The 129702-nt window shown below is 39.5% G+C and overlaps 1 protein-coding gene across 1 annotated transcript; it reads left to right on the top strand.

The window, feature by feature from the left end:
* The first annotated feature begins 64332 nt into the window (after positions 1-64332).
* LYST (lysosomal trafficking regulator) lies at positions 64333-129382 on the top strand. The gene is given in 52 exon segments (XM_084285260.1): positions 64333-64397; positions 65421-65619; positions 67705-67795; positions 70219-72298; positions 73915-74932; positions 76511-76672; positions 77315-77471; positions 78658-78884; positions 80223-80289; positions 81137-81246; positions 82277-82700; positions 83831-83975; positions 84711-84884; positions 85406-85566; positions 86969-87159; positions 88608-88853; positions 90123-90296; positions 91175-91324; positions 91951-92088; positions 92824-93022; positions 94606-94737; positions 98230-98857; positions 99328-99505; positions 100264-100433; positions 101914-102144; positions 103011-103177; positions 103649-103803; positions 105214-105397; positions 106002-106180; positions 107301-107507; positions 108805-108981; positions 109458-109534; positions 110439-110627; positions 111363-111508; positions 111589-111685; positions 112301-112362; positions 112767-112822; positions 113878-114030; positions 114369-114613; positions 115344-115410; positions 116660-116816; positions 117214-117354; positions 117735-117952; positions 119317-119547; positions 120608-120797; positions 121656-121792; positions 122581-122679; positions 125204-125343; positions 125620-125717; positions 127358-127514; positions 127726-127797; positions 128810-129382. Coding segments are annotated over 51 exon segments (11385 nt in total). The 5' UTR covers positions 64333-64397; positions 65421-65427; the 3' UTR covers positions 128949-129382.
* The last annotated feature ends 320 nt before the right edge of the window (positions 129383-129702 follow it).

Raw genomic sequence — 129702 nt, 5'->3', positions numbered from 1 at the left:
GTGAGGGCCAGAATTTATCCTTCTTTTCAGAGATGCCCTGTGTGCAGAGTTTGAGAATGACGGGGGTGCTTTGTTGCTGCAGGCTGCATGTATGTGGCTACAGGTGTGCTGTGCCTGCAAGGCAAGTAGAAAGCCAGGCCATGGGGCCTGCTGGAGGTGGTGATGCTGAGGTTTAAACTCTTAACGCTTTTACTGCTATGGTATGTCAGCGCCAGGGTCAAGTCTGGGTGCAGTGGTGAAGACCAGTGACGGCCAGGCAAGTCCATAATGAAGGCCTGCAGTCAAGCTGGTGATTAGGTTTGTTGGCCAGGGTCTGGATCAATAGCGTGCATGGCTCAAGCAAGGCTCAGGGTGAGAGCCTCAGCTAAAAAGCAGCAGCTGAAGAGCAGCCTCGAAGGGAAGGAGGTTGCCCTCAGTGAGGCCTCCCAGCAGAGCTGTTTGAGGACAAGCCTCTGCTGAGGTTGCTTTGCGCTTTCTTCATACATCCTGACAGCCAGCTGGCCTTGTGCAAGCAGCTGAGCTGCTAGTGGTGGGAGTGTGCTCTGGGTCATGACACTGACATTTCTTTATTCCTTTAAATGTTTGCGTTCTCAATGAATCTTGCTAAATCTTTGGCCTCTGAAGTGTTCTGTGGTATTGAGTTCCTCATTTTAGTTACAGTCGGGGGAAGAATCTCAAGCTTTGAGATTTGGTATTGGCCATTTCAGGGGATCTGTCTTGTGTCTATCATATTTTTTTAGTTAAATGCTCACAAGTATTTTGAATGGGACATAGCAGATGTGATTTTTCTGTTTTGTCTCTCAAAGCATAGACAGTTAATGGCATCTTTTTTATAACATGGGCCTTTCTCATGCTGACCCAGATCTAATTCATTTACCTGGTTCCTATCCTGATTGCTGTTTATTAGTGTCTGACTGTTGTAGTCTTGCTCTGGCACAAGCATATTTCAGTTATATTTTACACTGTGCTTTGGGTTTAAAAGTTATTGGAAAATGGGATTTCTTTAATTATTAAAAATAAGTTGTTATAAAAAGCTGGGATTGGTAATCATGTCAGTCTTGCTGTGGTGTTTGAAGAAATTATTACATGTAATTACAATTCACATTGGCTACAAAAAAAAAACAGAAATCCACAAGTTTTTCTGGGAAAGTGAACAACTCCTTCAGTGGTTGAATGAAAGACAAAATACTACAGACTTCTGCAGAGAAGTTTTTTGAAATGCTTCTGTTCAGATCTTCCATCACACATAAGATATTAAATGGTGACACCATTAGTAGTGTTTAGCAATGATGTAAAAAGTTGCAAGCTGAAAGTAGTATTGACTCCCTGATGAACTGATGGGGTGGTTCAGCCACCTTTGCATCTGAAGGGAGTGTAAAAAGAAGTTACTCACTTGTTAACTTCTGAAGAACTCTTTCCTCATGTTCAAAGTCCAGTGTGGCTTGCTGAAACCCAACATCCTGTCCAGTATTGTTCCAAGCTGGCGAACTGCTTACTGTGCAGTTCTCCAGCTGCACAATTTTGTCACAACATATTACATTTTTAACTTGTGGGCATATAATTAAGAATGACAGATGATTAGTGGGGAATAAGGGCCCCTCGATGACAGTGTCACAATTCATCAGTTTAACCTATGGTTAAATGGAAAAGTATTTGTTGTGTAGGATTTCCCAGTGTATTGCTTGGAGATCTTGCTGAAGAAAAAAACAGGTTGTGAAACACATGGTTATAGAGAATACAGTTGTGAGACACCCCCTGCTTGGTCTGTCTGTAAGTACTGAATATTATGTCCAGTATCCAAATCCCCAACTGGGGATCTGGCAGCAGTTTGTTCATTAAGAGACTGAGTCACCTTGATTTAAATTCTGCTGCATATGAAATCTGTCCTTTATCCGATAAATGAGTTTAGGATAGTCTGTCATTAAAATAGGGGAAAGATGTGAATATTTTTTTCCTACAAATATAAATATTGAGGACTCTGGAGCTTTGCTTAACTAACGAGATGTTCAGCTGGCAGTGCAGTGAGTGGGCTTCCTGCTGCTTTGTGGCAAAGCAGGAGGAGCTGCAGTAACATTTGCTGCTCCTCTTTTGGGGGGGGAGGATTCTGGAGTTGATGAATGGCAGAAAGCTGCTAGTCTCACAATTACTCAAACGGTGTATTTCAGCCTCTGGCTTCTTTGTTTTAAGCATGCACCAAAGCCAATTCAGTTTGTGGTCCCTTTGCTCTGGGCAGGCAGTGTTTCCTGCACAGTGGGGTATCCGGAACACACACAGGGCAAACAGGGTAGTTGTGTAACGCAGGGCCTGCAACAGGAGAGTACAGATGTTGGTGGGGCGTGCCTCGTGGCAGCTGTGGGTTGGACCCAGGAACTTGTGTAGCAGTGCTGGGGATGGCAATGGAAATCTTCCCAGGAGCTGAGTGTAGAGTTATGGAGAAAGCACAACTGTGGTGACAGGCAACTGAAGGAGAGACAGATTCTGAGGCAGTGGATGGTGATGTGTGGGAAGCTTGGGAGGTGGGAGGAGCAACTAGCATGAAGGTTGTAATGCCTTTGTGGTCAGTACACTGCAGGGGGTAGGGCAAGGGAGATGAAGCCACAGAATCACTGAGTTACAGCAGATGTTAGAAACCTTTTAAGTGTCTTCTCCTAGTACCAGAATTTCCCACTGACCACAGCACTCTCTTTGGCCACTGCAGGCTAAACTCTGAGATCCCACATCCAATTCTGCTTGAACATGAAACTCGAGAGCTCAAGGTTCTGTTCTCCTCGCCTCTCTTCCCTGCTTTATGCAGAGGAGAAACCTGAGCAGACGGCAGAAAAGAGCCCAAGCTACAAATCACTGGTCTGTCCCCAAGCTTCAGAGACACCTCCCACTAGACCAGGTTGCCCAAAGCCCCATCCAGCCTTCCCTTGGACATCTCCAGGGATGGGGCATCCACTTCTCCAGGCAACCTGTAAGCCTGCAACCTGATTATGTGTTTGTAAGCATGAGATTTTCTCATGTGGTGTATTAGAGGTGGATTAGTGGTTGTTAAGCATTGAGTAGATGTATCTCATGTATTTTTAAGTGATTGCACTTTAATCATGTATCTGAGAAGCATGTTGTCCTTTCAAACATGAAGACTTATGGAGAACTGGCAAACCACACAGCTTTTTTTTTTTTTTTTTTTTTTTTTGTTGTTGTTGTTGGAAACAAAATAGCTTTCTAGGTTCTTGGCTTCCAAATGACAGTGCAACCATGTCACTGACTTCTTCAAAACAATGAGAGAGTGATGTGCTGCAATGGGTGTCTGTGTTAACCTAGAAACCTTGTAACTCACTTTTCACAGTGACATGCCACATAGACGTTTTTAGCTGACCTTAACCTGAAGAACCAGCACTTTTTTATTTTGTTTCAGTCCAAGTCCTGGCATATCTCCAGGCACCCAGCTGATATGGGTGAAGTCTGGTATGGCCTCTGTAGCAGTTAATTAAAATGCGTTTGGTGCAATGCATCTTCTCCAGGTAGACACATCTGTGCTCTGCCATGGCAGGAACAACTTCCAGCAGTGTCAGAGGGCCGTGCTTCACTCCAGCTGTCCGTGACTTACACTCCTCTGTCTGATAGATTTTACTGACATAGATTATATGGATGTAGGAGTCTGGACTTTGCCAGGAAAGATGTTTTGAATGTTAACCATAGATTAAGACAAAGAGGAGGAAATTGTTTCTCTCAAGGGAGATGCTGCCAGAGATTGATGTGCTCCCTGTGAAATCTCAGTCCCCACTGGGTGTTCCCTGGAATCCAAACTGTGAATGCAAGTTGGCAGTACTTACATTTGTCCGACCAGTTCTTAGCTTGTCTGCTGGATTGTCATCTCTCAGGGGCAGCCATTAGAGTCTGAAAAGCTATGTAAATTACACATTTGTCCTGGTACAGTATTTTACTACTAGTGAAGCAAGAAAATTTAGGCTCATTTGTTCTTTAGTGCTCTGAGAAATCTATGCTCTTACAGTTGCGCAATTTGTACTTTTCATTTTCAGCTTGATTTTTACTTGAATGAAGAATTGCAGAGGGAAGAGCAGCATGTTCTTGTATAAAAAAACTCCTTAAGACATTGCCTAATGAGCTACAAATGTACAACAGTTAGGGAACACATTTAAAAATTTATTCAAAGATTTTATCAGGAACAGTGTTTTCTCCTAAAGCCTCAAATCTTACGCACATGACCCCTAATAACCTTGACTCTAGAAGTCAAATAAAAAAATTTAACACACAGAATTTTCCCCAAAAAATTTATATTCAGTATATTTAAACTGGAAGGAACCTCAGCAGTGTGTCAAGTCCAAAGCCCTGCTCAAAGCCTTCCCTGCAGGAGCAGATTGCTCATGATCTTGTCTGATTGACTCCCAAAATCTTCTAAATATGAAGGTGCTGCCTTCTCTTTGGGCAGCATCTCAGTACTGACCCATTTCAGTGCTGAAGTCTTGAAGCCCAGCATTTCCTCAGAAGATTAATAGGCCAAGAAGGACCTTCATCTAGCAGATCTACGTTAGGTTGAAATCAAGTTAGGATTGGTGCTAACACATGAAAGGGAGCCTTGTGAAACACATTTAAATTAAAGATTCTGTCTCTTTGAAGACTTAACAAGGTATAACGCAAACATAATGATTAATATAGCAATCTAAAATACAATGCTGAATGTGGAAATAAACAGTCGTGTGTAGTGGAAGGCTATGTGAGAGATAGGGTCTCATTTTCTGTATCTGCCTGGATTTCAGATTGTGCATTGGTTGTTCTGAGTTGCTCCTGGTCCCACGTGCTGGTGAGATGCTTAAGACAGTCAGTCCAGTTACAGGATATCATTCAGGAGCAAATTACAGCTGAATGCAATACACCTTCAGGCAACTCACCAAATTTAAGCCTTGATGTCAAGGTATGTCATCAAGTAGGGTAATACAAACAATGTTTTCAATTTTAAGTGCTCTATGATATCATTAGTTAAACTGCAGTTAGGTGGTTATTTATCATCCTCAGGTTAGCCACGGTGTTGTATGTGGATTAGGTATCATTTTGTTAAGTGATACCTGGCAATTTTGTATTAAGTTACAGTAATTTCTGATTCAGCATGTCCGTCGGCCAGGTAAAGTTACTGATTCTGAAGCAAAAGCCTTCAAGTAGGGTTTCTTTAAGTGCTTGTCCATCTTCATAGTTTGAGAGGCTTCCCAGTGTTGAGCAAGAGAAGATCATTTGTTCTTTGTATCTTGGGACTGGTGTGCTGACTGAAACTCCAAGATGCATCCAGATGCAGCTGCCTCAGATAAAAAGGACTGGGCATCGGAGCAGGTTTTTTAGGTTCTTTGTAATTGCCTGGGTCCTGTAGCCCTGTTACTTTGCTGGGTAGTCTCCTGACAACTCACTTGGGTCTAATTCCAGTCTTTTGTATCAAAACAAACAAGTAAAATCAAGGTAATTCTGCAGAAAATGTGAACTGCTTCAAATTACGCTGTTTGCCAAGCAAGGCAGAACACAGCTGTTGGGTGTTTTAGAGTACGTGAACAGTTTTAAACCCAAGGTCCGTAGGAGAAGGACTGCATGTAATCTGACTGACATCCCTCGTGGTGGGCACACGGGTTTGTAATGCTCCTACAGGATAAGTCTCTAATTTCTGCTTGTCTGTGCAGGTATCACTTAGAGAAAACATGACAGAGAGCTCTTCTAAATTGCAGTCAAGCTGCCCTGAAGTCATGGGTTTCATCTCCAACTTGAGCTTCATTTACAAGCAGCATGGGTAGCTCTAATCACCTGCCCTTATCTATCACTAGAGCTGATCAAAAGGTCTCAAGCTAATTCTTGTTTTTGTTCCGCTATAAATCACTCCTTTCCCTGCTGTGACACTGAAGTAATTTGTTGTTGTTTTCTTGTGTTGGTACCATGCATGCTTCTGGAGACTTACCATGCCAGTAGCACAACTCAGCTGGAGTCACATTTTTTTTAGCCATTTTACTGCAGATTTCTGTATAGATCAGCTGTAATGCCCTTTTTTCCATTGCTCCTTCCTCATTTTCCTTGCGGGCATTGTTTATATTCTTGCTAAATAAGGACTTTGAAGTGCCTTAATTCAGCTCACAGAGTTACCGTGCCCTTGTTGCTTTGGTAGTGAACGACTGAGGCCCCCTGGTGCCTGCTGTGTTAGCAGCTGGGGGCAGAGTGAAGCATTGCGTGTTTTCCATGCTTGTCCTCGTGTTTAATTATATGGGTAAACGAGAAGTAAAGCAGGAGAAAATGCTTCTTCCCAGTGCACATTGGTGCCTGGATCCTACATTTTTGAATAATTGAATTTTATAGTTTTATTTTTTATAGTGTTATTCGACTATTTTTCTTCAGTGTTCTCTTACTGTCTGTGCTGTGCATTTTTCCTCACATAATAATGGCTTTACTATAGCTCTCAAATGAGAGATACAAGACCACATATAAAGCTGCTTAACACACAGGAAGGGTTTCATTATTTTCCACACCGGCTTTCTTAATCTTTATTGCGTCCTCGGTTGAACAGTGGTGATGGTGTTTGTTCCCTGGATTTCTCCTTTCCATTTCTCCCTTACTTTTAAAAGGGACATTTTGCATTGTTTCAGTCCTGGCTAGCCTTTTTTTATTCGCAGTTAGGGGCTGTGTAGTTTCTTGCTTCTGTTTATGCAAGAATCCACATCAAAGACTTCATCATTCCCAGTTTAGAAGATCATACGGAGATCAAAAATAAGACTTGAAAAGCCAAATCTCCCTGGAAAAAGGCTTATGCAAAATATCAGCAAAAGCTGTAAGAGCAAGCATTCAGCAGTTTTGGATGTTTTTTGATTCATGCAGGTGTGGTGATGTAACTGGACACCAGCTAGTGGCACAAGGTCAAAAATAATCTGATTACAGCCATATGTTGATCCATGCTTTGAAGTTTATTCAAGTGTTTATGGTGGGCAAAATGTTGAGTTGTCTTGCTGAGGGTCTTTTGTGATCAGAACAAAAATGTATTACTTGTAGTGATTCACAAATTAATGAAATTACAAGTCAGCTTCTTGCCAAATCATCTGTCAGTAGTGTGCTACCACCCCCAGTGCGTTTAGCATTTGAAATGGTTTTCCAATGCATGCCACCAATTGGTATCTTGCTTAGGAGTAGTCTGAAATGTAAAATTCAGTAATGTATTTGAAATTAGCTATTTCCTAGCTCTGTGTGTGTGTGTGAGGGGTAGTTTGTGTTTTGTTTGCTCTGTTTGTCTGCTCTGATCTAAAAGCATGGTCTCTTTCGATGTTAAGTGCTTAAGAACAACATGGCAAGGAAAGTATGTCTTAATATTTGCAACACAGGTTTCCCCTAATGTTTTCTTAGAACTCGATGTATTCAGCTGTTCTGGAGAGTGCACTGTCTAAGAAGGCAAAAGTTCAGTGCTTGTGTTCGTGGCTGTTTATACAAACAAAAGTTGTTGAGCCATTTAGTACCATTTCCCCCTTTTTTGCTAATAAGGTATTACTTTTTTTTTTTTTTTTTTTTTTTTGCTTCTTGTTACTGCACTGCAAGCAGGATGTTAATAGATTCATTTTGTGCTGGCTATACAGCCTGACTGATGACTAGTTGGAGGCTCTTGGCTGATAGTATGGCTTCCTTGTGTTCCTCTCTTCCCAGTAGAATAAAGGTGAATTTAAAAATTAAAAACAAACCTCAAGCTTAATTATATGGAGTTGTTTTATATTGTTAGTAGACACTAAAGCTGAGGGCAGTGCTATGTCCTTTCTTATCCTGAAGTCTGCAAGGACTTTTAGATAAGAATAAATAATTGTCAAAAGAAGGTAAAACTAAACAGTGAAAAACTTGAAATTCATGACCCTCTTCTCTAAAACCCATATTTCTTTCAAACATAGGAAGGTGATCAAGATTTTGCATCTTGCTCCCTGGAGCTGTTTTCTCAACACCAATAGATCACCACCTGTTATCAGTGTATTTCAGTTCCTTGCTGCATCTTATGACAAACATTCACTTCAGGACATTGGCATTCAAGACAAGGTTGCTGTTTAAAAGCCCAACGATCTTAAACTGGCATCTAATATCAGTGCTGCTGACAACAAAAAAGACCTGTCTGATAAAAAACAGACCAGCTGCTAGTGTACATCGTCCAAATGTGAAAGTGGCGTTCAAAAAGTGTGAATTCCAGTGCAATGCATTAACTTCAGAGAGGGGCTGAAATCCAACACTTGACAGCTGGATCTCGTTCTCCTTTATGAAAAGACCCTTATAGTTAGCTTTAGGCTATGCACAGAAAGCTCGGCATGAATCTCTGTCTCAACGTGTGTTTTAACAGGCAGGCTGTACACACAATGTGTAAAGAGATGAGGGGTCTTGCCCCCAAAGTCGTACATCAGAAAACCCAGTAGATAGTCGTTGCCTTTTCCAGTAGCTCTGATGAACCACATGAAAAGTTGGGATCCATGTAACTCCTGGAGTAAACTTGAAATCTTTATTAAATATCATAGCTTACACCCATCTTTACTCAAAGCACCTGAAAATACAACCTCTGGGAACAGCTCTGGGGAAAGTAAACAAACTGGTTAAAAAAAAAAAAAAATGTCCAGGAATCCCAGTTTACCTCTGTTATTGGGCTGCAGTTACTAGGATGCATGTGGGAAGGACCTGGTTTTGAAGAGGAGCTCAGCAGTACACCAGTGGGGGTTTAGTGGTTTGCGAGAAGAAGGTTTTTCTGGGGTAACATGGGAGGGTGGGTGAAAGCTCTGGAAGAGAAATAAAGAATTGGCCTTTTGCTAGGGCAGAACTAGCCTGTAAAAGTTCTTTTGGAAGAAAGGACAAGAAATTGGTACCAGAGACAACAAGAGGGGGTTAAACCTGAGGGTAGTGAGAGGAAGAATCAAGAGGAGTACCTGTGACAGTTCAGGCAACCCAGAAGGGCCATCTAGATCAGCAAGGAGGAGGTGAGGTGCCAAAGCATGGAGTTAACAGGTTTGGATGACAAGTTTGACAGAATTAATTATGACCTTGAGAGATGATATGGCTGGATGGAGGGAGCAGTTGGCAGGGCGACGGGGGAGGCTTCAGAAGAGAGATGGGTGTTGTGTCCTGACCCTGCAGGACACAGGTCCACAACTGGTGTTTTGTTTTCTTTGTGAAAGTCTGCAGAGGTGGAGGTGTTGTAGCAGGCAGGGCTAAGCACTGTGAGATTACCTGAATGCAGCAGTAAAAATCACATAAGCATCACTAAAGGAAGTTAGTGGAAGAGTTGTACAATAGGAGGATCAAAAGGCTTAAAAGATCATGTATTTAGTGGCCATGGAACAAAGACATAAGTAATAGGTTTGATTTAGTATCTTAAGTAGTTTGATATAATCCAGAATAAGTGACAGAGAAAACTATCTGCTAATGTGTTTAGGATGCTTTGTAATTCAGGTCAATACGGAATTTGAGATGTTAAATGGCTTTCTCTTCTTCATTCCTGTACAACCCATCTCTGGGAACTTGAAAAGGATTTACCTTCCTGTGAACTGGATCCCACAAATGGAAACATTCTTACACAGCCTGCATATGCAAAGGCAGTCTCAGCTTCAGAAATACTTCACATAAAGAACTCCTGAACAATTCTTGTCCCGTAGTTCTCTTCAATCCCCAACTAGTGGGCTGTGATCCCTGGAGAAGGGGAATTAAAAGAAGAAAAATGGCAGAGTTGTGAAATCAGCTGAAAGAACATGTCAAGCACCTGTGCAAAGAATTCTCTACTTCTTCCCTTCCAAGGAAGGCTGAGGTTAGAGCGTGGCACTATTTGATGTTTTTACCACATATTTTGGCTGGTGGGAGAGTTAACATTTCTTTCATGTTTCTAGTCTTAAAATCTTATATCTAGTAAAGAAAAAGGAGAGAGTGAATTTTAATCAAAGAGGAAATACTTAAAGCCAGAACACAGTTGCCTCATCAGCAGCAAATGGCAGAGCTGTGCAACTGTGTGTATTCACGCTGACAAATCAAGGGGGCAGAATCTGATATCATGTCTTGTATTGGTGAGACACTTTTTTTTTTTTTTTTTTTCAGAATAGTCTTAATGTCTGCATTTTGGTACGGAAATAAGGGTAATTTCTCATGTACCTCCTAATTTCTGGTTTCTCAGCGTCTGCATAGCATCAGAATAAGGCATAGCATCCTTAAATCTTCAGAAATTGATAATGGTTAAAATGTTACAGTGACTTTTACTTAGTATGTTTCCCATGCCTTCTGGAGTAAGGCCTAAAAAGAAGCGAAGAAGTAGGGCTGCTTTTGAGAGAACTATGTTACATGAGAAGCCTTTCTTTCAGATGTTGATATTTCTTAGTGTCTGTTTTTGCTCTGGTGGTTATGATCTTTCTGTGAAGTTTGAGTTATGGCAAAAGAATATCCAAGGACTTTATTGCAGATTGTTAACTTCTTCCATTTTGGGTGCTCTTCCTTTGCAAAGCATCAGGAGATGGTCAATTATTTAAAGGTAGAGTAATTTCCCTGTAAAAATAAATAAATAAATAAAAATTAAGAGCTTGACTTTACAGGAACAATAGCATCGTTATCTCATTGTGTAAGTCTAGCAGGCTCCATGGATATTTGGGAAGAAATGTGGGGGGAAAAAAAGAGAGGGGGGTAGTGATCACTGTTCTTAAAAATATTTTTTTTTCTCAGGTATTTTGTCGTAATCATAGTATAATGGTAAACTTCCTCGTGTAAATGACCTCTGAAAGCAGTGTTACCAGAAACTGTTCTGGTGCTCCATGTAAGTACTGAGCTCTGGCAGGGCACAAGGGACACACTTTGTACCTCTTGCATTTATCAGATTCGCGTTCTTAAATTCATGCAGAAAGCCATAAGCAGTTTTCTGTGTCTTAACCACTGCCTTGATGTTAAAGTGATACTTTTTATGCAGACAACCTTCTGGTGCAAGCAACTCCGATGCGTTTGGTTAATATGCAGGTGTGTCCAATATCTCTGCTAATCTTGCAGATCCCTAATGATTACTGGAAGGGCAACTGCAGAAGGCATAATAACAGAGACAAAGCAATCCAGTGATGTGAGATTAAAAGCTGACTCTGCACAAGTCTGTGTGTGCGTACAGATATGTCTGTTGTGCAGGGCTTTAGTTGTATTGATTGGGTGTGTTACACTTTTCTGGAGCATTTGGGATCGGTGCAAGGTCATAATGTGTCTTGCTTCTTTTGTTCTTTGCTATCCCAGTTTAAGGGAAAGAAGAAATGGCCCTCTGATGAGATGAGGTGGTAGTGGACTGATACAGGCCAGGATGAGGGTGTTGAAGGCCCCCCACATTAACCAGCCAGGGCAAATAGACTGTGCCACATCCGTGGTAGCTACAAGTCAAAAAGATGCCCTAGCTGTTTGTTCCACCACTGGTGTATGCACAGCCAGTACTTTAGGATAACTATACAATGACTAAACGCAGCTTTTCAAAGTTGTTCTATCTAGTTTTACCTGTTAGATTCCCTGGCAGAACTAATTATAGCCCAATTAACTGTTAGCAGGTAAGTTCGTGAGCCAGGGCGCTTCCTGAGCTGGTGTTGCTGGTTTGGGTTTTGCAGGTGGTTGCTTAAGGTCCACCTCTGCAGCTCTCTAAGGGAAGGACTGATGGTTTGCAAAGGCAGAGCTCTCTAAGGGGTGGGCAGCCAATTTGCGAAAAAGCAATATCGAGAAATGAAATTGCTTTTCCTGGTGGCTAAGTGGAGGAGCAGCATCAGCGAGAAAACCTGCGTGAGCCATGCCCAGACACAGCACAAGCAATGGCACTTCCCGAGGCTTCACCTTGAAACCCTCGGATGAAGATCTGATGTCTGAGGGCCTTGCGTGGTCACAGAGCACACCGTGGCGGTGTGGCTGGGAGCAGAATTTACCACTAGGTGGTAGTGTATCAACACAGCATGGCTTGCTTCCCCGGCTGGGAGTGAGTCCCGAGGCAGGGGCAGGACCTGCAACTGCAGAACTTGTGCCTTGGTGCTTACACTGTGAAGGGACGTCACTTTGCAAGTTCCCAGCAAAACCTGTGGTGATTGGGGATTTTAAAGACAGCACCAGGAAGTACAAAAGGTCCAGAAAGTCGTGTGGTAGCAGAAGATGGAACAAAAGGATGGACAACGAGCTCTGGGAGTGAGGCCCTGTGTCTCCCATGCAATAAAAGAGCAAAACGGACAGAAATGAGGTGTGATCTGTCCAAACGTGATGAGATGTACCCCTTGGGATGGCATTGTGCCAAATACATTTCTGGGCTACTAGAGAACAGCTTTTCAAGGAAGCAGCTATTCTTTGGTTAAATTCTCTTAGAGCTTGTAGGTGCTAACGTATTACTGAGATGTATCTGCATCGAGGCATCTAGGCCCTGTGCAATCTTCAGTGTATGGGTCCCAGGGGAGCACTGTGCTTCCCAGCAAATCTCCCGAAAAAGCCGCAATGAAATCAAATTAAGTTAGAGAATTTGTATCAGTAAAATATACTGAAAAAAAAAAAAAAAAAGGCAGTAAAAAAGCAGTAAAATGCACCAACTGCTGTCACTTCCTTGAAGAAAGGCATGATGAATGCCAATGGTCAGGTTCAGCTTGAGAGATTCAGACATTGCAGGTGGAGAGAAACTAAGATCTGAAATAACCTCAGTGCTGATCTGTACTGGCAGCAGCCAGCAGTGACATTAGGGCTGGTCAGCTCATGAATGGGTTCCCTCTGGAAACAAAATTAGAGCAAAGCAACGTGTTGTGAAAATGCTAATTCCAACAAAATGTGCAACAAAAAACCCAACAAGCTGATTTTTTTCCTCTAGCATGCTATCTTACCCAGCAGTCAGACCATCTGGCTGATGGGTGACTGGGACCCACCACCATGCCAGGCACTCGGTGTCCCAGGTCACCAGTGTCCCTACAGCTGTGGTCACACAGAGCACCGTGGAGCCATCAGACCTGCCTGGGTGAGAAGGTCCAGCTCTGTAATTCATCTGGCACTGAATCCTTGCAAAAGTTATTTTTCGCATGGATAAACCTTCTATCTCCATTTGTTCCAGTTCAGAATAAAATAAATCTAAGATCTTCCATGGGAGAGGCATTGTGGTGACTGCCCAGCATAGGAAGCTGTTGCAATGAATTCTGTTCCACTTCAGGCTGCCTCGGCTTTTCAGGTCTCCTAAGATTTTGGCTGTATTCCTCCATCAGGCAGGGATCATTGACAGGATGTTGAAATAGCTGTGCCAACTGAATGGGAATATAGTTCAAAAAAGAAAACATTTGAAAAAGTCTCCTACAAGATCATCACTGGTCCTTTAGCCAGCAGCTGAACAGCACTGAGATAGCTGCACGAACTTTTTTTTTTTCCCCATTCCAGCATTTCTGTTTCTCTGACAAGGAGAGGTTCCAGATTTCTGCCGTGGTACTGTATTAGTACTATATTCCTGATTTAAGAGATTGGTCATTTAGAGGAGTTCTGAACATTTGTCTGGTAGCTTGGTACTTGGAGGGGTCTCCTAAAACACGGAGCCCAGTTGTCTGCTGTTACAGGCAGCTTTGTCTTATTATCCCTTAAACAGATTTATCAAGTTTCATCTTAAAACTGATTAGGCTGCTTTTGCAGCCAAAGTTTCTGCCTGGAAGTCTGTTCCAGAGAATTACCTTATTGACGGGTAGAAATAATCATCTAAATCCAGTCTAAATTCGTATGTGGCTGGTTCACAGCCACATGTCCTTGTGCCGATGTTATCCCATTGCTTAAATCCCTCTTTTCTCCCTCTTTGTGTTTCTTTCCAGTATGTGTCCAGGAAATGATCATGTGCCTTCTCAGACGTTAGAGGAAACAAACAATAGTAATAGCTGTCTGTCTCCTCTTGTAAGACACCCTTACATTCCTGACATCCTTCTCTGCATCCATTCCAGCATGTATTCATTTTTCTTTAGTGTGGGGTGCCAGGATGCTCTTCCCTGTTCTGGACAAGCCTCATCCAGGCAGTGCCTCACTCAGTGGCATTCCTGTGCAGGGCTTTCTGCAAGATTGCTGCAGTGTGGCAATAGTCCCATCATCTGTCATCCCAGATGTGCCCAGCCCAGCTCAGCTGAGTGTCCTATGTCATTGCATCCCTTCTGCTGAAAAAGCAAGTGTGTGTGTGTGGGGGAATTAAAACTACTGGGACTAACGGAGAGGAAAATCAGCTTCAGCCATCTTCCCTTAGACAGGCCACGTCAGACAGTCCTTCAAGCAGTGTGAGTATAGACTGTAATTTCTGAATTGGTTAAGCCATAATAAGAGGGTGTTTTTTCCTTATTAAATGTTTCTATATCCCTGTCCTATAAATATAGTCACAAAATACTAGGTGCGGCCAGTGCAATATTTCTGATAGGACTTAGAGTTATTCCAGTTTGGCCAGATAATGTCTGATCTCAGTGCTTTTCCAGGTAACTTTGAGGTATATGGATGGGGTAAGCAGTAATAAATATAGCAAAGCATCTGAGATTCCTGCTATCCACTGCTGAAGTAAACTTTTGTTCAGGAATCTTTTTAAATTGAGACACTTCAGGTCTACTAATGTTATTTATAGGAAATAACTAGTTCTGAATTGTAACCCAGCCTGCTCTGTCCAGGGAATTTCCTGGAACAGGGAAAATGCTCTTCTGTACTTGCAGGGTTTTGAGTTGGTGCCAGACGGAAAGTGTGGAGCTCTAGCTCGTGACCAGTGCTGGGAATACTCTAAGGGATGTATACATCCACTGCTTTTTTGAGTTTAATCAACAGATATAAACTGTAATAATGTTGGAATTGTTTCTCATTTACACTGTCAGAATGTGTGGATATAGGAAAGACTCCAAATAGTTTGGATAAAACAGAACGCAAATAGTGTATTTAGTTTTTTTTTTTTTTTTTTTTTTTTTTTTTTCAAGCTTGCATGGCTAAGCCTAAAAAGCCTAAAGTGACCATCAGCAAAAGGTAGCACCCACAGTAATCCTAGTCCTTGACTGTGTTTCCTGTTCCATTTATGTACTGAGTTCCAGTTTTTGTTGCATTTCCTTTCTGAATTGTTTTGCTACCGGTAAAGATAAAACTGTTGAAAAGATAAAACTGTCCAGAAGTTAAAGCTCATGACAATTTACTAGAACAGTGTGAATATTTTTAATGGGTATTGAGCCAGTCACTCTGTCTTGTTGCCTTGCTCTGCTCAAGGAGCTCTGCTTTGCATGTGTGAGCCCACACAGCCTAAAGGGCAAGCTGTATTGGACACAGGTGTGTAGTTGCATCTTCCTCTGATACAGTTCAATAAAAGTATAGAAAAGGAGGGACTGCACAAAACAACTGGTGGGCCCTGAGAAACATCAGCCTGCAAAAAAATCATATGATCCCTTTTTCCCATTTTCCCTTTTGGTGTACTTAGGAAGGGATTTCTTGATTATGAGGCACATAAATAACTGGTAATCCAGAAAAGTTCTGCTGCCAATCCCACAGTTTTATTCTGAGATTAGGTGTTCCACTTGAGGTTTTCGCTGGACGTTTTCCCTCTCTGATCTCTGAAGTCCTTTTCCTTTTGTTTGCTTAAAACCCTTAAATCTTTTTCTCGGAATAAGAAAGCAAAAGCTACTACTATTTGTTTGCTCTGTCTCTACTTCTCAGTAGTAGAAATTGCAAAGCAAGAGTTGGTGTCCTCTACTGCAGGTCTCTGAGTAAAGAATTAAAGGCTCTTGTTTGTCACAGAGCCTCTGCCATTGCTGATGCTGGGACAGAAAGCTCAGTCTCCACGTATGAGGCTTATGTCCACATGAGGACTTGTTTACTCAGTTCTTGACTAAATTGTAATCCAACTCACGCTTTAAAAGGCCCCTAAATAACACATGTAATTAAGTCTTTGCAGTCAGGACAGATAGTGTAGTTATAAACTTGTTTTCCAGCCATGTTCAATTTTCAGGCCAACAGGTGCTTTAAGCTATGGAGTACAGCACATAAGCATTACCCCCTTGTAAAAACAGTGGAACGGAAAGGAGGTTTTATAACATCAAATTTTATGTTTCTCATCTGTTCAAGTTCTGCTGAACCATCATATCTGATAGTGGTTTTTTTTTTTTTTTTTTTTTTTATGCGGGTACAGGGGTGAAATTCAGCCCTTGGGGCCCTTTTAGTTATTTTGTTGTTCTTGTGCGTAAAGGGACAGAAGAGGTCCTAACTGCTGCATGTTCTTATGAGGCACTGAAAGTTAAATTAGCATGCGTTTTACAATACAGGTTTTACCCAAAAATATCTTTCAAGGTGAAGGTGCTATTAAGGCTCTTTATTTCTTCACGTTCAGAGTTAGTGGAAAGTACCAAACCGTCTCATTTAGACTGACAGTTGTTCTGCTTCCTGAACTGGAGATGGTGAAACAGTGGCAGGTGTTTATAAAACCTCTTCTGTGAGCTCGTTATAATATATGCAATAATTAGCTCTCCTGGGGATGTACTTCCAAGCAGTCTGTCTGAGTGACTCACACTGACTTCAGTGGTAGCTTCATGCAGGGAATTGGGTCCTTTTATAGAAGAGAGGGAAAGAAAAGAGCTGTTGTTTTTAAGAAGGCAACTTGAATCCACAGATAGAGCTGGCTATTTTTATGTCACTCTCCCATTGAATTCTGCCTGGTCTTGATGTTATTTCAGCTGCTCTTTCCTCCCACCTCTCCTGGGGTGTTTGATTTCCTCAGGCATTACAGCCCTTGTTTTCTCTTTAGGTGCATCATCCTAATGATACTTTAGGCATATCCCTACTGATGGTAGCACCCCCAGAAATATCAGAACATAACTGGTTTTATTTTCGGAGAAGCTTTTGTTTTCTCTTTTTGTCACCCCAGTAGAATGTACCAGCTCTGAATTTTCTGTCCACTTTACCTGCACCTGCTTTACATGCTTTTACAGCGATAGCTTCAGCAGATCAAATCCCGACATATAGTGGCGTGGGAGAACTGACTGCTTCTTTGTATTTTCTTTGAGCTTTAGCTGTCTTGCTTACAGAGTGCAGCTTGTGAGCCTGACGTTTCATGCATTGTATAAGCTACAGATGAGTCAAAATCAACAATTCGTGGGAATCTTTCCAGTAACTTCAGTGGGCTTTGACTTAAGCCTTGGGTGCCCTTGACTAAAACAGATGGCCTGTCGGCAGGCAGGCGGGCAGCCTATGGACGTCATTTTCGGCTGCATGATGTCATTGACTCTGATTTACGCCAGTTGTTAGTGAACAATGCTGCCCACACATGCAAAGCCTCTCCTGTGAGTTGCCGTACTGAGTTCAGTCCAGCAGCTTCTTTGCTCGGCTGTTCTGCTCCTGACAGTGGGGGCTGGAGATGAACCAGAAGCAATGGGTGGGTGTGGGGTAACTCATTTCTATAATGATTTTCTCTTGAACATCAAACACTGGGGCTAGTTTAATCCCTATAGCATGGTTTAATCCCTAAAGCACAGAGTTTCTTGACCTTTTCACATTTTAGTATTAAAACCATCACCTTGGAGGTGTTGAAATTGGCTGTCATTTGTGCAGAGTCAAAATGGGAATATTAATGTCAGCTTCAAAGGCAGTACAGCATGATCCTGTTCACCCACAACACAGTGTTTCTGGAGTCATTCTGTGGCATAGGGCAGAAGCCAACAACATATACTTCAGGGCACTGGAAAACCTTTAAGTGTTATGGAAATACCACCAGATAGTTCCTGTCTGTGTAGAAGAAAAAAGGTTCATGTTATTAAGGTCTCACCCTGAAAGCTGTCAGATGATAAACTGCACAGCAATCTCTCTTGTACCTTTGAAGCAAGAAGGGAGGGTAAATCCTACAAAGGCCCATACCTCCAGGCAGTCTACAGACACAGCTGTTGATTGTTTCTTTGAGGAGATTTGCCATGATCATTTCCTTTTTGCTTTCATTTTCTACTTGCTTCTTCTCCAGAAGAATTCTGAAGAGGGTAATAAATCTCAGCCTGGACAGCTGAGGGCCTCTTTGCTCTTGCTCTGTCTCCTGGTCATTCCTTTTGAAGCTCTGACCCCCAGCTCAGCCTGATGGAAAACTCTCAGAGAAACCCAGAACTTCCTTATTCCTATACCTGACAAGGATCAGAAAGCTTTTCTGTTCTGTATTCTAAACTGTGGTGTTGCAGGTAATTTATTGAGCTTGTAATTTTCAGTGAGAATGAAACGGGAACTTTCAGTCCAAAAAAACACCAGCAGCTGTTGTTGGTCAAGGTACGGCATTCATGAATGAAAAGTATCTTAAGTTTCTAAAACTGGATGGATTTATCAAACTAAAACTGACCATGGTAATGAGCACTTAAAACAATTTCTAGTTTAAGAAAACGTTCATTGTGATCAACTAATTTCATATTGTTTCTTTAACGAGCACCTGCGTGAGGAACTCTTACTGCTTATCCTTTATCAGGCTCACACTTTAATTTTCTTCTTACAGAATAGAATGGGTGAGAATCCTTCTTTTCTATGGTGCAAACCTAATGTCCAAATCAACAAAGATGATTCATAAGCTTTACCCTCTGATCTGGCCAGGTCAGCCACTGCCAGCAGCTTCATCTCCGCTGGCAGCCAGCTCCCCTGCAGCTCTCTGAGCAGCTAGAAACGCAGACTGATGGTGGTGCACCACACAGTCTTACTGATGATGGGGGAAGAGGGATCTGTGTGGGTGTAACTTTTCTACTTTCCTCCTCGGGCTCCTTGCCTAGAGCCATTGCAAACATCAGAGAAGCAGCTTATCTCCCTCTAGTCCAGTTGACTCTGAGTATCATGCCTTGGAGGAATTTCTGTTTGAGAGCTTCCAGTGGGCGTTACTAAATCCTGATCGTTTCAGGTTTGCACTTAAGCTGTTGTTGGTTTTGTTGGTTTTGTTTTTTTCCCCAGTGTGGTGAGTAGCTATGTCCTGTAGTACCAGGGCTGCTTTTGCATTTTCCTTTAACTTTGCTCAGGGTAAGGATGTGAAATCTGCATGTAAATGTTTGTCTGGTTCTTCTGTAAGATCAGATATGAAATACATACATAAAATGACTAGTCAGTTGCATGCTCCATGTGACTCAGTCTTTTTATGTAGCTACTCAGGAGAATCTTCTTGTCTATTAACTTGAACACATAATATTGACCCTGTTGGGTCAATAGGAGCAGTTCAAGTTTCTAATAAAGGAATTAATTTTTTTAGCCTATGCAACTTTTCACCTTATCAATTTTTCCAAGGTATTAGTAATTCTGTAATCAACTGTGAGCTGCTATAAAGAAACTTGGGATTTAAGTCACCATCATGTTTAGATAGATAATTCTTCAGAGATCCTGATGTACTTTTAATATTTAAAAGAAATCAGGTAATGTTTACCTTGTACTATGTCAAATATTAACAGATTGCTTATTACTTTTAGGGAGGAAAACAGTTAATGTTTCTTGGGTGGTTTAATGGGTATTTTTTACTAACCAAAGCTACTTAGGATAGGAGTCTGCAAGTAGAATCACAATTTTATTTTTGTTTTCCTTAGTGGAAATGAAGAGAGAGCACAAAACCACGTATTTTTTGAACAAAACACATAGCACGTCTATTTGCAGGTATGCTGTCAGTTGTATTATATGTATGTGATAATGGCATACTGAATTGCATCGTGTTTCTTCTCGTTATCTATGTATGTCATTACAAATTTGGCTCTATACCACATGGGACAACATCTTTCTTGAGTAGTATTGTGTCTTGCTGGTTACTGAAGCTTTAGGATTTCTCATGCAGTACTTCAAATCTGGTTTACTGCTTCTTATCTTAAAAAAAAAAAAAAAAAATTACATTTCCTATGATATCCATCTTTAACCTCAGTGTGAAAAGTGCTTTGCATGCAAGTCTGCTTGCAGATAGTCAGAAAATGTCAGTGGTGATGTACACAATAACAGGGCAAAAAGGAAGAGGAAGAAAAGAGTTACACTTTGTGAATGCACAGCTCTTCATTTCAAAAAAAGGTTATGGGGGATTTCTTCAGAAATATGCTTTTGTCTCAAGGTACTGTTCACTAATAGTGGGTGGTAGAGGCCATCTATGTAGGATGTGCACTGTTCCTGCTTCAGAGTGAAAGACTCTTTCATCTGCTTCCTGTTCTGGCTCAAGACAAGTTGTCTCACGGATAGCCCAGCCCTGCATTCCCAGTAGTAGAGATAAAGAGTGAAGAAGAAAAGGGTTGTTGTCCACTCTCTTGTTGTTCAATGACGCAAAAAGAGTTAGTGGTTAATGTGCAGATGTGCATGCCACAAAAACATTATGGCCAGAAGAAAATTGCACAATCAACTCTGCTGAGCTAGAGGAGGCTTGTCACTTGCCAACAGAGCAGCCCCTTGATATGCCTTGAGGGCACCTCCATTGCTGTGCTCTTCTCTGCTCATCCTTCTCTTGCATCTTTTGACTCTGCATTCGTAGAAGAGAGATTTTGGTATCCAACTTCAGAAAAAGCAATTGGGCCAAACTCTGTATGAAAACTGTCAAAATTACTTTTTTTCCTTGCAGAAAAATATGTATTCCATCCAACATCTATACAGTAATTAAGGCATGTGAAGCTCCACCTACCAGCTAGTTGTCCCATGTGCTTTTGGACTTCTTTAGTGATGTTCATACAGCTCCTGCAGGACAGTCAGAAGTGCAGCTGACACCTTTGCAACCTACCTGCTTTCTGCACACTTGGTTGTCTTTCAGGTAACTGGAGGCGGCCTTGCCTGTCAGCCAGCAGAACTGCTGACCTGCACAGCAGGACCTTTGCCATGTAGGAACCTGAAGTGCCCTGGCCATGCCCACAGATTTACCATTTCTGCTTCATGGGTTTGAACACCTGTTTACTGAAACCGAAGGGGTTCAGGGACAAAGCACTATCTCATGTACATCTGTACTTCTCCATGGGAACACCCCTATCCAAGACCTGACAAATAACAGCCTGTTTAGCCCTTGTGACCTGCTCAGAACCAGTTTGAGTCTACCTTCTCCCAGCAGCCCAGCTAAGTAAAGCTCTGGGGTTGTGGTTATGGGTGCAAAATGTAGCACACGTGGAAGCAGTGCCTTCCACAATTTTGAAGGATTTGCTTGTGTTATTACTGCATTTGTAGCTTTTCTTTTTCTCTACATTTCCATGTATGGCAGAGAGGTTGAAGAAGCATTCTCCTCCCTGAGGCCAAAGCCTCTGTGTGCTTCCACCAGAATAAAGAAACATGGATTTCTAGCGGCCTGACATTTGTCTGGTTGAGAAGAGACAGATCGCAATGCTTAGAAGTCAGTGGTGTATACCGAGACAGACTGCATGATAACTTTAAGTGATGTTCATGCTGAAATCACACATAGAAGCCATTCATTTTAGAAGTGAGTCAAGTTCTCCTAGTGCATGGCAGGTTATATACGGTGCTGAAGGTCATACATCACAAGGCTTTCCTCTTCTGCAGCCGTGTGTATAATATTTTAGTTCCAGTACGACTTTGAAAGAAATTCTTTTATAAAGCAGGAATACAAAACTGCAGTCACTTCACACATAAAGGAAATAGTAGAATGAGGTTATTATTCTTTCTTAAATGTTGCAGTTACATAACTCTATTTGTAGTGATCTGTCCACATCCAATAGTTTAATAGCATTAGCTACTCTGAGAATTTAACCAATTCTATTTTCTGAGATCTCTTTCATTTGATTTAATAGTGCTCAGTATGTTATGCCTAACATGTTTAATAGTATCATCTGTTTTGAAATGAATAAAATTCAAAGCACTAGTAACTCCCTGTCAATAAAAATCAGAGTCCAAAGTCTGTGAATAAAGAAAATACTTTCTATGGAATAAAGGAAGAGAAAGAAGTAGTATTAAGCTTTAATAAAATACTTGTACTGTGCATTTCATGCTTGAGAGTAGAAGCTCATTGATAGGCACTGGAGTGCTTGCTTTCATTGAAGCACTGATTCAAATAAACTGCTATCCAAGCAAATTTTTCTTGAGTTAGCTTGTAAAATGTGAGTGGCAACCCAATAAGATTTTGGAGCTGCACAGAGTTACGCTGCAGAGTGGCTAAGACTGGATTCTCACATTACAAACACTTGATGCCAATACTGTCTTAATATATTCCCTGCTGCAGCTGATTAAGCTGTTTGTGTGATGGGACGTTAAATTGTGCCTGGCAGAACTTGTACTGGTGACATGGCTTCACCTGCTGCTGTGGAGGAAGGGATGATTATCTGGGTGTAGGAACCTCTTCAGCTGGATCTTCTGGTGATGGAGTGGTGTGCAGGAACCACAGCCTGATGGCTGGGTGAGGACACGCTGGAGGGCGATCGCAAAATGAACTTCCCTACGCTGTGCTCTCAGTCTGCCTCTGCCCTGGCAGAGAGACCACTACCAGCATATCAGTACCTTTGCTTCTCACTGCTCCCTCTAGAGTTAGCCCCTCTATTCCTCTGTCTTGTGTGAAACCTCAGGATCTTGGGTCTCCCAGGTTCAATGTTTTTTTAAAAACTGTGGCTCTTCAGAAGTTCAGGTGGTGCAGCAGCAGAGCCTTTCCTCCTGGGGCTGACAGCAGGAGGCAAACAGAATGACTCACATCTGACCAACTTCTGCTCTCTGCAGAATCTGAATCAACCAAGTGAAATAAAGTGAGTGGCTTCCTGTTCAGCTGGTACACAGAAAGGAAGAATTGTGTGCATTACTCATGCGGGGCTGAAAGGAACAATTTGTAGTCAAAGGTCTTCCTATCTAATCAGCAACCTATCTTGGCTGATAAAATCTTGTGCTCACAGTCTTTCCCATGTTGTCTTTTTTACTTTATGCTGTACAATGTAGCAGTCTCCAGGAAAGATTACACCATTGCAGGCTTGCGGCTCTGAGGCAGGTGTTCATTTGTTGCTTCAATCAGTGGAAACTGCTCTGTGCTTTCTTTTTTACTAAAATGCTCTGGTTTTCCTTCCTTCTTGTCAGGTGGCATATTACAATGTTCTAGGGGATATACTAAAATGTTCTGTACACTAATGTGTACTAAATGTAGTGAAGGGTTAATGAATAGAAAATCTTGCATTTCAGAAATGATAAAACACTTATTGTCAGAAGAAAGAACACATTATTTGTGCAAACGGGGAAAGAAGATCTCATTGTGCCCAACTTTGTCTCCCATTCATATTGCATTTTCTGGTTTGGTTTGATTTTGTTTCTGCATAGACCTTTTTCATTTCATTCATAGATGTTTGTCATTTGGTATATTTCAAGGCCCTGCTGAACTTTTTCATCAGATAGCTAGAAAAGTGTTCATTCACCTCATGAACACCCAGTGCTGCTTCTAGCTTTGGCACAGGACGTGCGGATGGAACTGAGGAAGCTCTTCAAGAGCCCAAATCTCTGTTCATTTGTCTGTGACTAGCAGAGTAAAATCTGGATTTCCAGTGAATCATTTACAGCAGAAAGACCACCCTACATATGGGGTTAGCAGAGCCACACATCTTTTGGTTTGCTGGATACAAACACAAAGAAGGGGGGCTTCAGGTGACTTACCTTGACATGTAGCCCTCTCTCTTCCCATGTTTTATTGTTTTTGTTTCAAGACCTTTTTGGTTCACATCTCCTCATGCTTCCACAGTGGAGAAAAAGACAGACATTACTGCCTCAGTTTGCTGCATTCTCCTGCAGAGACTGAGACAGCATGCTTAGAGACATCTTTGATAAAGATGAAGAAATCCAGCGTCAGCACACCTTCTGCCTGGAATCACGAAGTCTTGGCGTGACTGAAGCGGTTGTTCATGTCTGAGATGGGATGTCCTGGATCTGCGATGCACCATCTCCAGAGCCAGCTTCAGCAGAGGAATAACTCTGAGAAAGATCATGATCTTGCCTGGTGGAAATGTCTTTGGGACCATTCCCTCTCTTACTGAGAGCTTCTTTCTGGAGATGAGCTGCCTTGCGTTGTCCTACTGTGAATACTATCTAAACAGTTTGATATTCTACAAACTGCTTGGTTTTAGAAAATGGCTTTTCTATTGCCTAGATTTCTTCTCAGTATCTTAGCAGGATCTTTGGCTAAGTTCTGCTTTATTTGTCCTCCTGGGGACCTGAGTTCAAAGTTCACTGCAAGGTGCTGTGGTTAGCACACGTGCATTATTAGACAAGGATGCTAAATCTGCCAGGAACAGAAAGGTCAATAGTGCTCACAGGTATTTCTGTTCTCTGTTTGGAAAGAAACCAAATAATATTCAGCTCTCATATTCTCATTCCAGAAATAGTTTGGGATTTGTTTTTTTTTATACAGAAACTACTACGATACCATTTTTCAGCCTGTCAAATGAGTAATTTACAACCAAACTTTAAAAACAAACCAACAAACAGATTGACAAACTCTCTGAGCCTCTGATGTCAGTACATAATGAATTTGATAATATTGGAGAAATGTCAACACAAGCTTGTTTTTAAAAGCCACAGTCCCCAGCTCCAGGGACAAAACATTGCTCTTTTGACTGCCAAAGCATTGTCCTTTCTGTCTTCTGTTTGACCAATGAGGAATGAATGGATATGTCTTCTCTCTGAGAGCTGTCACAGAAGGCCAGTGGTTAGGGCTGTGATTTTGGAACTCATCTGCCATTTGAAGATGTTTACTGGATTCCAACCTTGCTCATTGATTAGGGATGCTTGGAGTAAATGTGACTCACCAGCTATATGGTCTTGCCTGAAGAGCTGGGACTGCAGAATTTTTCAGTGGTCGATCTCCAGTTAATACTAAGGGATGGCATGAAAATGATGTCCTGGAAACTGTGATCATCTAGGGGGAGGGAAGGTAGACTTGGATCACGTTATGGTGACTCATGCTCCCTCTGGAACAGGCATGAAATCTACATCCTGCACAGCTAAGACATTAAAGCTATCACAGCATGAACAGATCACTTCTAAAACGATGTTAGAAGCAGTATGCTATCAACATTGTGTGATTTGCACTATAGCTGGCTTCTGGTTTTGGGCTTCACATTGTCATGTTTCCTTACCAGCAGTGAACAGAGAAATTGAATCGGTCACCCGTTTTGCAAGGGAAAATGAGTGAAATTCACAATCGCTCAAAGGATCTCAGATTTGATACCTTCTTGGCCAAAAAATCCTCTCATTCTAGGTAGTTGCACAGGAGTTATAACAGCACCTGGTTCTCTGCAGAAGTAGTGGCATAGGAGCTGATGTCTGAAGACAACACAGGAAATTGAAATCAGTGTAGTTATTGGTTATCTTTTCATGGAGAGCAAGAAGGGAGTAGTTAAAGATGTACTGTTTTCCTATACATTTAACTCTTAACTAAGTAATTGGAGCATAGGATGGCATGTGCTTGCATGCATGTATTTACTGTGGATGGAAAACCTGCCAATGTTTGCATCCCCTTGAAATCAACATTATGTCTCCCCTTGTCTTCAGGGGCAACAGAGGCAAAATCTGCAAATCCTATCTGCTAATTATAAAAGAAACAAAGAATTGCAGTATGCAGTAAAACCTGATATGGCTGTGATTCAGGAAAGCACTCAGTGCTCTCTGTCAGGGAAGTAAATCACATAGCAGCAAGGGACGTTCCCTGTTCCAGATGCCCCTCAGGAAAACCAAGCACAATTTTAACCGTGCAGGTTTATGTATGCTGTGCCTTCATGAAACTTTCCCATCTCTGAGCTGTTGTTTTTTAATCCCCCAAAATGTGCTGCTTCTTTCTTGTAATATGTTGCAGTGTGCATTTGTTTCCACAGCTGAGCACTGAACCTCCCCCAAGAAGGCAACAGCTGTTGTGAATGTCTAATCAGATTGCCCAACTAATTAGCAGGTTAAAATGGACTTGCATGTTTTATTCCCTCTCCTTGTGATTTCAGTGACTGTTGCTGTTAATGAACTCTTAATGAGGAAGGATGTTATATAAATGTTGGGTAAACATTTTTCGTCTTTCATTTTCCAGGCAGAGCCCACAATTAATATATACCATGCATAGAGTCATAGCTTCATTTAACTCCTCTCAACTTGCCCACTTTACACTGAAATGAATATTTCCTCCTCATTTTACGTGTCTTGTTGTGTTAGATGTACCATGCTGATCTAAAAAAGGCAAATTCTGTGGGTGTCCAGAGTTGTTGTCAGAGTCAGACACTGCACGCTTGCAAGACATGCTTCCACGCAACGCCTTTGATTTGAAGAAATGTGTAAAATGATCTCACTTATCCTTTCAAAAGTGGTTTCTAACCCATTTCCTTGCAAATAAGCCATTGAAAATGCAATCGTCCCATTAAAGCTGACAATCTATTACTCATTTATTTTTCCCATAGGGTCTCATTCTATTCATGGTGTGGTCACAAGTAATCAGGGAATAACTGTGCCATCTGTAAGGAATTTTTAAATTTGGTTGGAAAACATTACTTTTTATAATAATTACTCGGGATCATTTCTCAACATTAACTTTGAAAGAATAGTGATTTTTTTCAAGAGTTTCCTCTTGAAAAAAAAAATGTGATTTTTAAATATAATAGTTATAAATATAATAATAATATAACCCATTGTTATAAATATAATGTTATATTTACAAAGCAATAATCAGAGGTTGAAATCTTCTCAAAGCTTTTCTCTGATAATCTCTGCCAACCAGTACTGGTGAGTAGGAAAAAGAATTTCAGAGAAAAAATCTTGCATATTTTGAAAGCACAACCAAATGTTTAACAATTTGAAATGTAAATTAACTTAATATCTTCAAGACTTTGCAACTTCTAAGGAAATGTATATTTATGGTAAATTCTCATCTTTTAGAAAATGGACATGTGTCATCAGCTATCTTTCTTGTGGAAAATTCCTGCTGTATTGTGTGTAATGTCAGCAAGCCTCAGAATACAGAGGATCATTTATCTCCCATTTACTGGAGGGAGGAAGGCTGCTTAAAGCTTCTCTCTATATAAATAGCAGGGCCCTGCAAACCAGGAATCAGTCTCCCTATTAAAAAAAAAAAAAAAAAGACATTTGCTTAAAAACAGTGTTTCTGTAAATACTTAATATTCATTTCTCTTTTAGCTTTCTGTTTTCTGAGACTTTAGGGCTTTCATTTTCCATGCTTTGATGTGCAACTCTGAGGATATGAGTAATTTTCAAAAGGGAAGTGGAGTTTCTTCATTGACCACATGAATGCAAGAGCTGGGCTTTTATGAAAGATAATCCAGTATTATGAAATTAGTGATAGTGTGGCTCAGAAGACAGCTTTCGAGCATGAAAAGTACTGGAAAGGACAGGGTGAAGGGAAGCTAAATAATTCCAAGCACTGGTATCACATCCCAACATTTGTGTAGTGCACCCAGCGTTCAGCTTAATGGTTCCTCTTTCTTGCAGACCCTAAGCAAATGTTTTCCTAAATGCGTCACTTCAGGCATGATCGGCTTGGCTCAGGTGTGTTGCTGGACAGAGATTTAGCTTATTTACAAAAGGCAAGCCTATCTGTCAGTTTTTATCCACTTACTCTCCTCAAAACTTTTTTTAGTCTTTTAGATAAAGATTTGGTACTTACATATCCTGAGCTCTACTGCTAAAGTTATATTTTCTTGAAGCATGCTCTTGGTATGACAGTGCTGAGTACGTGTACTAACAAAGATACACGTGCTTCTGACCAGCGTGCAGGGGCCAGAGTTCTGGATCAGAGAGGGAAAGAGCTTTTCCTTTCTTTTGGAAGTGATGTCCCCACTGTTGCCATTGCAAATGTTGGAATGGTTCCTCTGTGACACAGTAGGTAAGCCTTGCCAGTCTGTTAGCCAAGTTGTTTAGCATGGACTTTGGTTAACCTACATTTAAATTAAACTTTTTCTTGGAAAACCTAGCTGTTTGTTTTCTGTTATTGCTACATTTGTGGTTAATATCTTGACATCTACATTATAATAATGGATAAATAAAGAATTGTATTAATATGGATTTTTGTTTGGCACCAGCAAGCTATATTACGACTCCACCAACAGCCGAAGCAGCCAGATGTGTGTGTACGTGCGTGGTTTTTCAACCACATAGGCTTTTGCACAATAAATCCATTAGTGCTGATTGCTTCCCTTTCTCTAAAAGGCTCTGCTTTTTCACTTCATTTTGCTATCTCTAACTGTAATTCAGCAAATGGCCTTTAGTGAAAACCTGAGAGAAGGACATGAGTGAATTATATAATTTAATGCATTAGTCACAAAATAGCAGATGGATTTGTTAAGGGTGAGTCACGGCTTTATTGCCTGCGTCTTCTAGATGTAAAATGGATCTTTGTGGCTTTTTTGCCTCTAACCTTACTTATTCTTTTCTGTTCTGAATGCTAAATACCTGCTCAGTGTTATGGCTAGGAAGACACACCATATGAATGAGGCGCCAGCTTTCTCTCTAGGTTCCGTATATATTTTTAATTGCATGTGCTCATTTTACTACCCGTAAAACCTCACTGTTGGTTGCTTTTTTTTTTTTTTTTTTTTTTTTTTTTTTCCAGAGCAAGTCGTAAATACAGCTTCAACACCCATTATACTTAAAGCACACAGGGTCTTGCTTGGCACTTTCTACCAGGCCTCAGGGTGCCGGGCGCGCAGGCCGCTGGTGGTGCAAGGGCAGGAAACGGGGGTGACACCTCCTGCCGGGGGCAGGCCACTCACACAGGGCGAGAGCTCTCTTGAAGGGATAATTTCAGTTTCCGAATTATTAATTGTTGTATGGTGGTGTCTCGCTTTGGGCTTGGCATGGAGCCCGCAGCTGAAAAGTCAAGTCTTTCTCACACCAGTTCTGCACGACCTTGGTGTACGGCAGCTGGAGGAAGAAGTGATTTCCCCGTGCCCCACACTGTGTTTGTGCATTTACCCAAGTGTTTGGACATTTCTCAGCACCCGAAGTTGCACGTTGTGACTCGGCAGTTGCAACACCTGCCAGAGGCCTTCCTTCCTCTCCGCATCCCTCCCTCGGCCCTGGTACCCCTCCTGCCCCCAGGACCTTCCCCAGGCCCAGGGGCTTGGTGGCACAGGGGCAGAGGAGGAGGAAGGGAGGAAGAAGACTTTTTTGCTGAGCTCCTTCTCAGGGAAGAAGTTGTTACAGTTTCTTCTCAAGATCCCAGCCTGTTTACAGTCTCTCCAATTAAACCCTAAAGCAAGAGACAAAGTACCTTCTTTATAGAATAGGTCCAACAGATCCTTCAAGACCAGGTCTGTGAGTCAAGCTCTTACTCATTGCTGGGGACATGCCAAGGAGTCTGTTTTTAAGGCACTTACCTTCTGGGCAAGCAGTGCTATCAGAAATAATTGTAGTGATGCAGTTCCCTCTTCACAACAAGCCAGCATTTGTTATGTCCCTGAACATAGCTGGCAGTGCCCTTTGATTAGAGGGCCAGGGCAAAATTCAGATTGTCTAAAGCTGCAGGAGCAGCCATGCAGCATGCTTTGCTTTTCCCAGATCCATCCTGCTGTTTTCTGTCCCTCTGTGTGCCTCCTGGTAAGCATCCTTGCCTCCTATGCTTTGTCCTTTCAAAATTTTAACTTCTGAAATTACTCCTCAGCTAGTGGACCTTCTGTTGTCTTCACCAGAAAAGAGTGTTTTTCTCTCAGGAAAAGAGCCCATTCAGCTCCTGGCAGGCCATTTCATACCGACCTGCCCCATGTACTGTTTGCCCACAGTTCATTTTCTTCAGTAAAGGCTAGTGATTAAATACTTTGCTGCCTCTCCCTTGCCAGCAGCACATTGCAAGCTGGAGAAGCACAAACATAGTTCATAAAAACACCACGCAAAGCTCCTCATTCCTCACAGAGTTTATGTCAGGGTATAAAAGAGCTGCCCAAGGCCTCTTGTAGTTTTGCATAAAGCAGTAAGTTAAGTATTTCTAGTTTGTGTGTGCAAATGGAAAAGCATTTTCACAGTCTGCATCCTTGAAGCGCAGAGCCTGGTTTACTGAGGGGAAGAATGTCACCTCTTATGCTCAAATGTGCTTCATGGTCTTTGTGAGGACTTTGTAAAGAGTGATCCTATTAATGGTTAACCAAGTCGGTAACAAGACTGGGAAAATTGTTAATGATATATTTCACTGAGAGCACAGTTGGAGCAACTTGTAAAGTGATGCGTGATGCCATATGCGCACACAAGCAGGAGCGGGCAGGGTGCCACAAGCAGCGTGCGAGGCCTCCTGACCCACCACACAAGTGACACAGGCAAGGCAGCATCGCTTGGAGTGACTCCTTCCAAAAATGGTGTTATATAAGAACAAAATTCACTTTGGATGTGGCAGGTTTGATTTTTTCCTTGCCTGCCCACACTTGTGGTGGAAGTGACAGCATGTGCTAGAGAGCCCTGGACTCTGGGACACCTGGGTCTGCATGGGGCTGTGTTGACCAGACACTTCTGTTATGCAAACTCTAAATCTATTGACAACAGGCCAAGAAAATAACTGGTTTGCACTAGGATGTGGCCCTACGGTGTGGTAATTATCTCCATTTCAGCCTCACCTCTGAAGAAGATGGCTGCTTTGGTTATGGTCACTGCGTAGGTGCTGGTGGCTGCATATTAACACCCGCTTTGTCCCCTGCCTTTGCAGCAGTAAGGCAGTCAGCTTCTCAGAGCCAGCCACAGTGTGTGCTGTGCTTGTGCTGGCCCTGTCAGTCTGTGTGTGGTAGCAGTGTTTGTGCTAATACGGGTCCCATCTTGGCAGGCTTGAGGTCAGAGAGACCACTGAACCCCTGTGTGTGCCCTCTTCTGCAGGAGGGGAAGGGCAGGCACTGGCTCCCGTCTCGGTGCCAGTCTGCGGGCTGCTGATGGCCTGGTCCCCAGGGGCCTTCACATCTCCAGCCCGGGCACCAGATCACCCTGGTGCTTTGGGCTCCCAGGAGCCAGAGATGCAAGCAGGTCATCTCCTACAGGGTCTTCTCCCTTTCCTGGAACAATTTGCTTGTTCTCCTCATACAGTAATCATGGAGTGTGGCAGGCTAAAGGAAAGTAGTTCACACTTCCATTTTTTAAATACTTTCAGAGCCTTTTATTTTTTTTTCTTTTTAATTCTGAAGGAGGATCACTTGACTTCCCAAGTACATTTTTAAAACAACATGACTTCTGTGACCATCCTCCATATACTGGATTTATATAAATAGCTTCAATAAAAAAATCATGAAAGGATTAGTAATAACATGCAAATCATCATCTTTAAGGGTATCCGTCTCTTCTCTCTCATATTATGAACTGCAGATTTGCTGGATAGCTTCCCTTTGCATTAAGAAGACTCAGTATTATTGCTTGGCTTTCTGCCACTTTTCATTGCTTAACTCCTTTAGATAATTAGCAGCTCTTCTGTTTATTAAGTTTGTGTCAGTTTAATAAGGCACCTCCACTGGGCACTGTTAAATCTGTCTCCCTTGAGCTGTGCTACTGCTTGGTGACTGGCTTCTCCCATCTATGCAATTGCATTTAGGGGATGTGAAATCTCAAGCAACTCATCCTGAAGCGTAGCACATGGCCAGTGCTACAACTTTGTCACAGATCAGGGGAAAGGAGTGTCCTAACCAGAGGCTGACCTGCCAGCCCACTTCTTCCACAGGTGAGCCCAGACCTGATGGTGACTCCTGTGGAGGTGGATGACCATCCCACAGAACATGCTGGAGGCTTTGCATGGCCCCAGGGACCTGCTGGCACCACAGCAAGTTCTGCTTAGAGAGCCCGAGCCTGAGAGAGGTGCACAGACATAAGCACTTTGAGAACAACTGACATAAAAGTGCCAACCTTTTGGTAAGCTACTTGTGTGTGAAGAGTATTAAAGTGACTAAAGAACATGATATGAGTCCTGTGATGGCAGGACAGCACAGCATGACAAATTATTTTTGCCTCGTATTATGCTCTGTTTGGTCTGTTAGTCTGATCATACTGAGTCTTTCATGCACACAGCTGCTATGGAAGTGCGTATGTAAATATTCACTTAAATAAACACATCAGCTTTGATAAATGCACCTCTGCTCAATGAACCTGGCCAGCTAATATAAATCAGTATATTATTAAAAATAGGGATGATAAGTGGAACTTTTTCCTGTGTGTGTGTAGCAGATGCCACTATATTTATGACCTTTGCCCTGTTAGTAATCTCTATAGCATACGCTAGCCATATAGGCTAACACCTATAGGGGTTAGCCTATATACATATAGGGCTGCACCATGGAGATGGAGAAAAAGAGGTTTTCATTAGGACATTTATTCTTGAAAATGAGAATTTAATCCTCAAACAAAACAGAGAAGGCCTTGGAATTAATCAGCAATGTTTCAGAGGCTGGAGTGCCCAGGACCTCTATTTATCTGCCACAGAAAAGCCACTGGCTGCATGGCCAGAGCTCACCATTACAAAGTGATGGAGCAGCACTGAAATCTCTCAGCTTCCGTGGAAATTACCTGAAACGGAAAGTGCCAAGTACTTTCTGAGAGTTACTTGACTCTCTGCAAGCTGAAGCTCTAACATGTTGTCATTTATTTATCTTTCATTTGCATGCCAGCCACGCTGCTGAATGGAGCCTGGTGCTTCTTTATACTAAGGCCTCTCTGAACCACTTCAGTGTTAATATCTGGTGACGACACCTCAGTCTGAATGAGGATGCACCTGTGTAGCGTCTGTGCAGCTCGAGTTATTCTGAATCCCTCTGAAAGGCTGGGGCCAAACCAGCACATACTGCTCCTTTGCTGGGGGCTGTCAGGTAAATGTACTGGCAAAAGTGACCAACAAGAACTTACAAATAAAATCTGCTAAAGCGGGAAAGAGGCAAAGAGAGCAAGCAGACCTTATTACCTACATAATGTAAATGATCCCTGACATTCTTAGGTTCCCTTTAGAAAACTGAATCCTTCCACAAGAATGGATGTAAGGCTTACAATATCTGATACCACAAACAGGAAAGTTTGGAAACTGACTCTCAGGATCTGCGCTCACTGGAGCCTAGCTAACGCTTTGTGTCTTTGCTATGTTTACTTGATCTACAGTTCAAATTACAGCTCAGCAACTGACCACATAACATGATAAAAGAGAAGTTTGTCCCTACCTGACATGGCCTTTGTATCTGATGTGCCTCATATCTCTCCGGGTAAATTGGCTCAGCTTGACTTGAATAAAAACCAAAATAAATAATTTTCAAATCTTCTACCCATTCAAGATCTGTCTTCACTTACACTGGGTCTACTTCCGTTTTCCTTTCATTTTCTATGCACATTTGCAAAAAGGGTTTCTTTTTACTCACATTTCAGGGAGGTTTTTTTCATACACAGGTTTTAGATAAGCTCACTAGCAGGCAAGTGCGTAGCACAGAAAAATGCATATGATTTAACCGATGAGTCACATGCAACAAATAATGAATTATGGATGGTAGAACTCAAAAGAGAAGTCACAAGGCTTATGCAGCATTTAAATCCTGTTTACAACTCCAAATGAGGTCACTTTGATTCAGGTCCTTATATATTTGCTTACAGGCTGGATTCCCAGGAGCCAGACAGGGATGTCACCAGTTTCCCTCTGGCAGTTCCTGCTCTCTGTATCTCATTCTTCAGCCTATTAAAAAAAAAAAAAAAAAAAAAAAAAAAAAAAAAAAAAAAGAGGCACAAGAGACACAGAATCAATAAATGTCCTTTAGCTGAAGTGTGAAGAGCTGCCACTGGTCATCCAACATGCTGCATGTCACCAGAGCTGCCAGGTTTTGCTACAGCTGCTGAAAGACAGTACAGAGGACAAGGTGGGTGCAGATGGGTGCTGGTGAGAGGAGAACTGAGTGCCTCCCCCAGGCCTTGCCATCTGTGGGGCCAAATGAGGCACAATGGAAGCACCACTTAATGCTGTGTGTGTCTTGTGGTTAAGCATGCAGCTTTACTTTCCAAAAGCTTCCGTTTGGTGTTTCTCATAATCGTAACAAGTGTTAAAATCACACGTCTTAAATTCGTTTGTGGGCACGAGCAGACAAAACATGCATCACACTTTGATTAGTTGCAGAAGGGTCAGGCCCAGAAAAAAATCACCGCAGAATGAATTGTATCTCTGCTTTGTAAGCTGAGCTATATCTTTATATGTATATAACAATTGGTCGAAATATGTTGTTGCTTGCACCTTCTGGCACAGTAATTTGTGTGATACTGATCTAATACAATCTTGCTCTTCAGGGTCATGCTGATTGACATCTGTTCTGCACCTAGCAGCCTCTGTCTCTCTGGCACCCGCAGCAGAGCTGGCTGCTGCAGGGACTGCATTTAAGCTGGAGCAGCTGGAGGGAAGCCAGCTGACGTCCTTGCATGGGATCTGCGTCCCTGGTCACCTCCTCTGCAGATCAACCGGCAAGACAAACTCTTTACTATCCGTTCAACCTTGTCCCTTCATTTCCAGCCAGCTTCACTTGTCTCTTCTTCCATTTGTTCTTCTCCTGTGGTTTGCCATTGTGGTTTGCCTGTGTTTCCCACAGCTCTTCCTTTCCTGCCCCAAGAAAACTGTAATGTTTTCTTGCCTCCTCGCTCCCCCTTCTTTTTACCAGTGGATATATGTGCAGTGCAAGGCCCTTGGAGCAAAGGCTGTTAGGAGTTTCTGCACTGCCACCACACAAAGGTCCCTTTCCAATCTGAACCCTCTTTGTGTTGCTTAAACATCCCTATGTGTGGACGGCAGTGTCCCCCCTCCCACATGGAGGTAATAAATTTGTGATTTTGACTGTTGGAGACGTTGTCTGAAGGCCCAGCTGAAATCAGAGCTCACAGGTGTATATATAAGAGCTGTTGGGTTATGAGCACCTTCTTCACACAGCAGCCATTTCTGTGACTACTCCCTTGAGTCTTCCCCCTCCTTTTCCCACACTGCAGCTCTCCTGCAGCTCCACACTTCTCCATCCTATGCCTCGCTAGCCAGTGGAGCAAGGATCTCCTGGATCTCTTGCCCAAGCTGGGTGATGGCCACAGGCACGATCTCCTCATGCTCCTGGGTCTGGTGATGCAGCAGTGGCATGGGAGGAGTAGGACAAGCCACCCTGTTTCTCACCAGCAAGCAGAGCTGTCCCAGACTGGTGGCCTCCTTCTGCTTGGGTTTATGAAGCTGTTGCCTTCCCAGCCCAGGGGCGAGGGAGCTGCCTGCCTCTTCCAGCAGCCCCGGCTGGCCCAGCCTGTTGGAGCACTGCTTTTGGGGCAACGTCTCCAGCCTTCTGGGGCAAGACTCAGGCTCAGGTGAGACTCCCCAGGCTTGCCTTGGGAGCCTAGTGTCATCCAGCACTGAAGCAATTTGGAGACTCTCCCAGGACTGAGCCGGTGCTGAGCAGTACAGTGAGGAGAAAAGAGGGATCCTAATTTTCCTGGTTACAATATTCTTGCTAATGTGCTGGAGTTTGGGGGCCTTATGGCAAAGAAAAACACTGGGAATGTCTCCATGAGTAATTGTCCCAAAGGGCTGATGCTCACATAGAAAAGGCAGAAGGACCCCTCCTTCCCTGAGACCATTCCCAGAGCATCCTTCAGTCCTTCTCAGGGGCAGTGCACAGACTTGTTGTCCCTCCCCTGTAGGCAGCTGCCTGGCTCTCAGCCACTTCCCCTCCCTCCGTGCCAGGAGATGAGGTTTTTTGAGGGGCCACTGGAACCTCCGCTCCTAACCAGCCAACAACTGGGGCAGCAACCTTTTCCCCTTGTTGCCATGAGGGATGCAGTGTGGGCCCTAAGCCAGCCATACATCTCTGCCATAGGGTTGGTTGTTATGGTTCCCACCCTCCTGGGGCAGCCTCTCCTCCCTGAGCTGCCCACGCAGCCTGCTGCAGGCCCTGCCTCGGGTGGCAGGCCGGACGGCCATTGGGGTGCGGGCTACCACAAACACCAGTGCAGAGTCAGGCCTGGTGCTGCTCAGAAAGGCAGGCGCTGCCGTATGCGAGCCGTGCTTTACTAGTAGCACTTGCTTTTATTCACTTCACTATGTCACTCAGCCTCTGGCCTTCATGGGTAGTTTAGGGAAATGAATGCTTCTGGTCAGTGCTGACCCCTTCTTATTTGGAGACAAATGTCATGCTGGAAAATGCGTGGGTAGTTAGCTGACAGAAAGGGAACAAAGGCAAAGCATTTCTCTGTTACACAGGATGAGTTCTTTTTGCAAATGGTGCGATTATAATGAGCTTGAGCCCAATTCATTACCTCTGTTTAAAAAAATCGCACACCTTCAGAGATAATGATCTTTAAATTTTAATTCCGTTTCTAAGTGACTTGGTTTGACCTGTTTTGCCAGAAATAGTAATCCTGCTCATGAATACCATCTGCCCATTCAAACCATTCATGTACCAAATAATATATTTGAGGCTGGAGCTTACAGCTTTAGCTGTCACATGATATACAGTCCCATGCCTCTTAATCAGAGCATCAAGTGATTTATTCAATGTGCTTTTTTATTTCCTGCCACAGCCTGCCTTCTCCGAAGTTTCCAACAGCTTGCGGCAGCCAGCACTCGCTCTCAGGGCTGGGTGCTTTCTGACGAGCAGGGCTGTCACAGACTGAAGCCCTTTCTGCTTCAGCTTCCCGTGTTCATTTCTGTAATGTATTTGGGAACCATCTTTTTTTGTATTTACATGACCATGACCTCAAAATGGCATCTGATAGGTGAGCCATGTGCCAATCAGTATGCCACTGGATGCTTATCCCAAGCAAGATAAGTTATTTACTTATATATATTATTTACTTATAACTAAATGATATTTGTTTATATGCATATTGTTCACTCATTTAGTCAAATTTTCTGCTGGAAATGTAGCTAGACCTAGATACCCCAAATGTGATCCAATCATGAGATTTGAAATCTGATTATTTTTTTTTTATATCCCAGATGCTTCTGAGATTTTGCAGGTCTGTTGAAAGAACAACTTAAAGACCTAGTCAAGAAACAATTGAACCAACAATAGAGGAATATTACAGAAAGTATTAAAAAAAAAAAAATTGTGATTGAAATGTTTGTTTAGTATAGGAGGGTGTGCAGTGATCTATTCCCTAAATTTCATATTGGTGGTGTTTAAGCCTTATTCACAAGATTCGCCTTTTACATGCAACTGCTGCTTGATGCCAGGAGGGAATCCTGCATGGTAATGTATGTTTCAATACAGGTCTGTGAGCCAAACCTTGGAGGGCAATGGCTCTCAGGAAAATTGTAGCAAGGGCATAAAGGGAAGTTAGATCACTAACCTATATTCAGCCTTCTTCTAGGCATGAAGGATGGATAATGTGTAGGGAAGAGGACACCATGACGCATTTCCATGGAGACATGTCCCCCTACACATGGGAGGTCTTGGTTTGACTGATCAGATTAACAACAGGCAATGATAATTTACTGCGTTGTCTCCAAAGAGCTTTCTGGATAGATCCTGTGTACAAACAACATTTCCCCAGCGTTGATCACAACCTGGGCTGTCTTCATCATCCCTGACACTGATTTCTGTGGTAGAAGCACACAGATGGTTCCACAGACCTGGAACATCTGGTCCACAGTGAAAGAATTACAGGCTTGCCCTTTCCCTCCAATCACTAATATGCACATTTCTGCCTTTTATTTCTGCATTATAGGCCTTTCTTGTCAGACCAAAGTGGTTTGTTTGTGAAAACTTTGCTTGTAAAATCAAGGGCCTTGCCACATTAAAGATTTGTCTTTGTGGGCAGAGATCTTGAAACCATTTTTTGTATCTTAGAAGTTCTTACAGTCCTGTAGGCTAAGGAAGAATGTCATCCTGTCTTTCCTAAGGTGAACAGAGACTAAAGCTACCAAGGAAAACTTTGAAAAACTGATCTCCTGAATTGCAGCCTGTGACAACAATCATGACCATCCTTCCTCCTATTTTAGTAATAAAAGTAGAAAAAATAAAAAGGAAAAAAAATGAAAGAAATGAAGCAAAAATGTACCTCTTTCACTGTAAATTAATTAAATATTAAGTTTAAAGATGCAGGTTGTTTCTTGTGTTTGTTGTAGATCAGGGTGAAGATAAGGAATGGAATTCTCTTAGCATCTCCTTTCAGAATGGGTCTCTCCCTGAAGGTGCACACTTTGATTCTGGCCATTTTAGAGAAATGACAGCCTCCGTATGTGACTGAGTTGCACTCTTTCTCTTACAGTCCTACGAGCAGAACTAAGAACTGTCACACTATACACAGGGTCAGGGAAGGCTGTTGTGAGAGCAGTAGAGCATACAGCAGAGGATACCTGTCCTAGCCTTTGCTGACTCTTCAGTGGTATTCTGCATTTATGTGTTTTAGGCAGAGTATTGCATTGGCGCTGAAGAAGCAGAGCCCTCCGGGATGAGTCATTTGTGTATCCTGTGATTGTGGTTTTGTATATCAGCCTGCCAAGATAAAGATTAGCATTCTTGAAAGAAGGACTGAAAATTGTTGTATGTTGCAGCTGAATCAGCATCGGCTGTCTACATTGGTATTATCTTCTATTTTTTTGTAATCTTCCTCATCCATATCTTGGAGATTTTGTCTTAACACAAACAGACATCTAGCTTTCTCAAAAGGCCTAGTATTGACATCACTGGCCAGGACAATATTGGTGGTACAGAGGTGGCACTTTTTGTGACGTCTGAAGCATGTGTTCAGCACGCGGATGTGTTAAAGCAGCTGTTATGCAAAGTGCATGCCACAGGAGAGAGCCTCTGGTCTCCAATGCTACCTTGTGAAAATCTGTATTCAGGAACTCACCTGTCAGGTCAGCACTACTGGGAGCAAAACCGACCTCACTTGTGCACAGCAAGCACTCAGATGCAAGCATCCTTCTTCTGTGTCCACAGTGTTCACATCCATTCTGTTTATAGCTGTAGTGACTTGGACACCAGCTGCAGCGACTTGAAGCAGCAGCCTCTTCTTTTCTCATGGGAGCCCTGTTGTACAGGGTGAGGTGACGGAGTACTGTTATATCTGCTGGGCTACTCCACTCAGTCCCCCAGTGCCAGCAACAGTTTTAAGTCATTTTCTCTACCAAAGAATGAAGGTGAATGATCAGCTTTCATTCTCTTTCATTCTGGTCACAAAGAGTTGAGAGACAGCTGAGGTGGTTACAGGACACCGCAGAACTGTGTAGGGAGAGCCAGAGACTTGAAGATGGCTCCCCAAATTCATATTGTTGTTAGATACCTTTGAATGGCAGTCTAGTGGGATGGATCCATGCTATGCTTGAAACAGGCCTTTGTGACCTCTTTTAGATTCAGACTCTAATTATAAACTGTTGTTCCCTAGTCCCAAAATGAAGAATAGCAACTGCAGAAGTGCTGGATGAGGAGATGAGTGTATCTGTGCCCCTACGAGGAGCTTGGCAGTGCCACACCACAGCTCCACCATTTGACAAGAAGCACAGCAGTGAGGCCACCCTGAAACATGCGCCAGGCACTTCTGCGACGTATTGACACAGAGGTGAATGGAACACCAGAGCAGATAGACGAGCAATTCAAGAAACCTCTACAGGAGCTTAAAACATGAGCTTAATCCCCCCCAGCAAACCCTAGAGAACCATAACTGACACCGATCCGTGGTAATGCAGACGTTACAGGGCTGTTGTGGAAAACGCTATGACATGAATACCGCATGACCGGACAAATTACATACCATAATGGTCTGTGTACTCTCTTTTCACTGAACTACACTGATGTTATTGTTACTGTCTTAGCTGAGAGTCTTCCTGAACATATACAACAAATTTTGAGATGAAGTACTTTTGTCCACTTGTGTAATCATGCATAATTTTACTTGTGTTTTCAGCTAACTCTTACTAGGATGACTGGTTTTTGTGCTGAAGAAGATGGCCGAATTAATTTATATTTACTATTAATTGGCATCTGATATCAAGCTTTCCTCAGAAGAGGAGCTGGAACGCATGAGCTAAGTAAAAGTTATTTAGAGCTATAATCATAGTAGCACCAAAAGTATAATGCCACAGTCAAGAAATCATTACAGAGACGATCCAGCAGCTTGCCAGGTAGTGGTGACTGTATAATGTGATATTTGCAATGACTGCATGTAAAGGAAAATATTAATGGACTCCTCTGATGAAAGATCAAGTTTATATTTCAGTCAAAGCATAGACTTACATGCAGTGTAAACCAAAATCATTTGTAAGTGTAATGAATATACTTGTAGGAAACCCAAGCATTTTCAGTAATAAAGATAGCCGGTAAAATACCTAGTGCAATAACAACTGATGAGCTATGTGATGTTTTATATCTTCTTAATGTTTTGGAAGATAGTCATAGCTTCATTCAAATTTAGCAATACAGACTTCTTCCTTCCCCCCCCCCCCCATTTGTTGCCAGCATAAAATAGTTTAAAAGCAACTCCTAAATACCATGGGCTATGAGGTATGCACAACCCTAAGCTGAGATAACAAGAACATCCTGCAACTAAAAAAGGAAAGAACAATCTTCTGTGCATCAGGAATAACAAAAGGCGTGGGAGTCATGATCATTATATTCAGCCATGCAGCCACTCACTAAGTGCTAATCAATAGAGACAGATTTAGAAACCAATGTAAGTCATTTCCAGTAACAGAAGTAAGCAGAGGGCTCAGAAATGGCATAGCAACCAGACTGTTCTGCCTGAAGGAAGCCATTTCCATCAATCCGACTCCATCGCCATCAGCTGTGACACATACAGGCCATGTACATGGTGTCACTTCAGTGCTGAGTGTGTGCAGCATGTAGGCTTTTCTGTTCCCAAATTGCATGTACTGGCAATCTGGTCTGAGCACAAGTGTCTTGTTTAAAATCGTGATCATGGTAGGACTTATGTCTTATCTGAACATGAGCCAGGAAGTGACAAACTGATTTAGTACAAACTGGTTTTGTACAGCACGAACTAAGACCTGAAAGCCTGATGCTCTTGTATTCTGCCAGAAGAGCATTTCCAGACCTTAAGGTACTGAGGACTGCTGAACCTTCACCAGGTGATTGTGTCAGTCTCCCAGGCTGTTGGGCACACACAGAGTGAGCAGGAGCTGAACACCACCCTGCCTTTGGCCTTCTGCACCCCTGCTCCTGTATCATCTCCCTTTGTGCATGACTTTCTCATGCCTTTTTATTGATACTAAACTTCCTCCTGCTTAAATCTGTCAAGGTCACTTTGCAGTTATAGCCCTTAGGCTGTAACAAAAGGGAACAAGAGGTTTTTAAAGGGCTGGCCACTGTGACCGTAGGGATTCTGGTAGGGCACACAGCTTAGGGGTTATGAAAGCTGAAGAAAAGTGGCACATGTAAACAGATCATCAACTTTATGTGAAAAATCATTTAAATGCTCAACAAGACTATAGCTTGGAATCTATATGCCACACATTCCTGTAATAGGGTGTGTTTGTGTGCATAGCGTGTGCTGTGATGGAGCACTGTCTGTGGCTAGAGCCTCCAGATATTTAAAGCAGTACAAGCAATCGTCACTCAGCTCGAGTGTGTGCAATTTCACCGCACTGTTGCCATTCACCAGAAAAAAAAAAGAAAAAAAAAAAGAATCCTGAGGATGTTGTCATAGCATGGACTCTCTGCTGGTTATCACTAGACAGTTTCTGAACATGCCTGCATGCTTTCAGGGCCTCTTTTGGGGGAGACGGAAGCATGTACTCAAGCAGTTGGTGTGTAGTGTAAGTTTGCCCATAACATGTACACACGTGTGGGTTCAAATTGAGCCTAGAAGAAGCAAGGATGGGTTGCATCTAGCCTAACTTCAGTCAGTATAGGACAGCTCCCTAGGCTCTTTCTATAGTCAGTGGAGAGAGAGGGAGAGGAGCATTTTCAGGGGCCAGTTCGTCCCATTTATGCTGCAAACCTCTTTTAGGACAGAGTAACTTGTCTTTTCGTTCCTATCTGTCCCCACTGGCCACATAGGAATGGTGTTTTAGATTGTGCATCTAATTTACGGGGGAATGAATTTAGATCAGACAAATCTCATGCCTAGGGATTACTGCAGATTTCCAATTTCTAAGAAAAACTCTAAAGAGCCATCATTCTTTTCATAAATTCTTAGGCATTATGACAGATTTGTCAGTCATTTTATGACAGGAAGAAGCTACAGCAATAATGAAGGGATTATTTTAGGTTTCTGTGTCAGACTCCAAATTCTGCTATAGTATTTCATTGCCTCCTGTGCCAGGTTTTGTCTCCCTGAAACTGAGAAGAAGCTTTCTGTTGGTATAAGTACAAGAAGTACATTTATGCCTGGAGACTTTCCAAGAACTTTCCAAAATTGAGAAGTCAAATTAAATAGTGATTACATGTTTCCATCAACATTGCACTGACGGTGAGCTGTATCCTCTTCCTTTATACAAACTGCTACAGGCACAGAGAGTGTGTGAGTTCCCCCTCAGACAACCATATATTTGGAGTGACCCCTCTAAAACTAAGGTGGTGTGGACCTGCTGACTGTAGATGCAGAATCCAGCACCATACAACTGCACATAGCCTGCATGGAGGTTATTCAGAGAATACACGGTAAGGTTTGCTTTCATGGTTAGGCTTGTGAGGCTGAAATCAAAAGGGATGGTGCTGCCCTTCATGTTGCAGGTGCATGCCCCCCTCCCTTGTGCTGACACAATATTTGTGACTACGCCATCAAACAGGTCAGCAAGCTGATCTGGTTGAAAACTTGCCCTGGAAAAGCAGCAGATCGTTTTTCAGCTGGGTCAGTGGGCTGATCCAGCCAGATGCAAGACCAGATGAGAACCAGCACTCCCTTCCTAGCACTCAGTCTCAGCACCCTGAGATGTAGGTGTGACTGCAGGACATAGAAAAATGAACCTACCCAGCAAATATTAGAGGCAAATCCCAAGACCATATTGCACTGACAGGAGAAATCGTAAGAGGTAATTCAGCGTATCGAGACCAATGGGTAAATTGACCTGGTAATATGTGGCAGCGGAGCTCAAGGAAGCAGTCTAAAAGACTGACTCTGTGAGACAAACAAACATTGCATGGGCACCTCTCAGCTAAGGGCTTGGAAAATCGCACAGGAAGCAAGGGACTGCTGCCCACCTCTGTGCTCCAGCGGTGCTTTTAGCACCTGGCAGCTGTCATCATGGTCACAGAGCAAAGCCAGAGCAATGTCTGCAAGAGGTCATGGCTTTGGGTCTCTTCCCCTTTAGCTGAAAATAGCAAGCCAGTGTTAGCCACAAAAGAGTTGGTTGGTGCCTATGCAACTGTATGCACTCATCTGGTATTTTAGAACAAACATAATTTCTTTATTATGACTAGCAGAAGGGGGTCCTGGCCTTCCTATTCTTGCAGATGTTATGGAAATGAAAATTCAAAAAAAGGTATCTAAAATTACAGGCTCAGAGATGCAGCTGCAGATTTTGAGTTGCATGGTTTGATGACCCTTTTATTTTCTTTAATTAGAGAAATAGCATCAACTGGAAATGAGAAACTTTTATTTGAAAACCAGTTCAGGTTTGCTCATTGAAAGCTTTTTGGCAAAACTGGACAGAGTTTTGAGTTCTTCAGACAGTCTTCTCAGTTCATGAATTTTGCCTTAAGGCTGAACTGTTCCCTTTTGATATGCCTGTATGCAGTACTCAGGTGAACACAATAGAATGGCATATTGGAAAGCTTTTAGCCTCTTGCACCACTTAGCACAATCTTTGTAGCTGTCTGCATTTTTTTTATTCATTGCCCCGCACCACTGATAGTAAAAGCCTGGATGTGTTTCTTTTAATCTTTCTTTGCTTTATTTATTTATTACTATTATTATTATTATTTTGACCCAAGCGAAAGCAAAACAAAGCAATCTCCAAACTCCAAACGTCTGCAGAAAAGGCTGCTTATGTGAAGCTGAAATGGAGCCAGAGCACAGCAGCAAGGAAGCTGTGATTTCATCCCGCAGAAACTCCAAGTCTTCACTGCAGCAGCCTGTGCAGATGCAGCATCACTCTGACTGGGTCTGTATCCAAGGCTAGCAGAGGAGTCCCCAGAAGGAGGATACTCGTGTAACACTGTGCCACTGCCCCCTTGCTTTGTAGCTCCAGCTCTCTGAGGAAACCAGGTATGCCCTGCAGGTTTTTAAATAGCTTTTGTTCCCTGGAGTAATGCCTAATTTCCAAGGGAAGGGTGAGCTGCATAGAGAAGGGGCAGATCGATGACAGAGAGAGGTGTCCAAGGAGGGCCATTCCCTCATGTCTTGTGCCAGGGTGTCCTGTGGGACGAGGCGCAGGAAAACCAGCCTGAGGGGAGGTGGGAGGGCACTGCTATGGGTGCTTTCTGGAGAGTTTTGCAGCCCAGTGGTGCGGATCCTGAGAGGCCCCACATCTGGCACGAGGACCAAAGAGCCCAGGGTGAGTGAGTACCAGCTGCTGCGCGTATTGTGGTGCTTGTCTGGGACAGGTCAGAAGCAGGGAGTGATGTCTGTACCTGGGGGTTGTGTGCCAGCTCCTGTGTCAGGTCAGCACTGAGGGGAGCACTGGTGGGGAGGGTCTGGGGAGGTGTGGGGGGGGCTGGGGAAACACGGAAGATTGTAGCAAACCCTTTTACACCAGCATGACTCCAGGGTGACTCTGCTGAAAGCAGTAAACGCTGACAAAACCATGAACGGGATTTGGCCTTATCATCAGAAAATGAGAAGATTTGGCAGAGGGCCTGGAGGGGTGCTGGGAGCTAGTCTCTGGTTCCATAAATGCGTATGTTTCCAAAAAAAAGTCAGTGCTGGTTGCTGGATATGTGTCTGAAGCCTTCCAAGCGTGAATCACCTTTCATGTGGAACAAAGAAACTGTTGCACTTCAGACAGCCACCCTGCTGAATTATTTAATGCAACTAAATACCTGCAGAGCTCCGCCGCGTTACGTAAACCTGCAAAACTGGCTCAATTCCTTGCCTCGAATCAATGTCACGCTCTCTTTCTGTAAGCTACTTCATGGCATCAAACGAATGACTTGGAGTAATTCTGGAGACGTTTGGAGAAGGAATAGAAAACACAGGCAAGTGTGAAGGGGAATGGGCACGTTCCTGTCAGGATAGCCCAGGCTGCTGCAGAGGTTGCTGCTCGTGGGGAAGTGAGAGCATCTGAAATTTAGCTTTGTGGCCTGCAGTGTCTCCAGGGCTAGCATCTGTCCGAGAATGCTAATCTGGAGAAAGTGCCTCCTACAGAAAGGCAGAAAGGCACAAAGGCTGAGCGTTGTCACAGGGGCTGCTTCCTGAGCCATGTTTGTTCCAGGACAGACAAAGCAGGCCCTGTGTGCTGTCCATGCTGGCTCTAGTGCACCCTGTTGCTTTCCCTGCATCATCATTCCTCTTGCCAAATTCATCTCCTGTGCCAAAGCTGAAGGTGGTGTTAAGTACCAAGAGGGAACTGTCTGTGTAAACATTGAGCATCTACCTTTGCTGATTTTCCTCAGATTTCACCTCAGCTTTGCTGGCTCAGCTCAGGAGCTCATCCTTTGCCTGTTTATTTACTGTAGAATGGGGACTGGGCTGTAGACATTGTTACTGACACATGACAATGAGGTGATGATCTGGTGTGGCTCATACATTTGGGAGCCATGAGAAAGTGCAAATTAAAGTGCTGTATATATGTATTCATCCTCTCATATTATTTGCACTTCTCATTTGGCTTCTCTCAGTCCTTGTAGTGTGAATTACTCTAACTTCAATCATTCCTGTAGAAATTGATTTCAATCAAATTTTCTTATATCATTCAAACTCACCACACTAAAGGCATTTCACTTCTAATTCAGTGATTAGCAATTTACCTCAAGTGTTTTAAAGTAAACTTTAGACTGGAGGAATTCCTTCCAAGTAGCAAAGCGTCAAGCTAGACTTGCTGATTCATAGAGACTACACATAGCACAAATGTAGGGATCATGCAGTGTGCTACAGCCAGGCTCTCCACTACCTGCTCATCTCTTCTGCAAACTGCAACAAGAACCACCAGTAAAGACATCCTGATGTCAGCTTTGTGCTGGCCAGGAATTACTGCAGTGACGAGTCAGGCACCACTGGGAATGCAGCCCTGCTTGCAGCAGGCAAGCCTGAGCAACAAGAGAAGGTTTCCCAGAGCTTTTGTGCTTTCAGATCTTTTTGGAACCATGTAACCTAATTTATTTTTGCCTTTGTGCTCTACCCATTAAATAATGTTTTCATTTTCTCCTCTCTGGTCTTCTATTCCACTAGGGTCAGCTAGTCAAAAATGAATTACCCAGGCATGAAACATGACCAGCCTGGCTTTGTGTATCCTTGAATTTGCTCTACAGCTACCTCCTCCAACATTCATCTGGAAGTGCATCAACTCACAGGCTGCTTCTCATGATAAACACACTGTATGTTACCCACATTTAAACTAGCATGTTGTCCTAATGAATCTCTCAGACAATTCACTGATTTCCCAAGTGCAAAACTACTTTACCATTTTTCTCACTCTTTCAGATTTTTTACAGTAGCATAGGAAAACGTGGAGTATGGTGCTTCCTTGGGAAAACAGGCCAATATTCATCCTCTGCAAATCTGAGCTAAGATATCCTTTCCAAAAACCTCTCTGATTTAAGATGGTGGTTTCAAGCCATCTCACATACTATATGTATCACTCCACAGTTTTTATTAGTGACTTTTTTTTATATACCATTAAAACACAGATAGATTTTCCTAGACAGGTAAATAGGCATTAGAAAAGAAAGAGCGAATATGATTGTAGAAATGGCCCACAAAATCCGTGCCTTACATTGCCTTTGTAATGTTTTCAGCTGAAACTTTGATGACAAGAGTAGACGGTGGCTTACGAAATGTAGTGGGTACCTAGGAAGTTCCGGAATAAGACATTGGCCCATTGACCCCTAAAATTTTTGAACCACTGATTTTAATCCACTGCCTGTGAACATTAACACCACATACTGAAGCATATGGGTACTGATGCTACCTGTGCAGGTATCAGCAGTGCGGGCTTGCTCTGTTGTTCAAGAGAATAAGAGGAAAATGCCATTTATTGTCTTGTATCTTGCTTGGTTCCCATGTTAGTACCACCTGCATGTTTGCAGAGGAGGGAGAATTATAGCAGAATGCTACAATTTAGGAAGAATTCTGCTGAAAAACCTTACAGATTCAAGAGAGATTCAGATGATGCTTGTAAAATAAAGGGAGTCAGCAGTGAATTACTGTTGATACAAAGAACTAGACTTGATTTAAAGTTATTGAAGCATGAACTGGGGTCATGTTACTCACTTTAATAGAGCTGCTGCAAATTTATATTGACGTACATGAATTCAGAATCAATTCCCTCATGCATAGTATTTTATGGTAAAACACAGATTTCAAACTGAACAGCAGGCATGCTGCCATATCAGCAGGAGCTTTAATTATCGTAATTAAAGAAAATCCACATATCTGAAAGATAGGTTGCACTTTCAAGCATTCTAGAGAGAACATTAATGTTCTGATAAAATCTTTAATTTCATTTACTTACCTTTCTCAACATATTTTTTTATTATTATTATTATTATTCCATATAGTTTATAATCTTTTTATAGCATGTACATGAGAGCCGTTTCAGGGCATTTCAATATAGGCTATGACCATCTTCTCTTCCAAAGACTGCAACAGATGCCTTGCAAAAATCACTCATGTATTCAAGTGTGGTGACCAGTTCTTATCTGAAAACTCATAGTTTCAGTAAAGGTTAAGTTATCAGTCCAAAATGCTTATATTCCTGGAATACCAAAGCTGATATCCAGGGGTGTGTTGATGTATTGTTGTACTTCTGATCCGGCAGTCTTCCTTTCCATTGCTGCTGCTTAAATTCTGCCATACTCCACGGCAATGTACAGGCTGCCTCATTTCTCTGGTCTCCCTGAGAAAACCAAAGACAACGTGCAACTCTGAGCGTCCTGCTGGCTCTACGCGGTGCCTGCTGACAGGGAAAGCTGGTCAGCAACCCTGAGCCTTGGAGATACCGATGGGCACGAGCTTTGTGGCATGGCAGAAGCCTCTGCCAGAGCAGCAACCAGCTGCTGCCAGCACGGCGGAGGGACACATAGGCATGGTTATTACTTCAGCAGGATCTGCACGACAGATAAAGCAGCGCTCTCTCTGCTTTCTGGTAAACAGGAAGCTCTGGTGGAGAGGTAGCGAAGACTTCTCTTTCTTCGGGGCCGCAGGAAGCGCAGGGGCTTCACGCAGACGTTTGGGAGTTTGCGCCCAGCGCAGGGCACCCTCCTCCTCCTTGTGCCCTGCGCCGCTGCTGCCCTTCCCTGGGCGCAACCCCCCGGCTGTCTGTGTGAAGCGGTCGCCTCGGGTACATCGTGTACATGTACGCTGCGGCAGGCGGGCCGTGGGGCCGGGTGCCTGCAGGGTAACCCTGGTGGGCACCGTGACCCGAGCACTACGCGACCGACTGGGGCACCACGGGGGGCGTGGCCTAAGGGATAGTGGGCGTGACCTAAGGGATAATGGGCGTGGCCTAAGGGATACTGGGCGTGGCCAATGCCTCAATCCCCGCCCCTCGGGTTTTCGCCCCTCCCCTCCCCGCCGGTCACGCAGGCGGCGCCGCCGATTGGCTGCAGCGCGCGCGCGTGACACCGCCCCCCCTCCCCTCCCCGCCCCTCCCCTTCTCTCTTCCGCGCGCCGGTGGCGGCGGAGCGGGAGCGGCGGCGTCAGGTGGGGCGGGGCGAGGCGGGGCGGGGCGGGCGTTGCCATGGCGACGGGGGCGGGCGGCACGGCGGGGCCGGGCCGGGCCCTCCCGCCATGGGCTGCCGGGAGGCCGGCGGCGGGATAAGAGCGGCGCGGGCGGGCGGGCGCCGCGGCTCTGCCGGAGCCACGAGCGGGTAAGGGCGGCGGCGGCGGGCAGCGGGCAGCGCCGCCTCGGGGTGCGGAGGGCTCGGCGGGCACAGGCCACGGCGCTCGGGGCCGGGCGGGCCCCACCGGCGGCCGGTGCCTCGGCGCTGCTGGGCCCGGGCAGCGGGAGGCGGAAGAGGCGGCGGCGGCGCGGGCGGGGCCCTGCAGTGCCCGCCGCGGGGCTCCCGGGAGGGGCCGCCCCGGGCCGGGCCGCGCGAGAGGGGCGGGGCCAGCCCGGGGCCCGGCGGCGGCCCCGCCCTCGCGGTGGCTCCGGGGGCGGCCGTTTAACGGCCCCCGGCCCCCGTGAGAGCGGCTGTGGAAAGGCGGGGGCAGTGGCGCAGCCCCGTGTCCGCAGCAGGCTCCTGCCGCTGCCTGCGGGGCGCTGGGGTAGCCCTCGGCGTAGAAGCAGCGAGGAGCTCTGTTTGAGTCAGGTGCGTCGCGGTCTCTGGCTCTGCAGCAGGGGAGAGATGTCTGGAACGGTGAGCCCTTTCTGGGGGAGATACCGGCGGTAGAGGTATGTCTGCTGACGTGGTCTGGTTGAGGTTGCTTGCTTGGGCAGGAGATGATGTCTGCAAGGAGCCCGTAACATAGTGGGACTGTAGCATGGAAAGGGGTCAGCAAAGCACAAGTTCTTTTTCCTTTAACTGTGGGCTGACAGATAATCGCCAACAGTGCAAAGAATAAAGCATCCTTTTAGGTACCGTGGGAGATTTGCTGCTCGGTGGCTCTGAGAGTTTATGTTGGACATCTAAAATACCAAGAGAAGGAAGAATGAGAAGGCTTTCATATATTGTTACAGCTGAGAAGAAATGAGCCTCTTCATACGGTGTTCTAATTCTGTTCTGTTTTCCTCATGTTTTAAGCAGAGATTCTTGCAAGGTAGAAGCAAATAGCTATCAATGCTGTACTTTGAAAACCAAGTTTAAAAGTAGGTGAGACCTCAGGAAGTCAGTAGTCACTCAGTTCATAAGGCTGCATACGGATTTCTTCAGAGGAGCGTGTTTAATGTCACTCCTTCCTGCTTTCCCTCTGCCATCAGTGTTACTTTACCCAGAGACCCCTTCTATCTTTAAAACGTTGAATAATTGTAGTAAGACTTTTCTGTTAGTTCAGCAACCATTTAATAAGGATTCTTAAATGCTTCTTTTTGCTTCTTTGTTTCTCTCAGTCCTGTGTAGGCTTCCCAGGTACCTCTGTATCAGTTTGTCGTGCTGTTCTAGACAGTAAGAAGAGACTGTAAGCACCTTGAACAGTAGCAGTGTTGGAAAGTGAAACACTTGATACGTAAACATTAGGAAAGAGAAACTGTACATCCTTAACACTTAAGAAAAGTATGTTGCTGCTTTTATTCAGCTTTCTTTGGAGTTGAGCTCAAAGAGCACACGCAAGCAGTATGAATATTAACAGATGCTTCAGGCAGTTACCAGTTCTGAGTTTGTCAGTGGTTTCTTTAATAGTCCATGGTGCATCCTTATTAATGTACAACCGTATGCCTTTGTAGCTTGTGCGGAGACTTAGGACTTGTGTATTGAAAGAATTTTGCCATTGTCATAGCAGTCCTTTCAAATAAGGTAATATTGCACATAGAGGAATTCTGAAGCAAAAAATAGTTCCTGTCTTCTGTGGGTAGAAGGGAGCTGAGGGAAAACAGGGTGAAAAGATTATGTTGTAAGAGGATTCTGTTGCACCAGGAAGCACTTGCTGCTGAAAATGCTCTCACTTGCCTTCTGCAGACAAATTAAGGTTCATTGGAGTAAACAGCTGTCATTAGCCCCCACCAAGGTCTGTTTTATTCTTCTATGGGGAGGCTTCAGGCTCTGTGGGCTTCCTCAGTGGAGAACTGTACCAGCTGCTGCCTGGGATGTCACTACTGGATGTTGTTAATTAGGGTCATCTTCAAGGTGTTCCTTTAAAAAAAAAAATAAAAATTACTGTTTTAAAAGGATTGTAGCATGCAGGGAGGGAGGCTTCTGTATATGTCTGTGGTTGTGTTTTACCTTTTCCAGTTGGAGATGGTTACGAGTGTCAGTCACCCTTGCACACTGTTGTATGATGAAGATGAGATAGGATCAAGTAATTGAGTGGGTATCATGAGAGCTATCAGCTCCTGCGATACCACTGTTCTGAAGGAGATAAACCTGTTCTAAGTTGTGTCAAGATCAGGGAGAAGGATTTCTGGGCACTTTTGTGGTTCTGGTTTGCCTGAGCTGATCAAGCAGCTTGTTGCTGCTGTGGAAGGATCTGCCTCTTACTTTCTCCCCATTTCTGCCAGTGGCTGACCTTTGTGTGGTGATCCAACACAAAAATAAACCAGCTGGGGAAAAAAAAAAGCTTTCTGCAAACCTGTAGAAATGAATTGCATCAAGAAACTGAGTGGGCCAGCAGTGCTGGTGGAAGAGGAGAGGAAGGATTGCTGGGCAGGAATAGCCATGCCTCGCTAGCAGGGAGCTGCTCCTCAGGAAGTGGGGGCTCCCTCAGACTGAGCAGGATATCTGCTTCAGCTTCTGAGGTAACTCAGGAGGAACCAGTATAGCACTGTGGTGTTTAGTAGATTGACTTTTTTTTTTCTCCTTCACTTCTCATTCAGACACTGCATTTCAGCATGCCTTTCAGTGACATGTTGAAATCAGTTCATTAGTGATTGTCTTGCCTCCAGATAAAACAGTGTGCAGAAACGATGCTGGATGTGTGAAGGGGAAGGGAAAAGGGAAAAGCATGTCATGTGGAGTCTTGGTGGAAGAGGTTTTTCTTGCTATAACTGTCAGCTCTAATGGCTTATGCTTGCAGCCTGGGGTCTGATCAAAATCCCATCTTTCTGGGAAGCTAGGCTTTGGTACTAACTATTAGGGTAGAGTCAAGTCTTGCTAGTGTGACTTGTAGAGTGCTGTGCTCTGCAGGTAGACAGCGCAAATCCATTGCTGAGGGTGAGTGCGAAGCAGAACAATTTAACACAATCAGCTTCTGTGTGTTGAAGAAGGGGTTGAATGCTGTAGTTCATGCAGTGGAGTCCTGGAATAGTACTATTTCTTGATACCTGTTGAACCAGCTGTTACATTTTGGTTCCTGGATATTGAAGTTACAGTTGGTCTTTTGAAGTCACCACTGCGTGTTTCATCTGTCATCTTCTGTGTCTGTGCTCTGCTTCTCAGACTTCTTGGCCCTCGGCCTCCCTGTACATAGCTCACTACTGTCTGCTGCTACTGTGGGTGTGATTTTGCACAGGCGATGTGGTACGTAAGCACTGAAACCGTTGTCTTCTGCACTTTTGAACTTGTGTAGTTCTCTGCAGGAGGCAAGCCCCAGAAGTCTGCAGCTCTTGTTTGAACAGCGCTTTGAGCCACGTGGAGTGGAGGCACTCCAAGAATCACTTCCTGGTGCCCTGTGAAAGAACTGGCCTGCGCTTTGATAACCTGGAGCGTGGGGTAGTGGAGATGCGGGGGCAAAAGCGGTGAGCGGTGCTGGAAGGCTGTTGTCTGCAGGGCTGTGTCTGTGTCAGGTGGTTGCTCAGCCATTCTAACAATCTCAGTTAATCCCCACACTTATTTATTCTTTTCCCTCTTTTCCTCCACCCCCAGGTGAGCTTCTTGACTGCAGTTATGTGCATCACCGTGCTCTGAGGGAAAGTACGTGTGCATGAAGCACTAAGAGTGGGTGGGCTTCTGGTTCTTTGGGCTTCTAGCTTTAGAAAGAAACCTGTCTGCTTTCCTAAGAGAAAACTGGGAAGGTAAAATGTCAAAGGGAATTGTCAGGTAGTGCTCGCATTAAAACTTTTCATTTTGTACAATTCTATTTCAGCAAAGGACTTGCTTTATGCATTCCTCTCTAGTATTGTGGATGCATCTCCTGAAGATTTATGTTCTTGAGGTGGATGAATGGCAAAAACATTTAACTAGATCTGTTAACCTTGGTAATCAATGCTAAGGTTAAGTCTTACTATACTAACCAGATGAGGAATGAATGATAGAAATGGCACTGTGAAGGGATGAATAGTTGGTGTCTTAATTCTGGAAAAAAGTGAATTAGCAAGGAAAATATTAAGTTTTAAGGAAATATTTTCACGCATTTGTAGGATTGCAGGAATCAATACAAGTACAACAAACTTCTGTTATATTTCAGGAGTTGCTTTGTGTAGCTTTCTGAGTCAGTAATTGACACAGAAATTGACTTAATGTATAAAAAAAAGTATCAATTTCCTATTCTATTTCTAATGGAAGATCAAAGAGGCTAACAATCCTAATCTCAAATTAAGGGCAAATGTTCTTATGGCTTGCTTTAGTGAAAATGAAACAAAAGTGTCAGACTATAAAAACCTAATGTGTAAGCTACCTGATGTACATTTGTACTTTTGCATTAGCTGCATCTCTCAGTTCTAAAGAAGAAGAGTATATAGTTATATATACTATATATATATATTCTATATATACTATATAGTATATATCTATATAGTATCTACATAGTATATAGATATATATTCGATTTATAGTTCAAATAATGAAAAATCAAAGGAGAACTCTTACGCATCTGGATATCTAGGTGAGATTCTACATGAGTGTTTTTGGCCCCAGAAGGTGGTCTAAATTTATTGGAAACTATTTTAAAAGCTTAAATTACTTTAGTGTTACAGAGTCACTTTCATTATAAGGGTCCTGTTAAATCCCTGACATTTGCAGAAAAAAAGAAAATGCATGTGACATGTGGTTGCCAAAAATACTACTACACTGTACATCTAGTTTTCATTTGGCATACTTCATTCTCTTTCCAAACTGTCAGAACAGTTAAGTCTTGTTTGTGTGTACATGTAATAGGTGTCTGTAGTTTGGGGGACATGTTAAAGTTTGACGGTCTTTAGTATTTTGAATAGCTTTATGGTTTCCTAGAGTGTTTCAGAGTCTTCTTAAATATGTCTATTTGCTAGTAGGTATATTGGGAAACTTTACACGTAGTCATTATTATATGAAGTGAAGTGTAATCATTGATTATAGTTTCTTTGTTGCAGTGCTTGACTAATTTTTGAGTGCTTTTTAAATGTCAAGAATAAAACAAAAATCCTATTTGTTCCCAACTTGCGTTTCCAGTGGAGAAAAGTTACCTGAAGTGAGATGTGTGACTCCTCCTGGCTGTGATTCTCTTGCTGGTTAGGCAAGGGTGTTCACAGGCCAGTTCGTGTCCCTTTGGTCTAAAGCCTGGGAGAGGTACAGGGTCAGGCCCCCAGAAGCAACTGATGCTGCTTGTGCTTTGCAAAGAAGCTGGCACACTGAGCTTAACTGGAACAAGTGTGTGAGACTAAATATTCTGGGAAATGCTGTTTTCTTATATTAGCTTCAGATTGCTACCCTCCGTCTTGTCCCCATGTGGTTACTACTAGAAAATATGGATTTCATACATTTTTTCAAAATATGTATTTTCACAGACCAGCTTTAAAATCCCAGAAGCAGAGTGTCTTCTGCACATTAATGACCTCTTTAACTCTGATCATTGACCATCTTCTCTTATTTAACTGCTCTTGGTGAGTACTTTAGACACAATGTCAAAGTTTATTTTCAGTGCTTTGCTTTCTTGTTCTAATCCTCTGATTACCAAGCTTTCAGTTTCAGGAACAGCCTTTACTCATTGCTTCAGCAAGAGTGCCTCAAGATACTGCTCAACTCTCTGCCTCTTCCATCTCTGGTATTTTGGTGCAATCAAAATGTATAATCTCACAGGTTACAGAGAAGTGTGCATGGTCTTCCACATCATGCTTTGATTTGTATCAAGATGACATTTGTTGTTTAAAATCATCTCCAGGTAGATGCAGTGTGTTCTGTTACTTGCGGTATGGTCACAACTGTAGCATTTTTCCCTGCTTGTACCGGAGACCACAGTATCTGCTGTACAGCCAAATAATGCAGGAGGGTCTTCTCCAAGTCAGGTTAGCTTTGCAGGGGCTCATTGCCGTGAGCTTTCTGCTGGAGGGGTCCTGAACTTCTGACTTGACCTCTGTAGTAGACTGTTTCTGTTGCTGTTTAGAGTGGAATGTAATCTTCATCTTCCAAGTTAGTCACCACTGCGCAACCACAGCTGTCAAGACTTGCTCTCTTGTCTCTTTGGGGGTGTTTATCAAATACAAAGCTTGGAAGGACACATTTTGGAATATTTGTTTAACTTTTAATTTGGTGAAGAACTTGCTAATACTAAGTGTTCCAGACATGGGTTACTTGGTAGCCTTGCAACTTCAGCCTTTTCATTTCTGAATGTTTTACTGAAGTTCTTCATCCTCTGGTTTTCTTTTAAAATAACTTAGTAGTCTTTTGTAGTTTATTTTTCTAAATAAGTTCTGTCTTGCGTTGGTGTATGTTTCAGTTCCTTTCTGTAGTACCATGTGCTTCTTACAAACATTGTCTTCTGGCACTTGAGATAAGATCCTGAACAGGTTCTTGTCTTCTCTGATTGTGATAGCCAAGCTTGTCTCAAGTATTTTCATGCTATTGGTAACAGCATGGTGGTATTCTTTGTTGGAGCATTTTAGCCAGTCTCCGTGACAGCAAGCATGCTTGTTTTTAACACAGTTAATGTAGCAGTGATTACCTCTGAAAACCTACAGCGTTCACCGTGCCTACTCTAAGGAATGTTTATCCTCAGCACCTGTATGTGCTGGTCTGAAATATGTAAAATTAAATGAACTGGAATGCATATAATGTGGCTGACAAGGTGGCTATAGTTACTGTTTTGAATAGTATAAAACCACAAGCTAAGCATAACTTATGTCTGGCATATACTACGTACAGTGTTAATGTGTGACTTGCGTGTAGATAGTTGTTTGGGAACCTGTCTTTCATCAGTGCTGTACTTTTATCTGCCAAATGACTCATCTTCTCTAACCTGATTGCAGGCTTACCAAGATTGCATGCCCAGGTGTTTCACATTGGTTGATGACTAAACAAAATTCCATGTTGAGTTGAGAAGCTGTCTCAAAGCACTTGTGATATGCAGATAAGCTGAGGGATTCTTTGCTGTTTACTGTCTCAGTACTATTTCATTTGGACTCAAAAGGGGGAAACAGTTGCTGATCTTCTAACTTGTAAAAGGATACAGATCTTTGTAGCTCAAGGCAGGACCTGATCACAACCTGCTGAATTTCAGCAAGAAAAAGTTTACCTTGCACTGATCACTTAATCTCTGATGCCTTCTTTTTAGCACAGTTAGCATTGCACTGCTCAGTTTCATTATGGCAGCTTACATAGCTCCTCATTACACGAATTGCTTCTAAAAATCTTACACTAAGGGTGCTTAATCTTATCCAGTATTTTTTCCAAGTAAGGGTCATATATGTCAGGTAGGTATTTCATGGGTGGAAAACTCGTGACAAGACAAAACTGAAATACTAAAGCGTGTCACTTTTCTACCAACAGATTTTCCTTTCCCTGTTCTTACATGATGGTAAATATAATCAGTTTTGTATATGTTCTACAAATGGAGAGCTGACACTTAATCCTAATATCCAAGATTATAGTACTTCCCAAAGAGTAAATATTAAGTGTAAGATTTGCAGGTGCCATATGTCTGAAGTTCAACATTCACTCTATCTTGAAGTTAAAGCAACATAATAAACTCTACTTGTAAAAGTTCTGTTATGAGTTAAACAGATAATGCAGGTTTTTGGAAGTAGACTTGAAAATGAACAACAAATTATGACATGAATGCTTCAGTCAAGTTGGGTAAGATGCTGTAGCTTGAGTTAAATCTTATTTAAAAGAGGTTTGTTTGTGTTTCACTGCTGTGAACACTTCAGTAGCGTGTGATGCATCAAAATTCACTGGATTGGCCTTAATGAGATGGTCTATAAAAATGACTCCCCTGACAAAGAACAATTAACTAAATGTACTATATGGAATTATGCAAGGAATTTCATGGAAGACATGGGAAGCTGTTTCCTGGGCTCCAGGAGGTGTTAGCTTGCAGATGTGGTGGCAGAGAAGACAACTAACACACTGGAGGAACTAAGACAAGTGGGGTGAGTTAGCATGCTTTAGAAAACATGAGGGCTGGGTTTGAATAACAGGCATGGCCTCTGCCATACCCTTGTACAGGAGGCACTAGTAGACTCGGACAATAGCTGAAATCTGAAGTTTCCCAGTAGTTTCATCATGGCGGATTTCAGATTTTTTATTTTAATGGTTATGATTTTTAACCTTTGGAGTTCTATTTGTGTGATGTTTTAGAGGTCTGACCATGCGGTTTGTATATTTCTGGTGCATTGCTTGTATGTAGACAAGTCTGCATTTAGGTTGCATGTGAGCTGGCTTCCTTTCTGGGGACCCAGATCCCTTATCACCTGCTATTTTCTTGCCAAGTTCTCTTTTGTTTTTGGTTCTCCCTGGTTGTGCAACCTCCTTAGAGCGATTTATTATACCTCACTGTTCTTCTTGGCTTGATTTCCAGTCCCCTATGTGCAGCTTGTAGCTACAATCCTTTTATAGTCACTGGCAGCTAATTAATTAGAAACCAGTTGTTTTGAGCTGATAGAACAAGCTGATGCTTTTCATGGCCATTAGTAGGTTTTCTGCTCAGGGGACTGATACATAACAAAATGTATGCAGCAAAAATGCTAAGGATGTAAATTACAACACTACTTCCATTCTACAAACTGTAAAGTTGTACTTCGGGAATTCACGAAGAAAGTGTTTTTTCTATGTAAACAAGAGTATTGTGTATGTATTGATCTGTTACACCATTTTGATTTGTGCTTCTATTATTCATTCAGAGGTGCTGTTACAAATAATTGTGCTGAAGATTTTTGAGATCCTAGGAATAGTCTTGTTGGACAGAGTGCTACAAGTCAGAATGTATCCAAGAAACTGGATTATACCTTACTTGGCCAGCATATTTTTGCAGAAGTAACTTAAACTGCATTTGCTGGAGTTTAATCTGAAACAAATTTTGTGCCCAAAGTTACCTGTGAGTATAATTTTTTCCCAACTGTTGAAACAACCAACCTCTCCCTCTACTCTCCCCCCCCAAAAAAAAAACAACACCCCACCACTAAACCACTGAGGCATTAAAATATATGGCAAATGATGATTTGGGGATAAGGAAAGGCTTTTTGTTTGTCTTTACTTCCTCACATTGTGTGGTGTTCCATAGATCTGGATCCCAATCAGAATGACATTTCTGAAACTTGAGAAGTCAACTTGCCTGGACATCTAATGTCTTTTTGTATATCTCTAGGTACCTATAGCCTTAGGTACAGTGCTGGTTAAAGGTTTTCTGACTTGTTTATATGTATGTGGTAGGTATTTTGGAAAGTGCCCATTTCCTTAGTTTGGCTGAATTTAGCGTAGCATTTGTCTGATCTTGATTGTCTTTTTCCTTGGTAAATCTGTTCAACAACAGAAATGACTCATTTAGGAAGCACTGTGACATGGATAGCTGACTGTACTCCATATTAAAAGGAACATTTTTATTTATGGACTGTCTCTTTCAGAGAGCACAGATATTGTAATTCCCTAAAATTCTGAGTTTTTTTTTTTTGGTGTAAGATGAAGTGCTTTCACATCCACTTAGTAGAAGAAATCTAATTCCCTGGTTGTGTAAACACTGAGCTTCACTGCTTAAATTTGATTTTAATATCTAGGTAGCAGAACATAAGTAGACTACATTTTATAGGAGGCTTAAGGTGCTTGTAGAAGCAGGGCTTTGTCTTGTGGTGGTGTTTCAAGGCGAGCATCCCACGTAAGTGAGAAGGGAGCTGCAAACACATCTGACTTCAAGTGAAAGCAGCAGTGCTAAGATTATACATGCACAAACACACTTGTGTGTACAGCAGGGCTATTGCTCTGAAGATCTCAGCATACCTTACAGTGTTTATTGAAGTAATGCTTGTTTATTGTGTTATGAACTTGACGTGCTTTTCCCTGGTTAGTGAAGAAGACTGTATAGTATTGTTCCAAGTATACTAAACATTTTTTCATTTTTTCTTTATCCTGGGGAGAGAGTCTGAATGACTTCTTTGGCAATATTAGTGGTCTAGTAGATTTTTCAGAAGACTGAAAGCCAGTTAGTGAAGTCCTTAATGAAATAAAGGACTGCCAGGCATCAAACCATGCCAAGGAAATTGATATCTACCTGCAGTCTTCTTATGACAGCTTCTGTATATTACGAAGCTGCTTTTCATGTGCAGCTTAATGGCTGGAACAATGCTGCCTTAATGTATTTTAGTAGTTTGTCTGCTTTTGTGACCCCCCCAAATAGCTAATAAGTGAGAGCAAAGGTTAGAGCAGGAAGTGGCTGGAAATAAGGAGTAAGCAGGAGGTCTTCTGCAGAGCTAGAGCCTTGTGTGGTATGTCTGTTTTGAGAGTGAGCTGTACTTGAGCTGTCTTGTTTTCACTTGTTTGCTCTTGTTTTTGAATATCAGTGTTGTTGGATGGTTAGCAAATGTTCACTGCCTGTTTTTAAGCTACACTTCTGGCTGATTGCCTTGCGTTTGTAAAACAAGGCAGGAAAATGGAAGCCTCTCAAGTTTTCTGTTGATGTGCTGCTTGAATTACAGGTGCTGTTTTCTTAAGGGACTGCATATTGCTCCTGCTGCATAGCCTGTTTTGACAGTGCTGGTTGGGTATTCATTTCTAGCCTGTTTAAAGTTTCAAATATCAAAAGAAAAAAGAAGAATGCTAATTTCTCCAATACATTACCTTCAAACTTTACTTGTATTTCCCCAGCAAGGGGTCAAATTTGGTGTCTGCTGCTATTGAGATAAACAGTTTCTGTAATAAACCAGGCTATGTGTGTTACAATTGCACAAGCCTGTTAGCGTCTCTGTCAGTGATGTGCTGGTGCTCTTCATCATACCTGTTGTCCCCTGCTAAGAAAAAAAATAGAGCTTAAATTTAAAGTTAAACTCCAAAGTAAACCTGAAAATCGTTTTTAATATAATCACGTTAATGTGAGAATCATGGAAGAGGTCACAAGCATATTCTACAAAGTGAAAGTGTTTAGTGGAGGCAAGAAGACTGGGACAATTATTTACTGAATGGAATGAGTACAATGTAAACATAGCTTTTATTGGCCAGTAGTGACTCATTCCCATATGTTTTATTCCAGAGTGAGTAAAACAGTTCCAGTTTTAGAATTTGAGGCCAGAAATAACTGCATTGTACAATGGCTTACATAAATAGCATTTTTCCAAGTGTTATTTTTCATACCTCCTGACAATGCAACTTCATTGTACCCTGTTCTCAAAAGGACTCACAGCCATGCATTTGTGTAAAGCTTAGTCAACGTTTGTCTCTTATCTGGAATAGAAAACAAGAGAAGGTAAACAAATTAACAGCTGCCTGTGCCAAACATTCTACTCGTGTTTGAATAGCCCATAAAGTAATTTCTCGTAAGTTTATTTTTTTTCTTACAAACAAGGCTATCACTTCTTTACTGCCATGTATAACAGGGCTAAAAGCATATAACCCTTTATACAAGATGGCTTTTATTGAAAATAACAGTGGGCTGCAGGAAATAAAGGCTTACGAGTGGCTTATGCATGCCATGTGCACCTTGGGTACATGTAACTTTGCTTTACTCAGGCACTCTAGCCAGGCCATGCAGCTGTATGGATAGCACTCAGTAGCATGCTCTTTTTAGACTGGCAGTTACTAACAAGCAATTTGCACAAGTTTTGATATCTACTTCATAAGAGACAGGAGACTGAAGTAGTTTTCTGTTGTTGTTCTTTGCTAGTACTGTAAAATTAATATAAAAATTGAAAGACCTAAGAGGAAGTGGGTTTATCAGAGCAGTGATTTAGGCTCTTGTGTGAACTGTAGACCACCACCAAACTTTCTGCCTTGTCCCTTACCCTTGTGGTAGCTGTTGGACAGCAGTTACAGAAAGTAGTTGTGAACTAGTGTTATAACATTTTGATTTCATTTGACTTACTGTAGTATTTCATTGCAGTGTTGCTATAGTAATTTGCTAATTGGTACTTTTTATTGTGTTACTGGACTTTTCAGATATTTCTGGACAATATATTGATGAAAGCACAGCCAAGTCAAAGGTAAAGTTCACTCTCAAGCAGAATACTAGCCCTGGCCATGAGCTTTTTTGCGTTTTCATCATTCCTTCACACTGTAGTGATGTTGGAGATTATACAGCACTAATGAATTAGATATTAAGTTAGTATATTCATGATTTGGTATTCAATGTTGAACAAATGGTCTTATTTTTAAGTTCCGTTGTGGTTTAAATTATTTAAAGAATGCTTTTGATATTTTCTTCTGAAGATATGAAGCCCACTGAAGTACAAGGCATTCCTATACTTCAAAATGCTCAACTGATGAGCAACTTCATAAAAATGAAATCAAGTCCAGAGAAACTACAAGTTTCAATTGCAGGTAGAGTGATCTATACCACGACAGTAAATAGGAAGTGCATTCCCTGAGAGCTGGCACAGGAAGGGGCTAGAGGGCAGAACTGGTATGAATTGAATTGAGGATGATATAAAGATGGATGAGATTATATGTGCATATCAGGTCATTCATAGCTTAAGTGATTTATTCTCTTTAATGCTTGAGGATTTTTCTCCTTTCAGACATGGTTACTATTCATAAAGAACACCTCAAATAAAATGAGATCATATTCTAGAGGGTGGAATGGAATTTAACAATGTGACTTTTTTCAGAGCTAACCATGTGAAGCCATGACACTGTATATTCCATAACTGTCCCATTAGGATTGTACACAGCACTGGGGAACCAAGATTTTGGTAGGTTTCTTGCTGTTCTCTTGTGGTGTTGTACATTTTTTTTATTTTGATGACACAATCTCTCTGAAGTCCAAAGACAAACTAAGACACTACCTTACTATTGGTATCTAGTACAGTGTCTGTTTCCATACTACCAGGCATCAGAGCAATTAAAGATGTCATCTTAAAACAAAAATACTGTAGTAGAGTAGTTCCTACTTAGAACAAGTTAGTTGGCATACTTTCTCAGAGTAAGAGGAAATGCCATGCTGTGTAGGATGTAGTGTCAGTATACCACTATCTGCAACAGGAATAGAAAGTGATAAGCAAGCTGAAACGTTAGGATGTGGGTGGATTTGTTATTGGTTTTGGGGGAAAGAAAAAAACCCTCTGTGGAGCATTTGCTTTGTTACAACATCAGTGAAGCAAGTTGTTCAGTGAGTCTGTTTTAAAAGTGCTATGCTTTAAGGGCTTAAATGACTGGTCAGGAAACAACACAAAAGGGAAGAAGGCTGGCTCTGTACATGCAACTTTTCTGGGTACTTGTTTATTATTTCTTGTTTTTGCTTTGTTTTTTGCCTTCAAGACAGGCTGAACATTGAGGTGATCTGAAACTGCATTTCCAAAGACACGTGGTGTCAGTCTGTTTTAGGACTGAATTGCAGGGAAAGAAACAGGTATAAATAAGCAGCTAGCACTTGTTGAAACGAGTCCTTCCAAACAGAAGTGCTTTGTCCTGCATGATAGCCCTGTTTTTTTCTGTGCTTTAGAATGACAGCATGTTACTTTCTTAGCAATTGTATATGAAATTCTCCATGAAGATGGCATGCTTGATGTCTTTTTCTATTAGTATTAACAAAAGAGTGTTTTATTTTAATAGTGATGTTGAAAATTCACCCTTTTGTTAGACTATTTCAACTTGTTAAATCCATGGAACAGCGCAAGCAATGCAGAAAACCTGGGGAGTGAAGTTCCTGAAAGAGGGACACTGAAATATGGAGAACAGTGTCTTTTTTACATCTTTTAATAAAGTCTGGTGCACAAAAACCATGAGTTGCCTGAGCTATTATTGCTGTAGTTGCAATGAGTTGTGAACACTGGCTGTATGGGTAAGATGGTTTTCTGTGAGGCTTAAGTCGAAATGTGCTGCTCCAAGCACTCAAAGGTGGGCCAATTACTATGAGCTTGCCTGGGGAAGCTGGAGGTCTTTTGTGCAATGTGCATACTCTGTCACAATCATAATGATGAAGCTGAAGTTTTCATTTAATTGCCACCTGATTACTACAGCCATAATCTTTTATTTTTTTTTTGCTTTTCTATCCCTGAATTAAGGGGAATGGGTTGAGGGGCTGGCGTGGGAAATATGGACTATAAGTGGTTTTGGAGCACTCACCTAGAGACCTTTATAGTTGAATGTTTTTTCAGTCTTTTCTTGGTGTTGAGCTTTCACATTCCCACTGATGGCAAATGCATTTCTGTCTCTTAATCACTTATAGAGAATGAGGTTTTAATGTTTAGATTGGCTTTCAGCATTGGCACCCCAATTTGTGAATGTTTCAGTAAATGTGTGATTGGACAGCTCATCTGCGTATGTCTGTGGTAGCAGCTTCTGAAAATGTCAAGACTGATAGAAATTGGGTTCAGTTTAAACATCAATTTGGGACCTGGACAAGTTGGATTGATGGGCAGAGGTCAATGGGATCAGATTCAACAAGGCCAAGTGCTGTGTCCTGCACTTTGGCCACAACAACCCCATGCAATTCTACAGGCTTGAGGCAGAGTGGCTGGAAAGCTGTGCAGAGGAAAAGAATCTGGGGGTGTTGGCTGACACTCACCTGAACATGAGCCAGCAGTGTGCCCAGGTGGCCAAGAAGGCCACCGGCATCCTGGCTTGTATCAGAAATGGTGTAGCCAACCGGGCCAGAGAGGTGATCGTCCCCCTGTACTCTGCTCTGGTGAGGCTGCATCTCGGGTGCTCTGTTTAGCTTTGGGCCCTTCAGTAGAAGAAGGACATCGAGGACCTGGAGCGTGTCCAGAGCAGGGCTACGAAGCTGGTGAGGGGCCTGGAGCACAAGGCCTGTGAGGAGCGGCTGAGGGAACTGGGGTTGTTTAGTCTGGAGAAGAGGAGGCTCGGGGAGACCTCATTGCTCTCTACAACTGCCTGAAAGGAAGGTGTGGGGAGCTGGGTGTCGGCCTCTTCTCACAGTAACTAGTGATAGGACTAGAGGGAATGGCCTCGAGTTGTGCCAGGGGAGGCTTAGGTTGGAAATAAGGAGGCATTTCTTCTCAGAGTGGTCAGGCATGGGGAAGGAGGACAGAACTCTTACGTTACTTCAGTGGGCTCTACAGATACAAGGAGTAAAGCATATGCAATACTGTTCTCTTCCAATTCTATTAACTACCTCTTTTCCAGTGATTAGGGTAATAATGATTTGGATATCTGTCAAGGCAAAAGAAAAAGAAATGGTTTAATGAGCAGTCAGGTGCTGATGAAAATGCATAATTCAGATTCTCCATCACTTGTATCTAGAGCTGCAAGTGCTTAAAGTGTTATGCATGTGGAGAGTCACCACTTTAAAAAAAAAAAAAAAAAAAAAAAGAAACTGCTTCTAGAGGAAGATGTTTAAACTTGAATACCTAGCACATCTTACTTTTTCAAAACTAATGAACCTTATTATGTTAACTTACCCTGCATGCACCAGTTTGTTTCTCTGTAACAGAATTTTGGTTATACAGAGTCATAAGGTAAAAGTAGACGTAAGAGTTTTAAAGCTCAAAACTCAAGGAATTTTCATGAACTACAAATAACTATCATAAAATGCATTCTAGAAACAAAGAAATTGCTTATTAAGTATCATGCTTTTTTTGCTTTTCAAACAGGTGAACCAAGGGTGGCATTTCTGGAATATATCTACTTTTCCTTCCAAGGAGAAGATAAATGCATTAAGCTAGTGAAGTAATTCTGGTAAGAATCTTTTCTGTTACTGAGAATGTTATATGTATAAATATTCAGTCTTGCCACTGAAAGAAGCTCTTTCTATTATTATTATTACTCACAAACTTCTTCTTTCCTAACTTATTCTTACTTGTATGTAAATGTTTCCTGATCGTGCAGTATTAATCTTTCTGCTACATTTCAATGATCTTAAGTCATTTGGCCCCCTTCGTGGATGTTCTGTGCTTGGATGTTATGAAAGTATTTGAGTTTTGAAGATTTTACTTTAACTGTTTACATAAAAATGAAGAGTTAAATGTGCTGTGGTATTCATTAAATGGGTTTTATGTGGATTAAATATTCTTGTTATTCTAGTTACCACAGATTTTTTGTCTTGCCTTCATCAGTGATCTGATCAGTTTTCTACAGCGATGTGTACATAGTAGTGATTGCCACCCACTCAGTTGATTTTGTTTGAGGGGAAACACTGTTGGGGTTAAGTCTAAAGCATTATATTTATAAAGCTCCCACATTCATCTTAAATCACTACTTTTTCTTTTTTCCCTTGAAGCAAGGTGTATATTGCTTGAATACATAACAGGGTAGAAAATGTCTTTAATAAAACATTTAAGAATGCATTTCCTATAAATTGTTTAGTAGCTACCTGTTGTCCCTGTGTTTTTCAGCTTAAATGTATTTTAGAAGCAGATGAAGATTGAAGCTCACATCCAGCTTTTTTTTAAAGTGAAATTTAGTAATTAACTTTAATTTATACAATGTGAAGGAATGCTGTGTATCATGGGATTCACCTATTAGATTTATAGAACAAGTGTTTGGAATAATCAGCTGTTAGCTAAGGTCTCACTGAAATTCTCAAAGTTTCTTTCCTATTCCTTTCTACCTTATATTGTTATATTGAATCCTCTGTCCTACAAATCTTTCATGTTTCGGAAGTGGGCAGATTGTGAAGAGATGCCATTCTCTCCCCCCATCTTTTCTATAAGGAATGCATTTTCTGCACTATTTAATTTCTGTACTTCCCTCTAATTACAGCTCAGACATGAGCAGTGCCAGTAACTCACTGGCACGGGAATTTTTGACGGATGTCAATAGACTGTGCAATGCGGTGGTCCAGAGGGCAGAGGCCAAGGAAGATGAAGAGGAAGAAACTCATATGGCAGCACTGGGACAATACTTAGTTCAAGGCCGTGGGTTTATTTTGCTGACCACATTGAACTCCAGTATTGATCAGGTAATAGTTTTTCTTACCTCATTTTAAACCTTTTTGTGTTGAGTTTTGAAGGGGTTTGTCTGGCTTGTGTTTATGGTGCTGGTTTTCTTGCCCTTCTTGTGTGTGCGCAAATTAGACTAGAAGTTTAGAAAGGTAAGTTGCAATTACATTCTGTCCTTCACCAAGAACAAAAAATAGCTAATATAACTGTTTGCCAGATGATACTGGTGGCTATTAAACTTCTGATTAGTTAAGTCGTGTAAAACTTGAGTGCAGCAGCTGGGTGGAAAGAGGCAATAGGTTAGAATTTTTAAAAAGAATGAGTCTGTTTGGGGAACCTACAGCTGAAACTGACAGTTATTACTTTGAGAAGGTTCTTCTAGTTTAAAGCAATAAAATAATGTTAATTAACATACATATTTCATTTTGGGGGGGGTAGTGGGGAGAGGAGTGTCATGCATCTTTCAACAAAAATTCTGAGGATGGTCTCTTGTTGACTGTCATGTGAATGGATGATCGATATTTGAGTTGTCCTGTTCAGAGTCCATCCCAGAATCCCATATATGCCATCACTGTAGATTTAAAAAAAAAAAAAACTTTAAATCCTTATTTCCTAACTACCACTATCCTTCACTGATGGTGTAATTTCAGGAAAAGGCTCCAAAATCTTAAGCTCTGCCTATTCAGAAAACTTAATTGAAATGTATTTGCTTTGTTCTTCCCCATCTTATGTGTTGTACTGTTTTGTAGTTCTCTACTTTGCATCCAAGAATGAAAAGGGGTGGGGAACAAGAAAGCAAATACAAGTCACTTTGTAAAAGTAGATCTAATAAAATGGAAGTTTAATTATCAGTCTAATTTGTAGAGGGGTTATTGATGGACATGTTTCTGATTCAATCTTTGGAATGTTCAAGCTTGAACTATTTCAGTTGGTTTCACTCAAAGGAACATTTTTTCTGTGAAATACCAGGTGATTTACCAGTGAGGTGTTTCTTGAACCAAACCAAGTGAATAAGCTAGCGTGAAGAAATTCAGATAGGCATATGCAAAAGTAGCTGATGCTGCTTTGCAAGGTGTCATTCATTTTACTTATTGACTCCAGTAGCTTAGCTGCCTAATTTCTTAAAACTTTAGCAAGTACTCTGAATAATTAATCTATTAAAATATTTAAGTAGATACCATGTTAAGTTTTTTTTTTTTTACTTCTGTCCTGTCTAACATTTGCAAATGTGTTTCTAAGGACTCTGAATCCAAAATCTTTGTAAATAAAGGTGTGTGCAAACATTTCAAGTCACTTTTAAATTCTAGGCTTCAACTAAAAGCAGATAGGTAAGAAGTCATAAAACTTTATTAACAAGCTTACTCAAAGTTATCTTCATACATCTTAATCTCATTGCTACCATGAATACTTGGGAAAAGATATTCCTTTCACTGCGTATCCCTGAATGGTGGTAACTACCAAAATGGTCAAGTCAGACTTCTTTGAAGAGGTAAAAGATGGGATTTCTTGATCTTTAGGACTGAAACCACAGTGGTAGTGATGCACAGCAATGAGTAAATTAATTGTTAGAGTCCTTTATCTTCTACTGTTTCTGTCTGTCTTAAAATCCAAGTAGGATTGAGGTATTTTAGTAATTAATCTGTTTTCTGAATTAAGAATCATTCTTCTTCCTATATTTTTACCATTTCATTGTGAGTCAAAAACATCACTTGATAAGTGTTTCATTGGTGTAAATGTCAGTCTGGATAAAGTAGAAAGCTTCACATGATTCTCTTAACTTATATTTCTGTAACTACAGAAACTTCAAACTTTTCCCAAGCTTCATGTTGACTTTGACTAAATCAGCAAGTATTTGCTTTTGTCTTTTCCTTTCCTGGTTTTCCTGTTTGATTTTTGCAGAAGCATAATAAATATCTTAGATGCTTTCTTATTGGCTGCAGGTAATGATTGTAGCACTCTTGGTGGTTAGGTCATTTTTCCAGTGTGCAAAACAGAAGAAGGGCTTAGGGAACTGAACATTTATAGCTTGTAAAAATAAACCTGAAGATTAATCTATTCAGGAAAAAAAAGTACAAAAGCTTATTTCTGTTTTGTTTCTAACATAGGAGCTGACATGTCGGGAAGAACTTCTGACTCTTCTTCTGTCACTTTTGCCACTGGTGTGGAAAATTCCTGTCCAAGAGGAAAAAGCAATAGGTAAATTTTATGAGTTACGGTATTAAGGACCTGGAAAAAAGTGGTGCATTGTATTTGCATATTACTATGGAGGCAAGGAATTTGAAAGAGTATGATATTTTCACTGAAGAGGAAATGTTTAATGGTGAGGTAGGAAGAAAAACTTACTGGTTCTTAGTGTGATACATGCTGGTGCTGTAGACTGATTAGAGATAAGTTAAGGAAGACTTCACTGAAATTGAAGAGAATAGGCATAAAGTGTAATATCAGTTATAGTATAAAAGTGCAATGAAATGGTAAGGAGAGAGGCTCTGAAAATAGAATAATACTATGTGATGATGAACAGACCCAGGTTGCGTTTCTTAGTTGGATGTTCTGTGTCAGAAAAACTGATGTGCTAATAGAGGAATTAAACCACGAGAGTTCAGCTGCTGAAGAATCAGTTTAAAGCAAATTAAAGAAATAAAAGGTATGATAAAGAAGTTAAAGGTATATATATAAGGTAAACCTTCACAAGAAGTGAACCAGGAAAAGACAGCCAAGATTATTTTCGGGGGGGGGTGTTTACATTTGTTTGCTTTCTTAAAGGGTAAAACAGATGATGAAACAAATGAAAAAATGGTCTGTTTGTTAATGTTTGGAGACCTAAGGTATTTTAAATGCAAGCTTCATGTTACTTTTATGTAATTAACTACCCTGCTTGCATCTTTCTTCCATGGTCCTGGAAGCAGGATTGAATTAAAGAAACATTTTGGTCTCATGATAGCTTACTGAGTCTTCCAGTTTAGTTTAAAATGCTGGTGTATTAATAGGATAAGATATACTGGTTTTGCACTTCGCATAATGCACATTTTTTCCTACTACAAGCTTCCATCTTGTATTACTGATGCAGTAAAGATGATGTATTCAGTTGTACCCCAACAGCTGTGTTTCCTTGGTCTGAAATAATGTCTTGACCCATCTGTATTAGGTAACTTTTTTTGTTCTGTGAGGAAAATTATTTTGTGAATTACTTTTAATTCCTGCCTCCAAAACAGATTATCCTTAAGCAACTATGACTGTGAAACAGCAAGGAACAGTCATTCTTGCACATGGAAGCACTTTCCAGTTTAATGGTCATATCTGTAGTGTGGGCTTTTGGGGCTTTGTTTTTTTTGGGGTGGTGAGGAGTTACTCTCAACTATCACATTTTTTTTAAATACTGAACTTACTGGATGATGAATGTTTGCAGTTGTTTTATGCTAGGTATTCTATTCACCAAGGCATCCAGATACCATCGTGCCATTATTCAGAATGGACTTTATCCAAGAGCACAGCCAATTTTTTCCACCTGCTTTTGCAAATTACAGTCTGAATCTACCAGTACAAGAGAACTGGAAAAACTTGTATTTTATTCTTCAAAGTCATCTTGCCAATTGAATCAGACTTAAATTTCATATTTGCCATTTTATACTGAGTAACTGAAAGGTGTTCAGTCTTGGCTTTCGTGGGAACATTCCACACCTTAATCAGTACTCCTTTCCATCTTCTTGTCCCTGATTATTGCAGTAAGTCTACAACTTTTGGCTGTTGCTTTTGTTTGGAACAAAGCTCAAGTGATTGAAGCCTGTGTACTTCAAGATAAGCGGTATTTCTGAGTAGGTATTTTTTCCCTGTTACCACCAATACTCAACTGTTTTTTGTATGCTCTTATAAGAGGGCTATGAGTGAAGGCACTCAGCTCCTATAGCAGCTGAGGTGCATAAAGCAACAGTGAGTCATCAAACTGAATACCTTTTTTCTTCCCTTTAAGAAAGCTTTTTTTCCTTGTTGTGGGATGGGGTTGTTTCACAATGCTTATTGTGAGACTTGGAACATACAAAATGGTATGCTCAAAATAAATATTACTAGTGTTACTACCTAAAACTGCTTCCACAGCTAAGTAATAAAAGATCTCAGAGCTGGTATCTTGCTGATTAATAATTTATTACTGCTGTATTAGTGTAAGATAACCAAACTTGAACTGAGTATAACTAATGGATTATGGTTTTGTTTCCCCATATCTTATCTGTAACAGGCAAAAGATTTTTTTCAAACTAAGCTTTCTTCCGCTTGCTCCCCAAACAGATCTTTCATGTTCCTTGATATAACCTTATATTTTAAGAGAAGGGAATAGATGTGCCTACAATAAGTTCTGGGAAACTAGCACATTTTTATCTATCCCTAATTGAAAAATTAACTCTGTCTCGGCTTTCAAAGTAAGCCAGTGTTGTTCCTAAATGTCAATTTTTTACTGACTTAGTGTATGTCTGTTGTAAATGTCAGACATAGGCAAAAACATGGCCTATTAAAATAGTATTTTTCATGTTTTTGAAGCAAAAGTATTGAAGCATTTTTCTTTTATGTTTTTAACATCATTTTCTTGAATGTTTCTTTAATGTTCCTTTGTTTTTCTGTTGCAATAGGTTTTAATATACCCTCTACAGTAGACATCTGCCTGACCAAAGAGAATTCAAGTTCTGTGAAATCTACTCAGGAAAAACTAGGATTAGATGGAAGCACTCGTTCATCTCTTCAGGCTTCTGTAAAACTAAATCCTCGATCCCGAAAAAGTGGACATGTGCGCAAAACCACCCATCGTTACTCTGTGCGAGATGCGAGAAGATCTCAGCTGTCCACTTCAGATTCAGAGGGAAATTCTGATGACAAGACTACTGTAATGATGAAACACAGACGCTCCCAGTTCCTGCAGCCTTTTTTAACACATTCAGTTAGGGAAAGCTACCTTGTAGGTAGAAGTGACTACTTACCTGCTGAAACGGTACCAAATTCTAATCTTGATGCCCCTAACGTAGAAAACTCCAGCCAAATTACTCCAGCACATGAGCTCAACCCAGAGATTTTGAATGAGCCAGTTGCAGGAATTGCTGGGAGCAACACGGATAACTCTCCTTTTGACTTATGCCATGTATTATTGTCACTGTTGGAGAAGGTGTGCAAATTTGATATTAGTTTGAATCACAGTTCTGCTCTTTCAGCTAGTGTGGTGCCCACATTAACTGAATTCTTGTCAGGATTTGGAGACTGTTGCAATGTCAGTAACACTGAAAATGAGGTAGTTTCTGCAGGGTGGACAGAAGAACCTGTGGCTTTGATTCAAAGGATGCTCTTTCGAACTGTACTGCATCTTATGTCTTTAGATATTAGCAATACAGAAACAATGCCTGACAATTTACGAAGAAATTTAACAGACTTACTTAAAGCAGCATTAAAAATCAGAATTGGCTTAGAAAAGCAACCTGATCCTTCCCTTCCAGGGTACAAGAAAACACTACAGCAGCCAGTTCAGGATGACTTTGTATTTTCTAAGTGTCATCACAGAGCTTTGCTTCTACCAGAGGTTATAGAAGGAGTCTTGCAGATCTTGATCTGCTGCCTACAGAGTGCAGCCTCTAATCCGTTCTACTTTAGCCAAGCTATGGATCTGGTTCATGAGTTCATACAGCATCAGGGATTTAAGCTGTTTGAAATAACAGTACTTCAAATGGAATGGCTGTGTATGAAGAATGAAGGAGTAACTGGGGAAGCCTCAGAGCATCTGAAAGCCCTTATCAACAGCATCTTGAAAATAATCAGCACTGTCAAAAAAGTGAAATCAGAGCAGCTCCATCAATCAATGTGTACAAGAAAACGGCACAGACGATGTGAGTACTCTCACTTCATGCATCACCACAGAGATCTCTCTGGGCTCTCTGTGTCTGCTTTTAAAAACCAAGCTTCCAAAAATCCATTTGAGACAGCTGATGGAGAAATTCATTATCCTGACAGATGCTGTTGCATTGCTGTTTGTGCACACCAGTGTTTGCACTTGTTGCAGCAAGTTTCTCTGAGCAGTACTTGTGTTCAAATTCTCTCGGGTGTACATAATGTAGGAATATGCTGTTGTATGGACCCAAAATCTGTGATTGTTCCATTGCTTCATGCTTCCAAGTTACCGATATTAAAAAACTTTCAACAGCACATACTGAACATCCTTAACAAGTTTATATTGGATCAGCTGGGTGGAGCAGAAGTTTCTCCAAAAATTTTACAGGCGTCATGCAATATATGTACTGTTGATTGTGATCAGCTTTCTCAGTTGGAAGATGCCTTGCAAGGCAACTCTAATGATGCTGGTCTTGCATCTAGTTCCTCTTGCAGAGTTCAGGGAATTCTGCCTAGCAGTGGATCTGAAGATATGTTACTGAGATGGGCTGCATTAGAGGCTTATCAGGACATTGTTTTTGAAGAAGACAAACTACGTGGCATGCAGATTGCAAGCCATATCTGCCACTTAATCCAAAAGGGAAATGCAGTGGTCCAATGGAAACTATATAACTGTATTTTTAATCCAGTGCTTCAGAAAGGAGTTGAGCTAGCTTGCCATGCTCAACAACTGGGAATAACTACAGCTGATAAACACACATGCAGTTACCATAGCCAGTGCTTGCCTTATGAAGTACTTCAGATTTATTTGCAGATACTCCCTCTGTTGTTTAAATCCAGGTTGGTTGATTTTCTGCTTATTAATGGGAAAACATGCTGTTTATGTAGTACAGAGCTTTATGTATTTGTTACTGAGTAGAACACAAACCTTTTTTGGACAGTAGTTTGCTTTGGATATTGAGGGGGGAGGGAGGTGGGATATAAGATCAAAACAAGATTTACTCCTAGATTCGTAAGCCATACCAAGTGAGGGTTCTGCAGTGATGGGCCATGGCCTCTAACAAGTCAAAACAAAGCATGAAAGCATGTGGAAACACAATCTTTGACATACTCTTTGCCTCTTAATTCCTCATGCTGAAGTGAGTCAGGAACGCTGAACATGTCACTTTTCTGTGGTAATTAAACCACTCAATTTTCTAATATGTTTCCGTTTTTCTAATGTTTACAGAACACTAATCATTTAAAATGGTTAAAAAAGAAGAACATTCTTCTAAGGATTGAAGTAAATTCCGTATTTATTGTGGAGTCAATCAAGTAGCTGTTGAATAAATTTCCATTTATGATTATTAATAGGAATGTGTCATTTTTTCCATTAAAGTTTCTGATCATTTCTCCTGGAGTCCTGATAAACTGAAATTAGTTTAATAGGGTTACGTAGGGTTACCTGAGATGGTTATGAAGAATAGACTAGTATTCCAATGTTCATGAAGGCTTGCCTAATACATTTCTAATATTTATCCTAATCTAAACAGTCAAACTATAAATTTCTGAAGAAGCATGTAGTGAAAAGCCCTTTGTGGCAAAGAGATAAGAGAATTAGTTTAGATTTATAAAACAAACAAAAAGCCTTTAAGGTATCTTACCTACCACTGGCTTAAAACTTGTATATATACAAGTCAGTACATGACTTACTTCTTTCTAGAGTGCTTATCTCAGTTACAGTGAAAGCTGATGCTTCAGAAAGGAAGATGGAGAGTAGGGCAGGTGTCTGCAAGCCAACACAGTACATTAAGAAACTTACAGATCCTTTTTTCAAACTGCTTGAGTTCAATGTACTATGTGGAGAGTAGAAAGAATGGAAAAAGATACTTGGAAATACCCCCCATATTTTTTAGTATTAAACTTTCTGGCACAACAATAGTACAACGCTGTGCTTCAAATGCATTTCAGATACAATTCAAGAGTTTTTTTTGCAACTGTTAATACATTTTACTAGCTATGTCTATTTAAGATCTCAAGTTTGAGAGATTCTCTACTTCCTAACTTCCTAGTGAGGTCATAGCCATGAAAGACATCAAGATATTGACTAGCTACAATTGCTAATAAAAACTAATAAAAAGTGAAGTGGAAGTTAAATGCATGTTATAGAGTTAAACACCTTTTTTAATGCTTTGAATATCATACATCTGTGTTCTGTGTTTTAGTGGTTAACCAATGTTATTTCCTACATTGTGTCTTACAAAAAAGAGATTGAGTTTTCCCATCACATTCCTGAGATGGGACACTTAGAGCAATTACTGTAAATGCCATCTGTCCCTGGTTTTAATCAGGTGTGGACCAGAGGATTATTTTTGGGTATCTCATCTTATGAATAGCTTACGGGGTCTTACGAGGTCTTAGGAGCTACATGAATTTTTGTTCCTCTTATGAGGTAACTCTTATGCTTTCTCTTACAGGATAATTAGGAACTTGTTTCTTAGTTGTAATGGAGTGAATCAAATGATTGAGTTAAACTACTTAGACGTTTTAAGAAGCCATTCTTTGAAAGTGTTAGGGACTTTGATACTCTGTCTTGGGGATCAGCAGAAAGAACAAGCAATGCCAGAACTAGAAGACCTCAGCAATGAACATCAGATGTCTACGCCTGACTTGCCTGCATCTCTTTGTAGCCAGCACATTGTTTCAGAAGTGCCCCAAAGCCTGAGCAAGTTTTATGCTGGCCTGAAAGAGGCTTACCCCAAAAAGAAAAAGTTTGAGAGTCAAGACACTCATGTCAACACAATAAACCTATTCCTCTGTGTTGCTTTTTTATGTGTAAGTAAAGAAGCAGATGGTGATCTGGATTCAGCTAATGACTCTGAAGATACATCAGGATATGATAGTACAGCCAGTGAGCCGTTGGGCCACAAATTACCATTTCTGTCACTGGAAAGCCTTACTTTGCCCTCCCTGGAACACATTCACCGTGCTGCAGATATTTGGTCGGTGTGTCGTTGCATCTATTTCTATAGTTCAGTTTTCCAGAGACAGTTCCATAGACTTAGAGGCTTTGAAGCATGCCACAGACTACTCATCCTCATAATTCAGAAACTTTCAAAACACGAGAAGGAACAAGAAAAAAATGAGAAAGTACTGAGTGACGGCAAAAGTTCACATGGGAGTCCTCGTCTCAACAAGGATGATGCTGTTCAGTTCCTGAAGAGCAGGGAGATGACACAATCAGAGCTCAATAATGCTGACCGTCTTGCTGGTGCAGAACAGCTGGTGCCTGAGTGTGTCTCTTGTGACATCTCTGTGAGTGGGGAACATGCTTCAGTTACATCAGTTGTAAATCTTGAAGAGATTAAGACTTCTGTAAGAGAAGAGACTGAATGGGCACTTCAGGGTATCAGGCTTCTGGAAGCTCTGCTGACAATTTGTCTGCACAGTGCAAGCACCATCCAGCAGAAGATGGAAGGGGAGGTTTTTCACCAGGTACTGCGTAACTTCCCTTAGCTTACCTCACTCATATTTGTTATGTATGGTATTACTTTAATAATAATCCAGTCAGAAGTTCTTCTGGAGATTAAAGGTTTACGTTCTTACTCTGGTACCATAATTTGTGTCATGCCTCAAGTGTACTGTTTAACTGTAGGTGTTGTAGTTGGTGGCAGTGGTCAGCAGGCATGAAGGAGTGGGAGTAAGCAAATGGACAAACTGGCAGTTGCTGTTTCTGGGAAGGCATTCCCCGTGCGTCAACTTGTTTCCCTTTTTCTGTACCCAGTAAAATACTGGTTAGGACCCTGTGCCTGTTTGTCCTCCAAAATTATCTTTGTCTTCTGCTCTTTTTGGTTGGATCCGTGTTTGTGCCAGTTTCTGCTTTCTCAGAGGCCGAGGGAGAGTGTTCTAGAATGGCAGAATAATCCAGCCTAGATGAGATTTTTACCTTTGTGGCATTTGAGTTGTATTTCCAGTTTATTTTTTCATTCATCTATTACAGTTTGAGCCATCGTGGTCAGTGTGGCCAAGGGCTTAACATTGCATGCTCTGTTCTGGATTAATGCATCTTCAGTCCGAGGGAAGGCTGATCCTAGGAGATGAATTTTTTTCTTCTGTAGCCTAAGGTGGTCCTGACTAGAGGAAAGGGATGGTTTCCTTGGCCAATACATGCAATAGTAGATGTTGACTACTGTAAATTGCTGATGATTTCTTTGTCTGGTTGGGTATGGCCTGTTCTTTCTACTTTTTTATTCTGTGCAGTTCTTTTGTCTAGTCCATGCTCTATGGAGGCTGTCTGAGCTGATGGGTGAGAACGGTGAGAGAGACTTCTTTTCTGAAAGGGTCTTCACTGGATAGTGTGTGACAGAGATGAGATTGAAGGATTATTGCATAGGGAAGACATGAATTGTATGCAGTACCTTGCGTGTAATGTTTTTGATGAAAATGCTGAGCAGAGCGTGGTGCTTGAGAAAAGGAGTATTAGAGGGCGCGGATACTGAAGACACCCGAAGAAACAGTTGCTTAAGCTTTAGAGGTGAATTAATTCAGCATACCACCAAAAGCTGTTGATTCATGGAAGACAACTTTGATGTGCTTTATTATTTTAATGGCCATTTTTAATTGTACTTGGCAGTTTACTATAAAAGCAGGAGGAAGTAGGTGCAGGTGAGAGCTAGAAATGGGTGTTTTTTCTGGGCCACCTGTTGTTTTCCTTAAGTTGGACTTTTCACCCGTGATGTTGTTAACCTATCTAGTAATAGTAATGTGGTGTGGTCTAAATGCACTCTGCACTTAAAGCTGTTTCAGAGGCATTTATTTTTGAACCATAGTGCTTTCAATTTTTTAGGAAACAGAAAGTTGCCTGGATTTTTCCATGTGCAGATTGCTTAAACTTGTCATGGCAAACATGACAAGTCTCTGTTACCGCAGGAGACCTCAGTGAAGCCTGGTAGTTCTAGCTGGGAAATCTAATCAGTGTAGGTGGAAGGAAGTTCTTAATTGGGATACTGGACTATTTTAGTTAGCCAAAACAGAGTAACATGAATCAAAATGTTTGTCTCTTCCAAACTGTAGAATGCTTCTGTGGATGATATCTTGCTCCAAATAAGAGAACAGCTTGCTCAGTCAAAAGTGCTAGAAACTGCCTTGGCAAAGCCTCTGTTTGATTCACTGCTCCGTGTTGCGTTGGGCACATTCTCTGCTGATCTGGATCGTTCTGAAGAAAAAATAGAAAAGGTATGAAACACCAATTAAATACATAGTCTAATTCTGAATACTGCAAGGTTTTCTAGATCAAGTTTTTGTTGTTTGGGTCTGTGCTTTTAAATGAGATAAGACGTTTAAATGTTTGGTTCTTGTGGTTGTTGAAAAAGAATTCTCTGATTCTAATGTGTTTATGTTGAATGATGGTTATTCATGTGCTGCTCTGAAATGAGTCATGCCCCCCCCCCCCTCCAAAAGGAGAAAGCTCCAATTATACTTTATAGAAATCCATGAAGTTCTCCTCACTCTTCCATTCTGTAGCAGGGAATGGAAAAACTCTCAGAGGAGAGCATCAGAAGGTGGATGTTCACTCACATTATCTTCACCGAAGAGTGGATGTCAAAATCCTAACTTACAGTGATTTTTGCAGCAACAATTTTTCTTAATGCATTGGGTACTTGTTTCCCAAAACTTTGGGTAGCTAGAAGGAAATATCCATCTTTGCAGAATCCATGTTCTATGTAAGAATGATGTATCCTTAGAAAGAATCTCAGTTTTTTTGTCTTTTTTTTTTTTTTTTTCTTTCCCCAATGGGCATAGAGAAAGGTTCTTGAAGGTTCTAAGCTACTTACTGTTCTGAACTAAGATGGTAAATTTGTTTGGTGTGTTAAACAGACACATTACACTGAAAAGGAGCCTGTGTCACAACCTGGAGATATTTCTGACGAAGCTGAAGAATCACAGTGCTGTAGCCTTAAACTTTTTGCTGAAGAGGAAGGATATGAAGCAGATAGTGAAAGTAACCCAGATGACAGTGAAACCAAGGTTGAAGGTAAACTTGAACTTTCTGAATATGCAAAGCAGTCTTTACAACATAGCCAACCTTACTTGGCTTTTTGAGGTGTACAAAAATAGGGTAGCTAATGGGTTCTAGTTCTGGTAGTATCCAGTTTCATTTGGAGAGTCTGTCTTTACACTGAGTGTTAAAAGAAGTGTTTTTGTCCTGGTTTATATGATTCTTGCTCTGAAGTCGTGTTGGGTTGTCTTGGTTGAAATGTTTTATGGTGATCTAGAAGCAGTTTTCTCCAGAGATGCTTATCAGTAGGTAGTTTATCAATAAAGGTTCAAAATTTTATGTAGTTTTATAGTTGCTAAAAAGCGCGTAGTCTAGTCTAACCTATTTTCATTCAACAATTGATATGCAAGTATTTCACTTTTTTGTGTAACTTAGAACGCATTTTTTTGTGCTGAACACCTAGATACTTAAATTTTAGTATAATATGAGGTAATCATGAACTGTAATAGCAGCTAATAGCACTGCATTTCACTATTATTGTTTACCTGTATGACAAGGCTTTATCCATAGTGATCTAGAGAAGCGTATACAGCATTTTAAAAGCATTTCTGAATTAAAAATTCAAACTGAAATATTTCTACGAAGCACTTTCAAGTAGCATATGTCTGTACCAAATCGTATTAGTTTTAAGTGATGTGTTTTAAAGTCTCACCAAGTTGTGAGAGGGGGGCTTAAATGTTTGTTTCGTGATTGTCATAGAGATATTCTGCCATGCATGTTTCCTGAGTTAAATAACTAAAGAACTGTTTCCTCCAATCTTTTAACATAAAAAAGGTTCATTTAAATTGATGTCCTTTCTTGGCAGGCTCTTAGTTATTTATAGAAGCTGAGGTTCTGATGCACTGCGTTTTACTGTCGTATTTTCAGTTGCGTATTTCATCATTGCAGTGCATGTCCATTTCCCAGCAAATGAAGGCATGTAGTTCAAGAACATGTAATGGGAGAAACTGCATCCTTGCGCTTATGTATTGGCAGGAAAATAAGAAAATCTGAAGCAGAATAGCTTGTAACTTTTATGAATTTCTGAAAAACTGCTGATATGCTAGCGACTGTTTTTGTTTTGTACCTTTGAGATTAGATAAAGTATGTCCTTGGATGTCCTACTTAAGTCTTGCAAACTCTATTTATCTGAGTAATTTTCAATAAGACTGTCTTTTTTCAGGAGCAGATGCAAAGGCAGAACCAGGGTGTACTGATCCTTCAGGTTATTTTAATGACCTAACCGAACACATCAATCAAGGAGAATTAATATATCCTGAAATCTGCATGTTAGAATTGAACTTGCTGTCAGCTGGTAATGCAAGTTTAGATGTGCTTGCTCATGTATTCCAAAGCTGCTTGGAAATTGTCAGCCAGAAGGAGAGAAATGCCACTGTACTTATAGAACAGGTAAAAATGTTATTAAACAAATGCAACACTTCAGAAAACTTCAGAAATGCAGTATTTTCTTTTTATTCAGTTCTGTAGTAACAGTGTAGCTAATAAGGTGAACTCAAACATTATTACTTGTTATGGCATTTTATAAGACTTGAAACAGTGTAAATGACTGATATTGCCAATGAAGCTGCATTGCATTAAGAAGTTAACAAACTATACTTAACTACAGTTAGTAGAAAGACAGTTGACCTACAGAGCTTTTGAGTTTCACGGTTTTTCATCAAAACTGTTCAATCATGAAAGCTCTGTGTGTGGTTTTAGAAACCATCAAGCTACTGAATATAGAAAACAAAAAAGCAAAGAGTATATATGTACATACATATTTGATACATGTATATTTTGTAGTGTACTTTTAGAAACTTTCAATGCTATGCCTGAAAAACATTTCACTTTTGCTCCTCATAAGTTTATATTAACTATAATATTTATATTAGCTCTAATATTAATCAGCTAAGCACATGTTGATGTCTTTGTGGTAATTTTGAATTTCTGAAGGCTAGCTTGTTTTGCTTTCAAATAACTAAGCTTTAGTAAACTTGTTTTGCAGAAATAAAAAATATAAGTAAGCTTAGTGTTTGTTTATATAATAACTTGGTGAAGTGATGTTAGTGCTTGACAGGTTAATCTGAAAGTGGGAAGAAAATGTTTTATTTTGGTACTTCAAGTCATTGTGTGAATTACTAGCTTTAAATCACTAGTACATATTTTATTTTTCTGAACTTTAGCATGTAAAAAAAATACTATTTTTTCTTTTAGTGTATTTCTAAAAAAGCAAGTATATATCTACTGAACTAACCAGTTTAGAAACTTTGTATATACTTACGAGATTTTTATGTGACATTTAAAATTGCATTTCTGAAGCATGTTGCTCTTAAGTAAATGACTTTCTAGTTACTCTTTAAAATAATCTTGCACAAAAAGGTTGGGGAAGGGTTAAATTTGTGTTCAGTATTGCATCTCTATATACCAACATGTTGTACTTTGTCAAAACCTGTCAAATTTTTTTAATTCTGTTCTGGTTGAGAACACAAGGGAGTAGTTCTCAGTTGCTGAATGGATAGTGGTAAAGGATACTTTCTTGAATCATCTGGATTCGAGAGTCTTTCTGATATGCATTTGAACTGTAATCATGAAAGCATACTCATTAGCAAATATATATTAAAAAAAAGTAAACCAACTAGAATTATTCTTACTTAAATCAACGGTGCATAAGAACTGTTTGGGAAAAAAATACTTTGAGCTTGTGTGTGTTCTTGAGACATGACATTTTCCCCTGTATTTTTGGAACAGGGTGCTGTTAAACACATTTTGGGAGGATTTATGAACATACTGACACAAACGGAATCTAGTTTTCATGGTGAGTACGGAGTCTAGGTTACTTGAACACTTTCTATAACTTAATGTATATAGCCCCAATTTTTTAGCCATTAATGGAAATGAAAAACATTGTGAATTCACATTCAAAAAAACATTACAAAGTGAATTCATTGGCATGTGTGAATGGATGCAGCTGTCTCTAACTTGTGAGGGATATCTAATTTGTGTAAATACAGGGCTATTTCTGAACTAGTAGAAACTGTTATTTATACACATTCTGCCAGATCTGAAGAGAATAATTGAAACCACAAACCTAGGATGATAATGTTAACAAACACTACTTGGGAAAAATAGCACTTAGCTCACTGATTAAATCTGACTCCATCACAACATAAGCTTTTATTTCAAATTTATTTGTAACCCAAAATTTAGTACTATCTTGATTGTGTTTTTCTAGTCAGAAAATACCCTAGCTAATCCAAGAAAGTGGAAGCAAAGTAAAAACTTATCCTAAGGTAGCTCACAGTATGAGGCTTTTCCACAGCAGGAAATTCTGTAAGCCGTCCCAGGACTTAATCCCTGGCTTTGTAGGAAGAACCTTTGCAATCTATATGCTAGGTTTCCTAGATTTTCAGACTTTTGCAAACCTGGAAGCCCAACTTGCTGTAGTGGTCTAGATTTGTTCAATGGAACTTTAAATGCTAATAGTGTCAGGAAGTAGGTAGATCACTGTAGAATTCATCTTGTAATCATTGCTGCTTCCTGAGTTTGAAATCTTTTCACAAAACACTGAATTCCAAGTTAATTTTTCTTCATAGTTGTATCAAATATAAATTTATAAAGTTTTTCAAACATACTCTTCAAGAATATTTTCTCTTTATTTTTAGCATGTCAAGTAGTGCTGGTAGACCTGCTAGTTTCTTTGATGAGCTCACAAATAAGTTCAGAAGAGCTCACTCTTCTCTTAAGGATATTTTTGGAGAAGACGCCTTGTACGGTATGTATTCATTAACATCTTACAAAATTGAGAAGGAAAAAAGAATCCTTTTGTGCCAAAGTATTTTGGGAAATAAGGACTTTTTAAGAGCAATGTTGGTTGTTGAAACAACATACTTTCAAAACATGATAGGGAAGTTGGAGAGAAATGAGAGGAGTTTGAAGTCTGTTGTTGAATATACTAGAAACTCCTTTCTTTAGCACAAGAAAACAGGACTTGTCTTAAGCAGATGGACATTACAGTTATGGATGACAGAGTATTGTAATGCTGTAAAATGTGAAGTCTTTCCCTTAGTTATAAAGCATCTGTATTTTAGGAATGGGTGCTGCTTTAACAGCAGAAATTACTTTAAATACTGACTTAAGTTGGTTTGTTTAACGCTGGAATCTACTCCTTGTGTGGGATATACTGCTAAAATAACTAACAGTTGGTTTGTGTGGGAGTCTGTACAAAAAAATGCATGGAAGGAAATTAAGCATTATTGTGGAACATAAAATAGCACCAAACTGGGAAACAAGTCAATCTTTCAAAGGTAGCTTGCAATAATTAGCTATGTACCTAAGGAAACATTGGCTTAAGGGCTCAGGTAGTTTTGCTGCTTGATTATGCAATAACAAAGGGATGGCCTGTGTGTACACTCACACTCCCTCAAACAGGGAGTAAAAGGTGTGGTCTTATTTGAGGTGTAAATTAATCTTCTATTCTAATGTGTCAGAAAAGTGAGATAAGACTGCACAATGGCCACCTACAGTGGTTCAGCTAATTCCTAGGTATTGTAACTTGAAGATTGATCTGCTGTAACTAAATCCCCACAACTGTTGGGGATTTAGTTACAACTGATCTAGCTACTCACTGTTGTAATTGTGTTTCAGTCTGGATATTTAAGTCCACCTATATTGGGAAAACCATGAATCCAAGTTTAAATGAGGAGTGGGGTTCTGTTTAGTTAAGAGATGATGCTTGATGATGCTTGAGAACATGGTATTAAACAGTTTGATTCTTACTTACTTGTTTGGTTTATTTCTTCTAGGAGATACTGCTTAAGGGTGTATTGAAGATTATAGAAACTAATATTTATATGAACCCATTGCAATACCTTGCTTTCCCTTTACTTTATGGCACAAATTTGAGTAGTAGTTCTTCACAAAAATCTGCTGGCACTTTCAACAGCAAAACTGTTGGACTAGTAAAAAGAGCAAAATTTTCAAAGAACAAGAAAGAGGCAGATGGTGAAAATTTGAGTCACCAGCTGCTTTCTTCTTGGCATGTAGCCCCAATTCACTTGCCTTTAGTTGGACAGAACTGTTGGCCACACATGTCTGAAGGCTTCAGTGTCTCACTATGGTTTCATCTGGAGGGTGTTCATGAAACAGAAAATTCAACAGAAAAGGGGAAGAAGCAAAAGAAAAGAAGCAGACTCTTCTCTGTAAGAGAGAACAGCTTTGATAGCACAGGTGAGGATATAGTACTACTTCTTTCTATGTAGGTAGCAGCGAGGGATTCTGGTTTATTTTTTATTACTAATTGATGTCAGATACAAAGGGTTGCACTTTTTTCCTTGTGATGAATATTAACCAGAAGTGATAATAACCTTTCTGATTGTTCTTTGTGTGCTGTAAGATATACTTGGGAACTAAGCTAGGAATGTTTACTTAATAATGAAGCCATAAGTGTTTTATCTTTGTTAGATTTATGTCTACTTCCTTAGAAATGTAGTGTTTTCATTGAATTTTTAACTTCAGTCAAATGTCTTTATTCTGCTTCATGTTATGTTGGAGGAAATATTCAATGCTGAAGCTGAAAGATCATGGGAGAAGACTGTCATATTTAATTGGTCTCGTGTTGATGAATGGCTTTTGTGTTGTAGCTTTTGTGTTCTTTCTCTTCAATAGAGAGCTACTAAGTCTTTTTGATTTAGGATTTAAATACTGGTACTCTTAACTAAAAGATGTTTTAAATCCATCAAGAGCCTGAGGCTGACTCAGTGTAAATCCTCTAAATTTCCCTGTGTGCCATTATAAATATCGATAGCTGTAAAAACACTTCTCTACATTTTTTAAGGCTTGCTAGCTCCCAAACTGTTTCAAGCTGAATCTCTTGGATTATAGTTTATAAGAGGAAATATTCCTTGTGGTATTCAAAATGCCTCCCAGTCACAATACTTAGGATGCCGTCTACTGTACTTTTACTCAATACAGTTTAAAAAAAAATGTGTTTGGGGGCTGAATCTTGGAAATTACTAGAAACACTTTTGTTAAAAGATATCTACTTGTGCTTCATAAAGCCAAACAAAAATACTGGATGCAAGATCATGTTTAAAGGGTAGTATGATTTGTAAAGAACCAAGTCTAAAGACTTGGTGCACTTGGTCAACACAGGAGATGGCGTTTGTTGAATTAGAATGTATACACATTTAGTGGGTTTATCTGATTCCAAACAAAAACATACCAACTGTACCAAGTGCTTAATGTTAACCTCTGTTTCAATACACAGAAGACCTAAGTCTCTGAAGAAAAATGCACATTTTTAGCTTGCTAAAAATGAATTGTGTTGTAATTGTTTATAAACATGCTTATATTTCTAGAAGAAACCAAGTCTATGGGAATGGAATACCTAAGCATGGGAGACAAACTTGTTGAAGATGGCTGCATTCATATAATTTCATTGGGTTCCAAAGCATTGATGATACAAATCTGGGCAGACTTGAACACTGGAGCTTTCATATTTCGGTATGGTATATTAGTCCAAAAGTCAAATGTTTGTAAACATGTTGTCCTATTTAACTTCTAGCAGCAGCTTGCAGAGAACACTGCTGTGGAATAAAAAAATAATTTTTATAGTAGAGCAATTGTACATGCTGGAAACATCAAATGAAGTTTATTGTATATAACCTACGGGATTATTACATCTCAGATCTTATATGTTTCATATAAATATATATAAAGAGTTGCCCTAAGTTTGTTGCAAGATGAGACATAAACACAGTGTAATGCAAAGTGACAAAGTAGTGATGAAGTGACACAGCAAAAGCTTTTGTAGCTGTAGATTTTCATAACTCAGGTGTGAAAATTCTTAATAGCTATGACAATCCTCATCTTCTGAACACCTCTTAGTATTATTTTACTTCCTAGATCCTTAAAACAGATCTAAAGCCTGAATTTTAGAGCACTTAATTTCATAGGATTCAAAGAACTTGCATTTTTTAATGCAAATTACTTCTCTGTAAAATAGAGATATTATACTAATCTAAAATGTAAGTAGATTCATGCAAGCAGATTAAGTAACTAAGGTGAAACAACATACTTGCATAGATTATTCTGAGCATTCTAAATACATAATTTTGTGATCTAAAAAGTTATCTGTGAAAGATGAGAAATAGAACCTCAAAGTGACTGATAAAATGCATAGTTGGAGCTGAAAATGCAAACCTGAAAACACTTGTTTTCCCTTTTCTGTTTTCATAGTATGTGCATGGATCCAAATGATGAGATGAAAGCAGGTCTTCTGGCACAGGCTGAATCTCCAGAGAATGTTTTCCTTGTGGGCAGGTGGCAGCATTTGGCAGTAACATATCTACAGCTGCCAGAAGGCAAGAAAAATATCCATGGAAAGCTGTTGTTGTGGGTTTCTGGTCAGAGGTAAAATGTACACTAGTTACATCTATATCTTTTTCTTCAAAACCTATCAATTATTTGATAAGAAAGCATCTATGCTACTTCAGTGCAGGCTGAAGTTATGGTTGAGAAGTAGTGTTTTTTTTTGGGGGGGATAAGGGGGTGGAATGTCAAGTAGAAATTCTTGAAAAACTGCCATTTTAAAATTTCGCTATAACAATTCAGGTGTGTGTGTATAGCATGTGTATGGTTGCTTCTTCACCGAGGTTAGAGGGGAGGAGAAAGGATTTCCCATCTAGCAAATCCTGACATTATGGCAAAGCTAGCTGATAACGCTATTTCTTTTCTTCTGTCCTGGGTAGTAATTGAATATACATGCCATTATAGGCACCTTGAAACTCAGTTATAGAAGGTGAAGATGGCTTTATTAATTTAATGTCAATAACTACATGGCTTCTCATCTACTAAGTATTAAAATTTATTTTAAGTCTAAGCTGACTACTTGAGGTAGCAATTTTGAACACTTATTTACACTTTATTTTTAGGAAATGTGAGATCAACTTAGATTATGCACTACCAAGGAAATCAAGCTTGTCATCTGACAGTAATAAAACATTTTGTATGATTGGCCACTGTACATCATCTCAGGAAGAATTGCTTCGCTTGTCAGGCAGATGGGATCTTGGAAATCTGCTTCTTTTTAATGGTACTTCTGTATGCTTTGTTTTTCTAGCATAAGTCTTTATTTCCTCCTTCCCGATCAAAGACCTAACTTGATTTCTTAACAATGCCACTTATTACAGTAAAAGCAACAATACATTATTTACAAGTGCAATATATTAAAGAGGAAGTAAGCAAACATTTCAGTATTGAGTACTTCCTAACGTGTCTTTCTGCTTCTCCCACTATTGTCTGTCTTTTTTGTGCTGTAGCTGGCAATTCCAGTTACTTCAGTGATCTTAAAAATTTCTTCAAATAATACACTGGGGGGTGAGGGGATAGAGGGGGAAGTGATGGTAATACTTGTTCTCCTTTATCTTAAAGCACTCGGTCTCTGCCAACTGGAAAACAGATTTCATTTACCTGCTTCTAAATTAGTAATTTAAAAATACTTGAAGCATATTAAAAATCAAACGAAATCCAAACCACTAAATGCCTTGTGTTAAACATGCTTGTTTCTGAAACTGCTCAAGTTACTTTAGGGTTTTCTTGGACATACAATTCTTCTCCTTCTTCTGAAAGTTTTTTTCAGGACTTCTGTGTGTTTGGTTAGCCCCAAAGACTGGAATCCTGCTGATTATAATTCTGGCATTTCTTCATGTGCAGTGGTCTAGTAAGAACTACCTTACATTAGAAATCAGTTGGCTGGGGTGTGTGGTGTGTCTGTGTTGTGTGTATGGAGACTGCATATTTGAGCAGGCAGCGAGATGTTTGCTGTAAATGTAAGCTCCACCTGGAGAATCAATATGGTCTGCGTTGACTACAGCTGGTATAACTGATGTATCCAGAGAACAATGGATATACAGCTGTTGTGTACCCAAACATCATAGACTTCAGTCCTTCTACTCTCTGAAGCAACTGATAAGAGTTGCTTCATTTGAAGATACATTCTCACAAACAGGTCAATTGAGGGATAACCTTCCCTCACTCTCTAGGCAGTGTCATTTGACTTTTTTATTTTCTACACTTATTTTTTCTCCCTGTTGGTTGTAGTGAACTATTATTATTGGATCCTTGAGTCACCCTGATCAAGTCTTCATGGTGTTGTGGCATGTTCTTACTATCTACAGTCTTGCTATGCTTTGAGAACTGAGTAGTCTTGGATAGATAACTTTTCAATTAAAAAAAAAGGAGTAATTGATTAATTTAGTGCCAAAGGCAACTGAAAACAAATCAGGAAAGCTGTCTGTTTGAACTTAAGACAATAGAACTGAATAATCAGGCCTATGACATGTGGCAGAAGTCAGTGCTTCACAGTAGTTAGCACTGGACTTCACTGGTTGTTTCAGATCAGCAGGTCCTGTAAAGAGAGCCAGTAATCTTCCTTCTTAAGGTATAAACTTCACCTTAATGTATGCTTAGAAGTTAATGTCCTTTTTGTGTTCTAGGTGCAAAGATTGGACCAGAGGAAGCATTTTACTTATACACCTGTGGACCAGACTTCACGTCTGTAATGCCTTGTAAATACGGCAAAACATTGGCTGAATGCTCAAAGTACATAAGTAAAGATATTCTACAATGTGAACAAATTAAGGAGCTCTTCATGACAAAAAAGGAAGTGGATGTTGGACCTTTAATTGTAAGGTTCTACTTAAAAATGGTTCCTAAACTCTTAGAACTGATTAAGAAGCTGGGAAATTGTTTTCTGCTGTCTCCTAAAATGCTTTACTTCCTAAAGGCTGGCAGGAGTAAATCCAGTTCTCATTAACATAACTGCAGAAGTCTTTCCATTTATTTCAGTGGGAGTTGCTCTGTACACCCTGTGTAGAGTTCATCTTCATGCATATTTTGTTTGTCTGAGAAGCAGGCACCTCTAGAGTTGTTTTAAGTACCTGTCCTAGGATTAATGGGTAGCTGTTCACTTCATTAGCATAGAGGTAGCCAAGGACAGCTTAGCTTAGTTAACTTCTTAGCATTAAAACAGGAAGATAGGATTTATCTGGCTTTAACAGGAAGCAAAAACTTCATCCTTCTTCTGTGGTGTTGAGAGAGCTGAAAGCTTGACTGAATGAATGGTCATCTTCCAGGTAGCGGATTGTTGTTTTTCACATCTGCCCTGATGCATACAGTTGTAAATATTAGTTATGTTAGAAAAAGGAAAAAAAAATTATATTACACTTGGAGATTTCTATTACTTTTGGAAAATTGTCCTCATACAGGTAACTCCTGTTATATGAATTGTTCCCACTAGAGGGAATTTTCTGGTATAGTTCTACAGCAGCTCTGTAGCTTTAGGCAAAGGATCTTTCTGGATGTAGTTCTTGTAAACATTAGTACCAATTAGTAAACTAACTGGTACTACAGTGAATAACCAGAATAAAGCTATATGTTCAAGTGAAAAATCCATCTCTGTACTTCTGCATAGAACAAATGCCTTAAATGTAATTACTCTATTGTAGCCTCTATGTGAAATAAATAGACACAGCCAGTTTTCATTTTCTGTGAAAATGAGTTGGTTACTTCTGATAGGTTTGATTTTTTTGATTTAGTCTTTTCATCAGTAAAAACAACTTCTGTAGCCTTATGTGTAAATTATGTATAAATCTTCTATTGACACCCATTTTATAATGGTGAAGCTGATTGAAGAACTGACTTAAAACTAAATGTTTTGGAGATATTTTGAAAAATAGCAGTTACTCTATATTTTGGACTTGGTCATTCTTCCACTTTTAGGCAAGTTTGTTTCCCTTTCTGATATTTCAGTATGTTTATTTTCATTCAAATTTGTTACCTTTTTTGCAAAATAGTTGTGATTGTTTTTCAGGTGATAACAGGAAGCTGATCCTTGGTGTATGTTTTTTAGTTACAGCCAAGGAAGTTAAGAAAACATGACAAAGATTTCTTAAATTTAGTTCTGTTGCATTTTAGTACATGCGTATCTGTACAAAACTTAGTGCATACGAATAGTAAAGCAGAAATGAATCGTTGAGGTTGCTGTTATTTGCTGTTAGGTGTCTGTATGTGTTCTTTTAATTAAATCAGTTCAACTATCTTAATTTTTTGGCTAATAAACCTCTCGTATTTCAGGAAAGTCTTGCTGTTGTTTATACCACGTGCTGCCCTGGTCAGTATACCATATATGAACCTGTTATTAGACTGAAAGGTCAAGTGAAGACTGTTCCTTCTCAGAGACCCTTCAGTTTAAAAGAAGTTCAGAGCAATGTATTGGATTCTCATCACTTGAAAACACTTCAGCCTGTTGAATATAAAACTCTCCAGGGTATCCTACATGAAATTGGAGGAACTGGTGCATTTGTTTTCCTCTTTGCTAGGGTAAGGGAGCTGGAGGAGGGGGAGTGCATGCATATGATTGCCTGTATAAGGCTTTCCTTTGATCTTGGGTAGCAAGTAACATACTCCAGCTACCTAATTCATGTCAATTACAAGTCTGCATGTGATATTTTTTATTTTTAAAGAAAACTTGTGGAAGGAATCTGTTGTAAGCATCATAAGGTTGTCTTAAACAGGAAGCTGAACTGAATTATGTAATGCTTTTTATAATATAGCTTGTATGTACAAGATGTGTTCTGATTTAGAGATGGGGCTTCTAAATGTCAAAATAACTTATTTTTAGGAGTATTGTAGAGCTGGCTGTATTTTTTGGTTTCTAATTTTTAAATCTAAGTATTGATTAATATTTTTAAAAGTCCTTGAATGCATTGCATCTCTAATGCTTGAAACACAGGATATTCATAACGCAAGTATGAAGAAATGTGTAACTACTTAGCGTGCAGAACTTTTTATCTAATAAAATCTGAGGTCTTTTTTGAAAGCAAGTCTTTTAGCAATGTTCAAGGCTTAACCTGTCCAATAATTTAATTTCCAAAATACTAAGGCTATGAAGCTTAATTACTACTTTACTAGGGCCTGTATGTGAAAAGCCAAATACCCATGCTAGGAGTCTCTGTAGTGTTAGTTCCCTCAGAATACTAATGCAGGCCTAAAACTTGTTTTGCGTGCATCTGTGGAAACAGTTTTCTAAAAAGTATATATGGAGATTAATCAGTGCACATTAAACTAGAGACAGGTGTTGCGGCTTCTGGTTATGAAAATACTGCCTGCTAAGTTTTAATATTGATAGTGAAATCTGAAGAGAAAATTCTTATTTGTGGTACTATATAATGCGTGTTTGTGCATGCTTTTTATGGACAAAATAAAACTTGTATGTAGACACTTACAATCAAATGTTGGTGTAGTCTATGCCAGCAGGAACCTTAAATTAAAAGTTTAACCAAATTCATAAATGAAAGGCAAAACTGAGAGCATCCAGAGGAGGGCTATGAAGACGGTGAAAGGTCTAGAGGGCAAGATGTACGAGGAGCAGCTGAGATCCCTTGGTTTGTTCAGCCCAGAGCAGAGGGGAGGCCTCCTGGCAGCCTGCAGCTTCCTCACTGAATATGCATATATATTTAGAAATGGTAACATATGTCATCTGACAATCTTTAATCCAGAAGTTATGGCTTGAGACTGCCACAAATAATTTCTAAGGCTTTTTTCTAAACATTTCTCGTGTAAAGTGTTCTATTAAACTTGTTTTTTCAGGTTGTAGAGATCAGCAGCTGTGAAGACACTCAAGCTTTAGCACTGCAACTTATACTGTCTTTAACAAAATACAATCAACAGAGAATACAGGAGATGAAAAATTGTAATGGTTATTCCATGATTCATCGAGTGTTGATCAAACCAAAATGCATTGTTGGATTTCGCATGCTGAAGGTAGAGCACTCTTTAAACCTGATTCTGTTAATGCTAGCATAAACTTAGAACTTCTTTGTGACTTTAATTCTACATCTGAAGCTGTCTTTGCGAAAGTAGAACAGTGCTTTGGAGCCGGTTCAGTTCAGGATTGTTTTCGTCTTGAACTAGAAACTACTGATGGGTGAGCAGAGAAAAAGGAAATGTTGAAAGATTCTGATTTCAAAGGGGATGGGAAAAAATGCAACTTCTCTCTGAGAGCAAAGACTCTGAAGTAAACTTAAACTCCTAAGCAATGAACAGCAAGTTGGATTCTATTTTTGTTTTTAGTTATAGTGGCCAGGTAGAAAAATGTGCGCGCAGTGAATGAACCCTGTTCTATTTGTACCATCATGCTGTAAGATGGATAAGTGGCCAGAAGTGTGTGAGTGCATCTTTAAATAGATAAATGAACTGCTGGTTGTCTGAAGCATCTTGGCAATAACTTTTAGAAGCTTGTTTTTAATGGGTAATCTAGTTGTACATGGATCATGAAAACACCTAGAGGTATTTTGCTGTATAGCTTTCTGCAGTTTAAGAGCTTAGGTGTGATTGTAATTCTCAAATCATGAAGCTTCACTTGAAAAGTCCTGATCAAGGCTATTAAAAGCGTCTTTCAAAAGTGCCTATTTTGGCACTCAAAACACCTGAAATTTTTCAGAATTTGTGTACTGGTGCTATAAGGCCTCTACAATGAATCCAGTGAGGTGACTAAACTGAAATTATTTTGCAGGTTGGCCAGGTAGACTTGTGTCTTCCCTGTCAAGAGGCTGATGTGTCTTTAAAGGTTTTTGATAAATCTGATAGGACAACTGTTCTGTTTTGTGGTTAATCTAAATTCCCTTCTCCGCTTCTTTAAGACTCTCCTTGAAGGATGCTGCAGTGGTGAGATTCTGTATATAAATGAGAATGGGCAATTCATGCTTGACATGGATTCTACAGCAGTTATCCAAGATGTTGAATTGTTAGAAAAGCTACTGCTTGACTGGAAGATATGGTCTAAAGCAAAGGTAATTACTTTCTTTTTGGAAAGATTGTCTGAAAGCCAAATTTAACAAGTGTTCTGACCTCTGAAATGAATTTCTGCAGTTTAGGAAACTTCAGTAATTAGTGACATCTAAAATTAATTAATAAAAATTAATAAAAAATTAATGGTCCTTATTTTTCTTTAAGTAGCTGGTAGTAGCTTTTAGCTCCCAGTATCAATATTGCAGGCTGCCTTAGTGTATTAAAATCTATAGATGCAGTGTATATAAATTACTTGTTAGTTGATTGTTTTTCATCCTTTCCAACAAGTTTTCAAGAGAAACTTGGTGTGACTGAGGAAAATGTTCAGCTTCCCCCTGGAATTAAAAACAAAAACGAAACAACCATCTGGTGTTACCTAAAACACATTTTGTCTGTCCTTTATTTTAAGGTGTAATTTTTTTTTTTAGCTTTAATCACTAAAATGTGATAAATTGCAAACTCTTCTGATAGTTTCTAGTTCTGACCTGACTCTTTGCAATCACTTAGTTTTGCTGCTGTGAAAAAGATTAAGTTAATTTGTCTGTTTCTTATCTGTTAGTTGTTTTTATTCTCAGGATATATTCAGCAATAGGTAGTAAGCTATGTTCCTGTTCTGTTTGTTTTTCAGCAAGGTGTTTGGGAAACTCTGTTAGCAGCTCTAGAAATCCTTATCAGAGCTAACCACCACCAACAGATGTTTAACATTAAACAGCTGTTGAAAGCTCAAGTGGTACATCACTTCCTGTTAACTTGCCAGGTTCTGCAGGTAATTCCGATTTGAAATCCTCTTTTGTGCTTGGCAAGTACTTGGTTTTACTTAATGAAAAAATACGGAACTGCATGCTATAGGGGAAAAAAGTGAATGCAGTAGACTGTCCTCTGTGCTTCCAGACTGCTTTCATCCTCTACAACAGGCACTGTTGCTGTAAACTGATACAGTTCCCTAATGAGAGCACAATGCTGTTTTTCCTGATGGACAGAAGGAACAAGTGGTTTTAACCATATGCTACTAATCGAAAGCCTAGACACAGGCTTACTTGTGGAATCCATGTGTGAGGAGGAGCTGAAACAAACTGTGAACCTTTTGTACAGGCCTAAGATGCCTCTCACTAGTTTTACCATCATCAAGTCTTCATTACCGAGAAATATATATGGGTCATAGGAGAATGTTACCGCCTGCCTCTCTGTCCTTAGAAACTAGTACCTTTCTGGTTTAGTAATAGACTTCTTGGAAATCACACAAATTAAATGTGACACGAACTGTCTTAGTATATTTTCAGAAGCGTGTCCCTAATTAGTGATGACCAAAATCTTACTGAAATCTCTGCAGACTTCTTAACGAGTTAAGATTTTTTTCCTCAATCTGAAGGCAATTAGATGTGAAATAAAAAAGTATTTCTCTAACCGCCTTCATACCTGTTTGTTCTCCTGGTATAGCATGATAGTTAAACTGTCAAATTAAAAATACAAATAACTTAGTTGTACTGCTCTTTCTTTCTAGGAGCATAAAGAAGGGCACCTTGCATCCCTGCCTCGGGAGGTTTGTAGGTCATTTGTGAAAATAATTGAAGAAGTGCTTGGATCTCCCCCAGACCTGGAACTGCTGACACTGGTCTTCAATTTTCTCTTAGCCGTTCACCCTCCCACTAATACATATGTTTGTCACAATCCTACCAACTTCTACTTTTCACTGCACATAGGTAGATATTTTGTGTTTAACTAGAAATGGACATTAAGATAAAATTCTACTGAGGTGTGTGTGTGTATATAAATGTATGTATCACTGTTATAGACTATTGCTTTCTGAGTATCTTTTTTTGGTTGCTATATTGTAACTTTATTTACAAAACTACTGACTTAAAGTATTTCACTGTATTGAAAGACATTCTAGTTAGACTTGGCTTGGTTTACTAGGAGAGCTTTCTTCTGTTTAGAGCTACAGATAATGGCCCTGGTGTTTGTCTTTAACTTTCTTGAAAGTTTGCTGCTAACTGTAATACACAACAGTTTCCTGTAGAGACATGATACCCGTGAATGCATGCAAATTTGGTAAATCCTAGATATATATGGTTTTGCAGCGTCAAAAGCTTAGGCTCAGAGGACTATAACACACCAATAATGCACTCATTTTGAGTATATTTCCAAGAAAGACAACATTATTTAGGCAATTGGGGTTCTAGTGAAAAAGTTTAGCTGGAATGTTTCATAGTATGTATTTGCTTGTATATCACAGATACCAAGTGAAGTAAAAGTAATTCTGCACTACAGGTTTAAAAAAAATGAAGGTTGCCCAATTCCATTTATTAGTGTACCTCACAGGATTTCAATTATTGCTGCTGTATGCAAACACTTAAAACTGGAACTCAGATGAAGCTGATCTGACGCAGCTGTCAGTAGGCCTACAATGCAAATTTGTTAAGAAAGGCTATCTCGTTTAAAAAAAATATATTAAAAAAAATGGTCATTTCTGAGAATCAATCTATCAGGAATTCCAATGTAAATAAAACTTTTTACAGAAAGTTCCTCTAGGGAAATGAACAGAAAATAGTATAATACCACAAGAGTCCTATAACGTTCATAGATTTTCTATGTAAATTATAAACTAAAGTCAATGAAAACTGCAACCAAGCTGTTTCCAGATCTAAATTACAATTAGGAAGCATTTTCCTGCCACTTTTATGTAATCGCTGCTGCTTGTTAAATGTTTTGGCATTTAGCAACATAATAACAAGATTAATATTAGCATTGTATGACTTCAGCTGTAAACTATGCCAAGATTGAAAATTTAACCAGTTAGAAAATTTTTCTTCTGATGCAGGTGCCAGTGTACCTCCAGTTTTAGTAACTGTTGTGTGTACAAAGACAGTATGGTTGTTTTTCTTATCTATCCTCTAAAATTAATAGATGTAAAACAGAGTAAAAGTAGAACTCATTTTTTTTATACTTAGAGTTTTATTAGATGAACATAAACAGTCATCTGTCTTGACATGGCAAAAAGTCCATGTTACTTATTACTGGCAGTATGCAAGTGAGGACCATCTTTAAAGATAGTTACTCTAGAACAACTTAATATTTTCAGTGTTCTGAAGTAAAATTTGAAGATACGTTACCAAAAGAAACAAAAAAAAGTTGGTCTCAAATTTTTTTCCTCAGATGCTAATGAGTCAAACATTTCTCACTAGCCTGTAGTGATCAACTTTTATGTAACCTGAATATGAATTTTAATATATCAAGAATGTGAACTTACTATGCTTTTATGTAACTTTTCCCCTTTTCCTTCTAGATGGCAAAATTTTTCAGGAGAAAGTTGAATCCCTTATGTACCTGAGAAATTCCAGCAGTGGTGGGAAGTCAGTAGACAGTTCAGCATTTGTGGTTACGACTCCAACTGGTTTTGCAGCTCTACCACTGGAAGGTAAAACAATGCTGGAAAAACACATAAGGACATTAAGACAGTTCTTTGTAGAGTGCCTTAAAGTGTTACTTTCCCATGTCTTTCTTACTAAGCCCCCTACTGCCACCATCACCCCTCATTTTGTTCAGTTTGATGTCTGAACAGCAGAGTAAGAATTCAGTTGAATAGAACAGGCTGCCTCAACTGCTCTTTTTTCTCAGGTAGAGACAAGTTGCAATGCTAATGGCTCAGGCAGTGAAGTGGGCCAGCTAAACAAATTCTTTTGTTGTATAGGCTTGCTAGAGATGTGAGAATGCCTTAACTAGGCAATAGTTAAAATAGTAAGCTATAGGCAGCTATCTTGTCTGTGCAGAAGGTATTAAGTTGATACTTCAGTTGTGCATAATTCTTAATCTCCATCTAAATGTAGTATTAAAATATTGGCATTTAATTATACTGCAGGTATATATACTGTCCTTACATGAGAGAAGATGAGAACCAAGATATAACTTGTTCTTTACATGCTTTATATAAATTAAGAGTGAATAGCTTTCTTGAAACAGCCTCATTATATAGCATGCTAAGCAAGTCAAGGGCTGTGGAAATAACTGCTTTAATCGCTTTTGAATTTTTCTACTACAGATGTTGAAGTAGTCCAAATCTATGAAGTAGTGTGAATTTACTAGTTTACAGTGGTAACTTGTCAGTTAGCTTGTTGTCCAGGGTAGTATTTTCAGCCTTATTGGATAATTTCTTAGTCACACTTTACACTGTTTTGCATATACAATTGACAAACCACCTGTGAAATGAAAGCTAAAACATGTAACTTATGCTTAAGCCTTTATTTAAGCTCTTCAACAATGAGAAATATTTTCCAAACAAAAATGCAAGTTTGTCAGTTTATACAAAACAGGAATGGAAGATTACTCTGTTCTTAGATTTAACTGCATTATATTTCAGATTGTGTATGACTTAGCTATACTCTGTATATAACCGACTTAATACTTTTACAATTGGTGTTTTGTTGGTCCTTTGCTTAGAAAATCAAATAGTTTTCAAACAGTGCATTGAAATACTTAGTTTAAATCCTTTACTGAAGGCAGTGATATAAAGAGCAGACCAGAGTTGTGTATAGAGTTGGTCATTCTCCCATATTTAGATGATATATGAAATCTTACTCTCTTAAACAGAGTACTTTTTCATATCAATAGTACCAAACTCTTGTACATGAATGAAGACTATTCATGTGCACCAGAGGAATGCTCATCATAAATTTTTGTGAAAGTAGGTGTTCACGTTGTGATTATGAATTTGAATTTTTAAATTTAGGTAAAATATTTCAAATGGCATTCTTATTAGACAACTTGCTACTTACTTGTGTGTTTGCAGTTGTATATAGTATCTGCAAATTTGTGTAAGCTTGGCTGTAAGACTGCAGCTATGTGGATCATTTCTGTTATGTACAGGACAGGTCAGTCTAGTTGAATGTATTTGTGTATACATGTATATATTCATGTTCTCTGTATGTTACATATAATTCACAAAAATATTCTGATGCGTTGTCATTGTATCAGTACTAGTCAAAACTATTGCCCTAGTACTAATTAGTTCATAGTTTTCAAAACATTTCCAACTCAGTCTCCTTTTCCTAGACTATCAGAAGGCATCCTCTACCAGGCTGGCATACTTACTGCTTTCCCTCTTGAAAATGTTATGGTGACATCTATAATCTGCTCTGGAAGTAGGACTGCTTCAGGCTAAAATGTGCCATTAAAAGCAGACTACTATGCTAAATAAAACATTTAGTAATTCATTACAGATCTGAAATACACAAAATGGCTTGGTGCAAAAAGGTTAAAATTAGTAGGTGAGCAGTTTGCTGTTATCCACTGAAACATGTTGGTAGATTGGGCCTCTTACAACGGAGAAAAGAGCAGCCTACTCTTTGACGCGCTGGGTGGATGAGGGAAAGGCTGTGGATGTGGTCTACCTTGACTTCAGCAAGGCTTTTGACACCGTCTCCCACAGCATTCTCCTCGAGAAACTGGCTTGGACTGGCGCACGCTTCGTTGGGTTAGAAACTGGCTGGATAGCCGGGCCCAAAGAGTCGTGGTGAATGGAGCCAAGTCCAGTTGGAGGCCAGTCACTAGTGGCGTCCCCCAGGGCTCGGTGCTGGGGCCGGTCCTCTTTAATATCTTCATCGATGATCTGGATGAGGGCATCGAGTGCACCCTCAGTAAGTTCGCAGATGACACCAAGTTAGGTGCGTGTGTTGATCTGCTTGAGGGTAGGAAAGCTCTGCAGGAGGATCTGGATAGGCTGCACCGATGGGCTGAGGTCAACTGCATGAAGTTCAGGAAGGCCAAGTGCCGGGTCCTGCACCTGGGGCGCAATAACCCCAAGCAGAGCTACAGGCTGGGAGAGGAATGGTTGGAAAGCTGCCAGGCAGAGAAGGACCTGGGAGTGATGGTGGATAGTCGGCTGAATATGAGCCAGCAGTGTGCTCAGGTGGCCAAGAAGGCCAACGGCATCCTGGCTTGTATCAGGAACAGCGTGACCAGCAGGGCTAGGGAGGTGATCGTCCCCCTGTACTCGGCTCTGGTGAGGCCGCACCTCGAGTACTGTGTTCAGTTTTGGGCCCCTCGCTACAAGAAGGACATCGAGGTGCTTGAGCGGGTGCAGAGAAGGGCGACGAAGCTGGTGAGGGGCCTGGAGAACAAGTCCTACGAGGAGCGGCTGAGGGAGCTGGGCTTGTTCAGCCTGGAGAAGAGGAGGCTCAGGGGTGACCTTGTCGCTCTTTTTAGGTACCTCAAGGGAGGCTGTAGCGAGGTGGGGGTTGGCCTGTTCTCCCACGTGCCTGGTGACAGGACGAGGGGGAATGGGCTTAAGTTGAGCCAGGGGAGTTTTAGGTTAGATGTTAGGAAGAACTTCTTCACTGAAAGGGTTGTGAGGCACTGGAACAGGCTGCCCAGGGAAGTGGTGGAGTCACCATCCCTGGAAGTCTTCAAAAGACGTTTAGATGTAGAGCTTAGGGATATGGTTTAGTGGGGACTGTTAGCGTTAGGTTGGAGGTTGGACTCGATGACCTTGAGGTCTCTTCCAACCTAGAAATTCTGTGATTCTGTGATTCTGAGTTTGCTTTGAACAGAGGTTGGACTAGACAGTTTCCAGAGGTGCTTTCTGCCCTCAGTGGTTCTGTGATTCTGAATAAATCCCTACTGAGGGTTGGTTGAGAGGATCAGAATATAAATCTGGGAGACTTGGACTTATATGCAAAAACTATTTTGCAATTCATACATCTTTCAGTTTTATCTTGCCAGTTTTTTGGGTGCATGATAGCTTAGTATCTCTACTTGATCACTTGGCCAAATCTGAGCTACGCCAGTTTTTAAACCAATTTTGCTGCATAAGACTAGTTTAGACATTGCTGTATTTTCACGTGGAATGTAACAGTGAGTGAAAAGCCTGTTCTGAGTGCAAAAAACAAAGCTAAATATACCCTTATTTCTCTAGAAAACACTTCCAAAGCTACCATACAGCAGGAGATAAGTTATCAAGTACCTAAAAGGCTATGCAAAAGCTTACCAGCATCTCCTACTTTGTCACCTCAAGTACATCAAAAAAGACTAATTGAAAGATTGAGGAGCATTGATGATCTGCAGAATATTGGCAAGCATGACTACATTGATCTTCAGGATAAAACTGGTTTTGTAACGCATTCTGAAACCATAAAGAGAGTACAAGAAGACTTCCTTAGCAGTTGTGAGTCTGCAAAAACGGTTTGTGACTCAGAATTAACATCTGTTGAAACATTTGAAGACATTCCAAAAGAAGAGGAGTTATCTGAAAATGTATTTGAGAGTAAAGAAGTAGATGTGGACCTGAAATGTAATGAAGGTGGTGCTGCAGCTGAGCCATTGCTGCGTCGTCCAGACAATCTGAGAGGACTGACTTCACTTCAGAGGAGTCAGAGTAATTTTGCAGGGTTGGGCTTAGCGTTTTCTGTTCATGGAGGATCATCAGCCATTGCTCGCTGGCCAAGCTTTGCTGACAAGAATGTACTTCCTGAGGAATGGGAGAGTCTTGCTTTTTCCTCATCTAATGAGAATACCCGAAAAACATATGAAAGCTCTGATGAGAGGTAAGAAGAAAAAAATAAATCAACAGTAGCTCAGTATATCAGGGAAAGCTTTAATTTCACAATGTTCTTGATTACTATCCTACATAAATAAGTCTAAAAAATTAAGAGTATGTTTTCAGTGGTTGTAATAAACCAATTCATTAAGCTTGGTAGTCTACAGAATTGTACCTTTTCGAATTTTACATTTATATAGAGAATTCTTAACATTGGGGATTTTTATACTACCTACAGTAGGAGTGTGAACTTATGGTAGCTCCCCAAAAACCTATGTAGTCATTCTGGTCACATTACACTTCTGTTATTTATTGTCAAAAATAGGTATTAGTAAAGAGTGGTAATAGAACTATTGGTTAAACATTTGCCAAATCCCCCCATGCTGTCCACCCAAATAGTAACCAACAGTTATGCATTTCTTAAGGTTTCCTGTTGTAGACAACAAACTGAGGTAAAATGCATTTCTTTGTGTTCAGATGTACAGAAGACTGTATTGTGCTTGTCTGTTGTGGATTATATGACCTCTTGCGTGGAGTTCTCCTAATATTACCAGATGTCATGCTGGAAGATGTGATGGACAAACTTATCCAACCTGATTATCTCATAGTTCTTGTGAACCACCCGTCTCCTCTCATACAGCAAGGCGTCATTAAAGTAAGCCAATATCAAATGTGTTCAACTAAGAAGTTGTCAGCTAGTTGTGAGCTTACTTTGTCAAAAACATGAAAGTAAAATAAAAAATAACAATTTCTTCATTTTTGTGGACTTCTGAATTTTAAAATCTGTTTCCACCCCTATGGTTTGAAACAAAACACCAGCAAGCCAAAAGAATCTATCAACAGAAATATAATTTGTGATCTAAGCCAGAGAGCTTACACACTAGGATGGAAGGCTTAATACACAAAGTTTGAATGTATCTGTAGATTTAGACTGGATATAGAGGAATAAATCTTTTTATGATAAGGGTGGTGAGAGACTAGAACAGGTAGCCCAGAGAAACTGGGAATGTTCAAAGTCAGGCTGAAAGAGGCTTTGAGCAACCTCGTCTAGTGGGAGGTGTCCCTGCCTATGGTAGGGGGAGTGTGTGTGGGGTTTGAACTAGATGATCTTTAATGTTGCTTCAACCCAAGCCATTCTGTGGTTCTGTACCTGTTACGTATGTGACTTGATCTCCCTTGAACTTGACTAGGAACCTAAAATAGTCTTTGGAGTTTAAAAAATAAATAAATTCAGCTGTGATGGGTGTCGCAAGGCAGTTTAGACCAGAGTTGCAATGTAAAAACAATTAGTTTTTAATCTGGAATTTTAAAAATCATTGATTTCAAACTGTTTAAATTGTAGGCAAGAACTAAACTTTTAGGCAAGTTGTTAAATATGTACATCTTATGTTGTAATTATGTATTTATTTTTAGTTGTTGGATGCATATTTCAACAGAGCAAGGAGGGAGCAGAAGGAGAAGTTCCTAAAGAATCGTGGCTTCTCCTTGCTTGCTAACCAGCTCTACCTTCACCAGGGGACTCAGGAAGTTGTAGAGTGCTTTTTGGAAATGCTCTTTGGCCGGTCCGTTGGCTTGGATGAAGAGTAAGTAATGCTTTGCTTTTGTATCCTGTAACTTAACATTTAAACTAAAAGTAGTGCACTTTCTTGCTGAAGGCAAAGATGTAATAGCTTCCTAAGTACTATTTTTTCCTTCCATAAAGCAAAGTTCTTCAAATATTTTACATGTTTTAACACTGCTTTAACATTTTTCAAGTGCATTAAACCACTTAAAGCTATTGTATGGTCCTTAAGCTTTTGATAAACAACTTCATTTCATGGGTGCTGTCAGGATGTTCTAAACCCTCAGTACTTCAGAGGACCTCGAAGGCCTTTGCACTTTGAATTTACTGTAGTCAGTTTAACACATCCTATTCTTCTCTGATCCTATGTGAAACAATGATTTCTATCCTTGGGAATTTTAAGCAGTGGTCACTAGGCTGCTGCTACTGGACTTTGGTAAGTGATTAAGGAAAAAGCTTGATGCTACTTGTTTCCTTGGATTGGTGCTGGCTATAAATCTCTTTTTTCTCTAGGGCTAATATGACAGAAGTGCTATTTACTTGAACTGATGAGCTACCCCATATTGGTAGGAACAGATTACCTTCAAACAGAAAGTTAACTTTCTAAGAAATTTATATATTTTAGAATTAGCTTGACTACTTAGTGATTGTACAGGGAGGACACACATCCAAGTACAGTCAGCAAGCAGTGCATCAAAGCATTTTGTGCATCAAAGTGCATTTTGAAGCAGTGCTTCAAAAAAGCTCCTTTCTAGTTGCCTTCTTTGCGGGATTTGTAATGGCTTCTGTCTGTTGGCATGGTCTTCACTCCAAAAATGTTCCTGTTTAATTGCAAGACTTAAGCCTTTTGGCTCCTTAACAGTTCTCTGCTTTGGGGCTAGTTATTTCCTCAGAACCCATTGTGGGGCTGGAAAGTTAATTCTTATGGCTCAGGTTAGTTTAGGATGGTACATAGCAGTCATGTGATAGGATGTTTGCTACCTTCAAGTAATCGAGTTTGTTAATGCACAAGTAATACAAGGCCTGAAACTCTGATTTGAAATTCTACAGTTGAAATAAGCCAGAAATTGCCAGACTTTAATCTAAACCTCACCACTAATGGATATTAGGCATCAAACCTGCTCTCAAGTCAATATTGTACTGATGCCAAGGTGTATCTGGTTTCTTGATGTCTGTGCTAGTTGTAATATTACTGGAAAGAAAGTCATTCTTGTACACTGATCAAAAAAACATGCTTGCATAAAATCCATACTGTAGATCATTTGTAGTAAGGTGAAGTACTACATATGCTTTTAGATACTTTGTTTCCTTACAAAGTGTTTTATTTTGCTCTTGTTTTCTGTGGTACTGCAATGAAATGTAAGAAATTGGTATCTACATCTTTGCCAAAGTGCTAGTATAGACTGGTATTCCAGCATTAATAATATATTACTAATTATAATAGCTGCATACACTAGGTTGCTATGTAAAGATGTTAGACTGACTTGTATTTATTTCAACAGATTTGATCTGGAGGATGTCAAGAATGTTGGACTTTTTCAAAAATGGTGTGTCATTCCTGTCCTGGGTCTAATAGAGAACTCTTTGTACGATAATGTTCTGCTGCATAACTGCTTCTGTCTCCTGCTGCAAATTATAAATTCCTGCTCAAAAGTTGCAGACCTGCTGCTTGATAATGGTTTGCTGTATGTATTGTGTAATACACTGGCTGCTCTTAATGGACTGGAAACAAAGTGAGTACTTTATCTGTTGCTATAAAATAACCCAGACACAACCTTTAGAGAAGCAAAAACTGAAGTATATAGTATCCTTATTTAATTTTTGAAATGTTTAGTGAACGTGTAGAAAATAAACTGCTTTTGAAGTCTTCAGCTTTTAACTACACCTCCAAATGAAAGTTAATATTTAGATACTTAGTTTAAATAATAGAACACACTGGTTGTGAAGTATCCTTTGAGTACCCTAAATTTTTAGGTAGGGCCCAGGAGATGGTAGCATTCTACCATATCTGTTGACAATGTCAGAACTGCAGAAGTGTCCCTCCTGTGCTACCTGTTTTTAATATTTGAGATTCTGAGTAGGTCAAATGATTTAATTATAAATATTCTGTACTTACTGAAGAAACTATACGGTAAAGGAAGGAGAGGTGGGGGTTTTGTGCCTGTACTTCATTAGTTCATATGCTGAAGAAGTAGCCAGATTTCCTTTATCCAATAGTTTTAATTCAGCATGGTTACAGAAAGAGATTGAACTGAATTTCTTGAGACACCCTTGTGAGGAATTTAGGATTCAGAACTGTTCTTTATCTTATAAGTCTCATTTAAAAAAATACTACTTTTCCAGTAAAACTTCTGTACAATCCTAATGTTAATCTATCTCAAGGATTTTCCAGGCATTCAATTTGCAAAAGTTAAGGCTGAAAAGAGTCTTAGATTACAATTTTCTAGCCTATAACAGTAATATCTTCAGAAGTACTAATTTCAAATTAAATACAATATAGTAGGTATGGCTGGCAGAAGTAGCAAGAGCAGTAGTAATAGGTCATTATACAGGTTATATCTACTAAATTGTAACGTTTCTGATGATTACAATTTTGCAGCATTCCCCTGAATGACTACAAGTTGCTTGCATGCGATATACAACAGTTGCTGGTAGCAGTTGCAATTCATGCCTGCAGCTCCTCGGGTTCGCAATATTTTCGTGTTATTGAAGACCTCATTGTGCTGCTGGGTCATCTTCAAAATAGTAAAAATACAAGAATGCAAAGTAAGTTATTTGCTTATTTTTTGGGGTCACAGGACTGGAGAAGTAAATCCATTCCCCACTGATCTTCCAGTTGAGGGTGAAGGGGCATTTTTTGGTGATGAATCTTCTTTTAAGTGGTTCTCAAAGTACTACTCTTCCTTGGAAGCCTGTCTTGTGGTAAAGAATTGTGTACTGCTAATATAAATGAACAATGACCATAAGACTTTTATCAGGATGTTTAAATAGAAACCTTCTGTAAAGTTTCATTGAGCTTATTTTCTAGTAATTAAATTCTATGGCTTCTATGTTGAGAACTCAATTCTGTACCATATGCATTTGTATAATGATGAGATGACTTTCAACATGATTTCTTGGAATCAAGAATTTTACCTCTTACACTGTTTTCTTTTACTTTTAACAAATATCTGGAAAAAAATCTTAGACTTGTACAGAAAGCATGCCATTTGGCCTTTATTATGCCTCTTTCCGTAGATATGGCAGTTGCTCTGCAGTTAAGAGTTCTTCAAGCAGCTATTGAATTAATAAAAACTACAGCAAACCAAGATGCTCAGGAGCAGGCTGGATCAGTCCCGTCCCTATCTGCACCACATCGTGCAATGTTTCAAAAGCGTAAAGGCATTGCTGGTTAGTAGTAAAAGTGTAATATACTTGTACTCTTGTCTCTGTGTTACTAATGAAATATCTACAAAACTTGTTTTGCTTTTTCTATGAAAACACAAGTTCAAAATGGGTATAGATTACACTGCTCTAAAATACATCGTGATTTATTGGCTTTATATATTAATCATATTTTAGAACAGTGTAACCTACCCGTTTTAAACTTGGTTTTGTATTACAAGGGGAGAATGGGAGTATGAAATTGAAACTTCAGTTAACTTTCTCATTAGTCTCTAAAGGCAGATACTGCCACCTTTGGAAGAGAATATCAACTGGAAAGTTGCATAGTAAAAACATTTTAAAGGTAGTTCATAGTACTTAACTTCGTAGTAATATTGAAATACAAAAAAAAAAAAAAGTGCTTCTAACTTGAATGCAGCTACAATGTGGGGATTGCACTGTTGCACAGCTTTTAATTAGTGATTATCCTGAAGTAACATCTGGCACTGCAAATTCAGCTGGGAATGTGGGGGAGCTGGACTCTACCATGGAAAATTTCATAAAACATTTGTACAGTTCTAGGTTTAACAATAATACCGTGTCTGTATTGGATGGTTTGTGAATCATTCTGCAAAGCTTTTGGAGTCTTCTGTCTGGAACTTTAATTTGTATGTTGCATTTAAATGAAGCTGCATTTAAGGCGTGTAGAAGATGTAATTTAAAAACCTGAAGTATTTCACTTGTTTTAAAAAATCTTTTATTCCTTGTTTTCTATGGGAACCTTTTTCGTAATATGGTCAGCCTATGAGACTCCTCTCCATCAGCCCAGTAAATACAGTGAAAATATTTGTGAGGTAATCTAGTAAGGCACCAGGGGTGTGTGTGTGGTTGTAGTTACTTCAAAAAGAATGAAGTACAGTCAATGCTCAGCAGTTCATTTCAAGAATTGTTTTTCCAAGGAGTGTTCTGGTAAGATAGAAATAGTTCTCATGTGGTACAAAATGCATTTGTTTATACACTGTTAATATAGTGACTCCTCAGTTGTGTTGGTAGTCAGCTTCTGATATTAAAAGTGAGTAATACCATATTAAAAACTAATGCATCCTTTATCATAATTGCACAGTGAAAATGGATTGAGTGACTTCTTTGCACAAAAATACATAAGTTGCACAATAAATCTGATCTTGAGACTAAATCATTTTATGGTGCCATTTCTTGAATTTTGTATGTTTTTAAATATAAAACATGTTAAAAGAAAGAGGCAAACACTCAAATGATGCTTTTTCCCTTTAATATTAGCATATTTCAAATGCTTGATTTCCTGAAATGATGCAAAATGTTTGGATAAAAGCAGTAACCGAGTGGTGAGTTTGTGTGTTTTAGTAGGATGCTATTAATAGTAGGGTACTATTAATGTTTCTCTGCTTCAAGGTTCCAGAAAATTTTCACTCGCTCAGTCTGATGCTCTGCTGATGAAAATGCGTTCAGTAGCAAGTGAGGAGTTCAACATGATGATGCAACGAAGAATGAGTCAAGAACATCCTATCCACGCCACTGAGACTGAATTTGTACAAAGATTACAGAGGCTAACTGTCCTAGCTGTTAACAGACTCATTTATTTAGGTAGGGTTTTCTGTACATTTCTATTTTGACAGTGCCAGTGCAGTACTGTATAAAAAATCAATATTTGCTTTTGGAGAGTTTGTGTTCAAAAATGTAATGCTGTTGATGTTGGCTTAATGGAGTTAACTATAAAAACATCAAACTCTCAGTAATTTGTCGGTATTACATAACTGACAATCAAACCAGAATATCTGAATGAACTGAACTAGGTATTGTAGTTCTACATTAGTTCATCTAAGCTGCCTGAATTATGACCTGAAGGCCTAAGTTTGACAAAGGGAGCTCTTGCTTTCTCTTTTAAAATTTATCAGTTTGCATGTTTCTATGAAACGGCTAAATTTGTTAGCAAGTCTATGATGACTTGGGGGGTTAGTTAAAATTTCACAGAAGCAAGAGTTTAGCATGTGGGACAAAGAATTGAACTGCTCCATGATTAACTGTGAATACTGAATAAACTGATACCTAAGGGAATTGAAATAAGGAGTACATGTTGATACTTAAAACAATGGAGTAAAGATGATATTTGATTTAATGCCATTTGAAGGAACATGGGATTAGTTTGGTTGAGATGGTACTGACCTATTTGTGCCTCTTAAAATTTAAGCATCTACTGAAGAGTGCCTTGATTTACTGGGTATAACAGAAACCACAAGTCAAAGCAGACTTTCAGCATCCCAGCTGGAAGTTCCTGAAGAAGAAAACCAGCAAGAACTGCCTAACAGAACAAATCCTTTTCTGAAAGACATGTTCAAAATGTTGGTGGAAGGAATCAAACTATCCCTCGTAAGTTACTAATTAGATGTTTTCCCCATTAAAGCATATTTCATAAGGTTCATTTACAAGGAACTTTTAAGGACAGAAAGCTTTAGGCATAAAATGTTTTTCTTGCTGCCTCTCTCAATCCAGCTGAAGCATTGTTAAAAACTGTTCAGCTTCCCAGTTATTCTGAAGTTGTGAAATAATAAATGCATCTGTCCTGATTTAACTGTAACACTTGGCAAAATTCTGATTCTTGAATGAGTATGCAAAGGTTGGATAGATTTCTGTAGTCAACTTTTTCACCGTAAATATTGAGGTATGTTCCTGGACGCTATAAAAGTAGGTCTGCTATATATCTACAGATGATGCATGAAAAGAAGAATTTGAGTGATTTATATATACTATAAATGTAAATAACATTGGTGATGTAACTAGGGGGGCAAACCTTTTTTAAATTATTGCCAAAGAACAGAGTTTCTTTTCTACCATACAATTGTTAGCCTGTCAGCCTTTCCAAGATGACTAGGTTTCACTTGAGTAATTTGAAATGATTATATTGGAAAATCTAGCTTATTGCTTCTTGCATCTTTATTTTCCTGAAGTCATCTTTATAAAAAATAGTTCAATCTGTTTTTCTCCCTAATTCTGGAAAATGAAGTTTGTGGGGTCTTCTCATCGTGCCTTACTTGTAGAATTTTCCAAAGACTACTAATTCCTTTGAGCTCCAGCACCTCAATCAAATGTCCGGTTTCTAACCTTATATGAAGTAATCCATTATTCTGAAACTAGTGATTAACATGTGAGCTATGTATTAAACAAAACCCCTTTTGATTTTTAAACCCTCTGTTCATTTTCTAGATTGTTGTATAGTCCTTCTAACTGAGCATCCAGTTTAGCTAGGAGCTGCATTGCTAATATTGGCAGATCGAGGGAAAATGCTTATCTTACTAGAAAAATGAAATGCTTTTATTTTCAGTAGAGTGCCTTCTAATATGTAATAAATCAGTAAATTAGTTTAAACACTGTTTTCATGGAGTTTTGCTCATTTTAACAATAAGTTTGTTTTGCAACGTAAAGAAATCTGGTGAAAAGAAGCCCTATCTCACTGAGAAGACTAAAAAAAAAAAAATGTCACTTTATTTAGGGTACTAGCAGAATGAACGCACCCAAGCAGCAGTGGAAGAGAATCCTCTTGTCATGTAAGGACACTTTCCGTACACAGCTTGGGAGGCTTCTTGTGCACATCTTGTCTCCAGCAAAACCACTACAAGAAAGAAAGCAGGCTTTGGAGTTGCTCCATGAAGTGAACCATCAGGAGATTATGCGTGACTGTCTTAGCCCAACTTTGCAAGTAAGCTTCAGAGTGTTTGAGAAAAGCCTGTGGAACTTGGGTTCACATTTCTGGTTTAAATTGTACAGTTATCTAGAACTGTGTGGCTGAAGTTGTTCACTGCTATTTTACTGACACATAGAATAATGACAGTCACATCATATAAAATGCCCTCATCTCTGCAATTACTATATTGTCCTGAGGGTAGATAGCTTTGTAAGAGGCAAAGTGTGATTATTTCTGATTACGTTGACTGTAGCACATCAAATACCACATTTCCTGTGCAATGCAGGAACAAAAGGTTTTAACATGAATGATTTGACTGAAGATGCTTGAAGTTGATGTGCCCTGAACAAGTAGATTAATGAGGGATTATCCTTGCCTTGGAACTCTAACTGTAGACTTCCTGAAACTTGTAAGAACTGATTGCCACTATTGTTTAAGAGGATGTCAGTTGTCAATCAAAGCACTACTGTTCTTTAAGCAAAGCACTATTTTTCTTTAGCTTTTACTCTTATAGTGGAATTATGTACTCTGTGTTATTGTAACTCAAGTAGCTGCACAGCTTTTCCCTGCGTTTTGGGGTTTACCAGGAAAAAAACATTTTTGATTATACCCCCTATCAGATTGTATACTGCAAGTTTGAGAGAAAGCATTTTTTTTTAGGAGTTGTAACTGGACAGGAGCATTTCAGTTTGAGATCTTTAGGAGCTACAAGCATGAGATAAGTGAAATCAGATGTGCCACAGTTTGAGTCACTATATGCTAAGGAGAGAAAGTACTTTTTAAATCAATCTATGATACTTACTTGTTTATTATCATATGAACATTATTCAATTAAATCAATGCTCTGACCAGTAAACAAAGAGCTTGTATGTTAACAGTGGCTTCTGGTGTGTCACATGGAGTGTGTTTATTGCCTATGTCTGCTTAACTTCATTATTTGTCCATTCTAATTTGACTAATCAAACAAGGTAAAATTAGGGGCCACTGGCACATATTTCCTGAAGCATAGACAAGATTGCAAGAGTATTTGAAAAAGCAACTTACTTCTCATGTAAGCTGTTTTAAAAGTCACAAGATGCTGCGGGGAAACTATAATGTGGAGGATTAAATTTAGCATGTTCTTTCCACTCCTATAAAAGTTTGTCTTTGGACATCAAAGCTTTAAATTACAGCAAAACGTAGAAGAAACCTGTCCAGGCTTAATAGAAGAGGGAATAAAGTTTAAGGAAGAAAAAAGTTCAGTGTTGTATTTTACAATTAAGAATGACCATACCTCTCTTCTTGCCCTCCCTTCTTTATTTTTGTCTTTTAGCATGGACCTAAATTAGTGCTATATTTATGTGAGTTAATGCACAATCACAGTGACGAAATGAGCAAAGAACAACAACTAGCAGCGGGAGACTTTGTGAATACTTTAAAATGTTGTGGCTATAAATGCATTCCTCTGAGCACACGGCCCAAACCAGATATAATAAAAGCTTTGAAGGAGGTTTGTGAATAAAAAAACTTTACTTTAAAAACTAGTTATGCTTAAGTTAGATAGATAATATATCTATTATATATGGGTGGAGTTTTAATGAACACAGTGCTTGCTTTGAGCACGGATTGTTTGTTGGCATTCTCTGAGTTATGAATATTTCTGTAACATGCTTACACTTGACAGCAAGCTCATTTTAATGATACTTGGTTAAGTATATTACTTAAAGCAAAAGCAAGAGTTCACAATAAGCTACTAGTATTCCCTTGCCTGGAGAAAAATGAATTTTTGTGATTCTTGGCAAAAAAAAAAATAATTTAGATGTAGTTTTATGTTAAAATGACAGCTGAAATGAAGACTTGGTTTTAAATGGTGGGAAGGTATCAGGTCAGTGATTTTTCTACCAGTCTTTTTTCAAATGGGCATATACTTCACCATCTGCTTGCTTTTTTCTGAGTTTGGAGAAATAACATAGAACTTCTGTTCAGGATCAGAAGAAGTATGAAATAGAAGAAGGTGTGAACAAAGCTGCCTGGGAGAAAACAATGGCTAATAATCGACAAAAGTAAGTGCTTTCTTGAAGGGGCTGTAAGAGCTTCCTTAGAATGCTGTCTCCTTGGCACACCATTGCAGATACCTCTGTAATTGTTAAATGTGTGGGATATTTGAAATTAACATGGATAGGAGCTTTCAGCTATATTACTATTATATAAACAGTTTGATTGTGGGTATATGCATTTGGGTAGGTTGCATAATCTTGAGAGTACATACTTTTTTGGATATTTGGAATTTCACCTCCAGTTTTACAGCCGTTGTGTCTGTCCAATCAGCTTGCCTCTTGCTGTGATCTTTTAAACATAACTTCCTTGCAACTAACCCTCATCTTCAGTGAACACAATATAACATTCAGCAAGTATCTGTGAATCATTTTTGTGAGCTCTGCAGGCTGGTGCTTGATGTAACACAAATTGAAATAGCTTGTAGTAGAGTAAGAGGTTCTTTCCATTAATTTACATTCCAGGCCATGCCATAAAGTCAGCTGAGATGCACACAATGTGCTTTAACGAAGGCAACTGCAGCCATCTGCTAAGGTCAACTTAGATAAGTCTGTCCAGATAAGCAACAAGGCTTCACTATGTTAAATAACTTTTAAGAAATATGAGCAGTAGTAAATTACTGTTCTTAAGAGTTTTATTGTAATGAAAGCACACAATATTAATGCACATAAATTGATCTTCTGATTGTTTTTTCTTGTCTTTGGTTGCAATCATCTTTTTGTTAAGGCTAAGAAGCAGAAGGTATTAATGTCTCATGAAAATATGAATATAGGTGGTGTTGCTCTAGCTGCTGTAACACGAACTACAGATATCCAGTGCCAAACAGATTGCATTTTATATGGATTTCTTGCTGTCTTGCCTTCCCTTCTCAGTGTGATTTGACATTTTAAAACATGATTCTTTTTCCCTCAGTCTTTTTCAACGTCTGGATACAAAATCTAAAGACATTTCCAAAATAGCTGGAGACATCACACAAGCTGTCTCTCTGTCACAAGGAATGGAAAGGAAGAAAGTTATCCAGCACATCAGGGGGATGTATAAGGCAGAGCTCAGTGCCAGCAGACACTGGCAGGAACTTGTTCAGCAGCTTACACATGATCGGTAAGTTGTTCTCTCATCTGAGAGGGGGAGACGCTTACTGTCTGATGTGCACTTCATAATACTTAGAGATATAATGCTTGGTATGTAGATGACATTAGCAAAAGTAAATCATTGTAATTTATTCATCTCGTTAAAGGTCTGTAAAATACTCTTGATTTTTCTTCGTGTTTTTTTTTTTTTAGGGTGGGTAGCCAAGTAGTATTTCTGTCACTGAGACAGTTTTATTTTCTTGTCAGTTACATTTTTGCTGTGTTCAATAGAATGAAGAATGTTATGAAGTTTTTAATATTTTACATTACACTGACAGAGAAACAAAATATTTTTCATGTCATTCCCTCTAGTATCCAGCTACAGTGTTTTCTTATATGCATAGAACAAGATGTTAAGCCTTGACAAGAAATTAAACAACGGTGCTTTTTACCACTGCTGAACTAAAGTTTCTAATAGCTGAGTTTTCAGAATAATATTGCATTGGACACATCATATTGTTATTTTAATCAGAATTAGTAACTAAGAGCAGTCTTACAGTAGTAGTTCATAATGAGCAAGTCAGTGGCATAGCACATGAACATAAACTACATGAAAATAGTCTTAATTTTGTTGCAGACAAACTGTCCAGTGCTACTACCATGGAACTTCTGTCTCTGCCATTTGAACAAAAACAGAATGCATAACAATATATACTGCCTCTACTGCTACGCTCCACATATATATATATATATCTTGATTTTTCAGAGCACTCTGGTATGACCCAGTCTATTACCCAACTTCTTGGCAACTGGATCCAACAGAGGGCCCAAACAGAGAGAGGCGCCGCTTGCAGAGGTGCTATTTAACTATTCCAAATAAATACCTTCTTCCAGACAGACAGAAGCAGGAAGGTAATTATAACCTCTTACAAAAGTAGATTTGAATAATAATGAATACTAGTGTCTTATTAGTTGTTTTGGTTTTTTAATAGGCATGATAAAACCTCCCTTATCTTACCTATTTGAAGACAAAACATATTCTTCTCACTCTTCAACTGTTAAGGACAAAGCTGCAAGTGAACATATAAGGTAATTCTTGATAAGATTTACCTCCTTTTTTCACTTTTTCCTACCCAAAATAAGTCCTCGCTTTATCTCACCTTACTGAATTCTCTTAATGTTTGTTGAGAGACTATTGTCAAATTGAAGGTGTTTTCTTGCTACGTGCACAAGGGATCAGAACTACCAATATGTAGGTTTTCTGACACTTAAAACACAGTCTCCATTATGTCAAAAATCACTGAAAGCATATAGTATCTTGTGTTATAAAGGGATAAGGATATTCTGTGGGACAGTCTGATGGGATTTCTTTACTTATTTGTTGCTTATATATCCAGGACAGGCAGTGCAACTAGATCTCGTAGTTCTTTCTTGCTTTTATGATCGTTATACAACTCCATAGCTGTGTTAATTTACTACCCATTACAGGGTCTAATCCTACTTTAAATGAGAACAGAGAACATACAATGCAATAAATTAAATACAGATACAGTTGTGTGCAAGTCTAGAGAGTTGAAGTTCCGTTTTCTTTACCTCCTTGGGATTTGAACCTTTTGGGTCGTAGTCCTTCAGTTGTAGCCTTTGAGGCTGTTAGTTTTAGGTACATGCCAAAAGTAAGCAATAGTACACTTGGAATTCTTTCAGAGTTAATCGAAGATGCATCAGCGTAGCACCTTCTAGAGAGACTGCTGGTGAACTGTTGCTAGGTAAGTAGAACTGCCGGTTCTCATAAATACCCTTGTCTACAATTTCTGCTGTGTGTGGATACTTGGCTGAAATTTTAAAGAACATTTTTGTTCTTGAATATGTTATGAGGAATGTTACTGCTAAGAAACCAAACTGTTGATTGACGATTGACTTGTCATATATAATATATTGTATAGATTAGTTTTGGTATTTGCATAAGTGGTGTTTGGATTGTAGTTAGTTTTAAAGTTGCATGGTACTTGCCAAAAGTTGTGGAATAAGTTCTATGTCAGCCAAGTACTGTCTTGTCCAGGTACTGTTCTTAGTTTTCTTAACACCTAGACACTAAATGTTTGTATGAATTAAGGTGCAGTATACAAATGGTAATACCATGGTACCTTTTTGCAACTATTTCTTCCTGCAGGGAAATGTGGCATGTATTTTGTTGAGGACAATGCTTCAGACACAATTGAACATACCGTAAGTATTAGAGCACACTGTCCATACTTAACTTTTCCAAACTGTGACAGTAAATAGCTTTTGTCTAGTCACTGATTGTTTGTTCTGTCACCGAGATTGCTGAGTGCTAGAATTAGATGTCTATGGGCAAGACCAGTGAAACTGATTAGTTTGGGTTCAGTGTTCCTGTTGTGCCTGCCTGTGGTGTCAGTGATAGTAGCAGAAAACAGAGAAGAGGAAATCCAGCAACTTCTGGGGCTGGGGCGGGAATTGTGGATTGGGAGTCTTTTGCAACTTCTGTCCATTACTTTAAATGTACAGAACTTGCTCTAGGCCGCACCTGAAATAACTTAATGGAAGCTGGATCACTGTGATGTATAGAAACTACCAAATATATGAATTGTGCTGTATTCTTACAGCGTCTGTTACATGAATTTTTCATTACATAGGATGTTCTAATCTCAAATCCTCTCCCCCTTATCTTATATAAGAAAAAAATGTTTTATATAGGAAATTGAAGCTGACTTTCTTTCTGATACACAAAGGCTCTGATTACTTAATTCAAGTTTGTATATCCAACAGACATTTAAGAAAATTATTGAGCAAGGGGTTATGCTACTGAAAGTCCTACAGTATTTTCAGGGAGTTCCTCCTTACCTTCACTAAACACAACTCCTGTGGTTTGAGAAGCTACTAGCTGTTTCGCTGTTTTACTGCTTTGTCCTTTGTAGAACTGGCAGAATTGGGATTCATGGCAAAGTTTGACAAATGGCATGGCAAGCATGGCAAAACTTTGTCCAATATTTTAGTTTAGGTGCTAGTGAAAGTATGTTTGGTCCGGAGTGCTGGATAGGGTACTGAAGTGGCTGTGAGAAGTATATGTGATTGCCTTGAGGAGAGGGGAGGATGGGAAACATCTATGAAAAAAGTCACAAAATATCTTAAAGCATCACAGCAAAATTATCCAAGTTTGCTTTGTGATATGCTGTATGGTTATAAACTGGTCTCACTGAAGAAAAGTTGCTTGTTTGGGAAACCTACTTTTTAGGTTAACTTTTCAATTGTATCTTCCTCAGAGTTTTCATGGAGAAACTGAACCAGCTTCATTTTCTTGGACCTATGAGGAAATTAAGGAAGTTCATAAGCGCTGGTGGCAGCTAAGAGACAACGCTGTGGAAATATTTCTAACAAATGGCAGGACTTTACTCTTGGCTTTTGATAATACAAAGGTAACGTGGCACCAATACATAATAATATATCAAAGGATTTTGCGGTGTCTTCATAACATGTTCATGTATTATTTTTTAAGGAGATCTGTTGCATGACCTAATAATAAATTCTACTTAATATCTTTGGAAAAAACTCTGCTCAGCTAGGCTTCTAGACAGACAGACAAAATCACAATGTAAAATATCTTTGTATTAAGATGTTAAAGAAATTTTAGTAATGCTAAACATTACTTGGTTACAACAGATTTCTGGGAATTTGTGAGAAACTTACTAAGCTTTATTTTTTTTTTTTGAAGCTTTTAAAACCATATGATTAAATGTATGGTATTTTCTTCTAGGTCCGTGATGATGTGTACCACAACATCTTAACTAACAATTTGCCTAATCTTTTGGAGTATGGAAACATTACTGCTTTGACCCACCTGTGGTGCACAGGACAGATTACTAACTTTGAGTACCTGACTCATTTAAACAAACATGCGGGACGCTCCTTCAATGATCTCATGCAATATCCAGTATTTCCCTTTATACTTTCTGACTACACCAATGAAACACTGGACCTAAATGATCCATCAGTATATAGGTAATATGAAATGTTTGGAACTGGTTATTTCCAAATACTCAAACTGACTATTCAGTGTAGCTATGTAACTTCATCGTATTAAATCATGCACATACATGAATGCAACTGTTCAAGGATAAGACTCATACACAATAACTTGAGCTTTTTACAACATGTGACTGTTTCACCTAGGATATTGAAGTAACATACCTAGTGGTGTGAGTATATATTCACAGAATGTTATAGATTGGACTTACCTACTGTTGTAAAGTGATAGTCTATTGATTTTAAATAAAAGTCGTATGTTTAAATTTGTGACTAAAGACTACCAGGCCAAATAGCAAAAAAGCAAAAGAAAATAATACCATTAAGAAAAATTGGCCAGTTACAAAATACTATTGCCTTAACTATAAATAGATCAACATGAAGTGTCCCACCATAATAAATTGCTGTTAAGCTGCTTTTGACATTAATGTGCGGAGTCTTTGCTTTTAAATAATGCTTCTGCTTTGATGGAAGCACTTTGAGTGCACTTGCCAGCCTGTTAGTGTGCTATGGGGTAGCCTATGAAGTTTGCCTTGATAGCACTAACTGGGAATGTCTGCTTTATTTTTTGAACTCTTAAAAAAAAAATGCTGTTTTGCTTGTCCTTTTTGTGGTTATTTCCTTATTCTTAATGATGCATTATTAAGTGGTGTGAATCAAAGATCATTTATAAAATGACAAGATATGGGTGCTACTTCTGTTACAGAAATCTGGTCAAACCAATAGCTGTGCAGTCCAAAGAAAAAGAGGATCGTTATGTAGATACTTACAAGGTAACTAAGATACCTGCTTTTTGTCTTTCCTATGTACAAATATGGAGGCTTTTAAAAATATGTAATGATAAGGGGACACACAGTATTTTGTTTATGGAATTGTCATCTCCAGTGTATTATCTTTTCTCAGATTCTTTTGTTTGGAACCTGTGATTGTTCCTGTACCTGATGTCATAAATCAATTTATTCTTCCCATGTGGTACTGCTTCAGAGGTTAAATTAGTATGGTCTTACACATGTACATATATATTTAAAGATCTCTAAAGATCAGGAAGATAAATTATTGCTGTTTCACTAACGTGGTTTGTATTAAACTTGTGGCTAATGTTTTTGTTAGATAACTGAAAAGCTGTTTTCCCTCAAGTACTCTGCTATTTTAACTTGGACTGTTATGATTATTGGACTCTTTAGGGAATTTTGCTCTTCTGCCTTTTTTAAGGGTGTAGGAAATAAACTGGTGGGGCTGGAAAGCATTTGTAACTGGACGTTAAAGCTTATTTCTGTTGAAATGGTCTAGGATATTGTTTACATGGAAAAAAGCAGTATTTGCAATATTGAAAAGACTGTACAATTTCTCTGCAGTGTTATAAAAGGGAAAAAATGCATAAGTAATAAAAGACAGCAGGTAAGTTAAACTAACTCAAGACTTTGATCCCTAGTTGGATTGTAGAAGCGGTCACATGTCTCTGGACACTTAGTCTATTTGATTCTAAATCACTTGTAAATGTATTGTTCCTCTAAAAGTTTGTGTTTTTCCTAAACAATGTAGGCAAGATTTTACTTTTCTTATTAGAATGCAGGGAATAGGATTGTCCCTTATTTTTCTAGTGTTAGCACAGCATTTTCATGGCTTTTGTAAAGTGCCAAACTGCCTGATTTTTCTATAAGTTAAGAGTCCAGTTAAATACCTGCAAAATGGAGTTGAACTGTGAATAAAATTTAGAAGTTTTTTTTAGAAGACAGCGACTTATTTTGAATGGGCATTCAGAACAATTGCTGGAATACTATTTGAATGGTAGGTGGTAAAACTGAGTGAATATACAACTTCAGAAAAGTATACTGTAGTAGGTGTTGACGGTGGAAATTTTCTATAAAAAAGTGATGGTGTTGGGCATATCTTAAGTTTTCGAGGAGCTGAAGTGTTGAAATACTAAGTGATCTCAGCAGTTAGACTTGATGATAAAAGCAAGCTGTCTGTGTTGAAGTTGAAGTAGGAGATTTCTGATATTTTTCCCTACTACTTTTCTAGTATTTAGAAGAAGAGTACCGTAAAGGAGCACGGGAGGATGATCCAATGCCCCCTGTCCAGCCGTATCACTATGGATCTCATTATTCCAACAGTGGAACTGTGCTTCATTTCCTAGTGAGGCTGCCGCCTTTTACTAAGATGTTTTTAGCCTATCAAGGTAAGACTACTTTTTGCTTTCACTTGCCTTTCGCATCTGAATCTTGTCTCAGCAACCCAGGAAAGCTGTATTTAACTCTTGTTTAGCATAGCATCAATTCCAAATAGCTGAGATCACTAAAATTAAATGTACTGTGCTTACACAATAGACCTATTCTGGAATTATCAAGCTAGACAATAGAGCTGTATATTTAATTTGTTTACACCGTAGCTTGGCATTTTACTGTAAACATACTATATTTGACTTCCAGTCCTTGTTTTACACATAGTAATCAAGATAGACAAATTCCAAATGTTCTCAGCTATCTACAAAGTGGTAAACTTCTTGAAGTTGTGGATGTGCAGGTGTTTTTATGTCCATCGTTGATGTTACAAGTTTGGTTTGGTTTTCCTTATAGATCAAAGTTTTGACATCCCAGACAGAACTTTTCATTCTACCAACACAACGTGGCGCCTCTCTTCATATGAATCGATGACTGATGTGAAGGAACTTATCCCGGAATTTTTCTACCTTCCAGACTTTCTAGTTAACAGAGAAGGTATACTATGAGGATACCAAAAATATATACCCAAAACAGCCAGAGGGTTGAGTTGGAGTTGAAACAGAGAACACTTTTATGTGATTGAATATGCTAAGTAGTAGATATGTGGGAGAAATCTGGCATTAATTTGTGTTAGGCTACAAAAGCTGTTGTGTAAGACATAAGGGAAATTTTTTAAACTCTTTCCAAGCTGCAAAGGACTGTTTTCTATTTATCTGATTCTCCATTTGAATGTGTGTGAAGGGATTTGTTAAGGATGCTGCTCCGCTGATTAGCAATAACTGTGCTTAATAGTTAGCCTTTATAAAAACCCTATAAAGATGCTTTTGAACTCACTGTAAACTAAAATGTTGGAACATTTACTCCCATGCTTCTAGGTTTTGATTTTGGAGTACGTCAAAATGGTGACAGAGTTAACCATGTTAATCTTCCCCCTTGGGCTCGTAATGACCCTCGTCTGTTCATCTTGATCCATCGTCAGGCTCTGGAGTCTGATCAAGTTTCCCAGACAATCTGTCACTGGATTGACTTGGTGTTTGGTTATAAACAAAAAGGCAAAGCCTCTGTTCAGGCCATTAATGTCTTTCATCCTGCAGTAAGTATTAATTATCAAGCTTCATGTTTGTTCGTTGTACTTAGTAACTTAATGGGGGAAAAGTTCAGTCTAATTTGCTTGGAGAACGTCCAGCATGGAGCAAGTTCCCTTGCTCACAAAATGTTAAAGAATAAGAGAAGGTTTTAAGGAGAACTGAGAAGATCCCAGGGACTAGTGTGTGAATTTCTTTTTTGCCTAGAGATAGGTATAAGGAATGATCAGGTATGGGGTTTACAATTTACACTTTCTCAATAGTTAGTTGTTTGCAGTGGTATACAGGCTTGGTGTTGGTAGCTGTTTGTAAGGTATAATTCCTTCTTATGGAAAAGAAGCCTTCAATTTAGGCAGACTCTGCTGCAGGTTTTGATAAGTTTAAAATAATTCATATTCTCCTGTGCTCAGTATTTGTATTCTTCCCTTTATTTATATATATATAAATCTTGTTTTGCTTAATAAGCATTTATCTTCCAGTAAGCTTAATTTCAGAAGAGTCAAATAAGTCTTCATTAATGTAAAATCTTCCAGAGTGCCATTACTGACTTACTATAACACTGGCATCTCAGATTGAAATACATTTTTTAAGCTTCAATCATTACTACCACAAGGCTTGGTCAGCCCAGCAATCCTGGTTTCAAGTGGGTGTGCACTTTCTATGTGCTCCATAGTTGTTGGAGGAGCTAATAGCAGTCATGTTTGGTAGTGGTGGCTTTTACTTTCTAAGTAGCCATCCAAATACTTTGCTTCCCTTTCCTTTCTCATGCGTAAGTACTGATTTAGTTATCTGCAACTTAAAACATGATATTTGTGTAAATGCATTAACTTTTTTCAAGTGAGCAGTGAAGGCATTTGTCAGTACGACTGATAAAAAGGATGTGGTACACAGTTAGAGACACGGTTAATTATGAAGAAAGAAAAGTAGAGAAGAATTCCCATTTCTCTGGAATATAGAGATTCTTCCTCCCATTTCAAACCAGAGCTTTGATAAATTAATTATAAAGACGTAAACAAAGCTTTCTTTTTATCATCAGCAACCCTTCAGCTTTCACACAGATTAGTAAAAGTCTGCTAAGAAAACCTTTGACTGAAATTAATTGTGGAATACATGTAGGAAAAGCTCAGGTAATAAGTCTGAAGGTGGTAGTTATCTGCAGTAAAGAGGTGAAATGGTTTCTGTTCTCAGGGGCACCTTATTCAGGAGAGCCTTATCCTTATTAATCCTTATTCAGGATTGTGGGATGGATTCCAGTCCAGCTGAAGAACTGATGGGTCCAACTTTTAAATTTGCACGTGTGTGTTTAGAAATCTTTCCCAAAGAAATATTGGACAAGCTCTTTCTCACCCCTCCCCTCTTTTCTCCTCTCTAGACCTATTTTGGGATGGATGTTTCTGCTGTTGAGGATCCTGTTCAGAGAAGAGCTCTTGAAACAATGATAAAAACCTATGGGCAAACGCCTCGTCAGCTGTTCCACACAGCACATGTTAGCAGACCTGGATCCAGGCTCATCATGGAGGGAGAGCTTCCTGCTGCCATGGGATTACTAGTGCAGTTTGCTTTCAGAGAGACCAGAGAGCACACCAAAGAAATAATATATCCAGTATGTCACTTTATTTGCAAAATGGTTCAATTAACATTCATATACTGTAATTGTTGTACCCTTATATTTAAAGATGAGTAATGGAGAATAGATACTTGTTCACCTTCATAATAACATACTGGAATTGCATCCATTTCATCCTCCAAACCCTTCCCTCATCCCTTCCTACTACTGCTGGCAAGGCTTGAACTTCATAGAGGTGCTACTCAGCATACCATTCATCCTCACCAGAGAGGGGCTAGACCGGTGTATATGAGTTTTGTCTCTCTGTGTAGTATAGCAAAATAAATGTGGTTCTTGCTTTCTTCCTTCTATACCTCCTTTATCCCAGCATCCAGCTATCTCAAGTAGTAACTGTCACTGAACGCTTAAGTTCCAGAGGTACTTCTGCTTCTTCTAACAACTGTCAATGGAAGAATACTTTATCTGAAGTATCTATAATTTGCCTACTCTAAGGTTTTACGAGGCCTTATATTTTAATTTATCAATGCTTTTTTATCATATCCTTAATAACATTTTTTTGTTCTTTATTTTCTATGATTTTTTTGTTTAATTTAGACTTGCACGTGCATTTGCACTTAAATGTGGCAATCCTCTTGTTCTGTTGATCAAGGATACCTGATGGCCTTCGGTACCAAAAAGATCAGTAGCCCACCAGATTGTTCTCATTACTAAACACTTCAGTGACTTTTCCTTAAATTGCAAGTTATTACCCATGTTTGCACTGTAAAGATAATGCAGAAAATGAATGAAAGGGTATATCACAAATCCATAAAAATAAATATCACAAGTCCGTGAAAATACTTTGACATAAAACAGTGAACATTAAGATAGACCTGAATTTAAGTTGGTTATAGAAAATTGGTACTAGTTTTATGCCTTCAACAACAACATTCTGGAATCTATATGCAAACCTAGAGTAGGTAAATGCTTGCTGTGCTTCTTTGTCCTCTACTTTTCATTGCCTGTAGGGCAGACGTGGTGGTTTATGGAAATGTGATACAAATGATTCTTCTCCCTTCCTAATCTTCCTAATTAAATATTTTTGTGCTTGTTTTAGAGTCCATTGCCGTGGATAAAAGGCTTGAAGTGGGGAGAATATGTTGGTTCCCCAAGTGCTCCAGATCCTGTTGTCTGTTTTAGCCAGCCTCATGGAGAAAGGTTTGGCTCTCTGCAGGCTCTACCAACTAAAGCTATATGCGGTCTGTCCCGCAAGTTTTGCCTTTTGATGATATATAGCAAGGAGCAAGGTATGGATTTGTGATTATTCTCTACATGCAAAACAGAATCATAATATCTGTAACTCTAATGCTACTATTTCGCACTAAATTTCCCACATTTAGTCTTTTGTTAAAGATCGATTTACATCAATTTATTACATCCAAGAACAGCTTCCACATGTCTGATATCTTTCCTGGCAGGTGGATTTTCCTTGTAATTTTCAAAAAAAAAAAAAAAAAAAAAGGCATCCAGTAATTATTTTTCATTAAGGCGACTGAAGCATGAAGCTTTAACTTTAGAACTTATCAGCAGATTCAGTCCAAAATGAACTGAAAAACAGGAAAAAGAACATGTGGCAATGGAAGGGATAATTAAAAATAGGTTTTAGAGGTAATGAATAAGGAAAGTTAGCAGTAAAAAGCAGAGGTGAAGGATCTGCTTGGAGGGATTCTAATTGATAATGTGTAAACAGGTTCTCATGATTTTTTTCCTTTGTAATGTGCTAGTGAAAGATTTATAAATTATCTGTTGAAGGCTTCAGGTGAAAAAATAAATAATACTCTCTTTAAAGAAGTAGTAGGTTGTAATTGTTTCTCTGTCTGGGAAGTGCTGTCAACATCCTTTTTTCTCTGTTCCTACTAGATGGAATGATGCTTCAAAAGCTTTGTTCAGCTTAGGTGTTCAACATAGGTGTTTTTGGAGAATGCTGAATGTTTACATAGTCCTTGAAAAAAAAAAAAAAACAACACTATATTCATTCATAGGCTGTCTTCATTTGCAATGTACTAACAGAAAGCATCTTAGACTTTATTTTTTGTTACTGACTAACAAAGTGATAAACCCTTTGGTTGCGTATATGACACAGAATTTTATATGCCTTCCTTCAGGTGTGAGAAGTATGCATAGCACTGATATTCAGTGGTCAGCTATCCTGAGCTGGGGATATGCTGATAACATTTTACGACTGAAAAGCAAGCAGAGTGAACCTCCAGTAAATTTTATCCAGAGTTCACAGTTCCATCAGGTAAAAATCAGTCTGTCTTCACCTGAATATTGCTAGTTTAACTATCCAGTGGCTTTATGTGGCAGTATTTACCCTTGCTTTAATTTTTTGCAATGCCTATATTAAGCAAGAATTCTTACTTTGGGGGGATGAGCATCCAAGCACAACTTTATACAGTTGTCCAATGTTTTCATTCTAGTCTGTTAGATTCTCTTTCATTGGCATGTGTCCCTCATTGCTCCAGTGGCATTGTTCCTGGATGTGTTCATGTATTAGACAAAGATCCATTCTGAATGCATTTGATTTTTGTAGCTTTTCTCTCCTGTGGATTATTGGTGTGAATTTATTAAAGCTAAATTTTGGACCAAGAAAAAAATTGAAAACAAGGAAAAATAATAGATGCCTCTCATTGGAAGGAGAATTCCACTATAGTTTGATTCCTCTGGAAAAAAAAAATGCCTAAAAGATAGTTGAAGAACTCTGTATAACTTCTGTTTCACTTCAATTGTGTTTGAGACTGTACTGAAAATACTCTGGTTGATGTGGTTGTAGATCTAGAAATCTATGGAAATTCACTGTGCCCTTTGGCTGTGAACTCAGGCAATGCAGCATTTTCCACTTTGTTTCTGGAGTAATAGTAAATATGACCTAAAGCAGATACATCTTTAACTCCTGGATTTCTTCTTCAGCTTAAGTATTTATATGGCTTTTCTTAAGATAACCTATAGAAATCATGTGGACCAAATGCTATGGCGTAGTGACAATTGCAGTTCCTGTTCTAATTTTTTCTGGCTTTTTTTCTTTCCAAGGTAACAAGTTGTGCTTGGGTCCCAGACAGCTGTCAGCTTTTCACAGGTAGTAAATCCGGTGTCATCACAGCGTACATGAACAGATTCACAAGCAATACGGTACGTTCTGTTGGGTAGAACTGATATTTAGGGATTTAGCTATTTGTTCTTACAGTCCTTTATAACAGGGAAAGTGAGAGAATGTTGTATTTGGGACCCTTACTAAAAAGATCAAGTGTTTGGTTAGTATTTATTTTTGAAGACTCCTCTTTTGACATTGTAAAATTTTTTTTCTGCATATTTACTTGTGTAGTTTATGTTCTTGTTTTCATGTGTTGCTCGCCTCTAGTTGGCCCTCACCATCTGGATGCATAACTGATTTACACAGAGCTCTCAGTTCAGGCTAGGGCTTGGAATTGAAGTGCTCTGGCACAAGAAAGCTCTCTAAATTTGGGGTATTTTTTCCTGTGAAGGAGTCAGCCTTTCAAAACCTTAAATGAAACTAGAATGTGCATTACCCCAAAGTAAACAACATTTTAAATGCAGGAGGTGTTTACACCAGAGAGAGTCACCACAACGTATATACTAACTGCTGTGCCTCATCACTTTGGCATATTCCAAGGGGGAAAGCAGTGTGGAGGGAAGTAATACAAGTTACATTCCTCAACATGTTAGTGGAAGGTGCTGAGATCCTTGTAGAAATCTCCCAGATACTATGTGGTGATAAGCATGGTATGAATATATAAACAGAACTTAGAATTCATCTTTTGATTCAGACTGAGTTTTGAGCTTGTCTGATTTTCTCCAGCAGTAATTTCTACACATTTTCATAGTTTTAACAAAGTTTGTAACATTCTTGACAGACGTTTTTAGGTATGCCTGTGTGATTATCCATAGCAACAACCCGACTGATCTATCAAATTTAGCTTGATACAGGTATTGGCAAACACGTTTGTATTATTGTACTATAGGTGCTCTTGAATTAGTACAATAGGCTGGGCTAGGGGGAGGCTTGGTATGATCTGCTGTGCCTGCCCAGTCTGCTGCCACTTGCAACAGTGGCAAACAGCAGATGGTTAGACTGGGAAGAACGTGAACATACTGCAATTACTGCCTTGGCTTTCTTTCAACTTCTGGTGATCTGCAACTCAAGTTTCCTAAGCTCAGCAGCTTTGATTTTAAAAGTTTAAGTAGAACTTGAAGCCTACAAGCTTAAATCAGTTGGATCTTAAGTCAAGCACCTTAACTGCTCGCCACAATAGAGAGCTTCTAAATAACTTATATTGAGACTTGTATTCCAGTTCTAAGGAAAAAAAAAGGTACTAAAATTCAGTCTGTCTGCCATCTGACATGCAGAAAAGGAACTCCAGTAATAGGCTTATGATCAAGTTCTCTGCATTTTCTAGAAACAAGTGATTTTTTTTTTTGTTTAGCTGCACAGATGTTGTTTGAGGTTTTGTTGAATTCCTCAGCATTGTCAGTTTTACATGCCTTAGGCAGATTGACCTTGATGCCAACTTTGTAGCTCCTGTTGTGGAGTCAGTTACCCAAGTCAGGGCTGCAGGGAATGCAAATGTGCTTCCTAGCATCTGTTCTGTATGCATCTTGTCAGCTGTTCAGTGATAAAGTGAACAGTCTGTTATAACACAGAGCTTGAAACATGAATATTTTGCCCTGATTCATGCATAGGCGTCATGTGGGTATCATGTCATTGTCATTGCTGTTGTCAGTATAGGAATCTGAAGAGCCATGTTGTCAGAATCCAAAACATAGCTCCATGTTATCAGATGCTTTTTTCCTAGTCTTTAAGATGGTTTAAAAAAAAATACTTTATTATAAAAATGCCTTAAACCGTATTGACTCTTGCAGTATTACAGCTTAAATTGTCCCATTTCAGTGCAGAAAAACAAATAATTAAGTGTATTTTTCTTTTGTCTGTCACTACTTTCAAGTTTTTTGTCTGTTTTTGTATGAGGGTACAGGATAAGTATAGCAGGCCTACAGCGTGCTCTGTTGTAAAAAGCGACGTTTCTCTGCTGTGTTTCCTTGCACAAAGATTATGCTAATCTCTGTACAGCAGGCTTTCTTAGTATTCTGATTAAGCAGCTCCTTCAGCTAACACCATTTTCAAGACATCTGAATTGTTTCATGTTACATAATTTGAGTAAGTTGTCTTATTTGGTGTTCAACTTGCTGCTTTTATTTTTTGTTCAGCAGTAATAACTGCTGAGCTAGGTTTTCTGTCTATATTTCAAAGTACTGCTTCTCAATACTCAAATACTGAGGCTGTCATTTCTCTACCATGGGAAAACAGCAGTCTTGCACAAAGCAGACCAGCTGATTTCAAGGTGTTTAGTTGACAGCAGAAGAGTTTCTCTTGAAGTTATTGGACTACGTCAAAATGTTTGCTTAGAGCAGAGCACTGGAAGAAAAAGTTGAATGTTATGGATGCATACGGCACATCATACCATAAAAACATTGGGGTAATAAAGCATTAATACTATCACTAAAGTGATAATGTTAAAAGTAATAGGAATCATCTTTGGAAATCCAGGAATGAAACTTGCCCCTACATTTATCTTTTTTAGAAAATAGACATTAAAATCTTAGTCTTATGATTTCATTTTGTCTTGCTATTTTTCAGCCTTCAGAAATAGAAATGGAGTCACAAGTCCATCTGTATGGCCACACAGCAGAGATAACGAGCTTGTTTGTGTGCAAGCCATACAGTATAATGATAAGCGTCAGCAAAGATGGAACCTGTATTATATGGGATTTGAACAGGTACGAGTACATATGTAACTTGCAACTGGAGTACTTGTTTTCCAACTTTTTGGTATCTTTACACTTTAATGTTAATTGAGTTTATTTCATTAATATCTCATGTGAAGGCCAACTTGCTTTTTTTTCACGTGAAATATGCAGGAATTCTAGAATGAAAACGAAAAATATCATTACACAGTGTTTGTTGAAATGAATGTCTTAAATGCAGAAAAGGTTCTTCAAAAATGGTATAATCTGAACTTCAGGTTTTTTTGTTCTCTCTTTTTGTTTTTTTAGGCTGTGCTATGTCCAGAGTCTGTCTGGACACAAGAGTCCTGTGACGGCAGTTTCAGCTAGCGAGACAACTGGTGATATAGCAACAGTTTGTGATTCAGGTATATCTGGCAGTCAAGGCTTCTAACTTACAGACCAGATAAATCATGAGACTTGTTTTTATATTGGTTGAGTATGTATTAATCATCTGAAGATGCTTTTTAGAGTGCTTTTCTGGTTTTTACATATTAGCGTATGAATTTCTCCAGAAATGATTAATCAGGTGTTAGAGTGAAATGGAGAGTTGTGGAAGCAAACAGCTTGGTCTCTTGATACGGGCTTGAACAGATTTCTGGGAGACCTACATTCTGTGAGGTTGGTGGTTTTCATTTTTACAGGGATTTGTTGCCAGATGTACAGATCTTAGGGGGAGTACACTGTATTGCTGAGTAACAAAATTATTGTTCATCACTCACTTTAAATGATTTCATATTGCTAGAAGCAACCAGATTGGCTTTGCGTTAAACCAGTGTATAATAAAGAGGAATAACAGATGTATTAAAGGTGGAGTAGATATTTGTATTAGGGCTCCTACAGAAGGAAGTAATTCTGTCCCTGCCTCACTGCCTAATCTTGTTTTAGAGCATTTTTTTTATATTGTATTTCCCATATAGTGCCGTTCCTGGATTAGGACATTAAGATCTTTTTTAGTATAATTCAGGGTGCTCAATGACTCAGGCTGCCTGTATGCTACAACACAAGCAGGGCCAAGTCAGAGACCTCACGCTATTTTGATGTCTATAAGAATACCTGTGTTACTTTATCTGTTAACTTGACGTGGGGGTTGGGTAACAGGTTCAATCGAAATGACAATTTTCTTCTGTCGATCCAAGAAGTACAGAAAATGAAGGAAGAGATCTTAACTTTGTTTATCCATATTGTTGGAAGATGGTTGTTGACTGAATTCTTATTTTGCTTGAACCAATTTCCTTTCTTATGTTTGAGTAAGATATGTCTTACGTAATGACATATCTTTTAGCCAGCTTTCATTACTGTAGGTCTCCATAGACTGAATTAAAACTAATGCCATTCCAAATATTAAGGGGAAAAAAGGCAAGATAGCACAGTTTATAGTATTAAAAAATGAGGGGAAATTATTCTGGGGGTTTCAGAAACATTGTGTTTAGGTTTCAGACTGACACAGATTTACAATTCATCCATTTCTGTAGCTCTTAAGCCAGCTTCTGCTGGAAAATACTGTATTCTTTAATTGGTAAGGGACATGCGTTTCAATCCCTTTCAAGACAAAGCAGTAGATGGGTTATCATTACTTTCATAAATTCAAATAATGCAAGATAACCAGGTAAGCTACTTCCACTTAGTATTTCAAGTACGTTGCTTAAATGTAAGTCAGGGTATGAGAAAGCAGTTTAAAGAAGATAGGATTTCCCTTTCAATACGTGAACATTGGTCATACAAAAATACTATATGAATTCATTTTTAAAGTACAGCATTCCGTAGATATGAAGTCATGTCTTCTGAATCATTTTGCAGTGGGTTGGCAGTTTGCATCACAAAAAGCAGAAAAGCAGGAAAGAGGTAATTGTTCACTGCAGCGCATGTCACTCCAAGTCATTCAAACCTGATTTTTCAAAAGATTCTTCAGAAAGTTGAATTCTGTAACACCCAAATATTCTGTTGCATAGACCTCACTCTGGTACAGATTTCTCTCTTAATGCTGATGTGTTGTGTTCTCTTACAGTTGGAGGGGGTAGTGATTTGAGACTTTGGACAGTTAACGGTGATCTTGTGGGACACGTACACTGCAGGGAAAGTATTTGCTCTGTTGCTTTCTCTAACCAGCCTGAAGGAGTATCTGTCAATGTGATTGCAGGGGGGCTTGAAAATGGAGTTGTGAGGTAAGCATTTGAAGCTTTTTGTAGTTAGTAAAATGCTTTATAACTTAAGTTCATGGTTTGATAGCATGTAGCCAAACAATCGGTATGATATTTAAAGAAGGTGGGCAAGCTGTTGTCCAGTTTATAATATTAGGTAGTTGCTAAATTCATTTTGTTTATCACTGAAATAATTACAGGTATAAATGTGAAGGAAAATTGATTTTTCTTTCAGACTGTGGAGTACATGGGACTTGAAGCCAGTACGGGAAATAACGTTTTCCAAGTCAGCCAAACCCATTGTAAGGTAAAAAGATTTTACGTATACAGTAATTGGATTTTTTTCTTTCAAAACAAAACCAAGAAAAATAGCCTGTAGTATTGAAAATGGATTTGACATAAAGACAAGAGGTAAACACCCATGTTTAAAAAGAGCCATGCAATCCTACTAATTATTCATGAAAGCAAAATGAGCACAAGTGTACTGTGTTTGTAATGACAGTAATAACTAGGTTCTGCTGCTAGCAGATAGAAATTAGCAGGATTCCCTTGAGAGCTGAACAATACTACCCTTCTTATTAAGTTTAATATTTTTCCACAGAATCTGTTCAAAAATCAGGAGATAATATCTTAAGGTCAGCAAACTCAAATAGAAGAGTATTGTCTTCCCTCAGAAATAAATGAAAGGACTGCATTTTCCCCTGACCATTTTCTGATACTGGAGGAAAACAGAGAAAGGAGAAAAGGAGACTCAGAAGCGTGGCAGCTGCCATTTTAGAGTGCTTATGTAATTTTGCCTACTAGAGTCCCCTGGAGGGTTTATATAAGCAGAATTATTCTCATGCCAACATGCTTTCAGAACGCAGTCAAAGGATGGAATCTTTATCCCTAGAGGTACAGTACCCTGCACAGAGGTCTTGTAGGGTTCTGCCAGAACTTGATCAAGTTCATGTTAGTGTGGTACAAATCACTCTGAAGAATTTTGTTGTGACCATTACTGTGATTTAGTTTTTGCTTTTGTCAGCCAGTAAGTTCAGAGGGTATTGTTCTGTGCTGAAAAGCCTTTCTTTCAGAGATGGAAGGGGCAGCCTACTTCCTCTGATGCTGCAAATAAACGAGTACTAAATTGCATGGCACATTGAAGTGCTGGACGAAGCTGCAGTTCAGCCTGTTTGGTTACAAAGCTGAGCAGCCAGCTGTTCGCAAAGGTTGCTGTGTTAAGGCATGCACTGGGTCTCCTGTAGCTGAGAACTAATTTTTGTCTTCTAGCATTTTAAATAGCCAAACGTGATATAAAAATAGGTTTTCTTGTTTTCCAGCCTTACATTTTCCTGCGATGGACATCACTTGTTCACGGCTAACAGTGATGGAAACGTTATAGCTTGGTGTCGCAAGGACCAGCAGCGCCTGAAGTTACCCATGTTCTATTCATTCCTTAGCAGCTATGCAGCGGGGTGATGACTTTTTGCTGCTAACTCGTGTCTCTGATGCACTTTAAATCCAAAATAGATTAAAGAATCTTATTTTACTGGATTTTGAAATAGTTTGAATGTCTCTGGAATGTATCTAGATCTTAAAGAACAGTCTGAGGCGGTTGTAAAATTCTGTGCATGCGCAAACTTTAAGTCTGTCAAGGTCACCAGGAGGCTCTGGTTGTATACTCCAATACCAGCAGTGGTGTACAAATGCTCTAATCTACAAGTCAAAATGCTGCAATGTAAAATGTAATATTTTTTTAAATCACTTCTTGGAAACAAGTATTTCAAAAATTGAATCAGTAATGTTTATTTCCCTCCGATGCTGTAAAATATCGGCAGTGTGAAGTTCTGTAAATACTTAAAAAAAAAAATAAATAAATAAAAATGTCAGCGTATGTATATCTGATTAGTGAAGGGTGGTATAGTTAGCTCTGGGATAAGTGACCGAAAACTCAAAAATCCAAGATGATTCAAAATTGCTTTTTTGAGAAGCAAAGAATTTAGTAGGTGCTTTTTGCACCATCTTATGGTATTGTAATGTTGGAAAAATTTGATTTATCTTTCTTTGTAACTTTTGCTGTCTCTTCTGTTCAGATGGCATAATAGTCTTTACAATAGACAAAAAATATTTGTCCTAATGATGGGCAGACACCTCATAGCATCATGAAGCAATAGTTACATTGTGTTTTGTTTTGTTTTTTTTCCATGTGGGGTTAACTCCCTAAATTTGTAAC

Source organism: Netta rufina, assembly GCF_964035555.1.
Source record: "Netta rufina genome assembly, chromosome: 3".
Lineage (NCBI taxonomy): Eukaryota > Metazoa > Chordata > Aves > Anseriformes > Anatidae > Netta > Netta rufina.
This window is presented reverse-complemented; position numbering and strand designations above follow the sequence as displayed.